Here is a 127268-nt window from a genome sequence, read left to right on the forward strand (position 1 = left end):
TTGGTTTACAAAGGAAAAGGACAACTAGGGCTTCGAGATATTATGAGGCTTATAGGTGAATTTTAATGGCCCTCACAATTGTAAACGTGAGTTATTAAAATAAGTGTGTAAAATATATTGTAAATACTAGCAATCCTTTATTAGGAAGGAATTATTGTTGTGTCCTGTATTGATTAGTATTTTCTTATAGAACAAGGATTGTATATGTATATATTTCACGGAAGTAATACAATGAAAAATTACCCCGTAAAATTCTATTTGGCATCCGAGCCTAGGTTGTCGTAACCCTAGAATATTTTTTTGTTACTATTCACGACCTACTGCTTTTTTCTGCAATTCTCTTGCAGAACCATGGTCTATGTGTGTGTGTGTGTGATAGTGCCATGTGTGAGTAGGAGTGTCGTTGTGCTTTTATGTTGTGCGTGGTCTCAACATATTTCTACGTTCTTGCAGCAATAAGTCAGGATGCACCGTGTGTGATCTTGTTATGCCGCGTGGACTGCTACATCTAGAATCGTGTAAACTGTTACATCAAAAACTATGCATTGTAAGATAGAATGGCCTCTTTGGAAGATAGCGCTGTTTTGAAATTGGAGCGTAGTTTTCGTACACCAACCAATAATCCAGTATTGAATCATGTTGTTATTCAGAATGATGCGTCTGTTATACTAAACACCGTGAAGTTGAATGGATCAAATTACCCATTTTATTCCAAAGTTTTGGAGATGCACATCGCTAGACATGGTAGGAAGGGCTTTGTGACAGGGAGTATTAAGGAACCTGTTGAGGATAGTGCTAAGTATGAGACGTGGGAAATAGGGAATGCAATCGTAAAAAGGTGGTTGATCAATTCCATGGAACCTGTTATCATGGGATTTTTTATTCACCTACGTACTGCTACAAAAGTTTGGGAAGAGGTGGCTCAGACCTATTATGATGGTTCGGATATTTCTCAAATTTATGAATTAAAGGTTAAGTCTTTCAGACTCCATCAAGAGGGCTGGTCGGTTGGTGTGTATTACGCTGATCTCAAGTCCGTTTGGCAGAAGTTAGATCAAATGAGACCAGTTAAGATGGAGTGTGTTGTGGATCTCAAGACCCTTCGAGAAGAGATTCAAATTGATTGTGTGAATGTTTTTTTTGGCGGGTTTAGATGATATCTTTGATAACGTACGTAGTGATATTCTACGTACTCAGCCCTTACCATCTGTTGAGGAAATATTTTCTGTTGTTCGGCGTGAAGCTCAAAGACATGCCACCATGATGGGTGGGAGTAACAACCAAGGAGAGTCGCCGTCCTTGGCCATGGTCTCTCAGCCCACTGCTGCCCTTCGTCCTAGTAATCCTTCTAATCAATCGTTAAATTCTAGTCCTTTTACCCGAGAAAATAAAGATGATTTGAAGTGTATTTTCTATGGACAAACTCGTCATATTGAGGATACGTGTTTTGCCAAGCATGGGGTGCCTGATTGGTTTCCAGAATTGAAGAAGAAGCTACATGCAAAGAAGTGTGGGAGTGGGGGAAATAATGGAGGCCGTGCCTCTTTGGCCACTGCCCCACCGAAGGCTAAGGAGGCCGAGACTACCTCCAATGACCCTAGCCAAACTTTGTTGACTCATTCTACCCATAGTGATTCGTCCTCCACTGCAGGTACTGTAGGGCATGTTCTTTTGGCCTTCAATACTGAGCATCATACAGGTTGGACCAATGTTTACTTGGTGTTGGAAGCTGTGCCTCCCTAGCCACTACTCCACCGAAAGCTAAGGAGGCCGAAACTACTTCCAATGACCCTAGCCAAACTTTGTTGACTCATTCTACCCATGGTGATTTGTCCTCCACTTCAGGTACTGTAGGGCATGTTCTTTTGGCCTCCAATACTGAGCATCATACAAGTTGTATTCTAGACTCTGGTACAACGGATCATATGACATACGATAAGAATGAGTTTCAATATATGACAACATCACATAGGGAATATATTGCGATTGCTAATGGTACCTGTGCACCTGTTGTTGGTGCTAATACCGTGTATCTCACGGCCTCTCTCCCGTTGCACCGATGGTTACTTGTTCCATCTTTATCACATCATTTACTTTCAATACCACATATTACTAAACAATTAGATTATGTTCTTCTAATATATCCATCTTTTTATCTACTTCAGGATATTCAGACCAAGGACATAATTGGGCGTGGCACTAAGAGAGAGGGATTGTACTATGTGGATGATGTTGTTCCTGGAAGAGCTCATGCAGTCCGAGTGCTCCATGATATTTTTTTACAAAAAGTATGGTTATTGCATCGTCAATTAGGCCATGCATCCTTTGGCTAGTTAAGGCGTATGTTGCCTAGTTTATTTAGTGGAATAAATGAATCAGACTTACATTGTGAAATATGTATTCTTGCTACAAGCCATCGCGCTTCGTTTCCTCCTAGTATGAATAAAAGACTTTTTCCGTTTGACCTTGTGCATTCCGATGTTTAGGGGCCTTATCCAGTTGTTACTTCTTTTGGACTTCGATGGTTTTTTAGATTTGTTGATGATTGCACTCGTATGACATGGCTTTATGTGTTGAAAAATAAAAGTGATGTTAGTGCCATATTTCGGTCCTTTGCTAAGATGATTCAGACACAGTATTCTTCAGATATTAAAGTTCTACGTTTTGATAATGGAGGAGAATACATTAATTTTGAGTTGTCGGAGTTTCTCTGTGATCAAGGAATTCTCCATGAAACCACTTGTCCGTATACCCCACAACAAAATGAGGTTGAAGAGCGTAAAAATCGCCACATTTTGGAGACAGCCTGTGCCTTACTCCTTGAAGCCTCAGTTCCTCCGTGTTTTTGGCCTGAAGCTGTTACCTATGTCGTGTATGTTATTAATCATCTGCCCTCTCGAGTGGTTGGTTTTCAAACACTTCTTCAAGTTCTCACTCAACATGCTCTAATGTTGTCAAGTAATACTCTCACTCCTCGAGTGTTTGGTTGTGTGGCTTATTTTCATATTCAGAAAATACATCGTAGTAAATTAGATATGTGTGCACTACGGTGTGTCTTTATGGGTTTCTTGTCTCACCAAAAAGGGTATAAGTGTTATCATCCTGAGACTCGGCACATGTATGTAACCATGGATGTGACCTTCTCTGAAACGGAATATTTCTATACTTTCGTACCTTCAACTTCAAATCACCAGGTGGAGAACACTGTTGGTAATCTAAGTTGGTTGGATCTAGGAAGAGATATGGTGGTCGAACAACGTGTAGAACCTGGAACTGTTGGTGCTGTCACATCTCCCCCTAAATCTAACCAACTCATATTACCAACAGTGTTCTTCCCCTGGTGATCTAAAGTTGAAGGTACGGAAGTATAGAAATATTCCACGTAATGATGTGAGTACTTATAAATTGCCATCAAGACAAAATCAAGATGTGCCTCCTGATAGGTTTTCTCCTGAAGGAAAGGTGAAGTATCTGATAGCCAACTATGTATCATGCAATAAGCTTGCACCAGAGCGTCAGACTTTGGTGAGTAATATGGAGTCTATCCAGGTACTAACTCGAGTGGAGGAAGCTCTAAAAGATCCAAAGTGGGCAAAAGCAATGGATGAGGAAATGTTGGCATTGTAGAAAAATAATACTTTGGAGGTGATGATGCTACCTGTAGGAAAGAAGACAGTGGGATGCTGTTGGGTATTTACAGTTAAATATAAAGTTGATGGAACAGTAGATAGACACAAAGCAAGGTTGGTGGCTAAAGGGTATACCCAAACATATGGAATGGATTACTAGGAAACATTCTCCCCGGTTGCCAAGATGAATATGGTACGTGTTCTTATCTTTTTAGTTGCATACATGGACTGGCCAATAAAACAGTTTGATGTGAAGAATGCGTTTCTCCATGGAAATTTGGAGGAAGAAGTGTATATGGTTTTTCCTCCTGGATATAGTAATGGTGGGAACACCGGAGTATGTCGGTTGCGTAAGTCACTCTATGGACTTAAGCAATCGCCTCGTGCATGGTTTGGTAGATTTACTCAAGTCATGAGAAAGAATGGATATTGTTAGAATCATTCTGATCATACTTTATTTGTGAAGCGTAGACAGAATAAAGTAACAGCCTTGATTATTTATGTAGATGACATGATTATAATAAGAGATGACGTTGAGGAGATGTCCAAGTTACAAGGAAATCTCGCGGCCGAGTTCGAGATGAAGGACTTAAGGGATTTGAAGTATTTTCTGGGAATTTAAGTTGCTTTCTCGTCTAAATGTATCTTCTTGTCTCAACGTAAATATGTACTGGATTTATTCAAAGAAACTGGTATGTTGGCGTGTAAGCTGGTAAAGACTCCTATTGTTGAGAAACATCATTTGTGTTTGGATTTGAAGCAGAAACCGGTTGATAAAGGTAGATATCAGAGACTTATAAGAAGACTGATTTATTTGGTTCATACTCGTCCTGATATTGCATATCCTGTGAGTGTTGTGAATCAGTTTATGCATTCACCGAATGTGGATCATATGGTTGCTGTTATGCATATCTTGGCATACTTGAAGTCGGAAACTGAAAAATGAGTCTTGTATAGAAAAAACAAGCATTTAAGGATTAAAGGGTTTACTGATGCAGATTGGGCATGTGATGTAATTGATGGACGATCTACTTCTGGGTATTTTACCTTCGTTGAAGGGAATTTGGTGACATGGCGAAGTAAAAAGCAGAAGTTGGTGTCACGGTCTTCAGCTAAGGTCGAATGTAGAGGTATGGCTCAAGGAATCTGTGAAATCCTTTGGCTACAAAAACTTCTTTGGGAACTTGGGTTTAAGCCGAAGGATACCATGAAGTTGTTTTGTGATTACAAGTCAACAAGAGACATAGCTAATAATCCATTACAACATGATAGAACTAAGCATGTAGAGGTTGATCGTCATTTTATCTAAGAGAAGGATTCGTAGCCAACCCCCTTCTAACTTGTTGTTCATTGGCCAATAATTTGTCTAGCAATAAAAGCCAAATAAAAGAGAGCACTTTAGGAGGGAGATGCAACTCCCAGATAAACCTCTGTTGCCACTTGGTGTTCATATTAGCGCCTAAATCCAACACATAGGCAGACTTCCTAGTAAAGTTACCATCACTAGTTGGTCCTTATATACATTTGCCTGACAAGCCACTAGTACTATTCACAAGAATATTGACAATGGATCAAATATTCTATATTCCAATTCCCACTATGGCAAAAATCAACGACAGACGATGTAAGCGTAGTTGACGAAAGTTGTTGAAGAAAAGGTTTTAGAAGAGGCTCACAATTTGACCAATAATCGTCCAAAATTTAATATTCTCACTGGATCTGATACATCAAACTATACCTCTTCTCAACAACCGACCACTATCTATGTAGCGTTTCCAAGTACAATAAAGTCAAGTTTTTTTGATATAGAAATTTAAAAGATTTAATTCTATTAGAATTTACCATAAAAAATCAAAGTGCTATTTTCTTAATGTAATATTTGCTCACACACACGTCATATCATATAAACAATCAAGAAAAATGAAAAACACCATAAAAAGGAAAATTCTGGAATCTCTCGAAGGCATATGCCATATTTACGTACAAAAATAAATATCACAAACTTCAGAGACAAAAACCCAAAATAAATAAAATAATAAAATAAATATTAAAAAAAAATCACATTTTCCTCGTGAAAAGCCCGGCGGCCAGGCTTCCCTAAAATGTTTCGCTTTCACACTCGCAAAAACCTCAGAAGACAATCTCATCATCATCACATTTAACCATGGCGGCAGCCACCAACCAAAATCATTTCTTCTGACAGGTGTACGCTACTTCTCCAAATTTCCAGCTTGAATGGGTGTATAGCTTAAGCTTCATCACCCTTGGCGGCTTATCTAATATCAACACCCCTTCTCCTCTTCTTCACAAGTCTCCGGTGATGCTCGGATTTCTCTGCGCGCGCCGCAAGACTTGGATCGTCAGTTCCCTCTCAGCCTTCACCCACGGCTCGGCGGCGGCTCACAAAACCCGCCTCCTCCTCCAAACCCACAGTCGCCCGATTCATCAACAAATCGCTAACTTCTCTTGCGGGTTTGAGAACCGACGATACCATTCGAGCCAGCTCGGCTCGGACTGCGGTGCCGGTGCGGCATCTATATGGCACGGCTTGCTTCCCTCTTCCGGCAATAGCAGATCTCGAAATCTCTGCAGGCCGGCCATCCACTACGAACGAGAGGGTTCTTGGAATGCCGCGTGGGATGCACGTCCCGCTCGTTGGCTTCACCGCCCCGATTCCGCTTGGCTACTCTTTGGCGTCCGCAACTGCCTGGCCCCGACCAATTGGGCTGTGGACTCGGCTCCCGGTGAAAACAATGACGTTTACAATTCGAAGACGGACTGTGATTCGAAAAGCTCGGCTTCTCCTGAGAACATTATTGATGATAGCTCCGCCGCTGATTACAGAGTCACAGGTCATATTTTGTATATAATGTTAACTAAGATCGGTTTGATCAAATTATTGACATGGTTTCAATTAGTTGTTAAGTTTTCTGTATCAAGTATTAATTTTTGTTTTTGAAATAACTGACAAAAAAAAGGTTTTTTTTTTGGGTATTTGGATGTCCACCAAGATTTGTGAATTGTTTAATTGGTTCACTGAATGCCCTAATTTCTTAACTTTTCCTTTTGGTAGCTTTTGGGTGCTTTTGCTGATGCGTTGTTTAGTGAAATTTTGTGTATCTTTGTGGGTACATACACAAGTTTCTACTTTTTCTGCATTTGTTTGTTTAACGGAAACTTGTTCAATTTTTCGTCACAATACTCGGAACCTTTAAATTGATACTGTTTGAGAAAATAACAGGGGTTCCAGCTGATGGCCGATGCCTATTCAGGGCCATAGCCCACGTGGCTTGCTTGAGAAATGGGGAGGAAGCTCCTGATGAGAATCGTCAGAGAGATCTTGCTGATGAATTAAGAGCTCAGGTAACTGCATTCATTTTTAGGCATTGAATCTTTCGCCAAATTGTTTATGTTTCATGGTCTTATTGGAAGTGATTATGACTGGTGTAGGTTGTCGATGAGCTTTTAAAGAGGCGGAAGGAAACAGAGTGGTAAGCTTTTCTTATTTTTTTTTTTAATTGTGGATTTTGCCAATCTTTTTTAGGTTGCACTGATTCTTTTTGTTTTTGTGTTAGAGAAATAATTGGGGTATGTTGTATTCTATGTTATGTATGTTTAGGTTCATTGAAGGTGATTTTGATGCGTATGTGAAGAGACTTCAACAACCTTATGTTTGGGGTGGTGAACCTGAGTTGCTAATGGCTTCTCATGTGTTAAAGTGAGTTTTGTACTGTGTTTTATTTTACCTTTTAACCATGATATTCTTACAAAAGTATGGCTACATTGTTGGTGATTGTGTTGCGCTTCTCTGGCGTCTGGTTTAGTTTTCAATTTGTATATGGTCGACTTTCTTTAATTTATATCAATGGTATGTTTTGGGTTTTTGTTTGAATCTCCTTATATGCATATGATGGTCTCAATAAATAGGTCGCGTTGTCATTGTGCTGGACAATCTTTACCATTATGGAAAATTTAGTTTGGAAACTTTTTCAGTAAAAAGGTGAAAGGGAAAACGTTAAATTAGAAATGAAATTATTATCAAACGGCCCCATGGTTTCTCTTCTCATGGTGTTTTCATATTCTTTAATTAGTCTTTATCCATCTTTTCCCAGATTCTACATTGGTGTATTTCTTGCAAATGGGCTGCAACATGCATTTTCTTTTCTTGGTTTAGAGTTCAAGTTTGGTTGGTTTGGTTGCATACTATATGGTGTCAATCCCTTTTTTCTTTCTTGATTCATTTCTAAGGCGGAAACTAACTATCAGGTACTCTTGGATATAGCTTCCTGCCTAATATTCATATCTGACACAACTTTTATTGCTCAGGACACCGATATCAGTGTTCATGGTAGATAGAAGCTCGTCTGGTTTGGTGAACATAGCAAAATATGGTGAAGAGTATCAGAAAGAAGAGGAGAAACCAATCAATGTGCTCTTTCACGGATATGGTCACTATGACATCTTGGAGTCTTTCTCAGAACAGAGTTTGCAGAAACTAAGCATGTAGAAGTTGGATATGGTTTATATAAAACACAGTTTCCTTTTAGATTAAATAAATCACATTGTCGTAGAAGAGCTTGCATTGGGAGTGAGGGAAGAGTCTCACTGATGACGAACATGTCTCAAGTTTGGTAGTGCTACAATGACCTTGATTCAAGTAATGATAGGTTTAGAGTTAGGCTGAAGGAAAAGGTAGGCTAGTCCGGCAACTGCTGGCTGATGACGAGGAGTCAACTAGCAATGCCAGCTTCTTAGGGATAATGATTTGAATAAATGTTTATTCCAGGCCAGCTATTGGAGTTCAACTGCATTTACTAATCTGGCTGGTTCAGTTTTGTAGGTTTATGATTTCTGTTTTAAATTCATACACACATTGACTTTATACTTTAGTTTCCTGATGTTCTGGTTGGTTCACACATTCTACAAGTCGGAACAATGTTCTTTTTCTCAGACTGTTCAGGATATGGATTTTTTTTTTTTTCAATTTAACATGGCCAGGTGGAGATACTTCTTTAAGTGCAACGGGTTTCTGGCGCTATCCTCGGTGTTTTTATATGATGGCGCTACATGCTGTTCTTGTGCTGTGGGTTCCTATTTCACTTCATATACTTCCAACTTCATTGTAGCATATGCTGAATTCCCAAATTTCTTTTAACTTTGGAGTTTCATAGGCGGTTAACCGGGCTTGAAAACTTTAGATTTATACAGGAGTTGTTGAACATGATCATCGTCCCACCAGTGAAACATTTTCTCCTGGTTGTTTTAGATTTCTAATTTGTTACATCTTGTAGGAGGAAAAGTAGAAGTTTTTATTTTTCTGTTAAGGGGAAAGGTAGAAGTTTTTATTTTTCGGTTAAGGGGAAAGGTAGAAGTTTAGGCAGACGGAAATGAGTCTGAGATTTGTTCCCTAGTACAAATATTGCAGGGTGACTGGAAATGTATAATTTTTTGACCAAAAAAATTTGGAAATATATATAAGCAGATTTTAAGATGCACAGAAAGTTCACTCATCTTTTCTCACTTTGTGGATTCTACAGTAATACCTTGATAAATGAATGTTCGATAAATTGATAATAATTTTTTTTAGTCCCCATAGTATTCATTCATAGAGATTTTACTGTATTTCTTCTTCATGTTTTTCTCTTATTTGTGAATCACTTTCTATATACATTATGCTTCAGTCATCTTTATTTAATTTATTTTACAGTAATGATCTATAAATCCACTAATATTAAAACAGATACATTAATCTATTTCAAGTCATGATGTTTTTTATTACAAGTGATATTACTCTAAGTTAGATTAAAGAAAATGTTGAGAGTTTAAACTCGAGATGCGATTATTAACAGAGTATGTCTTCGTGTGAACCATGTTTAACATTTTCTTCTTCATGCGAACCATGTTCAACATTTTATTCTTGCCTCACATTTTCAATAAGTTTGGTATGCTTAAGTTGTTTGGAAAATGAGTCAGTAATTTGCAATTGGGGACCAAGCTGATGTGACTTGAGAGCCGGAATGTTGGGTTTCATATTTTCATCCATCATCCATGTGTTGTTCCGTTCAAGACTGTACAATTAAGAGGAAATTGTAATAATAGTCTCTTAACTTTAACTTAATTAGAACAATGGTCATTTAACTAAAATTCATGACTATTGGTCCCTTAACTCCTTAAAATGTGCAATTATGATCTTTTTCGTCAACTGTATCAGGACTTCCGTCAAAATGAGTCAATGTTTAAATAATCATTTCTACAATTGGGTTAAAGTTGAGGGACAGTTTCAACTATATTTTTTATTCAACCTCATGTTTTGAGGAGTTAAGGGACCAATGGTCATTAATTTTTAGCTGATGGATCATTTCTACTATTTTCTCTACAATTAATAAAGCTATATTTTTGTTTACCATCATTAAGTGGTGGTAATACTCACTACCCTACTTATTATCGTTGGACGAGTTAACATTTTGAGACTTGTGTCTATTCACTATACAAATCTTGAAACTTAAACTCATCTAATGGTTTTAAATAGGGTAGTGATCATCACCATCACTTGAGGTTGAGGGTGGTGAGCAAAAATATTCTATATTAAAGCAAATTATGTATTTATTTGGAATAAATATTACATATATCAAATAGCATATCCTCTTACTTATCAGCTGCACTGCATTCTTACTAATTTATCAAAACTTAAGACCTCTTACTTATAAGTGAAGAACAATATAATTAAATTGTAGTACTAGCTGCTGTAAAAAGATAGGAATTTAATTTTGATAAATGATACCACCTTCATTATTCCCAAGCAAAATCCCATATAATTTGTTATTACAAATCAGTAGCCCTTCCAATTACATAATTCTCGTGACAAAATCCATATGTTATTGCTGCTTGTTTACAGTATATAATGCTCTTCCTATACACTCACAACGTACTCTCCCTGCGCTCTCATCCTCGTATTCCTACACTGTCCACAAAGAAATAACTTCATAAAAGAATGACCAGCCTATAAACAGCATCAAACCACACCGTGTATCTTCGATCTCTCCGACGACAATGCCAGAAGGGACGTTGATAAACGAAGTCTTGAAACAATTCGGGCAATGCGTATGCTATGGGTTGGGGACAAAGGTGCCAACGTAACCAACCCCCGCAATGAAAAATGCCATGGATTGGATGAACAGGTAGATGAAGTAGCCGTTCTTTCCAAATGAAAGATCGTAGCACCCGCAGAAGAAGAGGTAGAATCCAACAATGAGCTCAAGCATATGCAGTCTGTTATTGGTAACCATAAGAACAGAAAACGTAAACTTCATATCCTCGCTTTCAAAACAGATGTAGCATTTTACGTAAGGAATTACCCGATGATGTTTTCTATGAAAGGAATTATGGACATATGGATTAACAAGTGAAACAAAAGGCAAAGAATCATATACCTTTCTCCAATCCTTATTCGAGGTTTCCTCGAAGCTTTTGCACCTGATTTTGTTTTGAGAGCATCCCCCAGTTTCTCAGTGACGACCCATTCGTTTACTCTCCCTGCTTCAAACAGACCTATAAGTGTTGCCTTGGTCCGGTGCAGAGACATGACATTCTCGAAGAGGATCCAGAAAATTAATAGGTGGAGTGATCTGTAAATATGACCTTTGAAAGTATTAGTAATCAATAGTTAACTTTGAACGAAAACATTTATTGCATTATCTGTTAATGCAGAGATAGGCTTTAGTTTGTCATAGTTTGAACCTTGGAGTTCCAACAGCATTGAGGAGAGTAATGGTGGACGGAATGTAAACAGCACCCCAAATGGGAACTTGAACTTCAGGAACAAAAACCGTTGCAGGTAAAATGATACAGTAGAAGACAAAGGTGACAACATGTGCTACAATTTTGCGCACAAAGAAAAAGCTGTAGATGACATGAAACTTCTTCATTGGGGACACCCTCTGCATAATATTATAAAGTAGCAGTGAGTATGGAGAAATAAAAAGACATAGTACTTCGGCCCTTGTGACTTGGTTTTAAATTTAGGCAGAAACAAAATAGAAATGTGTTTCCGGGGGGTGGTGTTTAATTTACCTTGTTTCTTACAATCTCCATCGCCATCTTTCGGAAGAGATTAGCAGGGCCACAAGACCATCGATGCTGTTGATAACGGTAGGCTTTGAAAGTACTTGGCAATTCATTTTTCACCTGAAATGTACATAATTATTAATATTGGATCAAAAGTGAAATATCACTGAACAGGCAAAGACCAACGGAAAATTGTCTGCAAGTTACTCTCTAATCAGAAGGTTAGTAAGTAAAGAAGGGATTTTCTGTGACCGGATTTCTACTAAAACGGTACAGTTTTTCATTTGCAAGGTAATTTTCGAAACCTCAATAGCAGGAGATGATTATCATGGAAATTGTCTTTCTTAAGGCATAATTAAATCCAGCATCTTGTAAACGTAGGTAGCTAAGATTTCTCGATATTTTGACAAGACTGTTATCGTTTGGCAAATTTGATTACCTTAAGGTCAGAAAGATATATGAATTTCCACCCTCTTAGACTCGCTCGGACAGCTAAATCCATATCCTCCACAGTTGTGCGGTCCTTCCATCCTCCGGCCTCATTGAGCGCTGCAATTCTCCACACGCCAGCCGTGCCTGCATCACGCATTCTCCCATGTCGTCAATTGGGGAAACTGAAAACCATTTTATATTTCCGTCAATTTTTAAGAAGTGCTTTACCATTGAAACCAAAGAAGGCATGAGTTGCAGACCCCACTTCTTGCTCCACCGTGAAATGGTAATCTAATGACATCTCTTGCATTCTTGTCATCAAGCACTCATCAGAATTTACTACAACACCACCAAGAAATCATCATCACACCTTTACCCTTGTGTGTTTTTACAACTCTATTTTATATTAGATAGTAAAGAGCTATCCTCTTCGTCAAAAGGTAAATAGATATTTTATGACAGAATCTAAACAAACTCAATCACACATCCACAGAATTTTTTAAAATCCCTGAAATTCTCAAGTGCTCAACTAATCGTGGATTGAGTTTCTTATGCTTCAAAGTAGAAAAACCTTTATGATGTTATGCTAACAAATATGTACTAATACTTCTCTTCTTATTCGAACATTGATCCAGAGAGTGTAGCACACTATTATAGTCAACTTGGCTACGCCACGGTCTTATCATATTTTTAAGCTCTATCTAGGTTTATATATTTAAGGAACCCAAACTAATTAATACGTTTAAGAAGCAATCAACTCACATTCCACATAAAGTATGGCTCGCACTAATTAAACAAGTTTAAATAAGTAGAATAGGAAGAATAATAATAATAATAATAATAAAACAATAATGGTAATTAAGAAGAAATAATAATAATTACCGAATTTCCAACGGGTTTGGACAAGAGCAACATCAGGGTTATGGATGAGAAATGGAATGGTGCGCCAGAGAAAATCAGGGTCAGGTTGGAAGTCAGCATCAAAGATGGCGACAAAGTCACACTGTTTGACATAACTGTGCTTCATTCCTTCTTTCAGAGCCCCTGCTTTGTAACCATTTCTGTTGTCCCTGATCTCGTACTTTATGTTTATTCCCTTACTTGCCCATCTTTTCACTTCTAGCTCCACCAAATCCTGTTGTTTATAGGTCAAAATCCATCACATTTTGAAATGTTTGTCGATTTAATTGGGCAAGTTTTGGTTTTTTGTTTTAGGTTTTGATGGGGAAATTGCTGCATTGGACTTTCCCAGAAGGGAAATACTTGCAGAAGGGGATATTAATTAGTGGCATGGCTGAGTTTCTCTCTCATGTTTTGACCCAGATGATTTTTTATTTTTAGTCTACACCCAAATTATTAATTTTCTTGGGGAAAGTTGATTGAAGAAATTTTTATATTTAAATTAATCAAAATATTAAAACACGTTGAGCAAAATGCACATAAAAACTCATAAAATGTGCAAAAGTTAAGGTATTTGTGACATTGAGACTTTTAAAAAGCTATTCCGTCTTTTCCTTATAAAATATGAATGAGATACCACATTGTAAGTAGATAAGGGTGATTTTTCTTTGTGATGTCAGTATCAACTCTCGAGTTCAGATATAAAAATTCTCTTAGACAGCCTTATCTATTATCTATTATGTTGTTATACTATCAATCTTAGGAATCGATTAAATGAACTTTTGTCTCGATGCCAATCTATATTTGCACTCCACCAACCATAACATATCAGTCTATCAACTATGAAAATGTAAAGAAAAACTCATCATCAATTTTAATAAATCAGTTAGAAGAAAGAACCTTGATGGCTGGATCTGTTGAATCATCAAGAACTTGGATGATGACCCTATCAGTTGGCCAGGAAAGCCCACATGCAGCTCCAATTGATAGCTGATAAACCTGCATTAAGTACCACAATGTTACACTAAAAACTCCAATTGATAGCTGATGAACTTTCTTCATTCTTTTATATACAACCATGCATTTATAGGTGGGGAAATAAATTGGTATCAAACTCACCATCCACAAGATTCAAATTTAAGAACTCTCACTTACAAATAAAGAAGAATATCACTGGACAGTAACTCCAAAACCAAATCTAAGCTACCAAAAAAGAACAAACAAAAGAGTACCTCTTTTTCATTGTACATAGGAATTTGCACTAGAACCATAGGATAAGCCGAGTTGCCAAGCTCAACATCATCCTTAACAGCTTCCCATTTCCACTTCTTCTCAGGCTTTCTCCTAAACAGCTTAATCAATGTTATGACAATGCCCATGTATACCTTCTCCACAAAAAGCATCACAGACATCCCCAAGCACAAAACCACCAACAGCTTCAGCAACGGCACGATTAGCGGTGCCTTTGCTTGCTGCAAAACCAACCCTATTTGCCCTCCTTGCAATGCCTCCATTGTCAAGAGAAAGCAATGAAAACTGAGTTGGCTGGGACAATAAGTGTTTATTTTGGGTTTGGGACTAGAAGTGCTTATAAGGTCCCTGCTGGCTTTGCGAAAAGAACAAGTTTCTTGTTTCTGTCTAGCTTTTGGTTGTATTGGTGGGTACTGATTTTTTCTTGTGAGTTACTTCAACCAAATGCTCGAGAGCTGGATGGAATTTTCAGGGAGTTGGGTTTTATGATCACAAAGGAAAAATTGGAGACTTCACTCAAAAATCACCAAAAAAAAAATAAAAATAAAAATGTTACAAAAGCAACGCAGAGAAATCTGGATTTTCTTGCTTCTGACGAGAGAGAAAGAGAGACTCTTAAAATTGTAATTTTAAGGCCACTCTTTCTCTTCACCAGTGGTTGAATCCAGAGAAGGGTTAGCTTCTGAGCCTGATGAAGTGTATGTATATATAGAGAAAAATAGGAGACAGGTCAAAATGATGAGGACAGTGGACCGGAAACAATGTGCATGTTATACTCCGGCAGCGTTTATATTACAATTTACAATATGTTAAAGAAAAATAGAGTTGTTATTAACATAAATTTGTCATTGAAGCCTCTATAAAATTCCTTTTGGTTCTACTATATTTTCTTCTTAGCTTTAAATTTTCATTAACTGTAATTTGCTAGTTTAGATATCATTTTCTTGGAAGGTGAAACCTTGGCTGTACTTGAATTAAGCCTTTCTAAATTCATGAATCATTGGGATGGACTCCTCCAGACCAGCTAAATTATTTCTTCAAAAGTTTAAATTAAATTGAATCATTTGTTCAAACAATACTCTACAACAATATGATTGCGTTCAAATTGATAATTTGACTAACATACAGTTATAGGAGATATGTTATTCGCACTCTAAAAAAGTGGTAGAGACGAACATTATCAACATATTGATTTTTACTAGATGAGTATGATTTAATTTATTTACTACACATCCATTAGGTGTTAATCGTCTCCGCCACCAAGAAGTGGTGAGTGAAGATATTTCCTTTTTATTTAGATTTACGTGACTTCAAGTAATCAGACCATACATAATCCATATGTGCAGGGGAGGACGTGTACACATTGTAAGCTAAAGGATCCGTCAATATGCTCTAATTAAGCCCGCATGCATTCAGATCTCTGTGGCTGTTTCTAGATTACAAGTGAAAGTTTAAGGCCTGGAAGGAAATGATTGGGAAGGATCATCCTCTTATCACAACGCGCAGGTCCTCTATGTGACAATAACTCTATTCCTATATATATGGTATCATATCTTTTATTTCATCGTGAAAACAAATATTTGCGTGATAAAATGTTCATTTCGTCACATAAGATAACAACAATTTCGCGGTAACATAAGATTTTAGTGCCATATTTTGCGCTATAGAAGTCAATTTTGTGCAACATAAGAGTTCATCACCTCAGCGCTTTTGGGAGACGAATAGTTTGCGCTGTTCGTCGCGTGAAAACCCTTTTAAAAAAAAAAAACAAAAATTAAAAATTAATCCTTGAGCAATGACATAAGAGTTCGTTGCCTCGGCCCCTTTGGCTTTCGAAATGGTCCTGATCAATTGTGTTAGTACCATACTCTTTGAAACTGTCGAGCATCTGTTAATTTTATACCTTCGAAGTTACTAACATTAATGCACAACACTAAATTCATCAATAAGATCGCGAAGATGATTATTGGTAATCTTGTTTACTTTTGTGCATGGGACGGTGATCTTACTGGCCACTCATACACATGCATGGAAGAATCGACAACCCAACTGTGGGGGTCGTAAATATCAATCAGACTGTGGAGGTGCACCATTAACAAAGAATTTCTTATGTCACATGGTACTAAGCCCCTTCAAAAGTACAATAAGAAAATGATAAAACATCCACAATATTTCATAATAATAATATTTTTGGTTGAAAAATATTTATTAATTGAAAGCATAAAAAATGACAAACACATTGATATATTGAGAATAGGAAAATGTTAGGAAGACTAAATTTTTAGACTATTTTTTATAGATCACATGATGTGATGGTGGATGGTTGAGCTTTTTTTTTTAAAAGAAATACGATTCTCTCTCCTTCTATTTCCCTTCCCTTCCCTTCCCTCTCTCCCTCTCATAGATAGCTTTGTGTCTTCTTTTGGCTATTAAAAATTAACACATAATTTTGACGTGATTTAACTGTAACCGTTCAAATAGGAGATGAGGAAAGAGATGAGAGATTAAGAGAGGAGAGAATCATCCTCCTTTTTTTAATGATTTAAAAAGTCCAATTATTAACTGTTATATTATGTAATTTACAAAAATAGTCTAAAATTTTGGTCTCCATAGCTTGGCCGTTGACAATATAATTAGAAAGCATACGCAGGATATAGATCTAAGTAGGGACGTGGCATTTAGGCAGCCTTCCATGCATGTAGGCAGCTTAATTATGACACTTAAATGATACTTATATCATAATGTCTTCTAATTCTGCGATGGAACACCTAATAGGATTTGATAATGATATTAATTACTTGATTTTAATCAAAAAGTGGTTGTTCGAAGACAAACGAGGGTTACAGACTCATCATAGTCTTTTCCAAGAGGTTATAGATCAATACCCGAACGATCGATACAAGAAACTTGTTTATTATCATTTTTGTATAAAAGAAAGTTATTAATTTAATATAATGCTGACTTTCGTAGCACAAATCACTTACATATGTGGAAAGCCTTTAAGGGATTCTTATTTTTTTTATAAAAATAGAGATTAGTTGTGGGGTTCACATCATATCGAACTTTAACGATCTGAATAGTCTATTTTTTTTTAGTTCCACCTCATAGATAATCCTTTCAAAATATTAGCCAAATCGGAAATATTTAAGACATCTAATTGGATTCAAATAAATTAACGAATACTTTGTTATTTATATAAGAAACAATGAATTGAATTTTTGTAAGGATGATCTATGAATCAAGTCTTACAAAATAGACGTTTAAATTGTTTAAGTTCAATATGAAGTGAGCCCCACACCTAATTCTCATTAAAAAAAAAAAAAAAAAAGATGAGAATCGCTTTGCGTAAAGAGCATGTATATATGAGATGTACATGCTTCAACATCGACCCGTTCGATTTGCATGGCCGAAGCTTAAGTATTTTGTGATCTAAACCAAATAGTTCAACATCGACCTGTTGGATAAAAATTGGTGCAAATCCAAAAAAAAAAAAAAAAAAAAAAAACTACTTTTTAACATGAAAAATTTATATCACTAATTATATTAAGATCTAGCTATACTGACAGTCATGAATTTTTGTCGGTAACAGTAGTCACAAAAGATATGGGTGCCTAAGTTTTGGACCATCAAGGTGGCAAGAGTTTGACAACTTCCTTAATTAGATTAATATTGAGCGGAAAACTGATGATATTATTTCAGTCAAACCTTGGAACTAAAGTTTAAAAGGAAGTGTATGTGGTTAAGGCGTCCAACTCAGAATAGCATATGAGATCCTGATCTTTACATTTAGCATTTATGCATTTACATGTATTTAGCATTCGTGTTTTTACATGCATTTAGTTAAATCTTAACTATTAGATTAATTTAATTAGAAGTTTGTATCAATCCGCGTTAAAATTATTGTATGACACCTTTGCACTGTATCTATTCTCTTTATGTCTATTCTCTTCTGCGACTTGCCCGCTATTGTTCTTTATATTATCATATTCGTAAACCTGGAATCTCATAAATCCATGAATAATTATGACCTCCATTAGACTCAAATTATGTCCACGTTTTGAAATTCAAAGAGTAACGAATAATCCCTTAATTTTATCACTTTGGATTATTTGGAACTCTTCCTTCCGTCCATTAATTCACCTCTTTGGATCTTCTTCCTCATTTTCCTATTTTTTTCAGTTCACCTTATTCCTAAACCAGTAAACCCTAAACGAATAAACCCAAAAACGCTTTTCAACTCCATATATATTTTTCTTAAATTTCTGTTATGGGCTACATTTATTTCCTTCAATTTTTCTGCTGATTTGAGGGAAAAAAAATGGAGAGAGAGAGAGAGAGAGAGAGAGAGAGATTTTTGGCTAATGAAATTGAGATTGGGAAAATGGGGTGAGAGAACTGATACACGGATTGGGATTTTTGACCGAAATTGAGACTGAAATAATTTTGGATTTGTCATATGGAAAATAAAGACACAGAAAGATGGGATACCATGCAAATGATGTAATACAATTAATTGACATGATAGATCGAAGTTCATTAAATTAATCTAGTGGTTAATATCCAGATACTAAATGCGAATACTCGGGATCCATTCTTATGTTGTCATGAATTTAGACATCCTACTCTTCTTCTACTGATAAACCTTTGTAATTAGTGTTGGTCACAAAACCGGATGTATGATTTTATTGATAACAGTAATTTGACTACCAACTAATGTTAATAAGTACAATGCAAATGTATAAAACGAAAAATATAGATGAATATGAATTCACTAACAAAGGGATGATAGGGTGAGAATGACGTTTTATTACATTGACGAAAAGTAATTATGTTTATACACCATGGTATGAGTGCAATCCCCACCAATCTTTCATTCTCTTAATAACTAACAATTTAACCTAATAATGCTATCGTTTGTTTGAAGAAAAAAAATGGATGATAGGGTATACAAGGTATCAATGTCCTTGTACACCAAAATTGGGCTGACTACCCTTGAGGTTTGGGATGATTTTCAAAATGGGTTATGAGGTTCCAATTTTCTCACACTGCACCCTAATATTTTGAAAGTCTATCTATCAACATCTAATCATCCATTAAATTGATTAGTTCTTTTTCTTGTCAATATAGAGCAAATGTAGCTTACCCGTTAGCCCAATAGGGTCTCAAGCTGACCATGTTATTAATTTAATGAATTATCACGCAATCAATCAAATCAAAGGCACAAATTAATTCAATTTTAATACTTTAGAGTGCTGTATGAGAAAACTGAAATTTCATGGCTCATTTTGAAAATGACACAAACTTGAAGGGCGTAAAATGTTGTCAACCCACAGAAAATTGAAATCTACTCTTTTGTCCATTGCATTTGTAATGTTTCATTTCCATTCAAATTCATATTATCTGAATACAAAATGGAGTTGCTACTAGACTACTCTCAAACCTGTCTTAATTAGTTTAATTATGGGCTGTATCAAAGTCAATGACTCAATCCATTCCACGCCAAAATATATAATTTTAGTTAATAACTATAAAAAATTAGAATCTTTTAAAATATTTTTTTAATCAAAATAAGTTCGAAACAAACATTTTGACATTATTCAAATCAATCAGAAATCGTTTTGATAGAACGGCTCCACACTTTGGGCAACTGAACTGCCCATAAAGCCGATAGCAAAGCTAATTGGTGAAAAAATAAAAGTTCTTTGTTTTTTTCTTCTAGAGATTCGAATTTAGGACATCTTTCAACGTTATTAAGAAACTTTTTACTGAACTACGACCTAATTGGTGAAAAAATAAATTCCAGATGATTAATGGATAAAGCGAAGTTGGGACAAGTAGTCTTTTCAATCATCTACAAGGATTAAAACGTCTTACAAGACTTGCAAGAAGAAATCAATTATAAATGACAACATTTGGCAAAATTGGTGAATTAAAAATGGACCAAACAAATCCAAATGTCATTGCTATGAAGACATTTTTCTTAGGGCTTCAGGCACTGCCTGCCCACATTGTTCAAGGATCTTAATTAACGGTGCAGCGAGCTTTGCGTCTTCTCTGGAAAAAAAGCTATGCAATACGCCATTGACAGAGTACCGAGCCATTTTCATGAGGATCTGAACGTAACTGTCAATTGAGAGAATCAAATCGGGTAGAACTACAAATTCATATTCACTGAAGTCGGTTGCACCAATTTGGTCTATGTGAATCATGGAGACTGTAGGCCTCGTCCTGCCCTTGGATTCCACACTGAACAGACGAGAAAGACAAACAACGAGTCATCCTCACAAGACAAAGTATGAGCTTCAGCAGTTTAGTTTACAGGATTGCAAAAAGGAATAAAAAAAAAGAAGTATGAACATCAACCTGTTCCCAACTTCTGAAAGAACCGAGTCAGATGAGATGGAATAACCCTTGAACTTTAGCGCAGTAGCTAGTTTACGATGCTTTTCATCTTTCCCTACTATAAACAGCACCTTTGAAGCCTGAGGCTGGTGCCGACCACGATACGCATGATCAAGAATTCCGATAGCCTGCAAAAGTACTTGACAGGTAGGTATAACTGAACTCTATTTCAAGGACGTATTCCCCAACAATACAGAGCTAATTTGAATGAATAAATAAATAACTACATGATCAAGCTTTCTCCACTATAACAGAGCAGCATTTTGCCATTTTCCTTCATATTACTCGTGTAATTACTCTTGTAATCTTTTTCTACTATGCAGGTTAAAAATTCAAGAGAGAGTTATGTCTACGAAATCCTTCTCAGGTCTCACTACATCAAGGAATGTTAGAACTTGCACATCTAAAAGAATTCCAACAGCATCCTGATGCTCTTCAACAAACAACCCTAAGTCCTCTAACCATCTCTAACATCCAATTCTTTAGGTAAAGATACACATTACGTGTTGAGGATTTCAGCGTACCTCCAGACTACCTCTGAAAAGTTACCATCCAGTCAATCGTTTCTTTTTTTTTAATTTTTATCTTAATATGATTTTAAAATATTAAAAAAACCAACAGTTACAGTGGAAAATTGAAACATTTAAGAAACAGTATTCTTTCTAGAATTATGGTTAGCTTTTAAACATCTCGCATGGAACATAGGTGTTTGTAAAAGTTGTCTACTTACCTTAGGCAGTTTTTCTTTCAAAAGACACATGTTTACAGACTGAATGATGCATGCACTTTGACTGGTGAGAGAACTGTTTAGAGATAACCTATGAACTGATCCTGTCAGAAGATTTTGCACCACTCGTACGCAGGCATATCTAAGGCAATCGTTGAAAACAACTGTATGGGTTTTTCCACTAAAAGATTGGCGAATGGAATTTATTTTATCAAAGCAACCTTCGCTATAGAAAGATTCCAGTCCATCAACGACCTGTTCAAGTGACAAAGGAAACCATTCAAACTTTTTTCTTTATGAAAATAAGGTAAAATGAAAAAGATAATAAGATAATAACTCATCAGTAAGGACACTTGATAGACTAATGAAACATACTGGAAACATACTGAACTGTTAGCTCTCATCACTCTTATGGTTAAAAATACTAGCCTATGTTTCACAGAGGTCTAAGAAAAGCATCGGCTACAGGTCTCCTGTGCGCTAAGGTGACAAATTATGAATTTCTGGTGTGTTTAGATAAGGGATTTCCAAGTACCAAGGGATTGAGGCTAAATTAGTTTGAAATGCTTTGCAAAACATTAAGTAGAGGGATTGAAAAGGCACTTCGTGAGCATTACAAAGCCACTAAACAAGGGATTTTCAAATCACTCATTTCAAGCAGTTACTTACAACTCAGTGCATTGCATCGTCATTTCAAACATGTTTTTAATCTTTTGTAGTTCATTTATTATTAATAGCCAAAATCCTTGGTACTTGGTAATCCTTCGTCCAAACTCCAAACACAACATTAGTGTCCACGCACTAAAACTTATAAAAACCATTACAAAGAATCCGATAGGAATCCAATGTATGGAAGTAACAGTGATAGTGTAACCAACAGTAAGTCATTACCACTGATTATTAAAATTCAATTACAAACAGGCCAAACAGTAATTCGAGATTAAGGGGTAAGAAAAGAGAATGTAAGATTAACAAATGCACACATGGTACTGCATAATGAATGAACAAGTTAAGGAACACAATACCAGCAACGAAACCCCAGATAGATCAATGGCATTCAAGGAAAGAAGCTCCAAAAGTCTCTCAGGTGTTGAAATCATAATCTCAGGTTCTGAGCTTTTCAGACTATTTACAAAACCACAGTTAATCAGAAACCATAACAAGGATAAACTGTATATGAAAGGCTAAGTAGATCCAGCATTTACAAGGAAGGCACACAACCAACAACTTAAAGCTTGACTTTATAGTTCCTTGAATTTATAGTTCTGCATACATAGCGTTATATACAAGGACACAATTGCACATGTGCATACAAGCACAGCAGAGCAGTTGCACGACAAATGTGCACCCACTCGTACAGGCGTGCATGCACACATGCACAATGCACACTCATCTGCAAGCCCATACAAATACACGAACACAAACACACACACACACACACACACACCAGAGAACTAAGCATACTTATGACTTGATAAGAATGAAAACAGACACACTATGCCAAAAGAACTCCATTTGTTTCCTTTTTACATCATTCACGGTTCATGCTTAAAATAGCAAAGCCATGCATCATAGACCTTTTGTTTTCCCACAAGTTTGAAAATCAGAATCATGTTGTGTAAATGGCCATGTTGTATCACTGGTCAGAACAAGCGTGCCACAGAGCTTTTGTACGACATATACTAGTATGAAAATCTTTAAAACAAGAATAAAAACATCAAACGTTAAGGTTGCATGAGAATCACTAATTAATATGGACATGGTAAATCAAGAATGCCCATGAGAAGAATTGCAGAAAGCAACTTTAATAAATTTTGCATCAAATGCGCCAAAATGGCATTATCCCAAGGCACCAATTTTAAAATATCAGAGTCAATATTTACCCTTCAATCTGGTAATCTAAGGAAGCACCAGGATGTATACTCACTGTATGTATTCCAAAAGCCTTCAAAGGTTTGCATACTAAATGTACCTGATCACCATTAAACAAAAAATGTCAAACAACCACATTAATAACTTAACAAGGACAAATGTAACTCTGAAGAGGGTATATGTGATTCCATGGACATGGAGTCAGAGCAAAATACATCATGCTTGAATTAACAGTCTAATGGGCCTTATTTATGTGTCTCTTTTATGCGATCTAGATTGAGCCTTAGAGTGGTTGGCCACTCAAATGAGCTTTAAAATTTTCAACCAAAGATTACTAAACAAATATATCATACAAACCTTTGTGGCTTTCTCCTGGGATGGAACAAGGAACAAAAGATATGGGCTGGTGACTGATAAACCTTCTTCATCCTTTCTAGAAACTGAATCAGCAGCGCAGGAAACCATCCATGCAATTTGCTCCATTGTAGAAGAGGTTCCGCTTGTCTCGAGTATATCCTTCCCAGCTGAATAACACTTCCAAAACTCAACTCCCCAAGTACTCACAAACAAGGGCTTGCCCTCCTCGTTGTTGTAGGTACCATCACAGCGAAGTGAATTTTCTATTGCATTCAAGCACTGAATAAGATACTTAGATGGACAATCTAAGTTTTCACAGACCTTTTCCTGATGCCTGTAGATGCTCCCATTCCCATCCAGCTGAGTCTTTGTCTCTCCAGGGTCCATTCGGCTTCTATCAGCCGTGGTATTAATAGACGTCAGTGATTTCTTTACCTCATCCTTCAAAATTGTTACCATCTCCTTCTTCTGCGCTGGACTATCCACCATTTCAATATCGAGAGTTTCTTCACTTTTTTCATTCAAAAACGCCTTCTCACGCTTATGGGGAAGCATGGATTTCTTGGTTACTTTCTTCTCAAAATCCTTTGCACCATTCCTATCGTTGAAGGGATCATCAAGGGTGGGAAGGCTAAAGCACATACCCTGCAATGTCAAGATAAATAAGACTCTGCTTAAATACTCGGGGACCTGACCAGTATTCAAATCTAAATGCTTCCATGGAAACTTTACAATACATTTATAAATTATCAATTATTTTGCAGAAAGAACCCTTAATGAAATAACCACAAAACCCAATTGACAGAACAAATACCCCATAATTTAATTTTCCACATCATCCAATGCACAGTAAACAACATGAGAAACTGAAAAGTTCTGTTGGAGGAAGTTGATAAATGAATTTTGGTCACCACCCATAAGTTGTGGTAATGCTCGTCGCCTCATTGATTGCCGTTAGATGATTTTAAATTTCGAGACTCGTGTACTAAATAAATTAAATCAAACTCATCTAACAACAATGTGATCATTGAGACCTCTGGTGAGCAGGTGAGCAAAAATGCACTCTAATTAACATATTATCAATTTCTCTTTTCCTTATTTTGTATAATTAAATACAATCAAAGCTAAGGGACCCAAGCGTTGTGTTGGAGGAAGTACCTGACATTTGCGGCGTTTACCGGAATGGCGGCGCTTCTTGGCAGCAATAATGGAGGCAACGCGGGCAGAGATTGCAGAGGAAGAACGGTCGTTCTTGTTGTGGAGTTTCTTTCTTTTGACCTTGTTCTGCTTCTTCCTCACTGCATCGTCACCTTTCGCCATTCCGGATTTGCAGAGATTCAGAGAGAGAGGGGTTGCTCGCTCTTCCTTCCACTTCAACTGATACCCTGAGAGGTCGCGGCGGTTTATCGTTTGTGCCTTTCGTGGGACTTTAGTTAACAGTTTCGGGTTTAAGGGTAGTTTGGTCATTTGAAAATTCTATTGAAACTTCACATGCGACGGAACAAGGGCTCTAGACCTGGCATATACGTACATTACTTTTTGGATTAACAAACGAAAATGAATCTTAGGGATGGAAAAAAATACCGAAAATTCCGAACTGCATCGAAAAAATCCCGAAATCGAACTAAAAAAATTCCAAATAGAAAATCCCGAAAATTTTGGTACCAATTACGACCTTTTCAATACATAAATCGGTCTTACAATCTGATTTTTTTCAGCAATCTCAAACCGAACCGAAGTTAAAATATATATAGTTTTAGATATTATAAACCATTGGATTCGTTGAGAATTAGTCTCAACTGTTCATTCAAAATGAAACCCAATCTCACCTTCACCTTCACTATGACCTCTCAGCCAAACTCTTTGACCTCACCTCACCTTCACTTCCTTCCCTCCCTACTCCTGTACTCCTTTCAATTCAAACCAATAGATCTCTCTCTCTCGACCTCCACTCTTTCACTTTCTCTCCCTTACCTTCACACTACTTCCAGACCCAGTCTTCCATTTTCTTTTTGCATTTAACAACTTCCTCTACATTCGATAATCAATACAGCCACCTCTGCTTCCTTCTACTTCTCTCTTCATTAAGGTAATATTCTTGTCTTCATCTAGTAATCTTGATGTGGTAAAGTCTGTTTGTGGCTTCGATTCGTTTTTATTTGGGCATTTGAATTCTAGAGTTTTGGATTTGGGGGTTTTCAATTTCGTTTGAAATTCGGGGTTTTTAATCATATGGTTCTTCTATAATTCGTTTATTTCCAACAACAGGTGCAATTTGTGTTTCCAACAACATTGCTAGCAAGGCAAGTTTAAATAAATTCATTTTTTTATCAGTTCACGGTATTAGTTTTTGGAATTTTTAGCCACGAAGCCTTCATAAAACATGGTGGATTAGATTTGTTTTATTAGCAAGATACCATCCAATCCATATTTGAATTCTATGTTTCTTACATTACCCTCTCTTTCTTTATAGGCATGAGAGAATTTAGGCCAATGAGTTTGGTTTCTTGCCTTGGAGATTTTGGGGGAGGATAGTTTTCTTTATTTTTCGATGAATGTTGTAATAGCATAATGTTTTGCCGAGACTTTCTCTGAATTCGTGTGTGTATTTGCTACTTTAGCTACACTGTTTAGCTGTAAACGAAGTTTATATGTTGTTACGATTGTGTTTGACACATGAGCCCTAAATTATTTTGGGATTCCCGAAAATTGGGTTTGAGATCGGTCTTGAAATTGGAATTCTAGAAAACTTTGGTTTGGGAATCGGAATAAGGGTTTCGGTTCAGTATCCCATACCGAACCAGCCCTAAAAATGATAATAGCTTGGAAAACTTTTCTCTCCATGATGAGAGCTTTCCTCTCAAACTGAGAGTTATTCTCAATTCCTGTGTAAGGCGTTCAAACCAAAGAAAATCCTGTGGCGCCGGCCCTAACTTCGGTTAGGGTCGGTTGCTGTTTCCTTCTTGCTTTCTTTCTCTTTTGTTTTCCTTGATTCCACTACTTTTTCTTCCAAATCTCTACTTCGATCTATTCTATTGCTTTATCCTCGTGGGTATTACTCTTCCTGGCTCTTCCTTGCTCCAATCTTTGGCCACGCATCCTACTGAGATAGTGCGTAGAGTTCCAGTGTATCCACCAGTTCAGGTGTTTCCATCACCACCACTCTCTCTTTGTTATCTGTCGATTTCGATAGTGTCATTCGTGGTTTCCACGAGCTTCACACTGATAGTTCGCTTCTCTCGCTTAGTTGCCAGTTATCTCTAGTTTATGATTGTCAAGAAAGTTCCATAAGGCTTTTGCACTTTTAATTGAACTATACACATTGTATAGTGCATTATCTAATGCATTGAGGATGTAATTCTTGCAAAGAAAATAAGAATGGTTTCATGCATCTACTGCAGCCATTTCCTCTACGATAGTTCCAGACACAGGCGCATCTTCTGTCAGAAACTTTGCCAAGTTCAGAATGGTGAGGTAAAATAACATTTTTTGTTGCCACCTATTGAAGTCTGTCCCATTGAACTTCTCAGGCTTCTCACCATGATTGGTGGAAGATGGGATCAACACGAGCACAACACTTGCAACTGATGTGCTGCCCAATTTACTAGAAGAATTACTAGTATCATCCATTTTCCCTTTAGTGAGAAAGATCACACAGATAAATATATTGTAATTAAAGTAAAACAACAAAGTATTTAGGAAACAACCAGACGTTAATTTCTTAATACCGTAACCCACAAGATTATTTAATTAAACTTGGCTAATAAAATATAATCAATTTATGAGCATGCACCGAAATTACTATCATAATCATGAATCATAAATCATGCTTCATATATAAAATGCAAATACCAATCAGTACTATAATGCAAATGCATAACACAATATATATGTCTTCGAATAGTCAATTAAAATATATATGCAGCACTATTGTAATCAACATATAGCAAATAAACCTAGATCTTGTCTTAAGTTGTTGTTAAAAAAAAAAAAAAACTATGGAAACCTGCTATATATTTTATTATAAACTATTAAAGAACACACAATAGAATCTCTATAAATGCAAGAAAAACAAGGAATAGAAGAACCTTAAGAGATAGAGGCTAGAATTTGATTCCATAGCCTTAAGACAAGATTGCCCCTCAGTGGTGCCTCAAGGTTTGCGTTGGCAAATGTCTCCCAGGATACAACGATCTTTCTCTTCGCGGAAGTAGCACTCCAATCCACAAAGAACAGCGAACCAAAAGTGTTTAAAACTCTCTCTTTATTGAACACTAAACTACTCTAATTTCTATATGATTTCTGGATGCAAAATTATATCTAAAATGCTTGACTTGGTAGTCTATTTATAGGCATTGACATGCCCCATTTTCGAAGGATGCGTCTGCTCCCAAAGGACAAAGGTTCCGTCTGCACAAAAGATGCGTCTATTTCCCAGGCAGAAAGGATGCAACCCTTGGAAATCTGCCACCGAAACAATTTGTCTGCTTTTCCAAAGAAAAAGATGCAACCTTTGAGCAAACGTGCATCTGTTTCCAAAAGCTCCAAAAGTTGCATCTGCTTTTTTTAAACATACGTAACCTCTTGGGAAAAGCTGCAGGTCAAAACTTTCCAAGACCATTTTCATAATAAATTAAAATTAAAAGGACATACATAATCCTTAAAAATCTACCGGTCAAACCTTTCCATGACCATTTTGTATTTTATTTTAATTTTCATTCACTTGAATATTTAATATTTTAAATATTAATAATACTAATATTTAAATTATTAAATTCCTAACAGAACCAACATGTTATCTTAACAGGTGCTTATCAGGTTATCCGATTCGTTATCGTGTCGATCCAAACACCTGTTAATTTTGTATCGTGTCGGATTATCGAATCGTGTCAAAAATTAACGAGCCTAATAAACCTGCCGGCCAGGTGCCGTTGGTAGACCGTTCTCTTAAGTAGTCCAAAACAGTTTTCAACTAAACCCGCTGAACGGAGCGCTGAGTATGATTGTTAATTGGCATTATATTACTATAAATAGTTAGTCTTCGCTCTTCTTATTACCGGATATTCTACTCTCTCACTGCGTACAGACTCCACAGAGAGAGAGGGAGGAGTGGAGAGAGAGGGAGGAGAGGAAGAGAGAGATGGGAACTGTGGTTCCAAACTTGATGGAAGTATCCGCCGGACGTGATAACGAAAACGGTGCTGCCAGAAGCCCTCCGGCAAAGGTGCTTGATGCTGGAGCTCTCTTCGTCCTCAAATCTCAAGGTAATAAGTACTCAGTACGTATATGTTCGGTTTAGGTCAGAAGTTTCCATGCCCTTCTTTAAAATAATTAGATTGCTTGCAAGTTTTTGATATTTTTGTGGGGTTCTTCTTTTCTTTTTTTTTCCTTTTTCTTTTTCTAAAAATATGACTTTAACCCCTCAAATTTAATTTTTTTCATATAAAACCCGATATAATATTTTTACTAAAAAAATTCAGTGACTAAGATCCACTTAAGTGAATTCATTAATTATATATTACTTTACATATTTTACATTTTTTTAATATGCCTAAAATACCCCTATTGCATATTTGATGTGCACAATTAATTCTATGATATTATACGGAGAGTTAATGAGTTTGCAAAAGAAAAATAAAATAAATAAGACGTTAATGTTAAAAAATTCATTGCATATTAATATCAATATGAGAATTGTTGGCTTAATTCTATGTATCTTGCATTATGAGTTCATATATATTTTTTCACAAAAAAAAAAAAAAAAAAAAAAAAAAAAAACCTAATATATGTAATAATACATTAACAAAAAAAGTAATTTACCTACCCATGTACAAATATATTATTTGATTTAAAATGTGTCCAATGATGCAAAATATTGTATACCAACAACAAAATATTGCATAAATTTAGGAATTGGATCATGCTTTTGATTTTATCTTTTTACCTACAAACAATCATATACATATTACTTTATATATTTTTACCAAAAAACATCCCTAATAGGCTAATATATGTATAATACATGAAAAATAATTTACCTACCATGTATACAAAAATGTTATTTGATTCAAAATATATAATCTAGGTTTTCTGGAACAAATTAATTTACCTACCTACAGATTATTTTCCAACAATTTACCTACAAAAAATTATGCCCCATGTGTAATATATTATCTTTTTCTCACTAATACATGGAGTATTAATTTACTTCCCAATTAATGCAAAAAAAAAAAATATATATATATATATATGTATATATATCACAAAAAGGTACGTTTTTGGTATGATATGGATACAGTTAATGCAATACAACAATTTATATATTTTATTTCACTTTTTCTACAACTTTTAATTTGGAATAAATTTAGGGATTTGGGAAAGTTGCATAGATGTAAATAAATTGTATTAGTAAGTCAAAAGTATTCTAATGTGGCTGTATATTTTAAATTTGGGCTTTTATTGAACGTTTATATGTAGATGAATTTTTATCTAAAAATCATGAATTATAAGTAAGGCTAGAAAAAATTCCCGAAAATCCCAAATGAAACCGAAAAAACCCCAAATCGAACCAAAAAATCCCAAACCGAAACTATCCCGAACTTTGGTAATTCCGTACCAAAAAATACCAAAATATTCGATATGAGATTGATTTCCAGATTTCATTTCTTCGGTATTCCCGAGGTCCCGAAATCTTCTTTTGCTTTTGGTTCCTACTTTCCAGCGCTACATCTGCAAAGAACAATGAAAAAAATAAAATAAAAAGCAGAGCCTTTCGGTTCCACTAGCAAAGGCACAAAAATAAAATAATATGGAAAAGGCATGTGATGGTGATGCCTTGTCGGTTTGGGAGAAAAGCACAAAGCTTTTTTGGAAACTAAAAGCACAAAGCTTTTGTTTTGGTTTTGAATCTTGATTCTTGAGGCAGAGAGAGAGAAGCAGTCTTCGTGTTGGGAAGCAGAGATAGGAAGAAGCTCTCTCGTCTCTGGGTTATGAATCCTCAGCGTTGCGCAGGCACGATTCATAACCCACAACAAATAATTCCATTTGATGATCACTGAAGCTCGAGAGAAAAAGATTGGATTTTTGCATGTGGGTTCTAAAGGATTTGTGAAGAAATGGCATAAGAAGATGTGATTGTGGAGAGGAGTGGGTGTGGCCGTGTGGGGTTGGGAGCGAGGTGGACTCGGAGCCGCCGCCGTGCTCAAAGAAAAATATTGGATTTTTGCATGTGGGTTCTGAAGGATTTGTGCAGAAATGGCATGAGAAGATGTGATTGTGGAGAGGAGTGGGTGTGGGGTTGGGAGCTAGGTGGATTCAGAGTCGCCGCCGTGGTCGTTGCTTTCTGAGAATGGTGGAGGTGGTAGAGGAGATTGGTATTAAGATCTCTCAGGACGAGGCTTGTGAAAAAGCCACTAGAGATTGCTGGTGTTGGCTGCGTCCCGAACCGTACCGAAAAACTGAAAAACATTCAGGAATACCGAAATTCGGGAAAGGCAAAATTTCGGATCGGTTTTGGTTACTGAAATCTCATCCCGAACTTTTTCAGTTCAGTATTTAGTATATAGTTTTCGGTTCGGTATGGGATACCGAACCACCCCTAATTGTAAGGACCAAAAATATAAAACACTTCAACTTATTGGCTTCAATTTGGAGATTTGCTTATATGATACCAAAATTAGAAAGTTTTGATAAGTTTCGATCAAATATTCAATCAACCTTAACTAACTCTTAACTATAACTCAGTTGTTTAATGAGAAAAACTTGAGTAGGGATATTTGCTACACTACTTACAAATAAGATTCGACGCTAATCCTACTTTAAGAAAGAGGGAAAAAAAAAAAAAAAAACCAGCTAGTGGCGAAAGTTCATCTTTTTTAAGGTTGAGAAGACGCATTTCAACCTCCTTTAACTACCATCATATGATTTAGTAGTGCTAGGAAACGAACCGGACGCTAGTCCTACTTGGTGCGTCAAAGAGGCTATCAAAATATATCTCAATGTTTAAGATTTACAAGATATATTTTCTTCTATTTATCTAAATGTTCTTTGTGTTTGTGGTAGGATTTCTTCTATTTATCTAAATGTTTTTTGTGTTTGTGGTAGGATCATGGTTGCATTGTGGGTACCACTTGACGACGTCGATAGTAGCTCCAGTGATTCTAACTCTTCCCTTTGCGCTGGCCTTGCTAGGCTGGGTTGGGGGACTCATATGCCTCGCCTTGGCTGCTTTGGTCACTTTCTATTCCTACAATCTTCTATCCTTGGTTCTGGAGCACCAAGAAAAGCTCGGACATCGCCAGCTTCGCTTTCGAGACATGGCCCGAGACATTTTAGGTCCGTAGTTAATCTCATTACCCATGTATTACAAATAAAGTGGTCATTATTCGCTAAATTTATCGTAAATGTCAACGTATCATTGATTTGACGGACACCCGATTGAATTAACGTATCATAATTAATTATTAGAAAATTAATGCTTACTGTTCATAAGAAATTGCATATCTAGGTCATCCGTTATGGGTCTCATATGATCACACGTTACTACTCAATCTTTAAACTAAAATGTATCACGCATGCATGAGTTTGCAGGTCCTGGATGGGGCAAATATTTTGTTGGTCCCTTGCAGTTTTGGATTTGCTATGGTGCAGTTATTGCTTGCACTCTACTTGGAGGGCAGAGCCTTAAGGTAAGCGCTAGCCACACACTCGTTTAGATCAGCTCCACAAGATTTTCCATAATCTGAACTGATCATTTTTCAATTACTATCTTAATACGAGGCTAACCACACTATATATTTGCTACTAAATAGGCATCGATTACTTTCCTCATACAGTCTTCTTGTGTTAATTTTTCAGTTCATTTACTTGCTCTCCAACCCAGATGGGACAATGAAGCTACACCAATTTATAATTATTTTCGGAACCGTTCCACTGGTTTTAGCTCAAATGCCATCCTTCCACTCCTTAAGGCATATTAATCTTGTCTCTCTTATCCTTTGCCTGGCATTCAGCACTTGTGCCACTGCTGGCTCCATATACATTGGTAAGAGAGACAATTTAAACTACTCTAACATGAAGAGAAATTTCAAAGCAAGGCTGGAGAATACGTTGCCGTATCGAACCTGGCCTAACCCACATATATCAATTTTTTTCTAGGACATGCCGATAATGCTCCTAGAAGGGAGTATACCGTGAAAGGAAGCGCAAAAGACCGCAGTTTTGGTATCTTTAATGCCATTTCAATCATAGCTACTACATATGCAAGTGGAATAATTCCTGAAATACAGGTATCTTACCCACTTTCCAGCTTTTTCTTATCAAATAATCTAGTTTCTTGATCGAAGAAAGCTTATAAATGGTCTCCTATATTTAGTAAGTAATGTTCTTTCAGTATCTCGAATTTTTAATACCAACTGACACGATACGGTCTATATTTGCAGGCAACTTTAGCACCTCCAGTAAAAGGAAAGATGTTTAAAGGTCTATGTGTTTGCTATAGTGTTATAGTGACAACATATTTCAGTGTGGCAACATCTGGGTACTGGGCTTTTGGAAATCAAGCCATGGGAACAGTTCTTTCAAATTTCATGGGTGATGGCAAGCCTTTATTACCTACCTGGTTCTTGCTAATGACCAATGTCTTCACCCTTTTGCAAGTCTCAGCTGTCACAGTGGTAAGACGGATAAAATTACAAAAAATAATATCATTGGCGACAGTTACAAACCTTCGTTTGAAGCAGAAAAACGTTGCAAAAGGGCTTTTTAAGGCACTAACATATATGCATCTTGAGACTAAAGACTTAGGGCTTCTTAATGCACCCAAGCATTTGATCCGCGCACTTGAAACAAATTCAAAAATAAAATGATTTATGCATGCTCATTTTCTCTTTCTACACACTTTTGTTTAATTTTGTTTGTTGACGCTGCTAAACTACAGGTTTACTTGCAACCAACAAATGAAGTGTTTGAGAAGAAATTTTCAGACCCAAAAAAGGATCAATTCTCAGTCCGTAACGTTGTGCCGAGATTGATTCTCCGGTCACTGTCCGTTATAGTAGCAACAACATTTGCTGCAATGCTACCTTTCTTTGGAGATATCATGGCATTGTTTGGGGCATTTGGATGCATTCCTCTAGATTTCATTTTGCCAATGATTTTCTACAATGTAACTTTCAAGCCTTCCAAACAAAGTCTTATATTTTGGGTTAACACATCGATAGCAGGAGTGTCCTTCTTGTTAGTCGGGGTAGGGGCTGTAGCATCTGTTAGGCAAATTGTTCTTGATGCCAAAACGTATCGGTTATTTGCTAACATGTAACGTTAATATGGAGAAAACAATATGTATTGAATATCTGCAAGTGTAAATTCAGAGAAATGGTAGGGGTCCTACTACTATCGTGGGATCTTAATTACCAGTATTAGTGAGTGTTTCAGCAAATTTGTCGGTTTTATGTCTTCAAAGCATTACACAAAATAAAAGAGTAAAATATAGATCGATTTGGTCTCTAAACTCCCACCTTAGTTTAAATTTCGTTCCTAAACTAAAAATCCGTTAATTTAGGCCATCTCCAACCGAAGGAGAACCAAATGGCTCGTTTTAGCCCTTTGGCCCTCCAAGAAATTAATATTTTAATGAATAGTGTAAGATCATCTCCAATCGAAGGGTCTAGAGGGCCAAAGGGCCGAAAATTACCTGAAAACCATCTCTAACCGAGGGCTATGCCAGAGGGCTAGTGGGCCCCACGAAATTTGAAAATGCCAAAGGGCCAACTGACTGGCCCAATCCAGCCAGCCCTAGGCTGGGCCAAAATTTTGATTAATCCTGTCGGACATAACCAACAAGAAAGGTTGCCAAAATTTAAAATTCAACGGCTAGTTACCGTTGGATTCAAATGTTTTTTTTTTTTTGGCCAAATTTTTGTTTATGAAATTTAAAAATTCTCTTTTTTCTTTTCCTAAGCCATTCCTACATCATTTAAAATTTTTAATTATGCCTTGGTTTATGAAATTTAAAAATTATGCCCTTGGATTTAAATTTAAGTTGTAGTTTTTAAATAATAAATTATGTTTGATCCTATGGCCTTTTGTCCCTCGGTTAGAGACGGTTTTTTGTGACAGGGCTAAAATGAGTCATATGACCCTTTGGCCATCGGTTGGAGATGAAGGCAAATATGACTATGTACTATTCATTAAAATATTAGGTCATCTCCAACTGAAGGGTCCATAGGGCCACAGGGCCGAAAATAGCCCAAAAACCGTCTCCAACTGAGGGCTAGGCTAGAGGGCTCATGGGCCCCACAAAATTTGACAGGGCCAAAGGGCCAACTAGCTGGCCTAATCCAGCCAGCCCCGAGCTAGGCCAGAAATTCTAGCATTCATGTCGAATATAATCGATAGGAATACATTTATATTTAAATATATTCCTGTCGGTTATATCCGACAGGAATTCTAGGCCAAATTTCAAATGCAACGGCTAGCTGACGTCAGCTAGCCATTATTTTTTATTTATTTATTTATTTTACAGTTTTATTTTATTTTTTATTTTTTTAACACATTTTTTTTCCTATAACTTCTATTTTTCAAAATTTGTTTTATATTTTTTCTAAATTATATTTTTTTTTTCCTATAACTTGTATTTTACAAAATTTGTTTCATATATTTTTTAAATTCTATTTTTTTTCCTATAACTTCCTAAGCCATTATACAACATTAAATTAAATTAAGTAACATGAAACAACATTAAACAATATGAAACAACATTAAATAACATTAACTAACATAAAAATTATACAACATAAAACTTAAACACCTACTCCATGCTATTTTTAGCCCAAAGATTTGCAACAAGATCATGTTGTAGGTTATGACACGGGAACGTATCATTCTATAGTGCCTGACGTCACTTAGTCATTGGACTTGAATTTAAGTTGTAGTTTTTAAATAATAAATTATGTTTGGCCCTATGGCCCTATGGCCATCGGTTGGAGACGGTTTTTTTGTGACATGGCTAAAACGAGTCTTGTGACCTTTTGGCCCTCAATTAAAGATGGAGGCAAATATGACCCCGTACTGTTCATTAAAATATTAATTTCTTGGTGGGCCAGAGGGCTAAAACAAGCCCTTTGGCCCAACCGAAGGGTCCAGAGGGCCGAAAAAGACCCAAAAACTGTCTCCAACTGAGGGCTAGGCCAAAGGGCTTGTGAGCTGCACGAAATCTAAAAGGGCCAAAGGGCCAAAAGGCTGGCCCAATCCAGCCAGCCCTGGGCTGGCCAGAAATGTGAACATTCTTGTCGGTTATATCCAACAGGAATGCTAGGCCAATTTTTCAAATGCAACGGCTAGCTGACGTCAGCTAGTCGTTATTTTTTTTTTTATTTACAAAATTTTTTTCTAATAACTTCTATTTTTAAATTCTATATTTTTCTATAACTTCTATTTTACAAAAAATTGTTTCATATTTTTTTTAAATTATATATTTTTTTTCCTATAACTTCTATTTTACAAAATTTGTTTCATATATTTTTTTTAATTCTATTTTTTTTCCTATAACTTCCTAAGCTATTATACAACATCAAATTAAATTAAGTAACATGAAACAACATTAAATAACATTAACCAACATAAAAAATATACATTTAACAACATTTTTAAAAACATTTAACAACATTAAACTTAAACACCTACTGTCACATCTCGGCCCAGGCCCCCACCATATCCCGGGTTCAACTCCACCGTAGCACGATATCGTCCGCTTTGGGCCCCTACCACACCCTCATGGTTTTGTTTCTGGGAACTCACACGAGAACTTCCCAGTGGGTCACCCATCCTGGGATTGCTCTCGCGCGAACTCGCTTAACTTCGAAGTTCCTATGGAACCCGAAACCAGTGAGCTCAAATTTTGTTTCATATTTTTTTTAAATTCCATTTTTATCCTAAAGCTTCTATTTTACAAAATTTGTTTCATATTTTTTTTAAATTATATATTTTTTTCCCTATAACTTCTATTTTTAAATTCTATATTTTTCTATAAATTCTATAGGAAAAAAAATAGAATTAAAAAAAATATATGAAACAAATTTTGTAAAATAGAAGTTATAGGAAAAAAAATATATAATTTAAAAAAAATATGAAACAAATTTTGTAAAATAGAAGCTTTAGGATAAAAATGGAATTTAAAAAAAATATGAAACAAAATTTGTTTCATATTTTTTTTTTTTCTGTAACTTCTATTTTACAAAATTTGTTTCATATTTTTTTTAAATTCCATTTTTATCCTAAAGCTTCTATTTTACAAAATTTGTTTCATATTTTTTTTAAATTATATATTTTTTTTCCTATAACTTCTATTTTACAAAATTTGTTTCATATATTTTTTTTAATTCTATTTTTTTTCCTATAACTTCCTAAGCTATTATACAACATCAAATTAAATTAAGTAACATGAAACAACATTAAATAACATTAACCAACATAAAAAATATACATTTAACAACATTTTTAAAAACATTTAACAACATTAAACTTAAACGCCTACTGTCACATCTCGGCCCAGGCCCCCACCATATCCCGGGTTCAACTCCACCGTAGCACGATATCGTCCGCTTTGGGCCCCTACCACACCCTCATGGTTTTGTTTCTGGGAACTCACACGAGAATTTCCCAGTGGGTCACCCATCCTGGGATTGCTCTCGCGCGAACTCGCTTAACTTCGAAGTTCCTATGGAACCCGAAACCAGTGAGCTCCCAAAAAGTCTCGTACTAGGTAGAGATGAGAATATACATATAAGGCTTACATGATCCACTTCCCCAAGCGATGTGGGATGTTACACCTACTCCATGCTTCTTTTGGCCCAAAGATGTGCAACAAGATTCTGTTGTAGATACTTGTTTGTGGCATGGGAATGTATCATTCTATAGCGCCTCATGTACTCATTTATAGAGATACTACTAGTTCTTGGATTCAAAGGCAAATTAAGCACATCATATATTTTTTTCACAAGCCCTTCTTAACCTATTTGGATCCTCTTGGTTGTCATCAAACTCTCCATCAACATACCCATCTCGCTCATCCTCCACAATCATGCCGATATAACGCATGCCCTCGGTTGGAGATGGCCTTAGGGTTTAGGGTTTAGGGATGCGTTATATTGGCATGATTGTGGAGGATGAGCGAGATGGGTATATTGATGGAGAGTCTGATGATGACCAAGAGGATCTAAATAGGTCAAGAAGGGTTCGTGCAAAAATATATGATGGGCCTAATTTGCCTTTGAATCCAAGAACTGGTAATATATCTTTAAATGACTACATGAGGCGCTATAGGATGATACGTTCTCGTGCCACAAACAAGTACCTACAACAGGATCTTGTTGCACATCTTTGGGCCAAAAGAAGCATGGAGTAGGCGTTTAAGTTTTATGTTGTTAACTGTTTTTAAAAATATTGTTTAAATTTCATGTTGTTAAATGTTTTTTTTTTATATTGTTTAATGTTGTTTAATGGCTTAGGAAGTTATAGGAAAAAAAAAATCAAATATAACGACTAACTAACGTCAGCTAACCGTTGCATTTAACTTTCTGGCCCGACCCAAGGTTGGCTAGGTTGGGCCAGCCGGTTGGCCCTTTGGCCCTTTTTTGTCCCATGGGGCCCACGAACCCTTTGGCCTAGCCCTCAGTTGGAGACAGTTTTCAAGTTATTTTCGACCTTCTGTCCCTCTGAACCCTTCGGTTCCTTGAATTTAACAAAACATATACTATTGGTCCTTATCCTTAAATTCAGTTAAAAAGTATGTTAATCCGATGATGTGAACACATGTGGGTCCCACATCATCGAATTAACATGAAGCTCTTGGCACAAAGAGTGTCTATCTTCGCTTTTGACTTAGTCCTCTTCGCCTTCTCTCCTCTCTTTCTTTTTTTTTTTTTTTTGTTCAAATAATGTTCTCTTTTCTTCTCTTTTATTCTCTATTGTTTCTTCTTCTCATTTGATTATGTCTTTCTCTATCCTATCTCACTTTCCTTCTAAGAGAAATTTTGATAGTGAAAAAAATAATTACAACTGATGATAATAACAAGCCAGGAGGATCCTCGCCAGATCCTCTTTGTAAGACTCATGGGGATTCTCCAATCACATCTGTTCATCATAATCGTGTGGTAAAAACTTATTGTATATTTTTTTTTATTTAAAATTGAACATAAACAATACCTGACGAAAACTAGCCACACGATGTACAATGAACGTATGTGATTGGAGGATTCCCGGGATCCTCACAAAGAGGATCCGGCGAGGATCCTTTAAGGGAATAAAATAATACATACACCACAACTTCTTGTTTCTGCAACACGCAAAAAATACACCACATCACATACTTAATATATAGTATGTAAATTAAATAATGGATTTTTGTTCTCATTTTTCTCTTCCTACCTCCCTTGATTTATAGTAGAAAGAAAAATGGGGAAAGCAAATTCAGAAATTCTCCTCCATAGGGTGAGGGTTTCTGCCATATTATTCGTGCAACGGTTTCTTGAATTGATCTCTAGTAATTCTGAGCCATCTCTCTTCTTTTGAGTGTTATTCTGTTTCTACAATAGTGTAATGAGATGAGCTCGAGTTCTTCTTCAAATGATCTTGAGCAATTAAAATTATAATGATGAAGAGTTTGAATGCAATCCGATTAGTTAAGTCATTTCACACCTAAAAAATGAAAAAGTTATAAAAAAAAATTGGGAAGGTGGCAAATTTCCCGAAATCGAAAGTGTGAAATCATTAACCTATATATTATTATAAGTACATATGACCTAATTTATCAAATTGAACATAACAATCGTTCGGCTATGCCTACCATTGGTCTCCTTTGGGTTCCCTTAGCACAAACACTAAGAAGATACCATCATTAGTTTAGCATATAATACACATTGGCCAGTCACAAATCATTTAAAAAGTCATAAGGACAACTTTCCCTAATTAACTTGTGTTTACACACTAACAGTCAAACAAAGGTGACCAACATGAATACCGCTTACTATAGTTTAGTGGTATTATTGAATGTATTAAAAAAAGAGTAGTGTTGTTCTAATAAAGGTAAGACCCACCAACACATGTGAGTCTCATTTCTATTAGAAAGATAGTACAAATAGACGGTGAAAATAACATTTTTGTTAATAAAAAAGGGAGTTTTAACGAAAAGCCCGCGGTAATGTTCACTTTAACGAAAAACCATATTTTTACACTAAAAAGTCAATCCTGGTGCTATTCACTTTACCTTTTATTTTATCCTTATCGTTAAAACTCGAAGTTTTCAAAAAAAATTCATTAGTTTTCCTATAAAATAAAGACCAAAATTGACAATCATTTTTGTTAAAAAATACAAACAAAAAAGAAAGGTGGAGGTTAATTAGGCTTTTAGATAAGAAGATAATACCAAGTAGGGGAACTACTGATTAGTGAAAGTTGGTGTGCTGAGAAAACCTTGAGCTATGCTCCACAATGACGTCGACTTTCTTGATTCCGGACCACCCTTGTTCGGATCGATCATCCATGTGTATACTTTTGAGTCTTTGACGCATTTGGACTTTGCACTTTGCTTTGATTTGCATGTAGCTCTCCCGTTCGACATGGACTTTGATTTTCTCTTCTCCTATTATTATTTTTTTCTCTTTTTTCCTCTCAAACTTATTTTGTCTTTTTTTTTTAAATAAAAATTTCAAAATATAATATTAACATGTTTTGTCGTAACCGTTTAAACAAGAAAGAAAAAAAATGAAAGAGATTTAAGAAAAGTAAATTTATTCTTTCAAACATTGTGGTCCAGATATGCCATAAAGGCTTGGGGTAAGAAGGTAAAATGATTTGTTTCCGCGTGGTCGCCATTAATGATTGTGGTGGATCTCTCATTTTCAGGGTTTTGCATTTCAGTCCTTGGTCTTCCTTGTATTTAGGGTTTGTGTTTTACTGGCTTCCTTTTTCTTCTTTTTTTGGGGGTAAATTGTTCTTTCTTGCCTAGCTCATTGCATAACCCCATAAACTAATAAATAAAAAATAATTCTCTTAATTTTGATATTCGACAAAAAAAATTCATTTTGATACGCCATTTTAATCTTTCTTTCATTTTTACAAACGATATTCTATAATAAGGAGAGAAAAGATAGCCTTGAACTTAGTAGGAAGGTCCTAATCTCCAGGACAATCAATGACTTGCAAATCATTTTTTGTTATAAAGGAGAGTTTTAGCATTCGTTTTTTAAGAAAGTTTAGGGAATTGCATAGGACATGCATGCCATGGAGGAAAAATTATGTCTAACTAAGAACATTTGAGCATAGCATGTATAAAATTAACTATTAAAGATGGCATGAACTCAAAAATGATTCTTATTCCCATGATATTCAAGGCATAGTGTTGTGAATCAAGAGCCTTTACCAATTAAAGAGGAGAGATTGAGCTTTCAAACCCCTGAAGCTTGTCCTTGTGTTTACAAGGTTATCACTCAAATGGAAGGCCTTCAAGTTCACTCCAAGCTCCTTGGCTGCTTCTTCATGTTTAATCTTCTCTCCTTGGATGCTTGTTTATTTGCTTCTCCTTTGCTCCTTAAGGATTTGAGGAAAGGATCTCCAAAGCTTGCAAATTTGCATGCCATCGCAGATGGTGAAGGCACAAATCTGTGCAACCTGCACAACAGAAAGCAAGTGGGCGTATTCAATAATATGTGATGTGGGTGTGCTAATAAAACAAAATAAAAAAAATAAAGGTAAAGTACAGAAAACTACCTCAACTATTGGTGTCACGACACTTTCATGTCTCATCTTTTTAAAATGACAATGTCATACCTCATCTTACGAATTTGTGTTAATGTCATACCTCCGGTAGTTTTTCTATTAATTTTTCTGTTAAGTGCTGACGTGGCTAGATACGGGGGCAACTCACTAATCCAACAGGATTCAAATATAATTAAATATATATTTTAATAATTAAAAATTTAAAAATTTTAAAAAAAATATATTAAATCTCTCTCTCCTCTCTCTCTCCCCCATCTCTCTCGCCTCTTTCTTTTCTCTCCATCTCCAAAACCCCTTCCCACCCGACCCCCCCAACCCCTTCCTACCCGCCCCCCCAACCTTCCTCCACCACCCTCTCTCTATCTCGCCTCTCTTTTCTCTTTCTCTCTGAACACCCACATGCATCCCTCAAACCCTTCCCACCCGTCCCTCCCCAACCTTCCTCCCCCTCACCCTTTCTTCCCCTCGCTCGCGGTCTTCCCTAAACTCAAAACCAAAACCACCCAACCTAGATCCCACCCCGCTCCAAACTCAAAACTAGAACCACCCAACCCAGATCCCACCCTGCTCCCATCTTCTCCGTCTTCCCCGAACAGTTTGGACCACACCCAGATCCGACAATCCGTCAACCCGATGTACAACGTCCCGTCGTTCGACACTGCCAACGCATTCATAGCGTCCTCATGCGCCTTGACCGACTCGACCAAGCGAAGATCTGAGTCCTGCCAAGTCTTCAGGCTCGACGCAGCGGAGATCCAGAGGCATTTCTCATAACCCGATGCGACGTAGAAGAAGTTGTGGTTGACGACGAGACAGGTGATTGAGAGGGAGGGGCAGCAGGGCAGGAAAGTGGCGAAGCAGAGGTGGGAGACGGAGAGGTCGAAGGACTCTAGATGGGAGAGTTTGTTGAGGGAGAGGTTGCACATAGAAGATGAGAGCGGGGGAAAGAAAGGGTGAAGGGGAGGAAGGTTGGGGGGGATGCGTGGGAAGGGTGGGAAGGTTTAGGGGATGCAGGTGGGTGTCCAGAGAGAGAGAGGAGAGAGAGGGTGGATCCACAATTTTATATAATAAAAAAAAAAAATTTAATTTTTTAATTTTTAATTATTAAAAAATATATTTAATTATATTTTAATCCAGTTGGATTAGTGAGTGGCCCCAGTATCTAGCCACGTCAGCACTTAACAGAAAAATTAACAGAAAAACTAACGGAGGTATGACATTGACACAAATTCGTAAAATGAGGTATGACGTTGTCATTTTAAAAAGATGAGGTATGAAAGTGTCGTGACATCAATAGTTGAGGTAGTTTTTTGTACTTTACCCAAAAAATAAAAATAAAAACTATTTTCACTTGTATTCTGAAGAAATTGACTTAAAATTCAGACTAGCCTCACATGACGAGTTCCATGGCCAACTACCCTTGCCACTAACTTAATCATTTCCCATGCTACACCCCTTAGACTAGCCCTTAATATTATGTGACCTCAATCTAATTGGTACGTGTAACATCACTTCTTGAAGTTTAAAGTATCGAAACCCATAAAGTCAGTCGTACGTCAACCACTAAGCCTTCACTCTCAAGTCATCTCACCAAGATACAGCTAGAGAGAAAATATCCATATAGTAAAACTATAACATTAGTTCCATAATTTTGCTCTCTAGAATATTTTTGTAACACCTTTTAACTTCACAACGATTAGGATCGTTGGATGAAAGTTTGAAATTATGTCATGGCTAAATTATAAAAGTCAAGATAATTGACATCGAGTATTGCATCTATAGGTCTTTAGTTCATATATCCAAACTATTTTAATCGATTTTCTCTCATCTTATCTTCAATTGCAGCCACTCTATTTGAACATATGAACTGAATACCTACAGAGGCTCCGGTTAGAGAAATCGCATGAGATAGAGGCTCAGGGTAGAGGGGTAGAGAAAAACCAAGGAAGACTGGAAAGAGATTTTAAGAAATGACATGGAGTACTTGGAACTAACTGACCACTTGGTGCAAAATCGAGTACAATTATAGAATTCATATAGCCGACTCTACTTAGTAGAACAAAGTTTCGTTGTTATTGTTGTTGATACTTGGGAATCAAGAAAAAAAATAATCTCCACTGGAATGAGAATTGGTTTGTCAATTCCACATTTGCATTCGAGGATAACCAAACACCACCTATAATAAAGACTGAAAAGAATAGAATGAATAAATTATGAAATACTTTCTGCTCAAAGTATATTTTGCAAAAGATAAGGGACAAATTTAACGGGATACGAGAAATTATGGGTAGGTAGGTCTAAACAATTGAGAATAGAGGGGTAGCAAAAGCAAATTAGGCAGAAAATTAGTAATGTATCTTAAATATCACTCGTTTTGGGTCTTCCTACATTTTCTGCTTCTCTTCATTCCATCATCCATGTGGGGTGTGGCTCAACTTCTTCCCACTGCAGCTTCCCTGCCACTTCCTCTCTTTCTCTCTCTAACTTCCTCTCATCCTCTCACAGATGTAATTTTTAATTTTTGGATTAAAAGATTCGTTGGTTAGTCGTTTAGTCGTTCGTCTTCATTTGGTCGGTGAGTTTTATTACATGTATACTTATTTTGTTTAATTTTATTTTGGTGCATATGATCATACTTTTGTTTTTCTTGTTTTAATTTATTTGAAATTTTGAGCACAGAATTTGGAAGGCGCAATTGTTTTAATTTACTTTGTAGTGAGTGTGGATTTGCAGAACTATATAAAAGACTGTTATACATAAATCAGCAAATTTGGCTTTAATTTTTTAGTTTGAATTTTATATTTATGCAAGTAGAAATAGTAATAATAATCTTGTTATTATTGCAATGAAATTTTGTGGGTTTTTGATAAATGGATCTTGAAATTTTGTACTGATTGGTGTATTGGGTTTTAGGTTTTCTGTGATTTGCATGTTTTGTTAGGGTATATTCTTCTGAATTTTTTGCTAAAATATTTATTTTGTTTTGGTTTTATATATAATTTTTATGTGAATAATTCTGAGATTAGTAGAAATTTATGTGAATAATGCTGAGATTTGTAGTTGAGAGAGTCTTTGGGTTTGCCATTCATGCATCAGCTAAGCAGATTTTACTATAATGAATACTGATCGAACCGGTTTTGCTGAGTGAAGTAGTTTTGTCTCCTCCTTTCTTTTTTTCATTTGACTTGTTCTGAATCTTGGATGTAGGGAATTATTGAAATCCTAGTGTTTTGTTGCTTTCGAAAAATTGAAACCCTTGAGCAAAAGCAAATTAAAATTGGTAGGAAGTTGTTCGGTTGTTTATTCAAGTTTATGTTATGAAGTGCAGTATATGTATTTTATTAGTTTATGTAGTTGATCGTAGTTTTGTTATTTTATACAGGGTCAAGAAACATGATTCTGGGTTCGGCTTAGGGATCATATATCAAAATCTTTTCCTGGGTGGAAGAATGGTTGCAGAATCATGGTTTCGAACTCTGTGGAAGACTAAAAAGAAGCATGAGGCTGCTTCTGAGAATGCAGTGATTGCAGTTTTGGCCTTTGAAGTTGCAAGCTTGATGTCTAAGCTGGTCCATCTATGGCAATTTCTGAGCGATAAACAGGTTGCTAGGCTTAGTGAAGAAATCACAAATTCAGTGGGCATAAAAAAGCTTGTGTCAGAGGATGACGATTTCATTGTAGGGTTAATATGCGCTGAATTGATTGAGAATATGGTCCATGTGGCAAAATCTGTGGCTAGGCTTGCGAAGAATTGTACCGATCCTGCTTTGAAGAGTTTCGAGAATGCGTTTACTGATTGGATAAATCATGGTGTTGACCCATATGGATGGGAATTTTCTTTCAAGCGGATGGAAAGGAAAGCTAAGAAGATGGAGAAGTTCATTTCAGCAAATGCAAATTTGTATGAAGAAATGGAAGTGCTTACAGAGCTTGAACAAACTTTGAGGAGAATGAAAGGATCCGATGAATTAGATGGGTTAAATTTACTTGAGTTTCAGAAGAAGGTGGTGTGGAAGCGGCAGGAAGTGAAGAATTTGAAAGATGTCTCTCTGTGGAACAGGACTTATGATTACATAGTCATCCTTTTGGCAAGAGCACTCTTCACAATGTTCAGTAGGATCAAGCATGTCTTTGGAATTCAACAAATGGCAGACGCTGGTGATACCAAAGATTCTGGAATTATTAATTCTGATCACATTAATCGTAGCAATTCAGTTTCTGTACTAATGCAATCTTCAGCACGTCCATCTGAGAATGGTCTTCCAAGATTTGCTTCAGGGCCCCTTGGGAGGTTTAGCAATATATCAGGGCCAACACCGGAAACAAAGAAAACCAACAATTTCTTTTCCGGTCCACTTGGTGGCTCGATTGCAAAGTCCGGTCCTATTTCAGGAAAGAATAGAGATGTCAACTTTTACTCGGGCCCTCTTGGGAGGTCAACAACAAAATCAGGCCCAATTGCTGCAACAAATCGAGCCGTTAGGAAGTTGTGGAAGTCTTATGATCATTCACTCCCTAATCACGAGAAGAAACCGCATACAAAGTCGAATAGGTTGACTCAAGTTGGACCTTTCAAAGGATGTATGATAACTGCAAACAGTTCACCTGTCACCAATTGCTACTTGAATTCAGATGGTGTTCGTTCATCAATTCTCAATGTTGCCAGAGATACCAGTGGCAACGTTCTATCCTCTGGCAACAAAATTCATCCTGGTCCATCAATCTTCGGTTCCAAGGGCAGGTTCTTGGATGCTCCACCCGAAACCCTTGGTGCTGCTGCCTTAGCACTGCACTATGCAAATGTTATTATCGTTATTGAGAAGTTAGTTGCATCTCCTCACTTGATTGGTCTTGATGCAAGAGATGACCTGTACAATATGTTGCCTGCAAACGTCAGAGCTACATTGCGGGCCAGGTTAAAGCCTTACAGTAAGAGCTTGAGTTCATCAGTTTATGATACAGTTCTTGCAGGAGAGTGGAATGAGGCAATGGCAGGAATATTAGAGTGGCTGGCGCCTCTTGCTCACAATATGATTAGATGGCAATCCGAGAGGAGCTTTGAACAGCAAAGCTTGGTTTCCAGGACACATGTGCTTCTGGTACAAACCCTTTACTTTGCAAATCAGCAAAAGATCGAAGCAACAATTACAGAGCTGCTTGTCGGGTTGAATTATGTCTGGAGATTTGGCAGAGAAGTCAATGCAAAAGCTCTATTAGAGAGTGCAAGCAGTAGAATGTATGATGAATTTTTGGATGTGGATGGGTAGTATAATTTTCAGATCGTGGAAACTACCAAAATCTTGATTCCACGACTAACCACGTTAAGCAAATGCTTTTACATGGCTAGTGAATGAGATTCCGAGATGCTGTTGGACAAATTGATCATTGCTTGGTCCTGGAGAGACAGCCGCTACTTTCAATATAGATTGTATTAGAAGTCATCGTTGGTAAGATAAAAGGTAGAGCCCGGGCTTGCAAACATTCTTTCTTTTGGTGAGATTTCTGGCCAGTGGAATATGGCTCCTCTATTCTTTTCTTCACACAGCATGGTTTGCCCTATTTAATTAAGCTGTGTACGGTGTATATTTATCAGCTATACGTTTTTTTTTTTAAAATAATGTTTGTAAATCTAGTGTAAAAGGTTTTCTCTGTGTTCCTTTTTAGCGAATGTATTGTGATCGTGAGGTCAAGGGCATATAAACTATGTATCTCTTCGATTTATCGATTGTCTCGAATCCCTCTTTGTTTTTCGACCATTAGCCTAGTGTGTTACCAGGTCCTCACGTTTTCCGTAAGCATTACCTTGTTTCCGTCAGATTTATGAAGGTGTTTCGACAAGTGGTTTAGTATGTAACATGTTTTACAAGTGGGTTCTGGCAGTTTGGGAAGGTTAGTGTTAAATCTTACTAGCAGCTATGCGTGTCTGCAAATTAGGTTTCAAAAAATTTTGCAGGCTTAGTTACCAGCTGCAGACATGGACTTGTAAAGAGAACATGCCTTGTAACTAGTGAGACAATTGTGGTCTTTTCATTGGTGTGCTCGACGTGTAAAGCTCATGGCCATCAGTAAATCTTCCAGCTTGAACGTAATTTTTCAAGAGCCACCTTGGTGTATTCGACGTCCAGTGACCCAGTGTTTGAGAAAAGTGAGTTTTCTTTGAGTCTCATCCCTTGTTTTGAAGACGGTGACCTTAGACCGCATGTGGTAGGACGTCTGATCACTTAGTTTGTTGCTGCAAATACACGGAATTTCCAGCTAACTACTACATCTGCAATCCCTACACCAAACAGTGGGTTGCTCTGCTCTTCCTCCCGCGCATTGCGCGGCCTTTACCGTGATATTGGTGAGGCTGCCGCGGGATTCATCTGCGAGCCTTGAAACAGCAAGAGCTAACAAACTAGTAGTTCTGGCTAATGCCAATTAAAGGTGGGCTGTTGTGCTATCGGTTCCAAATTCTCCCCATTTCGGCTTCCATGTTAAGATGGGCTGTTGTGCGATTGGTTCTAAACCCTAACTGCGTGCGCTCGGTTGTGAACCCTACCCGTGGATGGACCTGATGAAGGCCCACTGGGGCTGATGCCCCAACTCAAGTTATTCATTGTTAAGCTACGACTGCAGTTATATACACACTTTTTTTTTTTTTTTTTTTTTAAGAAAGTATATGTATCTAATATCAAGTATACCCTGACATCATAAATTATATAAGCAAAAGTGCCCTTGTTCCATCATTCAAACAGAAAAATTCCTCTCCCGCCTCTCATGTATTAATATTTTTCTCTTCACTTTGCCACTTTCCATTGTTACACTGAAATTTTTGTAACATTAATATTGTGATATATGATCATATGATATCATCATGCCCAATATTATATTGGGTATAAGTTGTATCATAATAAGATTTTGTTAGTTGTTTTCTGGGTTGCAGACCATCTCCAACTTTTGCATTAAAACTTAAATTTTAATGCAAACTTTTGTTGCAAACTTTTGTTGATTTGCAACTTTTGCAGACCATCCCCAATATTACGTTAGAGTAAGTTTTGTTGCAAACTTTTGTTGATTTGCAACTTTTATTGCAAACTTTATCTATAAAAAGGACTTGCATGATACGAAATACCGTCATTATCATAATTTAGCAGCTCGATGAAAGTTGCTCTCCTGCCAATACTTTTCTCACCTAAAAATATCCCTTGCTGTTGAATGATAAAGTTTTCAAGGCCTTCATTTGCTCCCCTCATATGCTTTGTTACTTTTTTTGGGCTCTACCGTTTTAGTAAAATTAAAATTCATTTACCAACCCAAAAGGCGAGAGTGTGTGAAGGGTGGTTCGTACACGCAAATAATAATAAAATAATAATTTGAATAAAATAGATCGCGTGCGAACCGTTACTTCTTTTTTTTGGGGGAAGCTGCGAACCGTTACTTCTTTGAAAGGCTGGTGGTAAAGCCCTCTCCCCTCCCTCCCTCCCTCCGCCGATTCATTCACCGCCAACAACAAACAACCAATAAAACGACGAGAAACCTCACGTCTCTCTCTCTCTCTCTCTCTTCCATTATCTTGTCGAAAGTCGGACAAACGGCGTCCTTTGCGGCATGGCAGCACCGAAGCACCGTTCAGGTCGATCAACGCCTCTCAGGGACTCTTCCGAGTCCGAGAAAATGGAGGCCACTGGCCTCTGGGACGCCCTCGACTGGACCATTGAGGTCCTCGTCTCTCTCCACTTCTAGGGTTCTTTCTCCATGAATTTTCAATTTTTATTCAAATTTTGTTCCTCCTTCACTTTGAATTTTGTTCGTAATCTTCAATTCCCACATTTTGTTTTCTAATTTTGTTTTACAGCCTGTTTCGCGGTCCATTTCTCGGTCCGTTTCGCATGTAAAATTGGAGTGCTTGCTTGAAGCCGAGCAAGTCCAAGTTGAGGTACATTGGATTATTGAATAATAAGCTGAAATAGTGAATTTTCTTATACTAATAGTTTAATTACAATATAATTCTTTTCTTCTTGTATTTCCGAATTCTCGATTAATTAAGTATAGCTGTGGAGGATTCCTTTGTCATTAATTACAAGTACGAACAAAGATGGATGTAATTTGGTGTTTTCTTTATTAATTAATGGGATGCCGGTGAAGTTTTCTGATATTCGAAATTTACTTTTAGGGGTATGGAGTTGTTCTTGTTAATACGGATGAGGCAGGGACCTTGATAGTGACCAATTTTCGTCTTCTATTCCTGGTAAGTGGTTCATGTGATATGTGAAGATGTGCTATTTTCAAGTGCATTTCATTCTGAAGTTTCGTTCTGTTTGTTTAATGCATGCCCCGAGTGAAATTCATGTTTGAAGAGGAGTAATTTTGGTAACAAAGAAGTTCATGTTAGTAATGCGGCAATCTAGAGTGAGTTCTGTTAGAAGAGTTAGTTTGAAACAGATGAGATTGGGGGAGCAGAAATTAGATATGTGCGTGCAGATGCTGTTTTATTTAAGGTCTGGAATTTACCCCTTGGGCCAATCACCTGAGTGAGTATCTGTGCAATTGGTGCATATGATGAGAAGGAAGAAGGTGATGGAAAAATTGAAAAACAAAAAAAAGGGAGACAGAAACCTTCAAGATTTATTAATAAAAGGATAAAAGAAAAAAGTCTTGTAGTAGCCATTGCATTTGTCAGGTTTTGTACTTGTTTCTGTTACTGCTAGTGAAATTGTTAGCGCATAAGTTGTTTGCAGTTATGAGGAATGTAAAAGATATAGTACATAAATATATATATAATCGTCTGCAATATAATGATGTTGTTGGTGTATGTGTTGTTCCCATGTATACCCAACATAGCTAATTTGATATTCTTACTTTTGTTTTTAGAGTGAGGGAACAAGGAATGTTATTGCGCTTGGCACGATACCTTTGGCAACAATTGAGAAGTTCACCAAAATTGTAAGTTCTAATCTCCATTTATACATTTTTATTGTAGACAAACAAGTCTTGTGATAAACTTGTCTGTGGTGCTCCAATCTCCAATACATTTGTATCTATAACCTTTCTAAGAGTCTTGCATCTTTGAAAGATTTAGAGATGAAATTAATTGAGGAAAGCTTATGAGATGCCTGGTCACATATTTTTAACTGTGAGTAGTTTTAATATTTTTTTATTAAAAAGAATCGTGGGCATGTTTACTTACATGGAAAATCTTTCCGGGTCTTGACTTTCTTGCATTTACTAAAACATGGGTATTGGAATTATTCTAATTTCTGACTTCCCTGTGTTTACTAACTCATATGGAATAAAAAAAAAGTGTGGGTTCCTCATTAAAATCTGTTATCAAATATCAGAAAAATCAGGAATAATATTAACTAGGGGGACTAGTCAATCCCATACACATTCCTTCTTTCCCTTCTTCAATTCATGACTTACCCCATTCCAAGTAAGTAAACATGCCATGTGTCAATACGAAATATTTGATTACATTTTTAATATCAAAGCTCCCCCCATCCAAATTCTTTCCAACTCCATCAGGTGTTGTCCTTCATGCTTTCCCAATTCTTTGTTCCACTTCTCAGGTGATCTACCACCAATACGCCAGTGATCTGCCCATTTTGACATTCTTTTGCACCATCTATCTCTGCACTCCTTGTCACATTTTTGTTTTGAGAGAATAAATTCACTTCTTGCCGTATTTTGTGAGATGACAGAGCTTTAAGACAGTTCATACATGTCTGTTGGTGATCAGACTCTGTCAATTATTTATTTTTCAATATCGTTTTCACCTATAGTGTTTCTCTTTGGGATGTGGACATAGCCAGTTCATTGTATTTCTTTGACTTTGTAGGTCGTAAAGAATCAGTCAACCCCTCGTCAATCTGAAAAGAGTCCATCAAGACGACTTCTTCAGGTCATTGGTACGATTTAATATGAAGTACTTATGTAAATTTTTATGAATTCTTTTGTTGTTTAATTGGTTATCATGTGAGATTCAGTATCATTTGAAGATTTTGTTATGAAAAGAGGTGTGGTTTCTATGTTAGATATGTTTGTTAAACAATATAGAAATCCTCAAGACCACTACAGTATTGGTGTTCGTTGCAATGACATTGTTATTTGGCTCACTGCCTCTAAATGTTGTTGGTTTTATACAGGCCAAAGTTCTCCCCCTGGTCTGCTTTGATTTTCTCAAACAGTTCTTATTCACCTTCCCACATATGGCCATCTTGACAGAAGGGATTATGTTAGTTAATTATGACTCTTCATTAATTGATTTTTGGGAGATTAAGATGTTTTATTTAATAAGGTTAAGTTGTGCAGTTGTCTATACTTTGTGCAAGAAAAATTCTCTTTTTAATTTCATAGTCGCTACTGGAGTGGTGGGTCCAAGTATGGCTAGTTGCTCATGGCATCCTTTGCGTTGATACTCATATATTTCAGTAAATATAGCTTGTTAGTCCAGTGATAGGTCTTCTGCGCTTGAGAGAACTAATAGTTTTATGCATTTATACTTCGCAGGTAAAGACATGAGGACCATTGTCTTTGGGTTTCGTCCTAAAACAAGGCAGGTAAATTATTTTTGTGAATACTTCTCGATACTTTTGCATTGTGGTCCATTCCAGTCTATATCTGTTAAAGGTTTTGTATATTTTATATCTATGGTTTTGCAAATGTTGTGACAAAACTGAACATCACTCTCAAAAACTAATATCATCAATTTAAGACAAACTTTTTCTTTTTTACATCAAATCGCACTTCATAATATCCCTTGACTGCTCTTCATTAGATTGAATGTTTAACTGATAGTAGTCGTCATAAATAAAGAACACTCGCAGTTTATTATAGCTGAAACTACGTTTAACATATCAGTTGAAAGTGAATACTGATGGTCGGTACGGGGGGATGGACTGTCCTTTGCATGTCATGAAAAGTGAGGCTTTAGCTTAAAATTTTCAAAAAATGACAGAATTTGAGTTATATGTTGGCCAGTCTCACCCATATTGCGATGGAAATAAAATTAATAAATGCAGCTAAAGCTGCAACCAGTAACAGCTGAAGCCAAATTGGTTACTGCTATTGGCAGCGTCATTGCCAGGGCAGCACTTCTGGATGTCTGGACCACATGTGTAGAAAAAAAAGTATTATCTATAGAGTACATAAACAATTAAACTTGAGAGATTAAGCGATTTATGTACGTGCCTTTCTTGTGTCTATACTTTATGCCCATAACCTTGAAAGAATCTTACTGGTGTGTAAAGGTTTTCAATATCATGGTAAATTATTAGTTGCTTATTGCATTTGAAGTTGTGAACAGTTGTCTAACATGGGTATTTAAAAACAAAAAACTTGCAGAGACGTGCAATATTTGATGCATTAGTAAGGTGTACAAAGCCAGCAAATCTGTGGGATCTTTATGCTTTTGTGTCTGGACCATCCAAATTTTTTAACACCAGCCCAAAGGTGCGGTTACTAAATGAGTATCTTCGGCTTCTTGGAAAAGGGTTCCAACGACCATCGATGGATATGATTGAAGATGGTTCATTCACATTTTCTAATGATTTGTGGAGAATAAGTAGTATAAATTCCAGCTATATAATGTGCCAGAGTTATCCATTTGCCTTGATAGTTCCAAAATCCATAACGTAAGAGTTTAAGATCCATCATTTCATACTTCTGCCCTAAGTTTTTCCAGGTTTAATGAGGCTTACTTCATTCCTTGGAACTACACAACTAATAATTTTTTTCATGGTTGCCGATGCTAGTGATGAAGAAGTACTCCAAGCTTCCAACTTCCGAGCAAGAGGTCGCTTGCCTGTAGTTACATGGTGTGATCCAAGTATGCAAAAAGTCCTTTTGTTGCTCTGTTTGTTGTATTATTCATCCCTTTTGTCCTTACGTTCTTGGCAACTTACAGAAACTGGAGCAGTTCTTGCACGCTCATCCCAACCCTTAGTTGGTCTCATGATGAATATGAGGAGGTAATATTATCTATCTTTTGAAAATGAAATCTCCTATCACCTTTTGCACACACACAGAGTAGATATGGTTGACATCTGTCAATAGGACAACCCGGTAAAGGAATGATATCATACATATATAGTTTACTTTTAATTCTTGGAATTTAGAGCACCTATATACTATCCTATATTGTGCATGATTTTTATGAAATTGGTGTTGATCGCATATTCGCATGCATTAACTTGTCTGCAGCAACACAGATGAAAAGATTGTTGCTGCACTTTGCACTAAGCTTGCTGGTACAAGAGGTAAACGGAGGTAAGTTATAATTTTTCTTCAACTTGTTGCTTCGAACTTTTTTCAGTGTTACTTTTTCACGTTCAGTTATTCTTGTTGCATCTACTTATTAATGACTTTTATTGCTAATGGGTCAATGTTGCAAAGCAACAAACATTAATGTGTTTCAATAATAATAACAAAAAAGAGCACATTCTCTTTTATGTTGTTTCATTTCAGAATGTTTATATTTTGTGATTTAAGTAAAAATGTTTGGTTTTCTCTACATCTTCCAGGAAATTATATATAGCTGATGCAAGACCTCGAAAGAATGCTTTAGCTAATGGTGCTATGGGAGGTGGCTCTGAGTCATCTTCAAATTATCTTCAATCTGAGGTATCTCTAAGTTATGGATTTTTTATTTATGCATCTGTGGGTGTGTAATATCAAAATTATATAACTTTAACATACTATTTATTTTTTGGGGGTGTATCAGATAGTTTTTTTTGGGATAGACAACATACATGCGATGAGAGAGAGCTTTGCCCGACTCAGAGACTACTTAGACACTCATGGTGCAGCTTCTTCGGATGGAATGTCATCTTTCTTGGTTAGTTTTGATATCTTATGAATATCTGGGCTTTTTATTTGTGTTAAATTGTGGTTCTCTAAGTTTTTATATTCTGATAGCATAGCTATAAAGTATGTTGTATTTGTTGATCAAAGCTACTCTTTTTTTGGTCAAAGATCAAAGTTACTTGTATTGATGGGTAGAGTAAGGATTTGAGAGCTGACCTCATATCAGGTCTACATGTAAAACTTTATTTAATTATGGTTTTTAAACTCCGCAATAAGTATGGTTGATACCAAATGGGAGTTATTTATAATATAAAAGAAGGCGTCAATTCTAAAAGTAGATGGATTATATCTGAAAGTGAAATGGAAGTACTTTTGAAGAACTCAGAGGTTGTGGACCTGTGGCCCCATGTGTCTCAAAGTGTCTTTTCCAACGGGTCCTAAGGCTTGCTAAGAAACAGGGAATGTGAATATTTTTCTTTTGAGAGGAAAAAAATTTATTAGATAAAATTTATAGTGGTGAAAGATCAAGTTTGTTATGGCCTTTTTCTTGATCAATAAATAAAAAAATGTTATTTGATGTGGGAGATAATTTATGTTTTTTACTTGTTAATATTGACAGAGAAATGGTGGATGGACGTGGGGTGGAGGCAACCTTAGCAGTATGTCTGCTTCAGTGTCAACTTTGGGGGACAGTGGTTGGTTAATACATGTTCAAAGTGTCTTGGCTGGTTCTGCTTGGATTGCTGCTCGTGTTGCTTTGGAGTCGGCATCAGTGCTTGTACATTGTAGGTAAGGTCTATTATATTTGTACTTTATCAAACTGGCTGTTTCAGTTTTTCCATTTTTCTTTTTTCTTGTTTTATCAGTCCATTGTTGGTGTTTTAACCTCTAAATTTGCAATTCTTTTGTTTAGTGATGGATGGGACAGGACCACTCAGCTGATTTCACTTGCCAATTTGTTGCTTGATCCATACTATCGTACTTTAACTGGGTTTCAGGTATCTGCTGGACATACTTGGAAAGATACCCTGTTTTGTGATGCTAGTTTTTCTTCGATTTCATGGGTATATGCATTATTTTGGAAACATATGGAAAAACCTGTAAGAGGAACACATTTATGTTAAAGGGAGTGCATTTCTTTTTCTGTTCTGGGCCTTCTGGAGGTAGTCCTTCTGCACTTTTGACACTGGAGTGTCAATTGCACTGCAGGCATGAACAGCTGCTAATTTTTATTTTATCAACAAATGGTTTTGTATTTAGTGAGGTTTAGGGGGATTTAGAGTGGTACATTAAAGTGTGAATTCTAAGTCGAATCATTAACTGTTTTTTAGAGCTAATTACAAAATACAGCCCTGAGGTTTGGGGTCACTTCAAAAATGGACACAACCTTTCCATTTTTTTAACACTACTACCTAAAGTATTAAAACACTTGTGTCTAATTGTCTAGGCCTCTGTTAATTCCTTACGTAATAGGTGGGGGTCCCATTTGTAGAAGGCAATCAGACCACACCCAGAGATTTTTTTATCACCTGATTTCAGTCAGACACAAGTATGACTTGAAGTGTTTTAGTTTAAACATGTGGTTGTTGACGGTTGTCTGTCTTTTGACTCACAATTTTCCTTTTTGATTTTGAAGTGACTATAAAATATTTTAATTATTTGCTTTGATGCAGGCACTCATTGAGAAAGATTGGCTAGCATTTGGTCACCCATTTGCAGATCGAGTTGGCATGCCAGCAGGAAGTGGCAACATGCCTTCTGAATTAACAAGGCAGTACTCTGCTCCGAATCTCCAATCATCACCCAGTCGTCAGTCAGCATCTCAAGCGCCTTCTCATTCACAGAATTCAAATAACTATTCTCCCATATTTCTGCAGGTGTGCCTTTTTATATTGGTACATAATTAGTGCATTAAAATTCAACTCACTATTCTTATACTTCTAAGCCAAAAAAGAACTCATTCATCGTATTAACAAATATCAATTGATTCACACAAATGGAACACAATAAAATCAAGGATTCATCTTCAAGTTTTATACAGGCTTTCTTCTTCTTCATCGTCCTTGTGGTGTACTAAAATTTTCTCATGTGATTTACTTCTACTATCAATTTAGTTAAATGTTCAATTTTCATCATTTTGTGTAACTTGGCAACCACGTGTGTCATGTACATGGGCATTTTAGTATTTTTATGTCCAATCCCACAATCATCTGGAATCACGATAATTTCACTCAAGTAAACCCAAAAAATCTTTGTTTCAATTCTCTAATGCACCCACAAAAGTTGTTTCATATACCAACTTATAAGTGAGATTGGATAGAGGAAGATAATGCTCTTGAACGTGAAGCCCACGTGGATGCCAAGTTATACGAATTGAAGAAAATTGAACACTTGACCAAAGTTGGTTTCTTAAATAAATCATAACGGAAAAATTGACAAAACTTGAACCATGGCACTTCAAGTAACAATTACCATAAACCACAAGGATCATTTGTGACGTTTGGCCTTTTCAAAAATAGCCAATCTGACCCCTCTTTAAAAGGAAGTTGCAAAACACCCCAATCATTTCCTTGACCGTATCCACCTGGTGTCCTCAACATCCGTATTCAACAGATAGTCGATTTTACGTAATCAAGGGGTATCCGAGTCTGATACTCCCAATAACCCCAAAAAAACAGAGTACCCATGCAACATTGGTTACAATAAAGTACAACCTGTGCAATTCTATATGTTTTTGAGGTTCCTGGTTAGAAATGCATCGTTTGTTTGTTATTTCATGTTGTCTTGTGGGTAAATAGGAGAAGCCACGCTTATTAATTGAGAGATGTAAGAGTTACTGTCAATAAGCAATCAAGTATTACCAAAATTGTCAAAGAAGTGTTACTACTTCTCTGTTGAATTTCTGCAGCGGTTCACTCTCAGTCAACTTACATTTTTCTATCAAGTTTGTCCTGTCCACTTGAAACAACGCCAAGTGCTTAATTTTGAGGAATGGTCTGAGATTTCGAACATGTTGCACCAGAACTTTTTTTTTCTTTCTTTTCTCTGCTGTGTAGTCACTAATCTTATGCTTTTCTGATGCAGTGGGTTGATTGTGTTTCACAATTGCTGCGGATGTATCCTTTTGCTTTTGAGTTCTCTTCGGTATGCATCCTTCTTTCATAAGTGCACTCATTTTTCTTTTGTTGATGAAACTGCTCACGAATGCAGTTGAATGTGTCATGGAACAACTTTATCTGTTTTTATAATCTTCCTTTGTGGTCAGGGAACAATATCTCATTAAAGTTTCTACTATTTTTTTACAAGGCATTTCTGGTTGATCTATTGGACTGTGTTCTATCGTGTCGCTTTGGAAACTTCTTCTGTAATAGGTAAGAAGTTTGAAATAAAGCATGTTTTGCGTCTCTTCTCGAAAAACAAGTTGACCGTGCAAAAGTTATTTGATAGAATAGTTGACCCAGAGACTTCTGACGCAGACTATTATTCAAGTACTGAAAGTACTTTTTCCCGATTGCTTATGTATTTCAGTGAAAGGGAGAGGCAGCTATGTGGTGTACCTGAAGCTTGTGGATGCATGTGGGCATATTTGGCTGATTTACGTGCTTCACAGGGAAGTTCTCATGTGCACTATAACTACTTTTATGATCCATTAAAACACGATGGTCCACTGTTACCTCCAGCAGCAGCTTTAGCACCAACTCTCTGGCCTCAATTCCATCTTCGTTGGGCTTGTCCCTCAGAGGTTCAAACTGGAGGGGTTGAAGCTCAATTTAGGCAAATGGATGTTAAGTTCTCTGAACTACAAAAGGTAATAATTCTTACTTCTGGATTCTGGCTTCTAAAATTTTTCCTCTAAATTCCCTTCTCTAGTCTTATTCTAAGAGAGGGAGCGTTCTTGATCTTTGTGTAGAGCTTGCGCCATGTTGTATCTGGCCTATTTAATAATTACGTCGTGTTTAGGTTGCCCCATTTTTTTGGGTAATAGAAATTCAAGAATACGGCTCTCTTTGGTCTCTAGGAAAACCGAAAAACCAACTGATCAAGATTCTAGCTAAACTGCAGCAAGAATGCATACAATCTGGATTAGGAAATGAAAACAAAAACAATTTGAAATATTTGTGGTTAAATCTTTTATTCATAACGTCTGTCAGTTGCCATTGATCATCATGTCAGCCAAAACTTTTTACTGTAGATTGTTATTTGTGAAATTGAGCCCAAGTGGCTTTTCGGCATCTTTGCCATTCTTCATGTCAATATGAAATGATTATTTTATTGCTTGGATTGTAGGTCAATTATTTGGTAAATCAACCTGAATATAATGTGTACGTGTGTCAAGCAGGTCAATGATGTTGATCTAAACATTTTAAAGGCCAAGGAGGGATTGGTATAGTTGACAAATTTTTGTTTATTGGCAAGCCTAGTATGTTTGTGGAAGATGGTGGTTTATGTTTCGTACATCTCTGATCGTTTGTTTCCCAAAACTTAAATGGCACGTTACCTTTGCTTATGCGACTTGAATAATAAGATTTTACATTGGCTCTAAAACTCCTTGCAGGAAAAAGAAATGGCAGAAAGGAAAGCTAAAGAAATCGCCACCGTGATGGAATCATTAACCGCAGAACTGCAAAATGAGAAGCAAGTTAGCAGCTCAGTTAAGCAGATGGCCACGAGGGCAACCAAGGAAAGTGAGGCCATAAAGCGAGCTGTACAATCACTGGGATGCAAGGTCCACTTTTCAAACAGTGGAGATTGCACCGTTGACATCGAGAGCAGCCAAATTGAACCTTCGCACAAGTCACCTTACTATTTAAAAAGAGAAGCGGATGGCACCGTGCAGCGCGATGAGAAATCAGACCTCTCTGTTTCGATCACAGTTATGGCAGATGATGATGCTTCCAGCAACCCAGTCGGCCGAGTATGTGAAACGTTATGCCCGTTAAGCATGCGAGGTGGGGGCTGCCGGTGGCCAGACGCTGGTTGTGCTCAGTTGGGTAGCCAATTTCTCGGACTAAAGGCTAACTACGAGGATTTTGATAAACTTGCTATTTACGATGGCTATTTCCAGCCGAAATAATAGTATCTAAATTTGGAGAATGGGAGATTATATTCACACACCTCAAATTACTTTTTCCACATCGTTTTAATTTTTTAATATTTTTTTATCAAATGTTAGTGGTGTGTAGAAAATATTAAAAAATTAAAAATGTGTGAGAGAAGTAATTTGGGGTGTGTGAATATAATCTCTCTTGGAGCATTCTTGGAGGTATTAGACCAACCTCACTACTCCCGCAACGTTGGAAATTCCCATATAGAGTTCAAAGTTTCTTTTAGGATAGTTCCAAGATTTTTGGTAGGATGCCCTAAAGTGAACACGAGAGGAACGACGAAGGACGGACCGATAATATGAATATGGGTCTCAAGATATATTGTACAGAGGATGTAGAGTTAGCTGAGGAGTGAGGACCCTTCAATGGCTTTGCCATAATAATATGGTTCAACTTCATTTTTTATGAGAATCGAACCTAAGGTCTCTTACTTACAAGTAAAAATGAACATTACTACACCGTAGTACTAAGTGGCTCATTACATTTTTGGTTGGTGCTTGTACGGTTAATTGTAAATGCGGCAATTTTATCTCCTAAATGAGGTTAGTATTTGAAGGCGGCAATTTTATCTCCTAAATGAGGCTAGTTTTCGAGCCGATTTATGTATTGTAACGTTGTTTTTGCCAGTAATGATGTATACCAGGACTCCGGATGCAATAAAATTTTGCTTTTAGTGAAAATCCAGACCGACTTAAATGATTTTGTAATTGTTTGAATTGAGCCCCCTTTTTTAGCCAAATACTCATCCCCGTGTGAATTGTAAATGTGGTGTACGGGTGCCATGTCGATCGATTCGTGTGCGAAAGTAGCGATTTGCCGAACCGGTGACGCTCAAAATCGCGATTACATTGTATCAACGACTCGCAGAATGCATTTCGATAAGAACCCTGTGCATTAATCTTCTCTTAACTGAGGTACGACCACCTAAACATTCTCAAAGTGAAATAAACCTCCTTGATTTTAGCCCTTTAATCTTCCACCCACTAACATTATTTTGATTTCACAATCCTAAATCAGAACCCCAACTCATGAACACCCCCTACCATCGTTGATGCACGGCCGGCGAGCGTTGCACGCCATCGGTATCTGTAAAACACGAAACTCCACCATTCAATGGGAACTATGAGGCATAAGCGTAACCTAACTCTAATGCAATACTCTAACACCCATCCACTGATATTTACTCAAACTTTCAGCTCTGGTGTACCAAACAAAAATGAAACAGCTAGATACATAAAACGTAAACTCGCGTGATGATTGTCAAGAACTGCTTGAAAACAGGCGATCACATTTGTAATCCCATTAATCTTTTTAGTAAAGACTTGCTATTAATACACTCTGTTTTCATTTACAACTAAAAAAAATGATTTACCAGTTACACGCCTGCTTACTTGTTTTCTTCACAGCCGTTCACATCTACATTAAACCGGCCTTACCCCGCTTGCTTCCTTGCTTTCTTACTACATGATTTTGCATTCACAACAAAACCAACACCCATACCTCACCTGCTTCATCGCTTTCTCCGACATACTCTGAAGTTTCCTGAGAGAAATTACACGTCGATGCAAACACAAGGGGACCCACAGAAACAGGAACTCTGACATACTTATCGGACCATCGAGTGGACAACCAGTATTTCGTATTAAATTACACTCTACTTCCCAAACACCGGAAGGAATGGCTCCATATGCATTAAATTATCCTTCCAGTCTGATCAATCAAAGTGCCAACTTGTTCTCCACATAGAGCTCTTGAAATATTTCCAGGTTCCAGCAGATTGAAAATCACAACTACAGAGAAAGCACATTATTTTTAGTTAAATGACGGTTTAACATTTGCTAAAACATGTGCAATTAGGAAAGAATGAGACCAACCCGGAATTCGATTCTCTTCGCAATATGTTAATGCCATGGCATCCATGGAGGTATTACTGCTAGGAACAACCTCCCTATAGCAAATTATATCAACATTAGCACTGTTGCTACCAGGATGAGAGTCATATATGCCATTCAAGTTTGTGCCCTTGACGACTGCCTCTGCATTAACTGACACCAGAATAAAATAATTATATAATATTATATAAATATATATATATATATATATATATTTATTATATAGGTTGATAGATGAAATAGAAAAATAAAGGAAAAAAGAGCATAGAGAAAAATAAAATAAGTAGAATACAAAAGAAATAGATAGGGGGCAGGGTAGACTCCTACTCTCAGATGCTCGCAAGGCTGCTGCAGTATCAGTTGTGAAAAGATAATTTCCAGTGCCGGCACCAGTACCACCAAATATAACAACTCTTCCTTTCTCAAGATGTCGTATGGCTCGAAGCCTGTTATATGGCTCAGAAACCTCTGGGATTGTTAATGATGTTTGAACACGTGCCTGAAGACCCACCTTCTCTAAAGCTGATTGAAGTATTACAGAATTCATAACTGTTGCCATCATACTGATGAGAAATCAACGTTAGAGAAACAGCATGCATTTACCAATTCAGATTTTATAAGTACGTTGACTTATTTATTTGTAGAAGAAGTTGAGATATAACTGCAAAGATGGAAGCAAAGAAGGGATTTTATTTTTCTGGACTGAAGTAGACAGAGGATTCAGACTAATAGATATTAGCGACCCCTGCAAAACTTCTGCACAGACAGCCAGCATATGTGAAACCTAGCAAACCCAGCAATTTTACAACCAAGCCTAAAGATCCACAGAGGCCACTAAACAATACGCTCAAATCAAAAGCAGCTCCCTTTAAGTACCCCAACCTAGTTTTGATTATGTAACATTGTATTTGACTACTAACCAAGTTGACAGAATAAAATTTGGAAATAAAAGTAATAACTAAACTGTTAAGACACCGTCAAAACTAGAAATTTGATATTGTTGCTTATTGACCATTGGAACATAATGAAGATGATATTCAAGCATTATAATTGAACAGAAGTAGACCACACAAAGAAAAAAAATTTGGACGTTACCCAATATGGTATGCTGTAGACCTATCCAATCCAGTAGAAGACACCCAAGTCTCTCCACAAAAGACATTACGGCCTCCAACAACGATTGCTACCTTTAGAATGGATAGAATACAAAACACTAAGTTATGACACAAACCAAAACATTACAAGGTACTGGAAGCAGAACCATTGGTAAAAAAGAAATACAAGTTCAGGAAATACCTCCACTCCAAGGTGGCAAGCTCTTGCCACTTCCCCAGCAATCTGCATTGCTATCTAATTACAAAGAGAAGCAGGTCAGCTCATTTATTCAGCACAAATAATCTAATATTATAAAACTCAGTAGCGTATTAGCTAAAACTCGCACCTTGGGGTCAATACTCTGGCAGTCCCCAGCTAATGCAGCACCACTAATTTTAAGCATTACTCTTCGCCATTTTAGATTTGGCATCGACTTGGCTTTCAGGTTGTTTCCAAAAGCAGCGCTGCCTGGCGTGTATCTGCCAACAGAAATATCTGCCGCTCCATGAGATGTTTTGTTTGTGAAAAGAAAACCAATAATCATTAACCGAACACACCCGACATGTCATTTTTACTCATATGAGCAAGAAACCCTATAAAGTAGTTCCACCATCATATACAAGCAGTAACAATACCGAAACATGGAACCAATGGCAATGACTTTATTCCGGCGGGCGCACTTTTTAAAAGTCCAATGGCACAAATATATCCGATTCATGACATGAACAGAAGCAAACACTAACTAGAGAAACAAGTTCAACCAGTTTCGTATATTTCACGTTCTCATGGTTCATCCAAAATTAAAAACCTAGCAGAGCAAAGTTTCTTGGATTCAACCACAAACTTGAACCATATTTATTACTACAATTTACAATACCTCTTCAGTTGCTTAGCCACATTACCACCGGCTCTGCCCACGCTGCGCTCCTCGTCCGAACCACCGCCACCTTTCGCAGCAACGGAACTCCCTAAAATGACCTCAAGCTTCTTAAACCAATGCCAGTGACTGGCACCCAACCCACTACTAGTAATCCTCTGCAGCTCCACCTTGTACCTTTTCTTCAAATTGTCAATCTTATTCTTACACTGCTCTACCGTCTTGTACGCCGACTTATTGGCACCGCCGGTCCCACACCGCTCGCTGAGCATCTCCGCCACCTCCTCCCAGTCCCTCCCCCGCAGGTTTCCCCTGTTCAGCTGGTTGAATTTCTCGGTGTAAGCTTCTAGAAGGCACCCGATGGCAGTGTCGCTCCACTCCTCGCGGTCCTTCCGATAGTCACCTCGCTGCGATGCCGTTTCGGGCCCGCTGGACGACTCGGCTTCGGTGGTGCTGGTGGTAGGGTTAGGGTTAGCGGAGGAAGATTTGAATCTTTTATTGTAGTAAGAGCTCCGTTTAGTGTTGGAGTTTCGGGTCGGGTTCGGACTCCGATCAATGTCGTCGGGGAAGGGTGGGGGGAAGAAATTGCCGTTGTTGGCAGCGGCGGCGGAGTCGATGGTGTCGGCGGGGCGCGTTGGAGCTGGGAGGTGAGAGGAGGCGTCGATCATCGGGAAGTTGTCGGAGGACGCCATTAGGGTTAGGGTTTGAGATTGATGAGAGAGACGGAGACGACGGCGTTTGAGGTTAAGTGACGGAACGTTGGAGATGGAAACGGAAGGGTTAACAGGGTTAGGGATTCGGTCACTTGGGAAATTGTGGCACTGTCATCAGTCTGTAACGGTTCTTTGACAGAAAAATATAAATCAGTCTGGTAATGGTTCCGTCAGCTCCGCCAAACGTCTGGTTACACTTACACATTTATTTTGTTGAGAAACGTCAAAAGTGGGACCCTGTAGCTCTTAATGTTTTTTTTTTCACTATGTTTATACTCTGGGAATTGTTATTGACATTCTAAAAATCTCATTTTGCACTCCAAACTTTCTATAATTAGTAAGAAAACTACACTTATAAAGAGTGTAGAATGAGATTTTTGGAGTGTTAATAATAGTTCCCTATATTGTTGGTACGAAAATTAATATTAAACAGTAAGACCATTATCAAAAAAGATGTTAAATTTTAAATATAAAATTTAAATTTGACAGTTTATGTGGCACTTTGATATCTTTTAAAGTTCTGTTTCTATTCGATATGTCAAACTTTTAACATAAAATAAAAATTCATATTTATTTTATTTGCATTGGTAATAAAAGAAAGTGAATTAAAAGGTATAAAAATATTTATACATTGCATAGGTAATGAAAAGAAATTAAAAGGCAAGGCTTTAAATTAATAAAAAGTATTTAATAAGGATTAAATGTCACAATTGTCCCTGTGTTATAGCCATATGACCAATTTAGTTCCTGTGTTTTCGATTTGGCTGTCATAGTTCTCCTGCTTGTCTTCGTTAGCCAATTAATGACATTTCCAATCTGTTTTAAAAAATTCGTTTGAAAAATCATATGAGAAATAATTACTCTTTCTCTTTTCAGAAAAATGCAAATTAACGAGAAATAACTCATATAAGAAATACAACTTCCAATTCTGAAAAATGATTAAAGTTGTGATATAAAAAATAAAAATAAAAATAAAAAAGAGGGGATAATGTTAGGGAGGAGGTTAGAGAGTTGGGAGGAGAATAATTTTTCTTTTATTTTTTAATTTTATTTCATTTTAAATTAAATAAATTATAATTTTATATATAAGTTTATAATAATTTATATTTTTTTACAGAGATTATATGGAAATGTCCTTAATTGGCTAACAGAGATAAAACAAAGACCAAATTGGCCATATTGAAAACATAGACTAAATTGACCCATTTACTTAAACATAGGGACCATTTTAACATTCAAGCTATATAATAATTAATTAAAAAAATTTGAAGCTGTTGTCAAATTTGGCAGCAAGGGGGAGAGATGTCATTCCATATCATGTCACATCAGATTTGGCTTCTCGGTTGGAAAACATTGCTGCTATCTTTTTTTACTGTTATTGCTTATGTGGTCATTTTGACTCTAAGATGACAGAAAGTTCATAGAGAATCACACTTTAAGAGAGACTCCTTAGCATTTCTCTATTGTTTTTTTCATATTTTTTTTTTAAAAGCCATCTAGGTTTGAACATATGAAGCCGATTCTCACGAACAAAGTTATTCGGATTCTTAGATCTAAAAGAGTCGAACCAGGTGTCGTACAAGTTGTCAGGGATGAAAATTGGAATGCCAAGCTCAACTGCCCTGCTATCGAGAAACAGTTGGCCAATTAGACCTTAGGAACCTCTCCTTTAGACTCTTAAGACCAATTAGAGTTTGCTCTACTACACTACTTGGCGTAGCACCGATTTACCAACCTTAAATTAAATCTTTTTGGTTGGTACCCTTCACAAGGAAGCATCTTTAAAACCCAATCTAAGGGCCTTGAATTGAATCCGATAAGAGTTTTATTGATGTTTTAAGTTCATTTATGTATATATTTGACTTGTTTTGCGATATTCATTACTATTTTATCAATTTAATTTTTTTACATACTGTCTTTACTTTTCTATTCGTGAATGACCACATTGGTGTGTTTGAATATAATTAGTTTATATCCAACCTCATCTTAGTAGTTTCTGGTCCTTAACATGCAGGACAGTAAAAAGAACCTAATTTGAGCCAAACATTGGCACAATCCATTGATAAAGAAGTTTTATTTACCTGGGGTGCAAGTATGGTATAAACATATAATTTATTATTCTAAATACAACCAATAAATAAATAAATAAAAAGGAAGTTTTATTTATCTGGGGTGCAAGTGTAACCTATGATTCTCAAACAACTGCAACAAAAAAATTCCTTAGCATATGGGTTTGCTGGTTTACATTGCATACCGACGAGGTGTGTTTATGCAGTTGACTGGCGAAGTATAAAAGTTGTAGGCTCTGTGATATTAAATTTGTTCTTCAATTTTGGTGGTTTTCTTGCTTAACCTGTTTCAGTAAATGTATTACAAGCATTTAGGGCAGACGACCATCACAATGACCACACTCCGCCCTCAACCACCGTGTTGTACCAGGAGGGTAGTTATTGTTGCTGCCCAGGCCCTCTCTCGCTCAGTCCAATCAGCTATATTCTAATTTGATCTAATCTAAATTAAACCACGTAGAGAGCAATTCAAACTTGCGTGATGAGGATTATGTTGTTCTAGTCAACTTGACTAGCCTGCGTCTTACCATATTTCTAAAAGACGCGACTCCAGTCAAAACTATAAGATCTCGTTTGACAAAGTGTTTTTAAATGACTGAAACCGGTTTTAGAGAGAATGTTTTTGGGTTCCCCCAAAACACTTTAAGTGCTTCCTGCTAAAAGCACCTGTTATGCGCTTCTTGCTGGAAGCACTTCAAATACTTTTTCAGAATTAACTTGCATTTTTACTAAGATTTGGTTCCCAAAAACATTTTATCTAAAAATGCTTTCAAGTGTTAAAAACACTTGTCAAAGGAGCCCTAAATCTGGGAGTCAAGCATCAACTATCAACCTTGTAAACTAAAACTAAAACAGGAGATCCTACCATTCCTCACCTACCAAAAATACGTATGTACGGAGGAAATATCTATTTACATCTTCCTATAAAACCTGCCAACGCCTTAGAAAGGAAAAGTTCCATCTCTTCTTTCATCTCCCTTCATCTCTTTCTCTTGGCACCAGCTCCTGAACCTCGGCCACCATTTTTCACGCTGGCAGCAGCAGAACCACCTCTACCTCTGCCAGCCGGTGTCTTCTTTGCACTTGAATTTGGCGCACCCTTCAAATCGAATTGTACTTGCACTCCTGCATAGTATGAGGAACACATAAATCATGCATTCTGGAATAACATACATCTAAATAGCCTCAACCTATGAGCTTTCGAATTTAGTCGCATCCATGTAGGATACTACCAGTTACCTTTGGTGTTCAAACTTTGCAGTTCCTTTTGCAGCTTTTCACCAACAGCAGAACCTTCTGACAAATTGTGAAAAAAAATAAAACAATCACTAAATGAGCACCAACAAGTCAGATGGTATCCAGAAGCAAACTAGCTCGCATAATCTTTAGTTCCATTTACAACCCTAATATCATAATTAACCTTTTTTACGAGTAAGTTTCTTCCGGCAATATAATAGAGAATTCCAGTAATCCTAAAACAAACCATTTCTGGAACAATATTTAAACAGAGCAAAATCCTAGAACAATATTTAAATATTCCACAGAGATGCACACTCACAGGCCATAATATATCAACAGGTCACGAAAGAACATTTCTAGAAGCGTTCCCTGTATTTACTTTCCAATCTGCAATTTCAGAATCCCAGATAGCATGGAACATGCCCTCCATTTCTTATGGAGTACAACATGTTAGCATACACCATTCTTATTTTACAGAATAAATAGTGATAGAGCTTTCTATTCCAGAAACATCTTAAGGCAACACCTTTTCACAAGATACACTGCAGAGCAAAATGGCCATTTATGGTTGTGAAAATTTTCCTCAAACTAAAGTAGTCCAGCAAACTGAATTATCTATTAAAGAGGAGCAGCATAATGATGACAGAAAAACTTACCCAAGTCCTCTGTATCTGACGAATTTTCATCATCACTCTGAACAAAAGTATCATCATTGTTCTCACCAATGACATCATCAGATGGTTCTAAAAGCACAGCAATCCTCTTCTTAGGGACCTTTTTCATTCCAGGAATAGTAACAAAATCTGCAGCTCGTACCATCCTTGTTTTGCTTCCTTCTTTGTATGCTTTTGTCAGAGCTGATTTTACAGCAGGCAGTATGCCATCTAGCGGATTTGGATGCCCCTGATAAATGGCTTATCGATGAGAAAACTTATAAAATTTTGAAGCAGTATAGCAACAACCAAGCCTGCACCAAGGGTTACCTGAAATTTGGATAACTCCACAATAGTATCAAAGTCATCCTGACTAATGGAGTAAGTATTCATGAACTCCACAACTTCCTGCACAGCTTCATCCTGATATTTTTTTAACATACAAGATGGACTTATTACTGATCATCAATCCAACTGTTTTACATACTTTGCAATTAAAATAAATCTTCATATACTAAAATAGATTATCTCCAACCTTAGGCAGTTCACGGAGAGGCACGGTCAATCGTTTCAGAAGAAGAGAAAGGTATTCAACTCGCAGTGTTTCCCTAAACAATTTACAAACGAGAAATTAAAAAGCTTCCAAGGGACACAAAATAAGACAAATAAAATAAAAACAGAGTGGTAGAGAGAGAGGACGGGAGGGAGAGATAGTGGTCTTGAAAGGACACATTCACTATAAAACCTTGACATGACGAACTTTTTAGTTCTTTTTTGTCACAACTACATGATAAAATTTCAGGAATCCAATACAATATATCAAACATAATCCAACAATTGGAAATTTCCAAAATTTTCAAGTCAGTAGGACTGAAAACAGAAGAAACAATGGCCATGCACGCACAAGAAAATATAAGTTTACAACTTTCCAGATGGATCTAAAGTTCTAGGGTTCCATATAAACACCATTGGTAGTATAGTCCTTATATAAGTCAATAACGCTGGGCATTATGGCCTTGTTTGTGTCTGGGATTGGATTGGAGAAGTCACTAGATTCAATGTATGTTGATTGTTGAATGAAGAAACGGATGTAACTTCCAAAGTTTGTCCAAGTTTAGGTAGAAGATGGATTTATGAAGGATTGACAAGGATAAGTTTCCTTCATGACTAGTCCATCTTCTACCTTCAACATGGAAAAAATTTCGAAGTTGAATCAAGTGACTTCTCCCATCCAATCCAATCCTTGACACCAAACTCAAATGCATTAGGTTAGTGACCAAAAATTCAAACATAGAACAGAAACTACCTCCCCGAACTAGATTCACGAGAAGCAAGAAGATGGACATGCAAATCTTCCAAGAGCCTAAGATTTTTTCCTAATGTTGAGTTCTTTCCCAGCCACCCTCCAAATCTATTAAAATTCCTTTCTCCCTGCACAATAAGGTCAACTTGTGAAGGTAAGCATAAACGTTGATGCATGTATAACATGAATATTTCAAAACACTTAGAAGATATATAACCCAAAAACAAATTTTATAAAGTGAAGAAATGGGATAATTAAGTTTCTTTTTACCAGTGCGATTTTAAGTTGAACCAGTGGTCCAATGACAGAAAAACTTCTTAACAGTTCTATACACAAGCACAAGTCTATAAAACAAGATCCCTAATATCATGTCACCCCTCTGTGTGGCTTTCTGGGTGTAATGGGATCATAGGAAAGCTGTATAAATAAAATGTGAATAGCAACAAAAAACAAAAAAAAAAATCATTATAGACCATTTATATGAAGCCTGCAACAATATGTGCACTGCTGTAGCACACAGAATGTACACATTTTCAAGGCCAAAGAGAGGACCAGTTAACACTCTTTAAATTTATAAACTTGCAAAGAAAAGGAAATAAATTACCTGCTCAAGTGTCTCTCTCTGCCCCCGCAACAATGCAGCACTGGTTATAAATATAAAATAATACCACGAATCAGAAATTATGAATTAACTCAAAGAAATTATCTCAACTTCCAGAGCTGATGCGAAGAAACATACGGAATTATAGAGGATGAAAGACAAGAACTTTGGGAAAGCTGCCACTGCCGATATTTTCTAATCTGTACATTGAAAATATCTCCATTGCCAATAGACTCAGCGGCACGGGCAATCAAGTTCATACGTTTTATCCCACTATCATCTTTAACAGCCGAACTTGGCCTATAGTTGATATAATTTTCCTGCCAGAAATTGAAAAAGAGAACTAATATATTAGAATATTCAAACTTTGGCTACAAATATGATCATTTGGAGAAGGAAAAAAAAAGGAATTAAGGGGTGCAGTTTATAAAATTTGATGGATGCAGAAGCATAAGTAGATTCAATGTTCAAGTGAATGCAACTTTGCATCCAAGTCCATCAAGAATCTGACATAGAATTAAACAGAATTTATTGATCATTACATAAAAGAAGATAAGGAGAATAACATTCTGATTCTTGTCATTTGCATGGGAACAAGCAGCACCAAGATCTTAAATCAACTAACACGATTTGAAAAATTGTAGAAGATGTGAAGTAAGAACACGCTAAGCCTCGTGGGAAGAGAGATAGAGGGAGATGAGTGCGAGAATCTGATAATTTCGATCTTTTCTTTCTACGTCATTGTTATTGTACCAAATTACGAAATATTCAAAATTACATCTCATGATACAGATATTCCTTTTTCTCTTTTATCTTCTATTTTTGGTCAGAGTCAAGATACAAATGTTAAAAACAATTCTTCATATTGATGCAAGTTCAATTTTGTAAGAGTTCAGTATGTGAAAGGTTGTAAAGACAGTCAGGACAGTTCAGCATGTGAGTCTTGGAATCATTTTTAAGATGTATGGTGTATATCACTCATCTCCTTTTTTTTCAGTTAATTTCTTTATTTGTATCGGAAATTGCGTTCGGATTTGTGAAATAAGTTAATAAAACATCAAACAAATTTCAAAAAAGTGTCTCCCACAAATTATGATCCTACTACGTAAGTGTACCTTCGAAATTCTGTCCCCCTCCCCATACACCCCCCTCCCCCCACCCCCCAGTCAGGACAGTTCAGCATGTGAGTCTTGGAATCATTTTTAAGGTGTATAGTGTATATCACTCATCTCCTTTGTTTTTAGTTAATTTCTGTATTTGTATCGGAAAATGCGTTCAGATTTGTGAAATAAGTTAATAAAACATCAAAGAAATTTCAAAAAAGTGTTTCCCACAAATTATGCTCCTACTAGGTAAGTGTGTACCTTCGAAATTCTGCCCCCCTCCCAATTCCCCACAAACCCCCCCCCCTCCCCCCGCCCCCCAAAAAAAAATAAAAAATTAATATCATCTCCAACGGAAAAGCATTACCAGGTCAAGCGTCATGCAGTCATAATTTTACAATAAAAACTCCATTCCTGAGGTTATTGTCATATCTTTCGAATGAACCTATGCATCATGTTGACAGTAAACACTGCAAGTCTTTTGTTCCTCCAGTAGTATTCAATAGTGAAACAAAACATACTAAAGTTTGCACTGTTTGTTATAGCATTTTTTATTCAGTATATGCCAGCCAAAAAGCAAGTCTACTAGCAAAGGAAGAACCTGGATTAGAAGAGGGACTAGGTCAGGATCACTCATGCTCAGGTCAACACGCTCATCCATTCGCAACTTTCCAGCGTTAAAACCAAACAGCCTGCAACAGAAAAGACACGTCAGCATCGCGCACCTGGTTACTTTTCATGGCTCAATCAGAACTTGTGAAGGATGGCACTCTGAGAGCCCCTATATTTCTTGATATAAGAGAAACAAATATACTGTATCTGGTCATAAAATAAATGTCAAAGATTGTATGGGATAAAGTAAGGTTTTGAGCATCGTGACATTGGAGTTTTGTGGGATGATCATGGAAGATTTTGGGTGACAGTATCAGTTTTGTGGGATAAATTGAGGTTTTGGACAATCATTATCGGCTTTCTTCTGTGTTTACAGAAATATCATATTTTTGCAGATTGGACGGCTGTACTTATTTAAGCTTATGCATTGTGTTTGCATTCTTTTTGTATGGTAGATGGAAAACTTCAGTTCTCATAAAATAACGTTTAAATTTTTTAAAAGTGATTGGCTTCAGCGCAATAAGTTGTTCTCATTTGTGGATAGTAGGCTAGTTTCTCAGTGGATAGTTTGTCCATTTTATCAAAAAAAAACTTTGTTGTGATTGCAAACGAAAAAATATTTATGTAAATAATTGAGAACAAAGCAGTGAAGCTCAAAACATGGTTCAAACAACTCAAATGGTGATGCATATATCAATCAAGAAACCAAGTTTAGAAAATTCAAAATGCATATGAATAAGAGGAGACAGGCATATAAGAAATTCAAAAGACAACAAGATGCAGAGAACCAGAGTCAAAAAGAGAACTTTGCTGCCATACTTGTCAACCGCTGTGAACGGTGAAATATCTTCATCCTTTGAACTGCTTAATAAGCGCTGCCGTACATCATCATATTTAATGATTGACATTGAGAGGCTCATATATTGCAATTGGTTAACTGCCATTCGCATGTCTCCATTAACTTTTTCTGCAAGTTCCTCAAGAGCAATCTGAGACAATGAATAGAAAATTAATCAACAAGGGGGGAGAAGAATCTTGAGGTACATGTCAGAAACCAGAGAAGCGAGATAACTTGATCACATGTAAAACCATAGTAGAAAAATGATTATGAAGGTTACCACTAAACAAAAAGAATCAATACCTAAACTGAGTTAGGTCCCAAAAACATCTCATCCCAAGGAAAAAGAAAAACAACTACAAGAAAAATAAGGGAGAAAAGAGAAAATGGAGAACCAACTACACTTTCAAGAACCGGCCAGATTAAAAGGCGGGGGGGGAGAGAAAACTAAAATGATACAATTCTACAGTATAGTGCATTACAACAGCAGAAATTGTGTCCCATGTGATATTTTAGTGAATCCAAGCTTCTGTAGCATTATAGTAGATGAAAACACCAAATAGTGTACTTCCATCACCATGGGAAAAAATGCACTCAGAGTTATAAAGTATTTACCTCATTAACTTGAAGGCCTTCAGCATTTGCAACTTGCATCAACCTCTTTGCCATCTACAAACCATGAACAAAATTTAATAACAGAAAAGTGGCAACAACCTTATTCAAACATTATTCTTCAAAGGCATGTCAAATATAAGTGACAAAAAGCCTTAAGTTTCTAAAAAAAATAAAAATCGCTTGACAAAATCACAAATGCAATTTCCTTATCCATGCAATGATTAAACACAATCTAAACAAAATCTTGCAAATGGAATCACTATTGCAGAGTTTTATAGTTGAAAATTAATTTTAATCTTCCCTTTCCTGGTCAATAAAAATAATACATCATGACGTCAACCCACTTGTTTAACGATCACAGTTAATATTCTTCATCACAGCACAACAAACATTATAAGATTACATTATTTTAGCATGTTGTAGAATTCTTGAAAAACATTAGTCAACGACTTTATTGAAAAAAAATGTTGCTTAAGTTATGCAGCATAAACAAATTTTCATCCCATGTGTCAGTTTGTATTCCTGAATGCAGGCAAATGTATGCCAAAAAGAAATAAAAAAAAAAACCTTCAACAAGAAGGCATGATTAAGAACCAATAAGTAAATGTGCAAGTGACTAGAAGAAACAATATGAACATTCTTCCAAATACTCAAATATACAGAAGTACAGACAATTTGCGAGGGGGGAGGAGACCTGCTGCTTGGTAGGTTTGCGAAAGTTGAGAAGCAAACAGTAGTTCACAAGACTTTTCAGTTTCTGACTATAACGATCATTACAAATGCAGATAATAGGAATTTTTGAAATCTTTATGCTAGCAATAAGATCAGCAACTCCACCCCGATCTCCAGCAGACATCCCATCAACCTCATCCATAATCAGCACAGTTTTGGGATGCTTTGATCTGCAAATTTAACTAAGCATTAACAGGAGAAAATAATGCTGTCAGGCACATCCTATGCGTAAATGCACCCCAAATAATGGATAATATAGATTAGGCCTACTTATTGTATCCACCCGTGAAAGATGTCTCCAATCCCACTTAACCCCGAAAGTCACTTTGACCCAATCCCCCTAAATGCACTTTTCGGTCCCACTTTACCCCCTCATCAAGTCTGTCAAATTTTCCATCCAAGGCATGGCATGTGAGGAACCTATTGATTTTCTTATATGTAAGCCCCACACGAGCAACATAAAAGTTTATTGTTTAATATTTTAATTAAATATGGCAATCATATCTAAAAACAAAAAAGTTTAACCAAAAACACACAAGGTTAATCCCACCGCCAAACCACAGCCAGGACCCCCCCCCCCCCTTTCTCTGCCAAACCCCCATCCAACCCTTCCCCGAACTCCTACAGATTTTTCACTTCCAATCCTATTCCTCGCACCCATTTCTCCCTGGCACACCCACACCCCCGGCGGCCTAATCTCCCTTTCCCACAAACAACCCTACCCCCGATCTCCCCTCCCTCCTCCCCCCCCCCCCCCCCCCCCAACACACACACACACACACAACCCCTTCTGCTTCTCAAACCACCCTCTCCGTCGTTAACTTTTCCAATTTTCCTCTCCTTAAGAATCCCACTTGTACCACATCAGCAGCTACGTAATTTTTTTACGAAGTGCAATTAGGAGGAAATACTGTGATTAAGCTATTTTTGAGAGAGGGAGAGAGAGAGAGAGAGCGAGAAACCAACCCATCCATGCTCAGGGCCTTGTTGCTGACAAGCTCTTTAATTGAGTTTGCATTGCTTCCACCAATTCCCTTTTCAATCTTTGAATCAGCTTTCCCACGACTGTCACTAGCATTTACCTAATCAATTCAGCAATATTCAAATTATCTCATGGTTCTGCAAAATTCAAATTTAGCATGAGAGAAAACAGAAAATAGCATTCAGTAACATAATTCAGCAATATTTAAATTATCTCATAGTTCTGCTTCTTGGTTAAAGTATGAAACCTCAACTGCCTGGAAACCAAGCATTTGACTGACTAACTTTGCAGACGTCGTTTTCCCTATACCAGGTGTTCCGCTTAAAAGTACAGCCTTTTTTGCACCAGAATTGGTTGGGTTTTTTCCTTTTTCCTTATTTCCAGTATCAAGAAATTGCTCATTCCAATGTGCCAACCAATCATGAAGCTGCTTTACCTGCAGATTAGACATTACATCAACTGTATCAGAGCTTACTTTTGCTTCCCAGATAGATGCATGTGCAGACAACGATGCAATGGTGGCAAAACAATGACCAACATACCAGCGACTGATTCCCAATAATGTCGTTTGGAACCTTTGGCCTATATTTTTCTGTCCAAGTAAAAGTAGAATGCTCGGTAGTTTGCTTCTTACACCTAGCAAGGGAGGCATCTGACTGCAACTGTTTGCTAGATGCACTTGATGCCAACGAGCTTCCAGTGCAATCTTCTGGAATGGTTACATGCCAATTTTATAAGAAAACTTCAAATATGATGACTACATTTGTTTTTCAAATAAGATGCAACTGCTTAATTAACCTGCTAGAAAAAAGTATCCAAAATTCATATAACAAGAAAAACACTACTTTTAGCCTCCATGTCATAAAGAGTGCACAAAAGTTTAAACACTTTTGAAAGTCGAGACAAACAGAAGGGAAAAAGCATGTAAGTTTTATTCCTAAGTAAAACTGAGAACACAAAAACTTTGGACTCGTGGTCCCAGTGAGCAATAAAAAAATGAAACAGAATATAAATTAATCATACTGATACCATATGTAGTTTGGAACACTTCCTACTACCCTATGATGAACATGGTCTGACAAAGAACAGATAATAACCACTCAAATGGAAGAACTAGATGAAAGTAGTACAGAACAAGATGGATCAGGAGCCATCAGGAAGATTATTAAAAACCAGTTAAATACATGATAAACTACACGAAGCAAAGCAACAAAAATTAGTCCAAAACAGCAGGGCAATCAATTGTAACAAACCAACAAAGATATCATTAAAGTTCCCAAAGTCCCATAGAGAAGCCATAAATGAATTAATCCAATTATCCAATAGTGTAGTACAACTTTTTTTCTATCATCAGGAGTTCATCTATTCATTCCTCCCCAAACCACCCAAAAGGACGCAAAATGGCACGCCGCCATAAGGTTCCAAAGTTATTTTTCATTTTCCTTCGCAAAAAGCATTCAGACAACAAAGAAGTACAGTGCCGCAAAATCACCCAAATTAACCAAACTAAAGGACCACATCTGCTCCCAAATTGTGAACAGAAGAAGAAAGAGAATGCAAAAGTAAAAGGTTAAATTATTCACCAGAAGAATGAACAGTACCCTATTGCCCTTATATGCTAGCTGTGCAAGAGTATGTACAAACACTATGGAGACAAGATAATTGAGAAATAAGACACCCTCGACCCTTTTCATACATTTAGATTATACAGAAAACCCAGCCAAACCAAAAATCAAATTATAAATCTGCAATTAGAACAACACACCCAAATTACTTAATGAACCGGGACATACTTTTCAATGTTACTTTCTTAGGGCTTTTATTGGGCAAAGATGCTGCTGCAGCATCATCCACAGATTTCTTTGCTTGTTGTACAGGTAATTTAGCACCGACAGATGCCCGAATCATATCAAACAATCCATCCTCGGTAAGAAAAGCCGTACTACAGAATACAATTACTTTTCAGATAAAAATAAAGCAAGTATAGGAAATATGAAAAATCTAGTTCAGTTCAAGACAGCAAACCCAAGTTCTTTGGCTTTAGAGGATTTCCTTCCCTCAATATCTTCATCGCATAAAAGATAGTTCTGCAAATAGACTATGTTAATCAAATGCTAGCAGTTATATCTAAATCCAAGGGATTACAAGATCGAAACATGAGCATACCGTTTTCTTGCTGACAGATCCAGTAATACGACCGCCATGACGTTTAATCAAATCCTCTGCTTCTTCTCTTTCCAAACTGTAAGTAGTAAAAATTTAAACTTCAATATTATAATGAATGGAAAACAAATATTTATTGAAATCTACCAAAGAAAAAAAAAGGAAGAGGAACTTCATGCTACCAGACAAACATTAAACTTGAAACTATAATACCAACACAACCCTGACAAGCATGTGAACGTCACACATATATTACAATAAATACCTGTCAAGTGTACCACTAATTACAAAAGTCAAGCCACCTAAACAATCTGGAGCACCTTCAGGAACTTCCTGAGACATGCAAACATGGACTAATAGTTAACATCAAGGAAAATACAATAATTTTAATAATCAATTCCATATATTCCAAAACATTAAACCTTTTCTCCTTTGTGTGGGGGATCTTTCCTTTCTCCATAATTCATAAATCCGCCTCGTCCAGCGCCCCTTCCTCTTCCACCAGCTGGTCCTGCAGAAGCACCTCTTCCACCACGACCCCTACCAGCCGGCCTGAGGGGTGATTCGGCATTCTTTTTATCATCATCGCCACCTTCATCAATAGCCGTAACCTGCTGTGGGATTCCCATGCCAGATATGCTCTTCAGTTTCTTACTAGGTGTGGTATCAAGTTCAACTGATTTCTTCTTCGAATTAGGCAAGACAAAATCGTCGTCGTCGTCATCAACAGCTTTGTGAGCTTTTTTTGCAGGTGAGGGTTTAACACATGCATCAGGATCCTTGTGAGGCTTTCTTTTGGATGGAACTTCAGTTGTTCCATTTTCATCCTTTGGTTTATCTATGGGAAAATACTTGCTAGTTTTCCTCCTGCCAGAATTTTCTTGACCTCCTTGCACCTGGTTTAGCACAGATAACAGAATTAAAGAACAAAACGGAAACCTTATTATGATTAATATAGTTTCCCAATTCCCGTGTTCTGTGCACTGAGCAGTGGAAAGATCATACTTTCTTGTTGTTAAAGAAAAGAACATGGAAACAAATGTAAAATGCAATGAACCTACTGGTTCTTTAGGCTCAATCTTAGGTGTAGAAGGAGCCGCCGCCGGTTTCTTGGTGTTTCCCTTGTCGTGGGACTTCATAAACCACTTCCTAATATCGGCCTGGGACTTGATTCATCCAAATGAAACAAACAAACGCAACACATCAAACATCAGCGTATGAAGGGCAAGAAGAAGAAGAATCAACAGTCAAATCTTTAAACCCTAGAAAATGGAAAATAAGAAAATTGGTATTGAGAAGTTACCATGTCTGAAGCTTTGCTTAAAGCTACAATGCAGTATCAATGACACACTGACTATCACTGCCTCTTACACAATATGATTCTGCAACCCAAAATTATCTCAGAAATCAAACCCACAAGAAAACCTGAAGAGAAAAAAATATGTACCCTTCTCTTCAGGAGAAATACGACTGAGGTGTTTGCCTTGGGGGTTTTCAGGGTGTGTTTGGGGTTTTTAAGCTGTTGTTTGGTTGCTGAGAAAATTAAGTTAACTGGATGTCAATCACAGCTTTGTTCTTTTCCTGCTATATTTATTGAAATAAAATTATGTTTGGCTTTGATTTTTTTATTTTTTATTTTTTGGTAAATTACACAAAACTATATGACATAGCAATGAAGGTCTGACAGAAAATTTACCCCTTTTTTACACAAAACTACCTCATTAGGTATTACATTTAACAGTCAAAATTGATAGAAAATTTAACGGAGGTCTGGTATTGCAATGAATTCATACGTTGAGGTACGACATTACAATGTTTAAAATATGGGGTATGAAATTGTGGTTCAATCCATAGTTAAGGTAGTTTTGTATAATTTACCTTTTTTTTAAATAATTATATAAGTATTTGTCATGTGTTTTTTAGTTAATCTCATGTACACTAAATTTTGCTAACAAAATGATTAAATGATGTGTCATAAATAAAAAATAAACATGTTTATCAAATCATCAACTTTTATGTTATTTAATTTACAAAATTTAGTCTTCCCAAAAATTTTTTTTTTTTAATTTGGTTTTTTATTCACGAACTGCCAAACAAAAATAAAATCATCACAGTGGATATAATTGTATTTCTTAAAATTCCAAGCTTTCAAAAATTGTATACCAAATGTACAACCATATGCGCATGATAAAAAAAGTCTCTTTAGGGGTGGGCACTTGGAATCGAAAACCGAAATCAAAACACAAACCAAATCGAACCACACCTAACGATTTAGTTTTGCTGTTTTGAAACTGAACCGCAATGTAAGAAAACGATTTGAAACTGAACCGTAGTTTCGATTTTGGCTTTTGAAAACCGCACCACAAATATAGAAAGAATTTTTAATTGAATAACCATATTAGATGTTATGTTTTAATTAGGTATTTGTTACACTCCATACATTTAAATAGTTGTTTCTTGCTCAGTGTTGCTCTTGGTCTCATTTGGCATTGGGGACAAAACATTTTTCATAAAACTGGGGGCAAAACATTTTCATAAATCAGATTCAAATATGTATGTTTTTTGTCCTCAAGTGTTTTGTTTGGGCGATTATTACTTTACTTAGGCGCCGATGGTGGGTTCTGGGTAAGGTATTGAAGGCTTCAATTTTGGTTTTTTTGGGTGATGAATCTGAAATGGTAAAAGATATTGACTAAGGTACCTTAATTTGTCAAAAATGGTTTTTTTTTTGGTTGAAAATATTTTGGTATAAATAATAGAAGTGTATCAGTTTGTTTCATTGTTATTTACTCAAACTCTATCTGATTTGGTTAGGCATTTTCTAATATTTTATGTGAGAGAGGGGAGAGAGGGGAGGACCCAAATAAAAAAAAAAAATCATTTTGTATGTAAATGGTTTGAAAATTGAACCGAAACCATTTGAAACCACGCCAAACTGAACCAAATGGTTTGGTTTTATTTCGGTTTTAGCTTTAAAATCGCACCGAACCAAATCACAAAAAATTGCAGTTTCGATTTTGGTTTCACTCAAAATCACATCAAACCAAACCCTGCCCACCCCTAAGTCTCTCGCATATACCTCAATAAAAATATTTTATAAAAATTACAATAGAAACCAACTACCGTAACATATCTTTTAGGATGCGTAGCGCCCGTGAATAAAGAAAGGTTTCTCAAGCACATGGAGATAAACTAGTCATTATTAGGACAATTATGTATTCTTTTTCCAGACTTTTTTTTTTCTTTTTCCAATTTTGATTTATACTTAATCTTTTTTTCTTTTTTGTTTTTTTTAATACATCGATATTTTTACATTAAAAGGGAAGGAGTTCGGTTAAGCCACACAATGGGCAACCTAATTTGGTATCGAAATCGCCAAGATTCGAACCTAAGACCTCTCACTTCCGAGTGAAGAGGAATACTACCAAACCATAATACTGAGTGGCATTTAAATCAAAATTCTCATTTTATTCCCATTTAAATGGTAAACAAATATAAACAAATTTGATGAGCATTTAAATCAAAATTCTCATTTAATCCCATAATTATGCCATCTCCAATGGTGGGTTACATAGCCCAATTTAGGCCCTTTTGCTCTCAAATTCATCTTTCAATGGAGGGTTACATAGAATCATAAATAAAAAAAATTAAAAAAAATTAGTAGGCAAATCGTACTAGCAGGGCAGATGGAACTAGGGACCAAAGTGATCCCAGGACGAGTCTAGAAAACATACACATTTTGGTCTTTTTGAGGACCTACTGAATGTTTGGTATGGATCATTTTTGTGTCCACTAAATGTGTAATGCAATGCATATTAGGCATATCTCAACAAACCTACCAAGTGAATAAACTGATTAGTTTCAACATATGCCAATATCTGTTGACATGTACACAACAAGTTCACCAAGTGAATAAATTGTTTTTTTTTTTATTATTATTTTGCGCTTCGCTCTGTTCCTATTTAAAAAAAAAGACTTGTATTTAACACTAGGACTTTCAAAAGTTCAAATCTTGGACCTACCACTGCTATTGAGCTTGCCATATTTGGCCTCAAAATAAGAACGAGCCAAAACTGTTCATGGGCCCAGCATACACCCGCATCTTTTTGTCCACAAGGTCAGGCACAGGAGTACATCCAACGGTTCAAGTTTGAAACGCAGGCTAACGTCATGTAGTCGTTAGTTTTTTTTTTTTTTTTTTTTTTTTCCTTTTAATAAATGATATTATCTACACTAATGAGGGTGGGGGGAGTGGGCTAAACCTCACAATGGGCTAGCAATTCACCTTTGGCGATAATTGAACTTAAGACCTCTCACTTACAAGTGAAGAGAAATATCACTAGATCATAGTCATAAGTCGTTAAATTAAAAATAAAAATAAATAAAAAATATAAAAATATAAAACTTAAAAACATGTTTAAGAATAAAAAATAAAAAACTAAAAACGCATATAACGGCTAGCTGAAGTTAGCTAATCGTTAAATATACTTTTAATTCTCTTTTTCAACCAAAATAAGATTTTTGTAAAAACAAAATGTAGAAATACCAAAAAAATCTATAAATATCTATCCCACATGCTCTGGTATTCGCATAATTTTACACTTATTTTCTTCAAATTTGTTCCCTCATTCATTTCATAGTCCACCATTTCTGAAAATTGGTTAACACTTCAAAGGGTGGAAATCGGACACAAAAGGAAGAGCCCCTTCCAACGCTGACCATCAATGCTTCGAAGATAGCGTCAAGGGGACTAGCATGTCATCAAAAACTCTTTGGTGTTGCATAGTACAAAATACTTGGAGTTATATGAAAGCATATCTTTTCTGTTAAAATGTCTCACATTGACTGTATCAATAAGAAAAAAAGAGTTTAAATATCTTAATCCCACTCCAACTAACGCCGATGTCTTTTGTGATAAAACCCCACACCTAACGGATTGTGCATGTGGTAATTACCAAGTTAGGGACAATATCGGTGTTGTTGGAACTGGGTCTTTAGCCCGTCTCTCTGATAATTCTACATGGTATCAAAGTTAGAAAGTGGGCTCGTACTGTACTGTCACGTGATGGGTGGGTCTCCTTGGCCCTGCGCGATCGATGTGTGTGCCACATCGACCGTATCAATGAGAAAAGAAGAGTTTAAATATTCTAACCCTAAAAACTGGACCACCAAATTGGGACTTATGAAAAACAACTTACATGATATGGGTTCACTGTCATCACATTGTCATGTTCCAATAGTACATCATGTGAACGAAAACTTATCACGCTACAAGCGAAGGAGCTAAAGTTAGCTAACTGTTAAATATGCTTTTAATTCTCATTTTCAACCAAAATAAGATTTTTGTAAAAAAAGCTGTAGAAATACCAAAAAAGATCTATAAATACCTATCCCACATGCTCTACCTATTCACATAATTTTACACTTATTTTCTTCAAATTTGTTCCCTCATTTATTTCACAGTCCACCATTTCTGAAAATTGGCTAACACCACAAAGTGTGGAAATCGGACACAAAAGGAAGAGCCCTTTGCAACGCTTACCATCAATGCTCCGAAGATAGCGTAAAGGGGACTATCATGTCATCGACAACTCTTTGGTGTTGCGTAGTACAAAAATACTTGGAGTTGTATCAGGGCATATCCCTCCGACACTTCGGAGTCAGACTACTCAATCAGATGATAGAGATAAAAACCGGACCACCAAATTGGGACCTATGAAAAACAAACTTATATGATACGGATTCACTGTCACCACAGTGTCATGTTCTAATAGTACATCATGTGAACAAAAATTTGTGACGCTACATCCTTGTATCATGAAACATCACGGTAGCGGTGTGCCAATGCTGTGAAATTCCTATTTTTGTTGCTATGTCAACTTGTTTTGCACTACCAAACGTTTAAATGTTTTTATAATTTTTGCATTCTTGTGCTTTAAGTAGGATAGGGAGTCTTGTATGCATTCTATCGGCTCATCGTCTCTTTCTCATTGTTCTTTCACTCCAACTCAACTCACAAGGCAATCCAGCAGTTATGTGAACATAAAACCGCATCCGGAAAACGATGAACGGATTTACTAACTTACCGTGAATATTACAAGTAGTAACGAAATCAAGAATGGAAGGTGAAAGGGAAAACACCTTCTTTACTAAGCACACTCAAGCTTCCATGTACTGATTTTGTTACAGTAGGAAGGAATCCAGAAAGTAACTTGCAGTTTCGATGTGCAATATTTCAAGGGTAGTAAACATATTAATAACCTATTCATCAGCAGAAGATCGTTCGTCATCCGAAGACCCGTCCTTTTTATCCCTTCTTTCCTGCCATCTTGCCCAAATCCACCTCAAAACCAGATACCCTCCAAGAGCGGAAAGCTGAGAGTAGACAAAGCAAAATCAATAAGAAAACTAGGTGTGGCTGGTCCGTGAGAAATAATGAACAGAAAGCCAACAACTTCGTACCGAATGAATCAACTATTGAGAATCATATTATTAAAAATCTGAACTAAACTACAAATTTGCAACTAGTGTGCCAACCAGGATAATTTTTGTTACATCAGCTCAAGACAGAGATTCGCATGCTATCAAGATTGGAGTCATATGTTTAAACATACAAAATCAACACTGCCTTAGATTACCCATGCACCATAAGCAAGTCTAACGAGCATGTAAATTGTATGCTCATGACATATATAATATATTACAAATATATTAATACACACACAGATATATATATATATATATATAGAGAGAGAGAGAGAGAGAGAGAGAAGAAGCAGGGGTAGGGGTAGTGACTAATCCCATATCCTGAACCATACAATTGCGCTTTCCTTGTAAAACAAAATATGAACGCTTTTCTTGATCAAAACAATGAACTATCCATCTTAACTTAACCCATTAGTCCAAAATATTGAAGTGGATTTTTTATAAGCACAGCAACCCCAAACTAGCACTTACAGCTTCTATTTGATACGGTAGTATAACTAGTGGAAGATTTTAGATGTAAAGATTCAGAGGATGCTCACAATTATCAAATCTTTAACAAACTAATGTTCCAAGTCCCTTCGTTCCTCATGAGAAAAATATTCGGCCAGGAACTAATTTAATTGCATTCGACAAGACACTGGAATGTTAGGTTGAACATTCTAGTTCAACAATCAACACAAATCATTCAAGATCTTGCTAACATATCTCCATCCAGTACCATAGAGTTTATGACTGATATTGTTACCTCACCTATTAGCCATGCCATAGATTTGGACAACTTATATCTGTGTAATGTCATATCTCCTGAATTAATCTGTCATATTCAGCAGCCCACCTAAATCTCCATGACAACTTTCCCTACTTATCTTTTTCAACTATACCAAAGGAATCAGCTTGAGACGCTATGACCATTATTCTAAAATGATCATTGTTTACGTGGAGATGGCCGTGTCATCACCAAACTTCAAAAGAAAATCCACGTTAATCTTTTGAAATCCTTTTGGGACTCTTGCAAGATACAGACCACAAGCTCGAATCAATCCACTTTAAAATGATCTCTTCGCCTTGCCATAGCTCCCCTCCTTCAAAATGTCATACATTCACCGACCACAGCAACTAATTGCAGTCACCAGAACTAACCAGACCATCATCAAGTTAATAATTACTAAAAAATTTTGTTTTGAAACAGACAGTAAGAACAAACAACCGAATTGTAGGGATGTCTACGAAAAAAAAGAAACTAAAATGCTTTTATCCGACTCCCTTTACCCCTTTCTCGGTGCAGCGATGCAAACCCCTTTTGTGTAGTTTTACTCTTATACTCGGCCCCTTCCTATTCAATTTAGGTTTGTGGCACTCAAAAATTCAAACATACAGCATGAATCATGATTATCTAATTTTTTTTTTTTTTTTTTACTGATTCACACAACATGATATGTCAGTTTTTGGACCCTATAAATTATTTTCTTCAAAAATTCAAATTTGATCAACAAAAAATTCATGTTCAGACAAGAGGATGTAAGAAACCAACTCCCATACAAATACAATCATAGCTCAAAACCCAAATTTCAAATACAACTAAATAACAAAAAATCATGTAAAAAATCAAGAAGATAAAATAAACTAGAGTGAAAAAAGGCATGCCTGCCAGAATATAATGGGATTGGAAGTCTTCGTTATGGGCTCTTCGTACTCCACCGCCACGGGAGGAGGAGCCGCAACTTGCTCTTTCGGGAAACTCACAACCACCGGCTTCTGAATGTTGCTTTCAGTTCCTTCGTCTGCTTTCCTTGGCACATCTGCAACAACGACGCCTTCCGGTTCCTGCTTCAGGAAGGGGAATTGAAGCTTGCACTTGGGAAAGAGTGAGAACAAGTTTTTGGGTCCTTTTGGGCCGTCTTCTTTGATTACAATCTCTGTGTTTTCTGCCATTTTTGGGACGGAAAGGGCGATTCTGAATGTGGGTTTGGATTGTAAACGGCGGAGGAAACGAGCAGAGTGGCGATGTTCATGAGACGTTGAAAACGCCGCTTTTTAGATGCTGAAAAAGAGGAGGAGGATTCTCTATCATCTTATTTTCATCCATTTCATCCCCTACTTCCATACATTATTTTTTTATCTTATTATCTTTATAAAAAATTAATATAAGATGTTAGCGTGACTTAATCATGACCGTTCAGAAAACTAGAGAGATTAGAAAGGTAGAGAATCCTCCTCCAAAAAAAGCAAATACGGTGTTTCAACAAAAAATATAATAAATAAATAAGAAAAAGGAACGCTACTTACAATTAAATTTTAATCTACACAATTAAAATGTTAAGGCTTAAATGTCAAAATAGTCTCTGTGTTTTACTCTTTCGATTAATTTAGTCTCTATCTTTTTAATTTGGTCAAATTGGTCCTTGTGTTTACATCCGTTAACCAATTTCAAACAATTCGTTAAAAACAATTAAAATTGACATGTCTTAAATTACATAGTACTCAAGTGAATTGAATGAAGCAACAACTTCTAAGGATATGCATTATATATGTTTAGTAGGTCTATATAAAATTACATTTTTGTCCTCTCACGTGCCTAGAACATGTCAATTTTAATGGTCCTTTAACAGATTGTCTTAAATTAGCTAACAGGTATAAACACGGGGACCAATTTGGCCAAATTGAAAACACATGGACTAAATTGGCGATAAAGATAAACACAAGGACCATTTTGACATTTAAGCCTAAAATGGTTAAATACCAACAACAATTAAAGAAATTAATTACCCGCATGCCAATAAATTTAGAGAATTATTATTAGTACTTCAAAAATTTCATTCTATACTCGTCACAAGTGCAATTATTTTACTAATTATAGAAAATTTGGAGTGCAAAATAAAATTTTTGTAGTACCAATAACAACTCTCTAAATTTATTATTATTATTTAGACATAATAAATTATTATTATTACTATTAATTTTTTCGGATGCGCTGACTCGCTTGTGAGAGATAATATTTTAATCACGTGTGTGACTTAGGACTCGTTTGGATGTGCTTTTAAAATTATTGAAAGCGCTTTTAGAAGAAAAAAAATGTTTTTTGGTCCAAAAGCACTTAAAGTGCTTTTTGGAAGAAGCACAAGTTATGTGTTTCTTTCAAGAAGCACTTTAAGTGCTTTTCCAAGATTTACCTGCATTTTTACTAAGAATTGATTCCAAAAACGCTTTCAGTCATTTCAAAAGTACATCAAAATGAGGTCTTACTAATTTTTAACCAAGTGCTAATTAAAATTTACAAATTTTTCTATTTGATTTCAAACAATGGTATGTCAACTTTGTGCATTAGCAAAGTTATACTCCAATGGTTATTACAATCACCACATTTGACTAAAACGCCAACAAATTATTAAATGACAACCTTGGTAAACATTAAACTTGCTGTTTTGGAGAAACTAATTAGCCATGTATTTTTTGTCTTTTGTTTTGGCAGTGTCTAGAATGATCCTTTTGGGTATTGTTTATTAGGTTCAGCTTTATTGTCTTTCAGAGAGAGAAATGAGGAGTCTTTAGAAAGAAACGAAAAAACACTAGTTGTGCTTTTCCTCCTCCATGTACCAAATCTTTTTTGTGTGCAGAAAATAGAAGTTGGAGTTTTTTTATTCATCTTTCTAGCTTCTTCTTCACACCTTTGTGTGTTGATCTTGGGCTAGTGTATTGTATTGCACTATAGTTGTTGTTCACATGGTACCAGAGCCACAAAGGTGGTAACTAGTTGTTTGCTTGAATCCTTGGTGAAGAAGATCAGCTAGTGTTGCTCCAAAAGATAGAATCTTCAAGTTGAGTTACTGGGCTTGCCATAGAGCTGCTCGATCCATCAAATTACAAGATATGGAGATCGTGTATGGAGTCGTATATTATGGGATGTTGTTGGAGGAGTGTACAGAACCAAACCTGAAGACGGTGCAGATGCCGATGACTTGAAATGGTGGATAATGACTTATGTGAAAGCCGAGTTCGTGTTGAAAAGATTTGTTTCTCATGGATTATTCGAACATATCATCAAGTGCAAGTCTGCCATGACATTTGGGAGATTCTTGACTATCATTCAACAAAAAAGACATTGGGAGGTTACAGATGCTGGAGAATGAATTGGCAAATTCAAGCCAAGGTGACCTTTCAATTTCTCAATTTTTCTTGAAGATTAAGAACTTGTGTTCCGAAATTTCCTTTTTAGATCCGGATGAGCCCGTCTTTGAAGCTTAAATAAGGAGGCACATTATTCATGGCTTAAAAAATGAGTACACTCCTTTTGTGACTTCAATTCAAGGATGGGATCGACAACCCACCTTAGAAGAGTTTGAGAATTTGTTGTCTTCTGAAGAGTCTCTAGCTTGCCAAATGGCTGGAGTGTCTATTTCGAAAAACTCCGGAGATGCTCTTTTTACTTGAAAAAAAGAAGAATTTTAAGTTGGATAAAAGGGATTACAAGAAATTTTATGTTGCACCTAAAGGCCTCTCAAGTGTCATTTAATCAAAGAGATAAAGGGCCTTTGAAGTGTCATCGATGTGGAAAACCTAGTCATATTCAAAAAATTTGTAGAGTTAAAATGAACGAAGGCAACGTGGCTGAAACAAATGGCAGCTCTCGTATTTTTAGCAGATGAAAAAAATTGGGGGAGTGTTTTCTAGCAGAAACTTCAACCATTGATGCCATGGCTATTAACTTTAAAGATGAATGGATTGTGGACTCCGGTTGTGGCATCATTTGGCAGGTGATGAGTCAAAGTTTGTCCATTTACAGCCACATAAAGGAAATGAAGCAATGGTGACAGCCGACAACACTATGCACCAAGTTGAAAAAGAAGGTAATGTGATCATCAATGATGGAAGTAATGATTCTATCACATTGAAAAATGTTTTCACGTTCCAGGGATGAAGAAAATTTTATTTTCAGTTCCTAATGTTGTGGATGCTGGTAATTTTGTCTTGTTTGGACCAACATATGTGAAATTTCTCCGGAATATAGAAATTTTAAAAGCTGATGTTGTTCAAACTGATAGGAGGGTAAAAGATACATTTGTTGTATCTGCCTCTTCATCATATATTGATAAAGTTATTTGCAATGAAAATGCTTCCTTATGGCATGCTAGGGTGGGGCATGTTAATATGGAAAAATTGAAGGTGATGTTTCAGAAAAATCTTGTAAATGGGTTGCCTAATATTTCAATTTTTTTCTAGCAAAGTCATTTGTAAAAGATGTCAATTTGGCAAGGCTCATCGTTTTTCTCTTGCCAAATATGATTCTAGAAGCAAAGCTCCTTTAGAAAGCATTCATGGTGAATGCCTCAAACAATCACTTAGACAGTGTATTTCATATCCCTGACTGATCAAATAATCACTTAGATGGGTATACCACATCCGCCGGATTGCTTCAATCCATAAATGAATGCCTCAAACAAGTTGAGAGGGTGTTTCATGGTTCTTCGGGAACTTAAACCCTCCGTATCTATATCCCCATAGAGAAATACTAACCACATTTCATAATGCTGCAATCAATCATAGGGCGTTTGAGAGAAACCTTGCACCGTAAGGCGTGCATCATATCACACTATTTCATTCATCTCATTACGCTTCCTTTCCCACTTGTAACACAACAAGGTTATCTTGGGCACTGTAGGAACGATAGGTCCAAACACACTTTGGTAAGGAATTTAAACCTAGATTGTGATTTCGGTTGTCCAATCAGTTCTACGTTGTCACTAATCAACGAAACACGGTTTAATATCGCACTTTTTATTTGTCAGTAGCTACCATATAAGTGCAAAACATCATCAATGATAATATCATTCCAATTCCATTATCTCATCCAAACTAGTATACTAGACCAAGAACTTCAAGTCTCGGGAGTAATCCAGATTGATCTCATGAGATGGAAATCATTTGAGACAACGATCGAGTATGAATTCATTATGTATCGTCTTCTTCCTCTTCTAAAGAAATGAATCCTATGAACCGAGTGATCTATCGTGCTTTAGGCCTAGATAGATTGATTGGCTATCCGTTGGTGTACTAGGTCATCCAACAGGGGCGACCAAACCGTCTTTTAGGGGTGGCACACCTTTCAAGGATGTTGACTCGACGTCCGTTAAGTACGTCTATCCTTGCAGGCATGTTTGCAGCTGGTATATGATCTCGTCACTTTAGATAGATCAAAGGAATGCATCTGGAACATCATTCTGAAAGCTAGAATACATCGCACTTGCTTATCACACTTGTGTAATACGGGGATCAAGATGAGACATAGTGGGCAACGTCCAGGAAAATTTGTGTCGTTCTACAGGAACATTGACGTTATTATCACCCCTTAACGGTGGAAAGATTGTCTCATTGAAATGCAATCAGCAAATGAGTGATGAAGAGATCGCTTGCAAAGGCTCTAAGGAGCTAATGTGAAGGAGAATCATAACCGACAAAGATTCACATCTTTTTTTTTTAGGACCCATATTGGTACGTTACGGTGGCGCAACTTGGCACATGGAATGCACACCCAACAGTTCCCGAAGAACCATAATGAATTCATACTCGATCGTACGGGGTCGAGATGGAAGCAAACTAATGACATGTGGGTCTTATTAGCTTCAATTGGCGGCGGGTCAAGTGACAAGTGAATTATAGCTTCATTAACGTTAACCAAAACGTCCCAAAAATTAAATGGGTATGGTTATGAAGCGAGAATGCCAAAAATTGGCATAAGGTCGAAAAAACAACGCATCCCAGCTTAATTAGGCTGGATATAATGCATAGACAGGGCCTTGTAGCACAGTTACAGGCCTTTAGGGGCCACGGAAAGGCTGCAAGCCTTTGGGTCGTGGGTTAGGATATAAGCCCAGTAGCTCAAAGGTGCTGGAATTAGGCCAAAAACAGGCGCAAGGAAGCAAACCCAGCTTGCATTGGCTTGGGCTGATGTGGGACAAAGCCCAGCGTGAGTTGGCTTTGGTTTTGGGCCAGAGCGATGCAAGCCCAGTAGCTCAGAGATTGCTGGCAAACGAGCCGAGACGCAAGGGCTAGCCTATAAGCACATGGGTTGCTATAGGCAGACCATGTGTGTATGGATAAGGCCCAACAAGCATTAGGCTTTCTGGAAGTGGGCCAGGGTGCAAGTATAAGCCCAGCATGGTTGCAGGCTTGCTGGAATGGGCTAGGGGCTTAAGGCTTGTGGAAACCCTACCCAGACCAAAGGGCCTGGTTGTCGGTGTATGCGTAGCAAGCCCAAATGGCTGTTATTGTCAGTCCAGACATCAAAATGACGTTGTCCAGTCACGGCTGCTCAACGGGCTAGGCTGTAGGCCAGCCAACGTGGCTCAGCGTGTGGTGGCAACGAGGCATGGAGCCGCAAAAAATCCCATTTTTTTTTCCAACTCTAGGGTTTGAAAAACCCTAATTGGTTCTAATTTATTTCGATGCTTTGACTCACAAATTCCACATAGAAAAAATTGTGTAATGCATGAAACGTGTATACATATACTAACAAATATATAAAACATATAGAATATATACATCGGAAGGTAAATGTAAATGTAGGGGTTCATACATCATGGAGAATGTTTTCATGATTCGTGATCGTTTCAAATATCTTACTTTATTTTAAAAGAACCTGATTGGCATAAAACAATTGAGCCTTTGAATTTGTTGAAGATTCTTCTCGAAAATCCGGAATTGCATCTCCAATGCATTGTATCACATTCAACAAAGAAAAATTAAATTGAATCAATAGCATGTATATCAATTCAATAAAATAATAAATTAATCATAAAAATAATGATTAAAATGTAATACTCCCCTGATTGAAGATCAAAATCTCTTTAGCGCAGCGTCAAAAGCATGCTCATAATGTGTTGTAGGCATAATTCACTGAACAATTATGGAGGCTAGAAAGAAAGAGCGGGTGCGCATTGTGCCTTTATTTATAGTAGTAGGGAAGGTTAAATCCTTACCCTAATAATATTACAACTCTAATATGATAATATCTAACCCTAAAGAATATTCCAAGATATCCCTAGATACACTAGAATTTACATAATTACATTCCTAATCTAATAACACTGCAACAATTCTACAAAGAAAATAAAATAAAATAAATAAACTTGTAATCTCACACTTAATTCAATCTCAATAGAAAGCATGTAGTTCATAACCGCCTTTCATTTCAACGAACACCGTGATCCATAACGGTAGATTATGATGAATCATGATTGGGAGTTTCCTACTCCGCTAATTGGTTGGCTCACAACTAACACGACATAAACATGGATAGAAGTCCGGCAAAGACATTGTAGTGTACAAGCATATTGAGTAATGGACCACGTGGTCCACACATGAATCCGGGGATCTTTCCCCTAACGCACTGTCCACGTGTCTAACTGCCGATATCACCAACCAACCACATGCTCGCTCATAAACTAGCCAGTAGAGTAGGAAACACCACTAAACAAATCTCGCGTTCTCAACTCAAACACCACAAAAAAGCATTTGCTGTTGCAGTCGCAGACGCTGTTGCTCGTCGTCGTCGTCGTCGTCTTCTTCTTCTTCTTCTTCGTCGGCAGCGAAAATGCATTCGAGTCACTTGTTTCCGGAAGAGCCAATCAGGATGGCTTCGATTCTCGAGCCTTCCAATTCTGTAAGTTTTTCCAATTACTCTAATCTCTCGCTTCTGTTTGAAGGCGCTGTTAGTTAGTTAATTTTCAGTTACTGATTGAGAGAGAGAGAGAGAGAGAGAGAGAGAGAGAGAGAGGGAGAGGCTTGCTTTTGTTTCTTCAGCAAGTGACGAAGTTGCATTGTGCTTGTTTCCCGAGAAAATGAAGGGATTGAAAAGAAAATAAACAATGCCTGAATTTCTGCAGCATTACCTGTTTGGCTGTTACTTAAAACTAAGTTCAACTCTCTGTGTTTGCGGGTTGTAGCTGGAATCTGAATTCCTTCTTGGATTTTAATTTTTGTGATGTGTTTGGTTGCCGAGAAAATGTGAGAATCTGGATGGTGATATTTCTTATTAGAGAAATCTCTACTTCCAACCAACCAGGATATTTTCTCTGAATTTCTACGGGTTATTTGGTGAATTTGTGGCCGTGTTGATGTGAAGGACTTTGAATGCGCGACTACCTTTGATTAATGCTAAACTTGCAGACCTTCTTTCCTGCAATGACAAGGATTGTGGGAACACTTGGTCCAAATTCACGATCCGTTGAGACAATCTCTGGTTGCTTGAAGGCAGGAATGTCTGGTATTATCCACCTGCTATGTTTGATTTTCATGATTCGTCTGTCTGATTATGAGTTGCCAGCTTCTTGTTTTTGCTAGCTCCCTATCTATAATACTTTAGTATCTTCCAATTATGATCCGTTGAGACAAACTCCTTTTCGGCGGTTTTTTTTATACATTCCTATTTGAATTCCTTTTTTTTTTTTTTTTTTAATTTTACACACCATTGATTTTACTAATTGGAGTGTATAATTTCCTTCACACACACCCTATGTATACATAGTGGCACGTTTTGATTTTTCATGGGGCGATGCTGAGTTTCACCAAGAGACGTTGGGAAACCTGAAGGTTGCAATCAAGAGTACAAATAAACTTTGTGCAGTAAGCTTTCCATTCTTATGACCTCTGCATTTCATCTCTAAATTATCTAACTGTATAATGATCCTAAAATTGAACTTTTAACTGTGTTTTTGTATCTGCATTATTTAATTTGTTGTGTTCCTTTCACTAAATCACCTTAACTTGCAAAGCCTTCATTTCGATTTACTTACTTTCTGAGTTACCTTCATGTGAACCTTTGGATATTTATGCTTACAAGTTGGTGTGTTTATCTGTTTTTCCAGGTAATGCTAGACACAGTGGGTCCAGAGTTGCAGGTAGTGAATAAAAGTGAGCATCCCATATCTCTCCAGGAAGATACCCTGGTTGTCTTGACACCTGATCAAGACAAAGAGGCCACCTCAATTCTACTACCCATAAATTTTAGTGGCCTGGCAAAGGTGTCATTCTGAATATTTTCTGGCTCATCTCTATGAAAGACATATATCTTGCTATATTAGAATCCTCGGTTCCATTGGATCTACAGCGATGAACTTTGCTGTGCCAATCTATTTCTTTGGGTGAATATGGACTATGTAACTGTTTTTGCGCTTACCAAACTGAGCTATCCATGAAAGAGACTGACTTATTATTCTGACATCAGTGAGGGACACGGCTTATGACGCATTGTTTGTTTTTCCAATGAGCATCCATGTTTTTCAGTTGAACCAAGCCCCACTCCCACCCACACACAAGCATCACATTCTAAGTATAATTATTCGGCAAAATAATCAAATAGGGAATAACTTAGCCATTTGTGATTATAACGATGATTTCTATGTTTATCAAAACACTGTGCATCTATGTATTTGACGAAAATGAAATGACTAAACCGTTTCAAACATATGGGACTTTGTGCTGACTCTTTTGTTTCTATTAGTTCATGAAATTTTGCTGTATTTTAGATGCTTTAGTTCTGGTATGGATTCTATGGAATTATTGAGAGAGACAGAGAGAGAATTCAGTTAAAAAGTTTGTGTTGATTCTTTTGTTTCTTTCAGTCTTGAATTTTTGCTGTATTTTAGATGCTTTACTTCTGGTATAGAATTATTGTACACAGAGAGACAAATAAAGTTCGGGCCATCCATATCATATCATATCATGTCACAAGAGTTTGGAGGAACCAATTCATCTTCTAGTTTCAGGAATGATTTCTTAGAGGAACCAATTCATATAGATTGATTTTGACTTCCTGATCCTGATTTTTGGAAGCTTGTAGAACCATGTTTGGTTCTTTATATTTATCTTACAACATGTCTCACATTACATTGGCATTGCTGCAATGAGTTGAGTTAAATTTGGCCTTTGCAGGCAGTGAAGAAGGGAGATACAATTTTTATTGGTCAATACCTCTTTACGGGAAGTGAAACTACTTCTGTGTGGCTGGAGGTAAGGAAATATCAGAGATGAGTTTCAGTAATTCAACTCCTTGCCCAGTTAGATATGCATTCCTTGTCACATATTTAGAAGTTAAAACAAGTAGCCACTTTATTCATTGCTTTTCTACCTGTTCCTATGAAATCCTGTTTATATAAGGAAGAGAGGGACCAGATATTCTGAGAGATACGGAATGCTGATATTCAACTTTAATTTTTTTTTAAATTTATAGTACAAGTTAGACATACATTTGTAATTAGGTGAAGCTTTGGTAGCAGAATAAAGCTAAAAATGAATGCTATAAACTTGATAGAATCTTTGGCAGCGGAACCTGTAGTCTCTCAAGGCCCATGACTGTTTACATATATGATATTTATAGGGGATCATCAGAAGTTATCAATTTGATGACTGACCTGGGTTCTGAAATTCTAATGTATATAAAACCTCTAGGAACTCTATATTTGCTACCTGCAGTATGGTCCCGTGGGCCTTATCTTTTGTCTATTGCTTCCATTGGATTTGCTATGAGCCTCCATCCGTTCGGTTGGCAGATGTCTCTTGAAGATACCCTCTGCGTTCTTTTTACGTAATATTCTCAGGAAAAAGAAATGATTTGCATGTTATTGTAACGTTTTGCTTTCACAATGCAGGTCACTGAGGTGAATGGTGAAGATGTGGTTTGTCTCATAAAGAATTCTGCTACCTTGGCAGGGCCGTTGTATACTTTGCATGTCTCTCAGATTCATATTGATCTGCCTACACTTACCGATAAAGATAAGGAGGTTAGTTTCTGTTGAAATCACAGTACTAGATGCTAACATAATTAGATCCACCTACAAGCCTCAAAATTGAATTGTCTGCTTCTTGTCTGCATGGATTCACTAACTTGTGGATTTCAAATTTTCACGCTATCATTAATTTTAACATTGAAATTCAGAAGGAAATTATGGACCCGTTTATTAGATGGGTTTGTGGATTGTTTGGTTGGTAAGAAACAATCAGTTTTCTTCTTCTTCTTCTTTGGGATAAGATTAGTTTGTTCTCTATAGGTTGTAAATTACATTGCTTCTAGGTTGATGAGGTAACTTTTAATTCATTAAAATCACTTTGAGGAAACTATATACAAAAAAAGTCGTTTTACTTTCTATAAAAGGAGATTTATTCTTACGTGAATTGCTTAGTTAATGTGTTTTAACATTTTATTAATTTTTCAGGTCATAAGCACTTGGGGTGTTCGTAACAACATCGACTTCCTATCATTATCATATACGCGTCATGCTCAAGATGTTCGCCATGTAAGGATTCTTCATGACAGGATTTCCTGTCTGTTATGGTCTTGTGTAATAAGATATAAAGGAAATTTGTTTCTCCCTGTTCATCCTTAGTTTATGATGTGGTTAACTCGTATTTAGGGCTCAAGTCTCTGCGTAATTTATGTTTCCTTCTACTTTTCATAATATAAGGAGAAACTAAGTACCCTTTCATTATTATTCTTTTCTTTTCAAGGAAGTATCATTATTCTTTTCTTTTCAAGGAAGTATTATTATTCGATTTTAACATAAGCTGTTCTTGCTATTATGCAGGCCCGTGAGTTTCTTTCAAAGTTAGGTGACCTCAAGCAAACTCAGATTTTTGCAAAAATTGAAAATGTTGAGGTGAGTTTCTTTGAAAAGGAGTGCAAAAACAAAGTTACTAATATTGTCACCGTCAGGTTTGGGTTATGGATATGGTTACGAACTTGACACATGGGTTCCACATTTGTGGAAAGCCCTCAGTATTTAGGCCGTAATGGTGGTAAGGAATATGCTTGGCGGAAAATGATCGTGTGTGACTGGCCAGATTTCCAAATATCATACTTGTGCTTGGATGTGAAGTAGTTTGTGTTCTCTATTTTCGCAGGGATTACACCATTTTGATGAAATCTTGCAAGAAGCTGATGGTATTATCCTCTCTCGTGGAAATCTGGGCATAGATCTCCCACCAGAGAAGGTAATGTTTCACATCTGAGAACTAAGTAATCTTATGGTAGTTGTTAATATTATGAACACTTTAGTAGTCATGTTCCTTTATGTCTTTACATAAACTGCACAGGGCTACACAAGTAATGAGAAAGTCATTGTCAAACAGTCTACATGATATACCGTACTTGTAGGACTTACCTGAGAACCATGTCTTGTATGAGGCATATTGTATTTGCATTCCAGTATATGTGGACTAGTATTCTGGAGGAAGAATTAAATAGTTACTTATCAAATGTCTATTTCCTCTGATGGTGACCAGAAAGCTGGGGGTACTTACAGTACTGAGGATTGGGAACCACATATTCTTTTAGCGAGCGTGTGTTTCCATTCTTCGATGGATGTGTATCTTTATACTTTTAGTTGGAGGATATTTTCTATAATGATGCTTGAATATTCTGGTAATACACTCTACTTTGATCTTCCAGGTATTTTTATTTCAAAAGGCTGCTGTTTACAAGTGCAACATGGCTGGAAAGCCAGCAGTGGTGACTCGGGTTGTGGACAGTATGACCGACAACCTAAGACCTACTCGTGCTGAAGCAACTGATGTTGCCAACGCTGTACTGGATGGTAAATTGCTGTCTTTTGACGTGAAATATGCTCCTTTATGTTACTTTTGGAGGGTTCCACCATCTCATTTATTCTTTCATGTCATCACTTAAATATTTGCTCTGCTAGTGTTAGTAAATATCATTAGTACTGCAATACTCCTGTTGCTTGAGCTTTATTAAATAAGTTAATGTTATCATAGGATGTACAAGTACAACATGTGCACTTATTTACCCACTTTTCATTTGTGTTTGTGCAGGAACTGATGCAATTGTTCTAGGTGCAGAAACCCTGCGCGGTTTGTACCCTGTTGAGACGATCTCCATTGTTGGAAAGATTTGCTCTGAGGTAACTCCATTTCTGTACTGTAGGAAAGCGCTCTCTCTCTCTCTCTCTCACCCCCCCCCCCCCCGAAAAAGAAAGAAATCTTCCAGTTGTAGCATCCCTGTGTTTTTGGGATGATGGCGGAACCAAATTCAAATATAATAAATAAGCCCATTCAATTACTAAGAACCACATGATTCAGATTATTTATTCCAATTATGTAATAAATGCATTTTGCACATGTATTTTAGGATCCTTGATTTGGAATCTCATATCACATGATGAATGCATTGGGCATCATGAATATATAGTGTTTTAATTTGAGTCTTTTCAATGATTCATGTGCCGATGGTTCTGTGGATGAGTTAATTTATGAGCTTTGAAAGTTTACAGTTAAAGAAGTTCTCGCAATCTCCTTCTTGTGGTGCCGAAAGTTTTCTAATTCCTCTATTGGAGTGATTCCAATACACCTTTGGTGCAATGCCAAAGGCTGGAGTGAGCCCATATATTTCTTTTCTTCATTTCTCTTATGATTGTCCTACAACAGTAGAGGCTTTTACAGAAGTGCAGTTTCAAAACTAGTGTTGAAGTAGCATGGTTTTTTCATCCTATTAGTTTTCTCCTTTCTGAGGGTGAGTCTGCCATAGGTTGTCGTACATTTAAGAAACTCCCATTCTTCTTATATTGGGTCATTGCTTATTTTTAATTTTTTCAGTCTCCTCTCTATCAGCTTTGTTTTCGCGGTTCTCTGAAGCTGTGATTCATAACTGACTTATATTAGCACACTGAGCATTGTTTATGTTCTCTGGTTTTATCGTTTCTGATCTAGAATTTGATGATTTCTAGCATAGATACTTACATTTGATGTAAAACCAATACCAGAATTTATATTTAGAAGATGGAAAAAGAGATATATCGAGGAGAATTTAGAAGAAGATTGCTTTGGGAAAAGATTTGTTTAATCGATCGTTCGAGTTTGTAATAACCTAGCCCTACTGCAAATAGGAATGTAATCGCAACCCGAATAGCAACAGGAAAGAAACAAAAGAAGAATATGAAATAAAACAGGACATAAGATTCTGCATCGACATTTTTTGGTGGAATTAATATTGGTAAGTTAAAAATGGTCATGGCTATTCTGTAGTCTCCCTCTCATTTGATCTTCAACCATTCGAAGTGGCTGTAGAGTGTAGAAATACGTGTTACGTATGATGGTTTATTAAAAATTCTTATAAATTAAAGTACAATGACAAGACAAAGTTCTGAGTTCACTTATTTCTTTTATCAAATTACTGTCTGCAGGCGGAGAAAGTTTTCAATCAAGATTTGTATTTTAAGAGGACTGTCAAATATGTTGGAGAACCAATGACTCACTTGGAATCTATTGCTTCCTCTGCGGTAGTTTTCTGTTTTGGTGTTTTCCATTTTTTTTCTTCTCTTTCTTTTTATTGTACCATTTGCCTGTTCCCGGAAGAGATGTTGCTAACAGAAGCATGTACGACGGATAAAATTTATTTCGCTACAAAAGGAAAAAAATTATTAAAAAAAATTATCTTCTTCTAGGTACGTGCAGCCATCAAGGTGAAGGCCTCTCTCATTATTTGCTTCACTTCATCTGGAAGAGCAGCAAGGTGAATTTCTCTTATCTCTTCTTCTACCCTCATATGTATATATAAACTCAAATTCTTAGGGCCCGTTTGATTACCATTTCATTAGGAAGTGGGTAAGGCTAATGGGATTCAGTTTCGTGTAAAATTTTAGTTTCCTGATTGAAGTTCAGTTAGATGTACTTTAATTGTGAAACATAAATAATAGAAGTTTTTCTTTGATAGTTTACGATGTTAGATACAAATCTTTTTTAAATGTCATGTTCACTCTTGTGCATATACCGGTTTTGATACTTGGGCATTAGTGTAGGCTGATTGCAAAGTACAGACCAACAATGCCTGTCCTTTCTGTTGTCATTCCTCGGGTCCAGACAAATCAACTCCGATGGAGATTTTCTGGTGCATTTGAGGTTTGTTGCTCACCTGATTACCTTTGGTTTTTATGCACTACCAAGTTTATTTTTTCAAGTTTCTGCTAGATGCTATAGAATGCGTCCACTGATGTTTTATCCAGTCGGGACATAATCCTGGAGTAGTTACTTTGTTTAATGTTTTCTTTCTCCCTTTGTCCCTCCACTTAAGCATGCATGGCGGTAGATTATATCTTCAGCCTCCCCACCTGTTGCCACTGGGTTTTGAGTTGGATGCTCTATTTTATGATGGTATCAGAGCATATAATTCATCTGCATGTCAGGCCCAATGGCTATACATGCTCCACGTTACCAAATATTAACTGATCCAAATGTTTGACTCCATTCATTTCATAGAAATCCCACATCGGGAATTCTGTGCCTTGATGACAAAACACACACGCGCGCGCAAACACACATTTTGATATCTTGAGCCTCTACAGTCTATGCTGAGTGCCAATTGGTTTTGGGTTGGATGTTATAACTTTTAACATGTATCTCTTACCAACTGAAGATTTAAAATTGAGAAAAATGATTAGCAGAAAATCGTATTATTTGACTTATTTTTGTTTCTTTGTGATTTATATTCTCCAACTGAATTTGATGCACACAATATCCATCTTTTTCTTATGATGAATATTTGGCAGGCAAGGCAATCACTCATTGTAAGAGGCCTTTTTCCCACGCTAGCAGATCCTCGACATCCAGTAAGTATTATTCTGTGTCATTTCTGATTTTGTCCTACGTACGTAAGATGTATCCTGTTGATTGCATATATAGGAGAAAGCAATGCTTAATGCATATAATCATCACATGGTTTCCCAGATCTTTCCTTTCGTTAAAACTGATTGATTTGGGTTTCTCGTTCACCCTGAACTTCTTATTATCATCTTATGCTGCCCTAATGAATATAGTTCAAAGACCTGGAGCGGAATACCATTGTCCTTGCAGCACAGAAGACTTGAGTAGTAATATTAGCGAAATTCTAACTAGTAGATGTCGAAATGGTTAACATAAGATGCCTTTTTTTCTCTCTGAAAATGGTTTGAAAAGAGGAGGGGAGGCTGCTTAGCCTGCTTTTAGGGACATGAGTCCGTTATAGTTGTTGATTAACTTCAGTTCATCTCATGATGCATGTTCTTTTGCATGCTTCACTACCCATCGGATCAGGCTGAGACTGAGACGTTTCTTTTTCTTCCCTGCCCTTTTTCGCAGGCTGAAACTACGGGTGCAACAAATGAGTCGATTCTTAAAATCGCTTTGGATCATGGCAGGGTCGCTGGTGTCGTAAAATCACATGATCGTGTCGTAATTTGCCAGAAAGTTGGCGATGCTTCTGTGATCAAGATCATCGAGCTTGAAGATTGATAAAATTTGCCAACTTATTTTACTTGTAAGTTCTCCATGGCCTATACCACGCCCTCTTTCCCGAAAATAAGCAAAAGATACGTGGTACTCGTAATAAACCCTTGATTGAGTTTCTAACTTTGTAGTTAAATTACCTTAAACTTTTTAATAAGGGAATAATTTCCCTTATTGTAAGTTTTTGCTCCTCTCTGTCTTAATTTTGTTGGTCGTAACAACTTATTCACACACTTCTTTTTATCTCTCACACATTTTTCTCAATTTTTGGCTGTCGGATCGAATAAAATGAAGTTTAAATGACAGAAATTAATAGGGGTATATGAGATGTAAAAATTAATGTATGAATAGCACCACCGGTTAAAATTTAACCTACTTTCTCTTTTTTATGAATTTAAAATTTGAGTAAAAATATCAGATAATATAATTTAATTTTCACATCATAGAAATGTTTTGGTCATTTGGTGACCAAGGTACCCTTAGATTTGATATTGTTCATGCACAAAATTTGGTTAATCTTGGACCAATTTTGATTCGATTGTAAATCACACAAACATAAGAATACAAGGATGTATTGTGGTTCAGCCCGAGTTGGCATTACATCTATGTTGGATGGTGTAGTTTATGTTTTCACTATGTAAATGTAGGTTATATTGTACAAGAGGTTTGTTGCCTTTGAAAGAGTAAAGTGGCACGGTTGACTCTCTCTAAAGTAAGGGTGAAGGATCCCTTTTATATGACAAGAGTTTATCTCTTCTTTTACATACTTTATGGCCTAAGTAGTGGCCAAACTATAGTACATCATTTATCATGAATGAAGAATAAATTGATGCGGTTTTAACGGTTTTAATGAATGATCATGAAAGGCAAAGAATGGTATACTCCAAAATGTTATTGCGTACCCATTTCAACTATATTTTATGTTATATTTTTATGGGCAAATTACATTTTACCCCATCAGGTTTGGAGTCGATTTTAATTCCTTGCAACATCTTTAAAACATTTCACTTTCATACCTCAAGTACTATTTTATTTCAATTTCATAATCTGTTAGAAAATATGTTAAATAAATTGTTAAGTGATGACGTGACAAATAAAAGGTCCATATTTATGCTGACACGACTGCCACATTTATGCCACGTAGCTAAACACTTAATAAAAAATTTCAAATAATTAATTAAAAAAAGCAAAAAAAAAAAAAAAAAAAACCAAAACCTAGTTCGTCTTCCCCACTCTCTCTCTCTCGAACCCCAAACCCCCCAAAAATCCCTACTTCTCGACCTTCAACCATTATGAGAATCTCATCCCGATTATCCACTCCCAAGCTCCCCAATCCGCCATTTTTCACCACACCACCTCTCTCTCTCTCTCTCTCTCTCTCTCTTACCCAAGCCACTGCCATTATTCATTTCATCAACCCAAAAGACAAGAGCCACCCCCACCTCACCACTCGAACAGATGCAGCCACCCGCCCATCCATTTTATCTTAATCCAAAACCAAAGCCTCTCCTAACCCACCCCAAAATCCAATAGTTTCAAGGAATTGTAGAACCTCACAATTTCAAAAACCAAAAACCCACTTCAAATTTCAATCTTCTCTCTCTTCGTCTTCTGGTTTTTTTTTTTTTTTAATCAATTCTCTCTGCCTCTTCTAGGTTTTGTGGCGGAGGATGGTGGGTTTGTGCCTGACGGGAGGAAGAATGCAGGGACTCGACATCATACACCGTCGCCGTCCTCCCATTTTCTTTCGGGGAAGGATGGACAGAAAGGTTTGAGGAGTCCATATATGCCTCTGCGCCTGCAAAAAGAAAAGGTGAAGGAAGATACAGCAGCTGCCAAAGCCAAGGCAAAAGGGTTTTGCTTGTTGGACTTTAGAAATTTGGATTTAGGGTGGGGAAAGATGGTAGAAAACCACACGGTAGCCGTGCGGGGGAGGGGGCGATGGTGGTTTGGACGGGGAATGTTTTTGGAGGCGCAGTGGGGAGGAAATGGTTGCAGGTGATGGGGGAAGGGGTGGGTGATGCGGGATGGGAGGGTGGGCAGGGGTGGGGATTCTAGGGAAGGAGATCTGGGTTTTTTTTTTTTTTTAAACTTTTCTTTAAATAATTATTTTAATATTTTATTAAATGTTTAGGCACGTGGCACAAATGTGGTAGTCATATCAGCTCTTAACAGACCAATAGATGGAAAATGTAACGGATGTATTATATTGAAATAAAATAGTACTTGAGCTATGAAAGTGAAATATTTTAAAGATGTTGTAAGGAATTGAAATCAATTCCAAACTTGAGGGGGATAAAATGTAATTTACCCTATTTTTATATGTTTGGACTTTGGAGTGCAAGAGGCTCAGTGGAAGGGGTCCACAAAGCATCCCTTTCCTAAAACGGAAGGCGTGTTAGATTTTAGTTCACGTCGGCCAACGCTTGCCAGCATGTGGACCAGATGAAGTTGAGGGTGGGGCCCACGACGTTGTCTTTTAACAAAGTCCAAAGACAATGAGCTTTTTTCGAAAAAATAAATAAAAAAAGACAATGAGCTTTTATCTTCACATGTCAAAGTCGTTGACTGACTCACTGACAAAGATTACTTTCCAATACATAAATTAAAAAAACTTTAATAAAAATCTTTTAATACTTTTTATTTTAACGAAAAATTATATTTTAAAATTAAAAATTATATTTTAATATTAAAAAGTTAATCTTGTACTATTCATTTTATCTTTTATGTTGTCTTTATTGTTAAAATTAAAAATTTTCAAACACTTTTCATTAGCTTTTCTTAAAAAAAAAAAAAAAAAATTAAAGACAAAAAGATTAGAGAAAATGATCCTCGTTGGATCATTTTCTTAGAGATCCTAGAGATTTCGTGATCGTGACCGTTCATCATGCGGTTAGAAATCATTTTAAAATTTAAAATTAAATCAAAATATTACTTAACGAAAATTGACCGTATAATATACGATAAATGATTAAAATTACGGGATCTTTAGGATCCTCAGAATTTTTTTTCCAAAGATTAGGGCTCTGGAAGCGGAAATAGCAAAACAATAAGCGCCCCGAAGACACACAGCTGCAAACAGCGAAACAAAAGCAGAGATAAAGTCAAATATTAATTCCTTCAATTATGGTGACAGATGACTTGCGTTTGGGGCAAACCCCACACAATGTACACATTGACAAATCCAAACCCCCTCACTTCTATACCCGAAAACAAAGAACAAAAAATTTAAAAAAAAGTTAGCACCAAATGATGTATTTATAATCTTTTTATGTAGATGAATTTGAATCGCATTATTACTAGTCTATTATGAGGCTAAGCTCATCCAGATAATATTGTTTGTTCAAAAAAAAAAAAAATCTTTTTATGTGAAAAACGAAATTACAAGCACAAAGAAAAATGCATACTATCACAACTACTGAAATGGTCAGGTTTCATTATTTGGTTGATGTGTTGTCCATATATGATCAATTTTTCATTAACTTTAAATTTTGATCAGTTCAACAATTGAAATTTATGAATTTATCATTTATGTCAAATTGTCAATTTTTATTTTGTAGTTTTTTTTTTTAAAAAAAAAGAAAAACAAAAATTACAAAGAGAATCCTCTTTGGTTGCCAACCTCATTAGAAGGGGTATGCATTCAAATCTCTATTAATTAATGAAACCCTATTTTTCAACCAAAAGAGGGTGAAAAGACTACTTAGTCTTCTATCACACACAAAAAAAAAATGATGGGCAATAATGTAATTTCACAGGTCCAAATTTTACTGTTTTTTATTGAAGCCTAACCTATAGGTGAGGTTAAAATTCCTCCAATATTAAAAAAAAAAAAAAAAACAAAAACCTCCCACTCCCCCCACACACTCCCTCTCTCCCTCTCTCCTTCTCATTTTCTACAAAAATATGTTCATTGTGTAGGCAAATACTTAAGCTTACTAAAAGAAAAGTGTCTCACTCTCACACCTGCCAACTCATTCTCTACAAAGTTGGCTTCCCGATATATATGACAAAAAAAATATTCTAAATATGCAAGCAAGCTCTTGAATATTGTCCACCAAGGTGTGACAATGCTAAGGATTGTAAGAGCAACTCCACCGTAGGTGGATGCTCGGGGGACATGCCAGAGAAAAGGGGCCCAAGGCCCTGTGGACCGGCTCCAGCATGAAGGAGCTCGAGTGGAGGTGGAGGCCCAAGCTCCGGGCCCGTGAAGAATTGCCAGCCCGAGAGCCCGAGTGGATGTGACGCCAGAGCTGACATCAGCCTGGCGTAAGGCCTTTTTTTATTTTTTTTCTGTTAGGCTCGTGCACCCCACGCGCGCGTGGCGGCACGTCGCCGACACAGTTTCAGAAAAATCAGCTCCCTTTTCAGATTCAAAAGTTACCGTTGGGAAACCACGTGGGAAGTGGCTTCCCACGGTCTATTCAATCTCAACGGCTCTTTAACTTGAACCGTTCGATCTCAACTGTAAAAAAAATAAAAAAAGTCTTATTTAATATCCACCATTCGATCTGAGATCAACGGTCGATATTAATATGCTTTATAAATAAATAAATAAAAGAAAAAATAGTTTTAAAATTAAGAAAAGTTACTGTTGTGACACGTGGCACAATATGGATTGTTGGAATTCAAATTTTTTTATATCCAACGGCAGAGATTAATTAGTTAAAAAAAATTTTAAAAAAAATTGTAAAAAATTGTAAAAAAATTGTAAAAAATTAAAAAAAAAATTGTTTTTACTTTTCTATAAATACATTCTCATTATCATCTACCTTACACCACAATTTCATATTTTCTCAACTACTTTCAATCACATTCCTTTCTTTCTGTCAAAGTTTCAATCCATTTTGTTTCAACAAAATGAATACTGATGCAGGTATGAATTGGTCGCTTCTTGAAGATGTTGCGTTGTGTACTAGCTGGGTTGAAGTTACTCATAGTTCGCTTACGGGTAATGAGATGCAGTTGCGAGAAATGTGGAGTCTTATTCATACCAATTATCTTGAGAAAATTGGTGGGAAAAGAACTAAATAATCGATGTCCAGTTGTTGGAAATTACTTAGCCAATAGTTTAGTACATGGAAAGACGCATTGGCACAAGCTAGTAGTAATATTTGAAGTGGGGAACATTACTCGGATCAGGTAACAATAAATTATTTATTTGTTTGTACTCTACCCAAATTTACATTATAATTATTTGTTTGTATTATTTATTTGTTACCTACTTACATTATAATTATTTGTTTATATTATTTATTTGTTACCTATTTTCATTATAATTATTTCTTCTCCTGCATTGTGTAGGAACTTCAAGCACAAGCTTGGTACGGTGCCAAAACCAAAAGCAAAAATAAATCATTCAACCGGTGGGAATGTTGGAATATTGTCAAAGATTGTCCTAAATTTAGAGTTGTGCTTGTCGGTTCAGAAGTTTTCATGAACAACACCCCTCTACACTTTACACCCGATCATGTCTCGCATGATCATGAAGATGATGTAGAAGAAGTGCTCGAAACACCCCTCTGTGAACAAGCGTCGGGTTCGACCCGTTATCCAATTAGGCCTCAAGGTAAGAAGGCTTCAAAGAGAAAAATGAGTGCTTCCAAGAATGATTATGCAAAGTTCATGGAAGAACTTACTCGCCAAGGTGAATTGACTTTGGCGAGGGAAATGGCGAAATATGAGGCTGATAAGGCTAGAGATGACGCAAAAGCTGCAACTATTGAGAGAGAATTTCAGGCTAATGAGAAAGAAAGAGAGCTACTTAGGCAAGAAGGGGAACATGTTAGAGAAGAAAGACGGGCTCAACGAGATCGTGAGATTATGAACACGCCCTTAGAAGAGAAGTCTCTAAATTCTAAATTTTTTTTGGAAGTCAGAGAAAGCGGACGTGGTGCTAATGAGGCGTGCAAGAGAAGCGAGAGCAAGCCAAGATGGTCCTAGCACCACAAGAGAAGATCATCCTAGCACCACAAATTGGTTAAGTGATGATGAATAGAGTAGTTTTTGTAATCGGAACCCATAATTTTCCAATCACTTTGGGTTGTAATTTATTATTTATTGAATATAGTACTTTATGTTGTTTCCAATTTATTGAATATTTATTCAAATGAATTTGGTAAGTTATTTATACTAAGAGAATATTTATTCAAATGACAAAAACACACCAAATAAAATTACATAAGCATACCGAATAATAAAAAACTCACTAAAGCTGAACTAAAAAAATTACATAAACATACCAAATAATAAAACACACCAAATAAAATTACACAAACATACCAAATAATAAAACACACCAAATAAAATAACATAAACATACAAAATTCAAAAAAACACACTAAATGAACTTAATTATCTTCAGCTTGTTTCAATGCCCACTGGTGCTCTATCAAGTCAATTTGCGGGACATTGTGCATGTCTGGCATTTGAAATGCAGTATATCGTTGAATGAGCCTTTCATTGTAACGTCCATCCCTTTGTAATGGCTCATGTTGCACGGTCTCATCGGTAGCGTCATGAGCACAATATATACGTGTTCTTGAATTGTTCATCGTGTCTGGCTCATATTCATCAACGGCTTCATAATCGTACTCATCTTCCATAATCATGTTGTGAAGAATAATGCACGTCATCATGATGGATCGAAGCGACGCTACATCAAACAATCTGGCAGCACCCCTGATGATCGCCCAACAAGCTTGGAGGATACCGAAACAACGCTCTACATCTTTCTTGCACCCCTCTTGACAGCTTGCAAAGTGTTTTTCCTTTGCACTTCGCGGACGTGGCACTATTTTGACAAATGTTGACCACCTTGGGTAAATACCGTCAGCTAGGTAGTATGGCCCGTCGTGCATACATCCGTTTACCTCATACATGACTTTTGGTGCATTTCGTTGAACACTGGGGATTGGGCAAGGACGTTGATGTCATTTTGAGCTCCCGGAACCCTGAAAAAGGCATGCCAAATCTATGTATCAAAAGATGCCACCGCCTCCAAAATGATACTTTTTGCTCATTTTCTATCCCCATAAGCGCCTTGCCATGCACTTGGACAGTTTTTCCACGTCCAATGCATACAATCAATGCTTCCAATCATCTCAGGAAAACCACGCATCTCAGCCTTCTTCAGAAGTCGTTCCAAGTCCATGTTTGTAGGTTTCTGGAGGTACTCTGCGGTGTAGATAGATTCGATTGCTCTGCAAAACCTCATCAGGGACTCAAGAATGGTTGATTTCCCCATCCTCGTTATCTCATCCACTTGGTCTGCAGATGCTCCATATGCAAGCATCCGTAAGGCAGTAGTAATTTTTTGTTGAGAAAAGAGACCCATAACACCAAAAACATCCTTATTTTGCACAAAGTAAGAAGCATGGTTGCAAACAGCAATCATGATTTTGTTGAACAAATGTCGTTCCATTCTAAAATGACGTCTAAAGTACGTATCAAGGAATGCACTATTACGGACAAAATAATCGTCCAAGAGTTCCATATCTCGTCGTTGCCTGCTTCTATCAAGGTTTTCGGAACGGCTGGGCCTACAGATCTGAGCCACAGCTTGGATGACTCGACGGGAATGTGAGGCTCTGCCCCGTTCTTACTTCGTCATCTCTCCTTCTACGCTCCTCATCCTCTTCCCTCTCATTTTTTGCCACCTGGAGATTGAACATTCCTTCTGATTGGTTAAACAATTCTTCCTCTTCCTGATCAAGTTCCCACATCATCCTTGAGGAAGAAGAAAACATTGTAAGAAAAAAGCAGAAACTATGAATAATGATACAGATTTGTGAAGAAGGAAGCAGAAACTATGAATAATGATAAAGATCTTGAGAAAATTGGTGTGAGATTTGTGAGGATGAATGGTGGATTATATGGAGGATTCAGAAATGATTAGGTTGTAGATAATGCCACGTGGCATGCCGTCATTCGTTAAAAATCTGATGGAAATCTATCCTCAAAGATTGTAAACAGATTATGATACGCGGCACGACGTGATTGGTTACTAATCTTATCAGAAATCCATTACCAATAATTGTATTTTCGGATAATGACACGTGACATGCCGTTATTCGTTAAAAATCTGATGGAAATCTATTCTCAAAGATTGTAAATAGATTATGACACATGGCGCGACGTGATTGGTTAATAATCTCATCAGAAATCCATCACCAATAATTGTATTTTCGGATAATAACACATGGCGCAACGAGTACGATTAAAAATCTTATCGGAAATCCATCCCCAATAATTGTCTTTTTGGATTTTATGACAAGTGGCGTAATGAGAACGACTAAAAATCTTATCTGAAATTATAAATAAAATTATTTTGTATTATTTAATAATACTTCGGATAATGACACGTGGCGCAACGAGAACAATTAAAAATCTTATCCAAAATTACAATTAAAATTATTTTGTAATATTTTATAAATAAAAAAAATACTAATATTTTATTGCCTATTGCCAGGGTTATTGAAGTGTAACGGTGGAGATGCAAAAGGCGATTATTGTTCATTAAGGGCAGTTATTATTCACCAGGTGGATTGAATAGTGAATACCCTTGGGGGAGGGCTCCAATGTTGGAGTTGCTCTAAATAGCAATGTTAACATCATTAAGAAAGATCTTCTAATCTCCCTCCACCTCCAAATTTAGAAACCTTTTTGACAAAGCAGTTGTAGCCTATCAACCAAAGCATGGTCTTATGTAGATGTGACAAATCAACCCATTAAGTTGTTAATGGATCCTCGTTAAGATCTGTTTAAGTTAATATCACCACAATGTGTATGCGAGGTTAGTAGTGATGATGATGGTTTAAGGTGAAATCAAACTAAATACCCCTTAATGGGAGTACCCATCAAAAACCTAATAAATTAATTTGCCACCTCTAATCTTATCCGACAAGGATATTGGACTTCTCGAGCTTTCGATCCCTCAAGGCCCTAAATATCAGAACAATCCGCCATTTGCATCGTGAATTTATGAGAGACCAATCAACATTACGAAGATCCTAATCATAAAGACAATAAGCTAAGGCCATCTCTAACCGAATGAGGGCCAAAGGGCAATGTTTAGCCCTATAACCCTTCAAGAAATTATATTTTAATGAACAATGTCAGACCATATTTTATATCATCTCAAACCAAGGGGGCCAAATGGTCATAGGCTAAACATAGCCATTTGACAAAAAAACCTATCTCCAACTGAGGGCGCCAAAGGGCCATAGGCCAAACATAACCCCCTTAATAATTTATTATTTTAATTGAATTAATATAGTTAATTAAATTAAACTACCGTATTAAAATAAGGTTTTCGGACATATTCTAAGTGCCACTTGCCACAATAACAAAGAGAGCATGGTATTGTTGCACCTATCACACAGTTAAGCTTGACATTCTGATGTTGGAGGGCAGGTTGAAAATGGCCAGCCCGCTGGCCTGATTTGGGTATTTTGGCCCGGTGGGTCCCACAAGCCCTTTGGCCTAGTCCTCGGTTGGAGATGGTTTTTGTGTCATTATGAGCTATTTTGAGCCATATGACCCTTTGGCAAGGTCGGTTGGAGATGACCTAATCGCTTGTCCAAATTAGTATAGTTGTCATCTCCTACAGTCGAACATATACTCTTCATAAGGGTATAGCAAGAATCTAAAATACCTTTCCAAAAAGGAAATTGTTTTTTGTAAATAATAACAAAATAGACACTTAGTACAACGGTCTAATAATATCCTTCTTTACTTGTAAGTAAGAGGTCTTAGGTTCGATTCTCGTCAAAGACGAATTTGAACCACATTATTGTTAACTCATTGGGAGACTAAACCCCCTCCATTTCTTTTAATGCGAATAATATCGTTTATTAAAAAAAATAAAAAGCATCATAATGGTTTTGCAAGGCCAAGGCCCAAATAAAGCCTAAAAATAAAAACAAAAAAAATTCAAAGAAAGAAAAAGAAAGTGTTTTTATAAAAAAATAAAAAAATAAATCTGATTGCTGAAAAAGAAAGTGTTTTTATAAAAAAATAAAAAAATAAATCTGATTGCTTAAATTTGTTGTTGAAAACATGGAATTTCCAAAACCCAATTAGGGTTGCTATTTATGTGCAGCTGCATTGACTGAAGTCGGTGAAGCTTTTACTTGCCTTGTAGGTGAAGTAAATCATAACAAACGTACGCTTCGCTCTATCTTTTTCTATAAATTAAATTCCTCCGTACCAATTTTCAATTTTCTGCTCCACTTGCAAACTTAATTACTAAAACTATTTTTCTTCTTTCTTTTTTCTGCTAAAAAAAAAAAACTATAAATTTTTCTTACACGATTCGTGACTTTAAAACTATAAATACTTTTTTACGTTTAATATGAAAATATTAGAAGGTGTTCGTTCCAACTGTTATTTATTTATTTATTTATTTTTTTAAATTTAAAATGCAATCCACTTTTCGGGGTTCGGAAAGACTTATAACAACATTTTAGTTTGCCTTAACCACTATTGTGCGATTCACTAGTACCAGGAATCGAACCCAGGACATGCCTGGAATTCTTCCCCAACCACTGGGTCCACCCATAGTGGTTTGGATTTTGCTATTTAATAATTTTATTTTTATATGAAAAAAGGATATGTAAATTAATTTTATTTTTGGTGAAATAGGTAAATTAATTTGACAATTAATTAGCATACATGCATCTTTGAGAGCATATCCAGCAACTTTTGACTCTTTTCTAAGTTTGGATTAATTTCCGTATAAGGATTAAAGTTTTAGATTCCTTACCCTAATTTGGGTAAGAATTATTTTGTTTAAGGAAAGTAATTATTTTACATGGATGGTTAAGAACTAATTGTTCGAAATTTAAAAATGGTTTTTTAGTTTTGAAAATGTGCACAAGGTTTTATGCAACTGACACAGATTACTATGAAGGTTTCACAGCCTTTTTGACCCCAATTACACTGCAAAGAAAAATAGGGTTCTTCCTTTTAAAAAAAAAAATATAGGAAAATGTGAATGTAGAAATTGAGCGAGCATCCTCATCGTATTCTTTTTGTGAGAGGATTTCGGAAATTTTCAAATTACATTCGTTCATCGTATATCATACGGTCAAAATTATTTTAAATTTTTTATTTAAAATTGAATATAAAAACTACCTAAAGAAAACTGATCGCATGATGTACGATGAACATATGTGATTAGAGAATCTCTGGAATCCTCACAAAAAGAATCCGGTAAGAATCCTCTCTCATAGAAATTGTCAATTTAAAATACAGTACAATTTTTTTTTAACTTTTACTATTAGAATTTTAAAATCAATTATATTATTCAAATTTTATATATAGAAGCGAGTGACATTTTACTATAGTGGTGGAAATGTGTTAAGTTCTTGCAAGACGACATGGGTTTAAACCTCGTTGGTGGTTAATTCTAACATTTAATGTAACAAAATCTATCGTTTGACAAAAAAAAATATAGACAAATATTTATTTAGCATCCATATAAATTTCATATATAGATAAATATTTATTTAGCATCCATATAGATATGAAAATGAATTATCACTAAATTTGTTGGGACTCTGAATTTACAGAGAGATTCTTCAGTGTATCGGAGACTTGAGAATACGGCCTAATAAATGCGCGAAAATTAGCTATAATTACTATCTCACACGATAATTTAAAATGACTACTTGTAATTATTATCTTATTGTAATGACATAAAACTCTATTATTAACGTAACATAACGCATACTAGTACATGCTAATTTCCACTATTACATTGATTTCTAAACAATAATATCTTTCTTTTTCTTTCAAATCTCACTAGCCTCCTACTCATATGAATTTGTTTGTTATCATTGATTCATTACACTCTTGAGAAAATTGAATCATTCTAACCGTAACCCATTACTCTTATTCTCACTCTTACTACTTAGTACTATAGTTTAGTGTTATATTCCTCTTTACTTGTAAGTGAGAAGTCTTAGATTCGATTAACATAAAAAATGAATTTAAATCACATTATTAATACGATCTGTAAATAATATCATTTATTAAAGAAAAAATTTAATTTTACTTGATATTTCCAACCTGCGGTACTTGTGGTATTAAGTAGGCTTCATTTTTCTCTCTCTCGTTTTCTCACTCCACCCAAAGCCGAAAGCCATGACACAAATAAAAGGAACAACTCCAACACCAACAACAGCAGATCATAATAAAAATTAAATCCAAAAACAAAACAGTTTCTTGTAAACTAAGGCATTCCCATCATTTCTTCACCACCAATCAAACCCCTATCGCTTGCTTTTGCCTCCACCAAATCTCCAGAAGAAGCCTCCCCATCAAAACCCCCAATCTCTCCAATCTCTCAGCTTCTCGGACTCATGGGTCGCGAAGCTGACCTTCAGATAATACCATCAGCCGCCGCCGCCGTCATCGCCGTAGCCACCCCCATAGACCCGCCGACGCCGGCACCTGCGCCGACTGCCCTCGCTCCCGGCTTCAGGTTCCACCCAACAGACGAAGAACTCGTCATTTACTACCTCAAGCGCAAGGTCTGTCGCAAACCCTTTAAGTTTAACGCGATCTCCGAGGTCGACATCTACAAGAGCGAACCCTGGGACCTCGCTGGTAAATACCCACATCTCCGATTTTATTGATTTTTCTTCATTTTTCGTGGCTGGGTTTCTTAATTTTTGTGAAAAATTTTGTATTTTTATTGTTCTTTTTTCTTAATGTTCGTGTTTTATAAGGTAAATCGCCTTATTATCTTTGTGCCTGATTTTTCGGCTGAGACAACACTGGATACTTTTGTGCCCTTTTGGGAGTTTTTTTTTTTTTAGATTAGGGGGTGTAATTTTGTCTAATTTTAAATGGGTTTTTTTTAGACAAGTCGAGCTTGAAGAGCAGAGACCAGGAGTACTATTTTTTCAGTGCATTGGATAGGAAGTATGGAAATGGGGCAAGGATGAATAGGGCTACCAACCAAGGGTACTGGAAGGCCACCGGAAATGACCGGGCCGTCAAGCACAATGATATCAACGTGGGGATGAAGAAAACCTTGGTGTTCCATAGCGGCCGAGCTCCAGATGGGAAAAGGACCAATTGGGTTATGCATGAGTACAGACTTGTTGATGAAGTTTTCGAGAAGGCTGGGCTCGGTGCCATTCAGGTGAGGTTTTGGCCTGTTTTTCGTTAATGCTTTTATGTGCTATAAGAAATTGTTTGGTTTAATGAGCTGAATCGCTCGGAAATGAGAGAAATGCTGGTTTTGCACTTATGCTATATTTTGGTTTGATGATTGCGGAAAGTTTTTGCATTTGAGCTGAATAGTTGATTTTAATGAACTGCTTAACTTGGTTATAGTGTGTTACGATAATGTGAAATACTGATATCCTTATCTAAATTTTACTAAAGCATCGAACTAGTAATTTTTTTTTTTTTTTTTTTTTTTAGCATTGGGTTTTGCAATCATCTGGAGACTGATTTAGTATTTTTTTTTTTGTTTCCCTTTTGCTCTGGGGGCTGAAGGATGCATTTGTCCTATGTCGAGTATTTCACAAAAGCAATATAGGTCCACCAAACGGGCATCGGTATGCGCCTTTTGTTGAGGAGGAGTGGGACGATGATGACAAGTTAACTTTGGTTCCTGGACAAGAGACCCGGAGTGTAGCTGTAGTTAGTCGTGATGCATTTGTGGTAGGAAATGGTCATGCCGCATGTAGTGAACAAAATGATTATGCTGCTCGTAGTGAGCAAAAGGTACATGCTGCTCGTAGTGAGCAAAAGGTACATGCTGCTCGTAGTGAACAAAATGATTATGCTGCTCGTAGTGAGCAAAAGGTACATGCTGCTCGTAGTGAACAAAATGATTGTGCTGCTCATATTGAGCAAAAGGTACATGCTGCTCGTGGTGAACAAAATGGACATGCTGCATACATTAAAGGAAACGGACATGCTACATACATCGGAGGAAATGGGCATGCTGGATACATTGGAGGAAATGGGCATGCTGCATATATTGGAGGAAATGGGCATGCTGCATATATTGGAGGCAATGGCCAAGCTGCATATAATGGAGAAAATGGTCATGGAACTTCTGTCGAACGAAATGGTCATGGAATTTCCATGGAAGGAATTGATCATGGAACTTCTGTCAAAGGAACTGGTCACGGTACTGAAGGAAATGGTCACGGCACATCTGTCAAAAGATATGGTCACGTCACTTCTGTCCAAGGAAGTGGTCACGTCACTTCTGTTGAAGGAAGTAGTCACGTCACTTCTGTCGAAGGAAATGGTCATGTCACTTCTGTCGAAGGAAATGGTCAGGGCACTTCTGTCAAAGGAAATGGTCATGGCATTTCTGTCAAAGGAAATGTTGTTGAAGGAATTGGTCATGGCACTATAATTGTAGTAGATGACAATGGAACTACTAATGAAGGTAACTGTCATGAAACTGGTACTGCAGGAATTGGTCACAGTGCGCCCACTGCAGAAAATAATATTGAGCAGGTTTGTGCTTTCAGTTTATTTCTCTTTATTCTCAAGTCTATTCACATAAAATTTTGTTCTGTATTATTGTATAGGCTGAATCTGCTCTTCCATAATGTAAATAATGGTTTTCCCCACTTTGTTATTAGTTAATATCAGGAAATAATATTGAGAAATAATATAGTAAGGATTGTTTCCTTGTATAACATCCAGTACCAAATATGCACCAATGGCAAGCATGTATACTGTATTCTTGGACATGTGAGTTTCATTGTTTTTCTTTGTGGGCTGAATTCACTGATCACCAACATAACTTTTCAATCTTCTGGTGGGTTGGGATTTTCTAATTCAAACCCTTTTTTTTTTTCTCACTCTTTCGTTCTTTGAAGAGGTCTGCACAAAATAGTGACTCATATATTTTGGATAATGGCTTTCCGTATCTCTATCATCTGTGCATTATCATATTATAAGTGTCATCATCGTATGCTTATAAATTAAAAGTATTACATAATTGTTGAAATCAATGTTTAAAAGACATTTTAAGGAGGCTTCCCTATGTGGAAGGAGGCCTGGATTGACTGCTGGATGAGATTATAATTATTCTGACAAGGTACTTTCGGAAGGATGGCGAGTCTTCTTTTTCCTTGGTTTTGCATTAGACAATGTTGTTTCTGAGAACGTCTTACAATTATGCAATAGGGATTTTCTATACTGGACGGTCTAATAATCCAGCACTGTTTTAAACTGTTTGACCTTGACATTTTTCCTCTAGTCTATAAATGAGTTGTGCTTCAGAGATGATGTGACGTGGTGAATTATTCTGTTCTATAAACCTGTGGCCTAAAATTGGTGTCTCTTGGGATACATAGAGAATGTGGTGGAGTCCCTTGAGGTCCCTTGAGGTTACATAGGATGATATATGCATAAATTACCTCAAGAAATAGATATCAGACGGTGGAATAGTCAATATCAATGGCTTATGTGATAAAGAACCTTTTTCCATTTTCAAGTTTGTAGTAGATCAGTGGCTCACGTGATAAGGCTGAAGAAAGTTGAGGTTCCACCGTAAAACCAATTGGCAATATGGGGAGTAGCCCAACCTCTTATAAGACCATGCAAGGTCCCTCCTCCCATCAGTGTGGGACTCATTCTCAACAAAAAGCCCCACATGAAGTACCTTTTTTCTCAAAGGTTTTGATAAGCCACGATAAAGAACCTTGAGAAAGAAGCTGAGTACCTTTTTATTTTGTTGGTGATAAGGAACGATTATAGTGACATAGACTGTAGCAAGTTGGAATTGTTTGAAAGACCAGGTGGAGAAGGAGAAGTCTTGAAACATCCAAATGTGAACGATGACTTAGGTTCAAATGTGACTAAAGTGGATTTTGTTGGTTGTCATGATATGTTTGTTAATGACCTTTTAGCAAAAGTGGGGGATTATGAGGCTTTTGCACAACAATTTACGTTCTTCATTCCTAAGAAGGTTAAACAGTAAACATTCAAGTTTTGCATTCTCTAAGATTTTCTTGTTATGTCAAACAATTATTCTAGTTAATACCAAAGTCAACTTATGAATAGTAGATGATTATTTAGGTCACTGTTATACTAGTTCAACTGGCTCTCTCCCTTTCTCACCCTCTTTTATTATATATATATATATATATTTTTTTTTTTGCGACTTGCCATTCTATGTTTTTCTGTTTTCCCCAAGAAAAGAGGTTGTGTTTTGTATAAGAAAAATGGTTAAACTAGGGGTGGGCTAGACCTGAATAAAAGCCTGGAATCTGGATAATACCAAAACTCTACAGAAAAGTTATGTAACTGAAGTGGGCAAGTCATGATGACTAAAGTTTCAGTGTTTCCATTCTTTGTGCTCTCCTTTTCTTTTAATTACGGAGATTTGCAGAGCTATAGGCTTTGTTCAGGTTAATTTATAGATCCTTCTGGAGTTTAAAAGCAGATTGTAATGGTTGGTATTAGCCCCTTTTAATGAGTAGGAACATCAGGATTTGATTAAACTCCAGAATCCAGATAGTAATTTGAACGAGTGACATGGTTCTCAGTCTTCTAATGAAAGTTTCGCCATTATCCACCACGAACAATTTATGTTTGGGAATTGGTATGGCTGTTTTGCCAGTATTAATTGATAGTTGTTACATACAAGAGTTATGTTGTTAGACAAAAATAATAGATAGAACTGCTTAAAAAGAAAGTAAATTACTAAAAGGTAGACTTTACCACATGATGGTTAAATGTGCTTTGAGTTTTGTTTATTGCATAGTCTGTTGGCCTGCCACATATTTGTAATCTGCCATACATAGAAATCCCATCCTTGGAATAATCCAGTCACTCTTTAGACTCTAGCTAAAATGAAACCAAGATACATAAATTTGAAATTAAAACAGCTACTTGTTCGTAGTGCTTCTTTCTGGCGCCGACACCTTCTTTTTGACCTTGCTGTATACTAAAACCATGGATTAAAAAGAAAACTGAAATGAAAGACGCATACGCCTTTCATGGTACCAAACTACCTGACCATATAATTGCTGAAAAAGTTGTTCTCTTATTAGCGTAGGCTGCAGCATCGTATTGTGTTGGGGATTGTAACTGTATTTCTTGACTCATGAATCATTAGAAATACCTCAATTTCTTATTTTCGTACTCTAGGTTTTAATTCTAAACATATGCTGAAACTATCCATGGTTGTGAAATTTAGAATTTTTTATTTTTATTTTTATTTTTTTGTCAAAGTGAAATTTAGATTTAGATTTGCGGGTTATTATCATTGTTGCAACGTTTTGAATGCATAATATCAACCGCATGTCTATTATCATTGTTGCTATGTTTATTATACACTAAAAGAAGTAGACAGTGACATGCTACCATGAACAATCAAAGTTGATACCATGATATGGTGTACAACCAACCTGACCTGTTAGCGATATTCCCATTAGTATTGTTCTTTGTTCATGATATTCGATATGTAAGATTGCCTGTTGTAGCTCCTTGCATTTTTCTTTGTATTTTCAATTTTCCTTACGTCCAATATTTGCTTCCCCTTCTTGGTTGCTCATTTCAGGATACTCAGGCAATCAGCAAGGCTATTGTTGTTGTTCCTGAACTTCCAACAGAGAATCAAACTGTTTTACCACCGTGCAAGACAGAGAGAACGGATGATTATCCTATGACATGTGTGGTTAATAGAGAAGAGAGATTGGATGACTATCCGTCACCAGGTCCAGATGATGCACAACCCCTGCTAACTTTGTTTAATCGACAACCTGGGCAACTACGCCAGTATAAAAGAAGGCGGCATAACGAGTCAAATTCTAACCATTCAAATGCTTCTGAGATTTCAAGTGGGATGACACATGACCCTTGCTCGTCTACAACAACAACAGCGTCAACTGAGGCATCGATGACAACGACTACCAGAAATTTTCTGTCTGCACTGGTGGAGTATCAGCTGTTGGAATCCCTTGAACCCAAAGATACCACCCCAGCACCTCCTCCTGAACTTAATGCTGCTTTGATGGAATCATCTGTGCCTACCAGCTGCTTGAAATACATAGAGACTTTGCAAACTGAAATCCACAAAATCTCAATCGAGAGGGAGACCTTGAAGTTTGAAATGATGAGTGCCCAAGCCATGATCAACATTCTTCAAGCCCGAATTGATCTCCTAAACAAGGAGAACGAGGATTTGAAGAGGAAGGTCTGAGTTGGCTAGTGATTCGTAGTCGTACGTACTCCCCCGTGTTGGTTGTATGAGTTATCGGCCCCGTATGGGCCTTGTCGGACTATCTACAGTGAGTATGTTTTCTTTGTTAGACGAAGAGGAGCTGTCTCTGTTGTTAATCGAACGATGTTGTACCCGTGTAGCAAGCTGCTTGTACCGGTAGCAAGCTGAACTATGTTGTATCCTGTATGGATCGGCAGTTTTAGACCCTAATTATCATAAATTTCGAGCTTATTGCCTTTGTTAGATAACCAAGCCAATTGCTTAGAGCCCTAGACAGTGGTTTGTTGAATGCTGGAAGTTGGAACTACAATTCCCGGAGGATTACTGAGCTGTTGCCTCGGTTTCGACTGGGAATCAAGGGCTCTGATCTCTCTTTTACACAAACCAAGGACTCGGATTTTTTAGTCCATAAGCTCTGAACACTAAGATCCGAAGAGAACTCAATTTCCATTTTAACTTCAACCTACCATCCTCTTAATTATTTTATGAAACATTTGTTGTGTTTAGTGATGGAGGTAGAGGTTGAGGCTGGTATATATATGTAATGTTAGAAACTCGACCACACACGATAGGTGTGGAACATCGCAAATAATGTGTGATGCATTTGAAAATTTGATCCCAAACGTCACACATAAAATGAGTTAATTGAATGAATTTGAGAAATTATTATTTATAAAATTGTACAAAACTAACTCAACATATATTTTAAAATTGGTATGTACCAAATTTGTAAATTTATCCTCAAGATTGTTTTATAATTTATCTTGGTATATTTATAATTAATTTTTTTTTTTCAATTAGTATATGTATTACTTGCTATTGAGAAATTATTTTTTTACAAACGATATTATTACTTTAAACAAGAAAGAGGGGAAAGGGGGAGGGTTGAAGAGGTAGACCATATTCGTTATGGCAATCCTCCACTTGCTAGCAACCAAATTGACTAAAGCAGAGCGCCATCATTTTGCACCTAAGTTTGAATTATTCTTTGTGGACATTAAAGTAGTTCAAAAATTTCTTTTGAAGAGCTAGATTATTTCTCCCATTTACCTCCAGAAACATGGGTATTTCTTTTGGAGGTGGATTGTCTGCCCTCCTATTTCCATACTCTTTCATTGCCCTCCTGTGATGTGTGGTCACGATTAAGCCACGTCAACATTTTATATTAATTTTTTTTTATAGAAATAATAAAACAAAAAGTAATAAGAATATAAAATGTTGACATGGCTTAACCGTGATCACACAAACATGAGAGTATGAGAAGAGTATAAAAATGGGAGGGCAGACAATCCACCTCCATTTCTTTTCCACCCCTAATCAAATTTTTAATAATTTACTTTCGATATCATACTTTCAACTCTATTTACACCTTATAAGTCTTCCATGCCCTCTAGTTTTTCCATTTTTTTACTCAAATTTTTCGGTCTGCCAGTGACAAAGATTACCATTCTCAACCTTCTCTACATATTTATCTATTTTATTTAGGTTTTCATCAACAATTGAGCCCCTAAAACCTAAAGAAAAAAAGAAGAATATTTGGAGTAAAACTCAAAACTCATTTATGAGCCAAATTTAGCCCAGAATTCCCTCTGGATTAGTGGGGCTAGCCCACCATATATGTATATTTTTTTTTTAGTTTTATATTTATAAATTTATTGAGTCCAACGGTTAAAATATAATTTGAAGGAATCTAACGGTAAAAAAAAAAAAAAATCTAACAATCCAAATTTAAATCTAACGGCTAAAGTAATTAAAAAAAAATCTTTTATGTGTTTCATATTCTTTTATAGTGTTTCACGAGTTTCATGGTATCGATTAGTGATTTTTCAATATTTGTCAGAATCTAAATATTTTTAGGTTAAAATGTTGATAAAATTAAATTAGGATAGTCTACAAATTTTTTTTTCTTTTAAAAAAGTTACTTTAAGAAAAAAAAAAAAGCCTAAATTCATTTTTTAATAATCTGTGGCTAAAATTTTAATTCAGAAGAATTAGAGCAAAAAAGTTATCTCTGGACAAAAATTTTTAGGTTTTAATTCAAGTGTTGGAGATGATCTTTATGGGTGAAATGAAGCAAAAATGTTTATACGTGGGGTTTTTAATTTCCTATACATTTATCTTATATAATGTACGTCACCGGTTATAGTGTTCCCCAAGTAAGTTGACGGATGCAGTTACATCAGCCCCATATCGATTCAACACCCACGCCACGTGGGACCTCTGCAGCCTGCCACATCAGTTACCTTGCGATGCCGGTAGCAGAGACATAAAATGACCGGCCTGTGACCCAAAACAAATCACCTCCATATATTCGCGGAAAACTTCCCTGCGGGACTAACGACGCTATATATCTACCAAAACGACGCGCCGGGTTGCACTTTCCCACACCTACCCAATGGCTCCTCTACTCTCCTCCTTCGTCCCCAACGATCAACTCTCCGATTTCGATTCAATCCAATCCCTAATCTAACCCTAATTCCCAATTCTCGATTCCCGTTTCTCTGTTCTTTCGAGTCCATTCTGTTTTGAAACCCTAACAAAAACATTTCATTTTTTTTTGTTCTTTTTCTTCCTGGATTTGATTAATCCATGGCTCGCGGCAAAGAGAATTCACTCGCTCCTGGGTTCCGATTCCACCCAACCGATGAAGAACTAGTCTGGTACTATCTGAAGCGCAAGGTCTCCGGCAAGAACTTCCGATTCGACCCCATCTCGGTCATCGACATCTACAAGACTGAGCCTTGGGACCTCCCTGGTTAAAAATCTTAACCCCTTTTATGCTTTAAATAAATATATATATATATATATATATGTACATATACACGTGTATCATTTGGTGGACTCTAGCTATATTTGTGAATTTTTTTGTTGGGTTATTGTTTTCGGTTTATTAGGCAAGTCGAAGCTGAAGACTAGGGACTTGGAGTGGTACTTTTTCAGTTTTCTGGATAAGAAGTATGGGAATTCGTCCAGGACGAATCGGGCTACTGAAAAAGGGTACTGGAAGACTACGGGTAAGGACCGTCCGGTTAAACATAATTCCCGGGATGTTGGGATGAAGAAGACGCTGGTTTTTCATAGCGGGCGAGCCCCCACCGGTGCCAGAACCAATTGGGTTATGCATGAGTATCGCCTTTCCAATGAGGAATTGGAGAAAGCTGGAATTCAACAGGTTGGGATTTTTGTTGACGTTGCTATTGTTCTGTTGGCATTTTATGATATTGGGATTGATTGTTGGATTTGTTGTGGCGGATGGGTTCAGAAGGATCCGTATGTGCTTTGTAGGATATTCCAGAAGAGTGGCACGGGACCGAAGAATGGGGAGAAGTATGGCGCACCGGTTATGGAGGAGGAATGGGACGATGATGACGTGACTGGTGTACCTGGTGAGGAGGCGGCTGCTAATGTAGTGGTACTTAGCGAGGAGCCACATGTTGAAGCAATTGGTGTCAACGATGGGGCTTATGTTGAAGCATTTGACCTTGATCAGGTTCTTAATTCATTCAGTTTTTTCATTTCATGTCCTGTAGTCGAATTGTCTGATATGGGGATGGGTAGATTTGGCTAGAATTTCTTAAATATAAAGATAACTGTCGCAGTTGTGGGAAACCTGCCGATGTGTTTGATAATTCAAAAGTAGATATGTTGACTGTGTCCAGTTATTGGAGTTTAGGCCAGGTGAATTTAACTTGAATCTGGCCGTGCTGTACGTGACTATGTTGAAAGGTCGTTGGTTGTAGATTTGGATATATAGGTAGCCCAATGTTGGCAAATGAAGTTGTTATTCCCCTTTGCTTTAGGTGTTCAGTGGTGTTTATTTTATTTTATTTTTATTTTTTGGGTAAAGAAATGATTATATTAAGATCAAAGGAAACAGTATAGAGTATGGGAGTATGTTACAAATATGAGAGTATCTTATTATGTGTTCGTATCACATTTAGATTTCACCCCTTATGCAGAAGAATAACTAATAAGGCTGCTATAGTACACAAATAGGATTTTTTTTCTTATTGTTGATTATGATGCTGCTCTTTTGTTGTTCTGGATAAGCTTCAGAGCAACTACGTCATTAGCACTCCCAACTTCTTTTTCTTATCAGAATTTTGTTCATCTTTTCTTTTTTCAACTTTATTAAGGTTGAAACTTGGTGAGAGTTTATCTATCTGCAGTAGCTGTCAGCCTTACATACTTTGTTTAAATTTTAGTTGCATTCTTAAATTTATCTGGAATGCAATACCCTGCCTTTTCTGTCACAAAAAGTTTTCCTCTGTGGAACTTGGCTTATGTAGTTGTGAAATCATGTATTGCATTTTATATATTCATTCAAAGAGCATCATCAATGTGTGTAACAGTCTAACCTAGAATACTGAAACATGGAATGTTCACTCACAGCAGAACATTCCATCGAATGAACTTTAAATGCAGTATTACAAGTTAATGTTGCATTGATATTACTTTAATAATCACCGTACCTTGATGTGTTATAATTTATTATGGACTACAATTTTCTAAAAGTTGGTAGAATCTTGGTGTCCTTTTAAAATGGATCTGGATGATCTTCGTTGACAAAGAGTTCCAAATGGTGTGTTTTAGAGGGACATTTTTTTGGTATTTACATGTTGTCTCCCCATCCCTCCCTCTCCCTCTCTCCCTGATGCTCCGTCACTCTACCTCAACCCCGTATTGTTGCAATCTGACCTGGAGATTTGTTAATTATTGAAGATACCTCCTCCAACCTATTAGATGTCCCTTTATTGTAAGTTCAACGAGTGCTGTAATTTTTGTCTGTTATTGTCACTTGATACTCTTAACTAGTTCATAGCTTATCCTCAACAGGGACAAATTGAAATTTGGACCACTTCGTAGAATTACGTAATGAATTTCAAAGTATTCTCAGTCCTGGCTGGTGCCATGAAAAGCATCTTCGAACTAAAGGAACTGAGTTGATGCTGTAGCTGAGAGATTGAAAAGATCTTTGTGTTCTAGAATAATGCATTACGCATGATAGAAAATATCAAGATGATTTACTTCTGAACCTTTATATGACGGCGAAGTAGAAATGAAAACTTCTGCTACCTTTTTCCATCTGTTCGTGGGCATCTTCATCATCTTGATCTTATTTGTCCTATTTTACACATTCTTTGCATATGATCTAATTTTTTTATATTAAATTACTATATTTATGCACATATTACTCAACTATGTAATTTAAAGAGGGTTTAATTGACGTTCACCATCTTTGGTTGACAATAGGGTTTTCATAAATAGTAGCATATAGATTGATTAGGTATATAAATATATTATATGGCAGGGGCCTCCATTTTCTGTCAGTTTAGTCTTGATTCACCTTTGTAGTATTTCACATGATCTTCTAAGTCATGCTTTGATATTGTACAGTTATATATACTTTTTATTTATAAAATCTTTCTTTCCCAGAATCTTGACACAGGAATTCCATCTGAAAGTGCACCTCCTCCATCGAACTTCTATTATGGGGAGACGAGCCACTACTTTGAGCATTCTGGGGACTTTGTTGAAGATGATACAAAGGCTGTGATAGGCACTGGGGAAACTTCGGAATACTGTGGAGACCAGATGTTCTTTAACTACCCAGAGCATCATGAGACGGTTGGAAATCCAGTAAAAAATGAATATATGACCTCACAAAGTCCTGAGGACCTAAAGTTTGTTGACTTGCCAGAGCACAACGAGGCTGATGCAAAATCAGTCAAGGATGAATGCTTTCTTGAACCAAGCAATGATGCAAATCCAGCTGTTGTCAATTACTCACTTAATGAACCGTATTTGAATGCTACGGAGAATACGCCAATTGGTGATGGGCTATTCCTTGAAGCTAATGATCTTTCAAATCCAGTCGAGTCAACTGCAGGTTTTGACATGCTTGATGAGTACCTTACATACTTTGATGCCAATGATGACATCTCTCAGTATATTGATTTCGATTCTTGTGGAATGATGGGGGTTGAAAACAATGTTCCTGACGAAGCTCCAGCTGACCAGAAGGTACAAGCTTCTCAAGTTTCATTTTCCTTTTGTATTTCTGGATTTTAAGTAGCATCTTTCATTTGATAAACTGTTGTACAGCAGCTTGTGAATGGTGAGACTGAGCCACAACCAATGGGAGGCGAACATGTACAACCAGAGCCACAGCCAATGGGAGGCGAACATCTTGCACAACCAGTGGATACTGATGATGCATCTTCGTCAAAGAAAATGGCGGAGTTCAAGTTTGAGTCAGGTATAGTATCTTATTTCAGCTATCAAAGGTGCTATCATACCCCATTTAGTAACTTATCCTTTAGATTAGTAACTTTCTGTTGCTGTCACTGGTCGTCTTTTTCTCACCTTCTGGTTTGTGCTCGATTTTCGTGGTGCAGATGGTAACTACCCCTTCATCAAAAAGGCAAGTCACATGATGTTGGGCAGCATACCTGCTCCACCTGCATTTGCTTCGGAGTTCCCTGGTAAAGAGGCAATGCGTAGGTTAAACTCTGGTGCAGCATCTTCCAGTTCAGTTCATGTCACTGCTGGCATGATTAGAATTAGAGACATAACTTCAAGCGACAACAGGATGGACTGGTCTTTTGGAAAGGATGGGGTTGTCAACCTTGTCTTTTCTGTTCAGCTGTCGCAGAATGACGGAAACTCTGGCAATCTGGTGCCAGTCGGTGGCTCACTCTCTGGAAAGACGGGATGTGTGGTGATGCGGGGCTGGTTTTTGTTTATGTTTTTCTGGGTCCTATTTCTTTCCATGAGTTTAAAAATCGGGAGCTATATCTATACCAGGTGATTTTTCTACACTAAAGGTGGTATTCGAGCCTATCTCAGGATCTTGTAGTGAGCTTCTTCCCTTAGTGATTTAGGGGACGAAGTATGTTCTTGCAGACTATATTTTAGTTAATTGGTACACTGACTGCTGAACTAATTATTTATACAAACCGTTTGCGTAAGATTGCGTAACGTGCGTGTTCTATTCTGAACAACTATATACTGAATGAATGTAAAACTGTATTTTTATTTGATTGTAATTTTTTTGTTCTGTTACTATTTCGTTTTTGTTGGAGCATTGACAAAGTAATATAGGGTTGATTTTACAACAGTTTTGCTCAATTTACTGTCAATCTGAAAATTCAGCAGAAATGCTTGCATGGCTTGAGAATATTGTAGCTTTCAGATATATCGGACATGGCTTGAGAATATTGTAACATCGAAACATTGAAATCGTGAAGAGACGATGTTTTCTTATTGAGAGACTGCGAAATGTTCTCATGTCGGAAAGTTAAAGAGGCCTTATATGTGGTTTATAAGGATTTGAGGTAACCAGAACATTATATCCTTTCTGGATTTACAGTTAATTGCAACTCACATCTAAATTTAGACATCAATTTTCAGGGTCTAGGCTGCAGAGCAGAAACTTATTAAAACCTCAAAATTTAACAAATGACTTAATACATTACTCCCTTCATGCTCTTACTACATAAATAATGCTGTATTGTTTGCCTCACCTGCTCCGTCTGGTATTCTTCGTAAAAGTTCTCGCGACGTGGAATTTGTCTGCCGGGGATTACATCTCTCCAGGAAGCATAGTATCCTCCGGTAAATCACACACAGCGATACCCTGGAAAGGAATGAACATGGAGATTAAGATGCTCCGGTGATATCAAGTATCAACACAAGGTAGAAATGGTGTAAGAATGAAAAACGTACCTGCCCGGTAAGGTGAGCGACGCATCTTTTCTCAGCTAGTAACTCAGCTTCGCTCTGAAAGATTAATGGCGACACTAGTTCATTCAACTGTATTTACAGTACACGACTAATTTCCGTATCCAGTCAGCAATGCATACCTTTGTCATTCGCTTGCGAAGATAGTCATCAAATTGTATGTCCTTCACAAGTTCATAGTCGCCGTCTCCCTGAAGAGTGCGACTAACTTATTAGAAGTGCCTATATCACAAACATAAACACTCGGAAAGGAAAATCTCTTGTATAAACTTACTTTAGATCTGCATGGCATGCTGAACACTAAATCCTCTGCTATACCGTAGGGATTTCCATTTGTGTAAACCTACAACGGGATGGTACACAAGACACGAAGATCAAATCATCACGAACTTTTGTGCCATTGAAGCAACGCAGAATAATTGAAAATTCACATTTATGATGTTCAAGGGTAGTTTAATATCGATCTGGGGCATTTTATATGCGTGCAATAATATGCAGAGACTTTCTGTGGCAACCAAAAGTATAGAGGGAAACAGAAAGAAAATTCAACTTAATTCCTTTTGTTTCTCGGAGATTTGGGCTTCAAAGTCATCTGTTTCTCCAAAGAAATGAAGTATGTAGAGTTCTGATCATTTGGCTTCTCAAGATGGTCTGGTTCTTACAGGAGACGGACAGTATATACAGGCTTACATACTATGCATTCATATCAAACAAACACGAACTTACTGCAGATGAAAACCAATCGCCCTCAGGGGTAGGAGTAACCAAAGACTTCA

At 36.7% G+C, this 127268-nt stretch overlaps 14 protein-coding genes and 1 long non-coding RNA gene across 28 annotated transcripts in view; 9 read left to right on the plus strand and 6 right to left on the minus strand.

Moving 5' to 3' along the window:
- Positions 1 to 557: 557 nt before the first annotated feature.
- LOC137747989 (uncharacterized) lies at positions 558 to 4251 on the plus strand. Its single transcript, XM_088677235.1, has 9 exons — positions 558 to 1127; positions 1198 to 1651; positions 1846 to 2027; positions 2166 to 2261; positions 2487 to 2903; positions 3195 to 3275; positions 3358 to 3549; positions 3874 to 3966; positions 4096 to 4251. The coding sequence occupies exons 1-9, from the start codon at positions 558 to 560 to the stop codon at positions 4249 to 4251; spliced, it is 2241 nt and encodes a 746-aa protein (XP_088533361.1).
- Positions 4252 to 5635: 1384 nt separating this feature from the next.
- LOC137747473 (uncharacterized) lies at positions 5636 to 8579 on the plus strand. The gene is made up of 5 exons (XM_068487586.2): positions 5636 to 6481; positions 6871 to 6992; positions 7080 to 7120; positions 7249 to 7347; positions 7956 to 8579. Exons 1-5 carry the CDS (start codon positions 5950 to 5952, stop codon positions 8134 to 8136), a joined length of 975 nt encoding a protein of 324 aa, XP_068343687.2. The 5' UTR covers positions 5636 to 5949; the 3' UTR covers positions 8137 to 8579.
- Positions 8580 to 10389: 1810 nt separating this feature from the next.
- LOC137748837 (glucomannan 4-beta-mannosyltransferase 9) lies at positions 10390 to 15160 on the minus strand. Its single transcript, XM_068489026.2, has 9 exons — positions 14258 to 15160; positions 13926 to 14024; positions 13008 to 13260; positions 12354 to 12464; positions 12133 to 12269; positions 11700 to 11813; positions 11367 to 11566; positions 11060 to 11254; positions 10390 to 10898 (listed from the first exon to the last, which is right to left on the minus strand). Exons 1-9 carry the CDS (start codon positions 14537 to 14539, stop codon positions 10736 to 10738), a joined length of 1554 nt encoding a protein of 517 aa, XP_068345127.2. The 5' UTR covers positions 14540 to 15160; the 3' UTR covers positions 10390 to 10735.
- Positions 15161 to 20101: 4941 nt separating this feature from the next.
- On the minus strand, positions 20102 to 25067 carry LOC137748885 (DEAD-box ATP-dependent RNA helicase 5-like). 2 transcript variants are annotated; one of them, XM_068489077.2, is made up of 7 exons: positions 24793 to 25067; positions 23635 to 24279; positions 23289 to 23377; positions 22431 to 22530; positions 21409 to 21660; positions 20640 to 20806; positions 20102 to 20522 (listed from the first exon to the last, which is right to left on the minus strand). In XM_068489077.2, the coding sequence occupies exons 1-7, from the start codon at positions 24952 to 24954 to the stop codon at positions 20240 to 20242; spliced, it is 1698 nt and encodes a 565-aa protein (XP_068345178.2). In that variant the 5' UTR covers positions 24955 to 25067; the 3' UTR covers positions 20102 to 20239. The 2 variants fall into 2 exon arrangements, with proteins under 2 accessions (XP_068345178.2, XP_088539211.1); XM_088683085.1 differs by lacking the exon at positions 21409 to 21660 and having other exon boundaries at positions 24793 to 25046.
- Positions 25068 to 25487: 420 nt separating this feature from the next.
- LOC148698405 (uncharacterized) lies at positions 25488 to 26304 on the plus strand. Of its 2 annotated transcripts, XR_015967049.1 has the most exons (3): positions 25503 to 25723; positions 25903 to 25937; positions 26108 to 26304. It is a non-coding gene; the product is annotated as an uncharacterized LOC148698405 (long non-coding RNA). The 2 variants fall into 2 exon arrangements; XR_015967048.1 differs by having other exon boundaries at positions 25488 to 25937.
- Positions 26305 to 28575: 2271 nt separating this feature from the next.
- Positions 28576 to 34072, plus strand: LOC137748409 (GABA transporter 1). Its single transcript, XM_068488553.2, has 7 exons — positions 28576 to 28898; positions 31738 to 31968; positions 32224 to 32321; positions 32491 to 32677; positions 32791 to 32921; positions 33075 to 33308; positions 33572 to 34072. Exons 1-7 carry the CDS (start codon positions 28775 to 28777, stop codon positions 33950 to 33952), a joined length of 1386 nt encoding a protein of 461 aa, XP_068344654.2. The 5' UTR covers positions 28576 to 28774; the 3' UTR covers positions 33953 to 34072.
- A 9723-nt stretch (positions 34073 to 43795) lies between these two features.
- LOC137746800 (uncharacterized) lies at positions 43796 to 47130 on the plus strand. 3 transcript variants are annotated; one of them, XM_068486810.2, is made up of 3 exons: positions 43796 to 43984; positions 44617 to 44689; positions 44792 to 47130. In XM_068486810.2, the coding sequence occupies exon 3, from the start codon at positions 44859 to 44861 to the stop codon at positions 46674 to 46676; it is 1818 nt and encodes a 605-aa protein (XP_068342911.1). In that variant the 5' UTR covers positions 43796 to 43984; positions 44617 to 44689; positions 44792 to 44858; the 3' UTR covers positions 46677 to 47130. The 3 variants fall into 3 exon arrangements, with proteins under 3 accessions (XP_068342911.1, XP_068342910.1, XP_088539223.1); XM_068486809.2 differs by lacking the exon at positions 44617 to 44689; XM_088683097.1 differs by lacking the exon at positions 44617 to 44689 and having other exon boundaries at positions 43796 to 43980.
- A 1593-nt stretch (positions 47131 to 48723) lies between these two features.
- Positions 48724 to 59319, plus strand: LOC137748522 (phosphatidylinositol-3-phosphatase myotubularin-1-like). Of its 3 annotated transcripts, XM_068488686.2 has the most exons (19): positions 48724 to 49110; positions 49247 to 49327; positions 49565 to 49639; positions 50263 to 50334; positions 51227 to 51296; positions 51898 to 51947; positions 52732 to 53021; positions 53142 to 53215; positions 53294 to 53357; positions 53590 to 53655; positions 53910 to 54009; positions 54110 to 54223; positions 54812 to 54981; positions 55106 to 55190; positions 55866 to 56069; positions 57277 to 57336; positions 57499 to 57563; positions 57721 to 58000; positions 58748 to 59319. In XM_068488686.2, exons 1-19 carry the CDS (start codon positions 49000 to 49002, stop codon positions 59264 to 59266), a joined length of 2550 nt encoding a protein of 849 aa, XP_068344787.2. In that variant the 5' UTR covers positions 48724 to 48999; the 3' UTR covers positions 59267 to 59319. The 3 variants fall into 3 exon arrangements, with proteins under 3 accessions (XP_068344787.2, XP_068344788.2, XP_088539228.1); XM_068488687.2 differs by lacking the exons at positions 48724 to 49110; positions 49247 to 49327; positions 49565 to 49639 and having other exon boundaries at positions 50278 to 50334; positions 51227 to 51289; XM_088683102.1 differs by lacking the exons at positions 48724 to 49110; positions 49247 to 49327; positions 49565 to 49639; positions 50263 to 50334 and adding an exon at positions 51534 to 51622 and having other exon boundaries at positions 51247 to 51296.
- Positions 59320 to 60554: 1235 nt separating this feature from the next.
- LOC137748359 (uncharacterized) lies at positions 60555 to 64059 on the minus strand. Its single transcript, XM_068488504.2, has 7 exons — positions 63162 to 64059; positions 62631 to 62763; positions 62486 to 62539; positions 62285 to 62376; positions 61517 to 61752; positions 61172 to 61342; positions 60555 to 61087 (listed from the first exon to the last, which is right to left on the minus strand). Exons 1-7 carry the CDS (start codon positions 63851 to 63853, stop codon positions 60990 to 60992), a joined length of 1476 nt encoding a protein of 491 aa, XP_068344605.2. The 5' UTR covers positions 63854 to 64059; the 3' UTR covers positions 60555 to 60989.
- A 2586-nt stretch (positions 64060 to 66645) lies between these two features.
- Positions 66646 to 78348, minus strand: LOC137747406 (replication factor C subunit 1). 3 transcript variants are annotated; one of them, XM_088683111.1, is made up of 22 exons: positions 78088 to 78348; positions 77846 to 77950; positions 77207 to 77680; positions 77050 to 77117; positions 76788 to 76863; positions 76647 to 76708; positions 76415 to 76563; positions 75164 to 75327; positions 74869 to 75057; positions 74606 to 74721; positions 73602 to 73809; positions 72908 to 72961; positions 72274 to 72443; positions 71444 to 71534; positions 69878 to 70059; positions 69743 to 69782; positions 69142 to 69266; positions 68371 to 68443; positions 68166 to 68258; positions 67839 to 68085; positions 67183 to 67239; positions 66646 to 67068 (listed from the first exon to the last, which is right to left on the minus strand). In XM_088683111.1, exons 1-22 carry the CDS (start codon positions 78088 to 78090, stop codon positions 66923 to 66925), a joined length of 2892 nt encoding a protein of 963 aa, XP_088539237.1. In that variant the 5' UTR covers positions 78091 to 78348; the 3' UTR covers positions 66646 to 66922. The 3 variants fall into 3 exon arrangements, with proteins under 3 accessions (XP_088539237.1, XP_068343613.2, XP_068343612.2); XM_068487512.2 differs by having other exon boundaries at positions 67183 to 67236; positions 75164 to 75330; XM_068487511.2 differs by having other exon boundaries at positions 75164 to 75330.
- A 4489-nt stretch (positions 78349 to 82837) lies between these two features.
- On the minus strand, positions 82838 to 85341 carry LOC137748381 (uncharacterized). Its single transcript, XM_068488528.2, has 2 exons — positions 84915 to 85341; positions 82838 to 83159 (listed from the first exon to the last, which is right to left on the minus strand). Exons 1-2 carry the CDS (start codon positions 85200 to 85202, stop codon positions 83046 to 83048), a joined length of 402 nt encoding a protein of 133 aa, XP_068344629.2. The 5' UTR covers positions 85203 to 85341; the 3' UTR covers positions 82838 to 83045.
- Positions 85342 to 91581: 6240 nt separating this feature from the next.
- LOC137748505 (pyruvate kinase 1, cytosolic-like) lies at positions 91582 to 102320 on the plus strand. 3 transcript variants are annotated; one of them, XM_088683122.1, is made up of 17 exons: positions 91721 to 91926; positions 92433 to 92529; positions 92791 to 92888; positions 93131 to 93286; positions 94197 to 94274; positions 94913 to 95044; positions 95477 to 95557; positions 95846 to 95917; positions 96162 to 96251; positions 96709 to 96853; positions 97092 to 97180; positions 98459 to 98554; positions 98720 to 98787; positions 99074 to 99173; positions 99821 to 99880; positions 100389 to 100566; positions 102191 to 102320. In XM_088683122.1, the coding sequence occupies exons 1-16, from the start codon at positions 91858 to 91860 to the stop codon at positions 100539 to 100541; spliced, it is 1584 nt and encodes a 527-aa protein (XP_088539248.1). In that variant the 5' UTR covers positions 91721 to 91857; the 3' UTR covers positions 100542 to 100566; positions 102191 to 102320. The 3 variants fall into 3 exon arrangements, with proteins under 3 accessions (XP_068344767.1, XP_088539252.1, XP_088539248.1); XM_068488666.2 differs by lacking the exon at positions 102191 to 102320 and having other exon boundaries at positions 91582 to 91926; positions 100389 to 100715; XM_088683126.1 differs by lacking the exons at positions 92433 to 92529; positions 102191 to 102320 and having other exon boundaries at positions 91711 to 91926; positions 100389 to 100715.
- A 10306-nt stretch (positions 102321 to 112626) lies between these two features.
- Positions 112627 to 118980, plus strand: LOC137747254 (uncharacterized). Its single transcript, XM_068487327.2, has 4 exons — positions 112627 to 113147; positions 113405 to 113688; positions 114048 to 115028; positions 118087 to 118980. Exons 1-4 carry the CDS (start codon positions 112901 to 112903, stop codon positions 118726 to 118728), a joined length of 2154 nt encoding a protein of 717 aa, XP_068343428.2. The 5' UTR covers positions 112627 to 112900; the 3' UTR covers positions 118729 to 118980.
- Positions 118981 to 121043: 2063 nt separating this feature from the next.
- LOC137748263 (NAC domain-containing protein 78) lies at positions 121044 to 125814 on the plus strand. 4 transcript variants are annotated; one of them, XM_068488390.2, is made up of 6 exons: positions 121044 to 121504; positions 121644 to 121921; positions 122012 to 122239; positions 124186 to 124773; positions 124858 to 125008; positions 125148 to 125814. In XM_068488390.2, exons 1-6 carry the CDS (start codon positions 121339 to 121341, stop codon positions 125558 to 125560), a joined length of 1824 nt encoding a protein of 607 aa, XP_068344491.2. In that variant the 5' UTR covers positions 121044 to 121338; the 3' UTR covers positions 125561 to 125814. The 4 variants fall into 4 exon arrangements, with proteins under 4 accessions (XP_068344491.2, XP_068344490.2, XP_068344492.2 ...); XM_068488389.2 differs by having other exon boundaries at positions 121086 to 121504; positions 124855 to 125008; XM_068488391.2 differs by having other exon boundaries at positions 121086 to 121504; positions 122015 to 122239; positions 124855 to 125008.
- Positions 125815 to 126080: 266 nt separating this feature from the next.
- LOC137748265 (malate dehydrogenase [NADP], chloroplastic) overlaps positions 126081 to 127268 on the minus strand; it is a 5000-nt gene continuing 3812 nt past the window's right edge. Inside the window, exons 10-14 of the mRNA XM_068488392.2 lie at positions 127219 to 127268; positions 126767 to 126835; positions 126615 to 126683; positions 126478 to 126531; positions 126081 to 126388 (exon numbers count right to left, since the gene is read on the minus strand). The exon at positions 127219 to 127268 is cut by the window's right edge and continues 73 nt beyond it. Coding sequence (XP_068344493.2) covers positions 126335 to 126388; positions 126478 to 126531; positions 126615 to 126683; positions 126767 to 126835; positions 127219 to 127268 — 296 coding nt within the window. The 3' untranslated portion in view covers positions 126081 to 126334. The remainder of the gene's footprint in view (positions 126389 to 126477; positions 126532 to 126614; positions 126684 to 126766; positions 126836 to 127218) is intronic.

Source organism: Pyrus communis, chromosome 2, assembly GCF_041283825.1.
Source record: "Pyrus communis isolate YQ-2024b chromosome 2, ASM4128382v1, whole genome shotgun sequence".
In the NCBI taxonomy this organism is placed as follows: domain Eukaryota; kingdom Viridiplantae; phylum Streptophyta; class Magnoliopsida; order Rosales; family Rosaceae; genus Pyrus; species Pyrus communis.

Bases quoted from the DNA above. Each gene is read 5' to 3' on its own strand.
- LOC137747989 (XM_088677235.1), top strand. From the start codon at position 558: ATGGCCTCTTTGGAAGATAGCGCTGTTTTGAAATTGGAGCGTAGTTTT. The intron at 1,128-1,197 runs GTGAATGTTTTT...CTACGTACTCAG, and splicing joins AAGAGATTCAAATTGATTGT to CCCTTACCATCTGTTGAGGA. The intron at 3,967-4,095 runs GTATGTCGGTTG...TTATTTGTGAAG, and splicing joins GTAATGGTGGGAACACCGGA to CGTAGACAGAATAAAGTAAC.
- LOC137747473 (XM_068487586.2), top strand. From the start codon at position 5,950: ATGCTCGGATTTCTCTGCGCGCGCCGCAAGACTTGGATCGTCAGTTCC. The intron at 6,482-6,870 runs GTCATATTTTGT...AGAAAATAACAG, and splicing joins CGCTGATTACAGAGTCACAG to GGGTTCCAGCTGATGGCCGA. The intron at 7,121-7,248 runs GTAAGCTTTTCT...ATGTATGTTTAG, and splicing joins AGGCGGAAGGAAACAGAGTG to GTTCATTGAAGGTGATTTTG.
- LOC137748837 (XM_068489026.2), bottom strand. From the start codon at position 14,539: ATGGAGGCATTGCAAGGAGGGCAAATAGGGTTGGTTTTGCAGCAAGCA. The intron at 12,465-13,007 runs GTAATTATTATT...GTGGTGTTGTAG, and splicing joins CCAAACCCGTTGGAAATTCG to TAAATTCTGATGAGTGCTTG. The intron at 11,567-11,699 runs GTAAATTAAACA...AATATTATGCAG, and splicing joins TGGAGATTGTAAGAAACAAG to AGGGTGTCCCCAATGAAGAA.
- LOC137748885 (XM_068489077.2), bottom strand. From the start codon at position 24,954: ATGGCGAAAGGTGACGATGCAGTGAGGAAGAAGCAGAACAAGGTCAAA. The intron at 24,280-24,792 runs GTACTTCCTCCA...TTGACATTGCAG, and splicing joins GTAAACGCCGCAAATGTCAG to GGTATGTGCTTTAGCCTTCC. The intron at 21,661-22,430 runs GTATTGTGTTCC...TCACTTGAACAG, and splicing joins TATCTGGGGTTTCGTTGCTG to GTCGTTGATGGACTGGAATC.
- LOC137748409 (XM_068488553.2), top strand. From the start codon at position 28,775: ATGGGAACTGTGGTTCCAAACTTGATGGAAGTATCCGCCGGACGTGAT. The intron at 32,322-32,490 runs GTAAGCGCTAGC...TTAATTTTTCAG, and splicing joins TTGGAGGGCAGAGCCTTAAG to TTCATTTACTTGCTCTCCAA. The intron at 32,678-32,790 runs GTAAGAGAGACA...ATTTTTTTCTAG, and splicing joins TGCTGGCTCCATATACATTG to GACATGCCGATAATGCTCCT.
- LOC137746800 (XM_068486810.2), top strand. From the start codon at position 44,859: ATGGTTGCAGAATCATGGTTTCGAACTCTGTGGAAGACTAAAAAGAAG.
- LOC137748522 (XM_068488686.2), top strand. From the start codon at position 49,000: ATGGCAGCACCGAAGCACCGTTCAGGTCGATCAACGCCTCTCAGGGAC. The intron at 51,297-51,897 runs GTACGATTTAAT...TATACTTCGCAG, and splicing joins ACGACTTCTTCAGGTCATTG to GTAAAGACATGAGGACCATT. The intron at 53,216-53,293 runs GTATGCAAAAAG...GGCAACTTACAG, and splicing joins AGTTACATGGTGTGATCCAA to AAACTGGAGCAGTTCTTGCA.
- LOC137748359 (XM_068488504.2), bottom strand. From the start codon at position 63,853: ATGGCGTCCTCCGACAACTTCCCGATGATCGACGCCTCCTCTCACCTC. The intron at 61,753-62,284 runs GTAACGTCCAAA...ATTTCTCATCAG, and splicing joins TCTACAGCATACCATATTGG to TATGATGGCAACAGTTATGA. The intron at 61,088-61,171 runs GTTGGTCTCATT...CTTTCTCTGTAG, and splicing joins CGAAGAGAATCGAATTCCGG to TTGTGATTTTCAATCTGCTG.
- LOC137747406 (XM_068487511.2), bottom strand. The intron at 76,864-77,049 runs GTATTTATTGTA...TACTACTTACAG, and splicing joins ATTAGTGGTACACTTGACAG to TTTGGAAAGAGAAGAAGCAG. The intron at 75,331-76,414 runs GTATGTCCCGGT...TAACCATTCCAG, and splicing joins TAAGAAAGTAACATTGAAAA to AAGATTGCACTGGAAGCTCG.
- LOC137748381 (XM_068488528.2), bottom strand. From the start codon at position 85,202: ATGGCAGAAAACACAGAGATTGTAATCAAAGAAGACGGCCCAAAAGGA. The intron at 83,160-84,914 runs GCATGCCTTTTT...GTCTACTCTCAG, and splicing joins ATCCCATTATATTCTGGCAG to CTTTCCGCTCTTGGAGGGTA.
- LOC137748505 (XM_068488666.2), top strand. From the start codon at position 91,858: ATGCATTCGAGTCACTTGTTTCCGGAAGAGCCAATCAGGATGGCTTCG. The intron at 92,530-92,790 runs GTATTATCCACC...ATGTATACATAG, and splicing joins CTTGAAGGCAGGAATGTCTG to TGGCACGTTTTGATTTTTCA. The intron at 94,275-94,912 runs GTAAGGAAATAT...TTCACAATGCAG, and splicing joins CTACTTCTGTGTGGCTGGAG to GTCACTGAGGTGAATGGTGA.
- LOC137747254 (XM_068487327.2), top strand. From the start codon at position 112,901: ATGGGTCGCGAAGCTGACCTTCAGATAATACCATCAGCCGCCGCCGCC. The intron at 113,148-113,404 runs GTAAATACCCAC...GGTTTTTTTTAG, and splicing joins CGAACCCTGGGACCTCGCTG to ACAAGTCGAGCTTGAAGAGC. The intron at 115,029-118,086 runs GTTTGTGCTTTC...TGCTCATTTCAG, and splicing joins CAGAAAATAATATTGAGCAG to GATACTCAGGCAATCAGCAA.
- LOC137748263 (XM_068488389.2), top strand. From the start codon at position 121,339: ATGGCTCGCGGCAAAGAGAATTCACTCGCTCCTGGGTTCCGATTCCAC. The intron at 121,922-122,011 runs GTTGGGATTTTT...GGATGGGTTCAG, and splicing joins AGAAAGCTGGAATTCAACAG to AAGGATCCGTATGTGCTTTG. The intron at 125,009-125,147 runs GTATAGTATCTT...TTCGTGGTGCAG, and splicing joins GGAGTTCAAGTTTGAGTCAG to ATGGTAACTACCCCTTCATC.